General features: G+C 43.7%; 1 protein-coding gene across 1 annotated transcript; it reads right to left on the bottom strand.

Annotated features, from left to right (window-relative positions):
* Window positions 1-32,621: 32,621 nt before the first annotated feature.
* On the bottom strand, window positions 32,622-120,168 carry LOC126108553 (ankyrin repeat and protein kinase domain-containing protein 1-like). The gene is made up of 5 exons (XM_049913839.1): window positions 120,033-120,168; window positions 73,322-73,491; window positions 63,553-63,628; window positions 55,098-55,238; window positions 32,622-33,830 (listed from the first exon to the last, which is right to left on the bottom strand). Exons 2-5 carry the CDS (start codon window positions 73,407-73,409, stop codon window positions 33,251-33,253), a joined length of 885 nt encoding a protein of 294 aa, XP_049769796.1. The 5' UTR covers window positions 73,410-73,491; window positions 120,033-120,168; the 3' UTR covers window positions 32,622-33,250.
* Between the last annotated feature and the right edge of the window lie 24,011 nt (window positions 120,169-144,179).

Here is a 144,179-nt window from a genome sequence, read left to right as displayed (position 1 = left end):
GTAGCTAAATGATAAAGGATCTATCTTTCTGTGTATTCGCAGCACATTACACTTGTCTACATTGAGATTCAATTGCCATTCCCTGCACCATGCGTCAATTCGCTGCAGATCCTCCTGCATTTCAGTACAATTTTCCATTGTTACAACCTCTCGATACACCACAGCATCATCTGCAAAAAGCCTCAGTGAACTTCCGATGTCATCCACCAGGTCATTTATGTATATTGTGAATAGCAACGGTCCTACGACACTCCCCTGCGGCACACCTGAAATCACTCTTACTTCGGAGGACTTCTCTCCATTGAGAATGACATGCTGCGTCCTGTTATCTAGGAACTCCTCAATCCAATCACACAATTGGTCTGATAGTCCATATGCTCTTACTTTGTTCATTAAACGACTGTGGGGAACTGTATCGAACGCCTTGCGGAAGTCAAGAAACACGGCATCTACCTGTGAACCCGTGTCTATGGCCCTCTGAGTCTCGTGGACGAATAGCGCGAGCTGGGTTTCACATGACCGTCTTTTTCGAAACCCATGCTGATTCCTACAGAGTAGATTTCTAGTCTCCAGAAAAGTCATTATACTCGAACACAATACATGTTCCAAAATTCTACAACTTATCGACGTTAGAGATATAGGTCTATAGTTCTGCACATCTGTTCGACGTCCCTTCTTGAAAACGGGGATGACCTGTGCCCTTTTCCAATCCTTTGGAACGCTACGCTCTTCTAGAGACCTACGGTACACCGCTGCAAGAAGGGGGGCAAGTTCCTTCGCGTACTCTGTGTAAAATCGAACTGGTATCCCATCAGGTCCAGAGGCCTTTCCTCTTTTGAGCGATTTTAATTGTTTCTCTATCCCTCTGTCGTCTATTTCGATATCTACCATTTTGTCATCTGTGCGACAATCTAGAGAAGGAACTACAGTGCAATCTTCCTCTGTGAAACAACTTTGGAAAAAGACATTTAGTATTTCGGCCTTTAGTCCGTCATCCTCTGTTTCAGTACCATCTCGGTCACAGAGTGTCTGGACATTTTGTTTTGATCCACCTACCGCTTTGACATAAGACCAAAATTTCTTAGGATTTTCTGCCAAGTCAGTACATAGAACTTTACTTTCAAATTCATTGAACGCCTCTCGCATAGCCCTCCTCACACTACATTTCGCTTCGCGTAATTTTTGTTTGTCTGCAAGGCTTTGGCTATGTTTATGATTGCTGTGAAGTTCCCTTTGCTTCCGCAGCAGTTTTCTAACTCGGTTGTTGTACCACGGTGGCTCTTTTCCATCTCTTACGATCTTGCTTGGCACATACTCATCTAACGCATTATGTACGACGGTTTTGAACTTTGTCCACTGATCCTCAACACTATCTGTACTTGAGACAAAACTTTTGTGTTGAGCCGTCAGGGACTCTGAAATCTGCTTTTTGTCACTTTTTCTAAACAGAAAAATCTTCCTACCGTTTTTAATATTCCTATTTACGGCTGAAATCATCGATGCCGTAACCGCTTTATGATCGCTGATTCCCTGTTCTGCATTAACTTTTTCAAATAGTTCGGGTCTGTTTGTCACCAGAAGGTCTAATATGTTATCGCATTGTGAAAAGCAATGGTCCCGTAACACTCCCCTGTGGCACGCCAGAGGTTCTTTAAGGTCTGTAGACGTCTCTCCATTGAGAACAACATGCTGTGTTCTGTTTGCTAAAAACTCTTCAATACGACCACACAGCTGGTCTGATATTCCGTAGGCTCTTACTTTGTTTATCAGGCGACAGTGCGGAACTGTATCGAACGCCTTCCGGAAGTCAAGAAAAATAGCATCTACCTGGGAGCCTGTATCTAATATTTTCTGGGTCTCATGAACAAATAAAGCGAGTTGGGTCTCACGCTATCGCTGTTTCCGGAATCCATGTTGATTCCTACAGAGTAGATTCTGGGTTTCCAGAAATGACATCATACGCGAGCAAAAAACATGTTCTAAACTTCTACAACAGATCGATGTCAGAGATATAGGCCTATAGTTTTGCGCATCTGCTCGACGACCCTTCTTGAAAACTGGAACTACCTGTGCTCTTTTCGAATCATTTGGAACCTTCCGTTCCTCTAGAGACTTGCGGTACAAGGCTGTTAGAAAGGGGTGGGGGGGGGGGGGGAGTTCTTCCGCGTACTCTGTGTAGAGTCGAATTGGTATCCCGTCAGGTCGAGCGCACTTTCCTCTGATGAGTGATTTCAGTTGCTTTTCTGTTCTTTGGACACTTATTTCGATGTCAGCCATTTTTCGTTCGTGCGAGGATTTAGAGAAGGAACTTCATTGCGGTCTTCCACAGTGAAACAGCTTTGGAAAAAGGTGTTAAGTATTTCAGCTTTTCGCGTGTCATCCTCTGTTTCAATGCCATTATCACCCCACAGTGTCTCGATATGATGTTTCCATCCACTTATTTAACGTAGATCCAGAACTTCCTAAGATTTTCTGTCAAGTCGGTACGTAGAATTTTACTCTCGAATTCACTGAACGCTTCACGCATAGCCATCCTTCCGCTAACTTTGACATCGTTCAGCGTTTGTTTGTCTGAGAGGTTTTGGCTGCGTTTAAATTTGCAGTGAAGCTCTCTGAAATTGACAGTTTCGACCGATAGTACACAACGGCCACAGTACGGACACTCAACACACAGTTATCCACAAAATCAGTACGGAAACAAACCACCACAGCCAGGAAATTATCAGAGCGGACCAGCCTTTAAAAGGACGCGTGAGTGGAAATCACATACATGGCATGGGACGACTGGAGGACAACATTTTGCTAATAGTGAATTTTTCCCTTCACTCAAACGAATATGCAGGAAATCCTAAGCCGAAACGGTAAAAGACTGCACAAATCTATTATGCGCAAAGTGAATCGCACACGGAACGAGATCCTTTTCCACCACCCTTCGTGCCACAGTCACAACGCCAACACGAAACAGAGGAGACGTTGAGGGCAATATCTGATAGGGAGAACCACCACAATCAGAAAAACTAGAAACAGCATTGTTTAGCCGCCACAAGAAGCTGACTCCAAAATCAGGCAGGCGTTGCTTTCACTGACAACGTATGCAAACCTTCGTAAGAAAGCATTTGACAAAAGGTAAATAAGGTTATTGAATATAGAGAAGGTGGGAGGATCTTACTAAGGGCTCATTTTAAACCATCGAAGGTAAATAAGGTTATTGAATATAGAGAAGGTGAGAGAATCTTACTAGGGACTCATTTTAAACCATCGAAGATACGAAAGAAAAATCGTAAGCGACAGCGCGTTTATGAAGGCCCTTATGTTATTGTCAGGAAGCCGCACACTGGAAGTTACTTGCTAGCCGACCCCGTGACTGAAAGGATTAAAGGTCTGTTCCACCATAGTGGCTAAAGAAAATTCCACAATGGTAACACAAGACATATACAGGTGTTAGTAGTACGAGGCAATTACAAAGCATCATCACAGAACAAGGTAAGTCGTCGACGTCGAATGGTAACTCAAGAAAAATGACAAACTAATAGTTAATACGTGTAGAGGTCATCAATCAGTGCTGACTGTATGAGGAAAGTTTGTACCATTCTGTTAACTGAATACAGGAAAAGGAAAATGTCAAAGGGAGAACTAAGTACTAGTTTTAAGTTATTACATAAGTATATGATGCATGCTCGTGTGGTAATCAGCCCCCGAGATGTATAAATCAAAGAGGAAGGAGCGATCAGTGCCCTTCTCTCAGGTCTTATAATGAAGGATTTTTTTTTAGTAGCCCTGTGTAAAATAAAAGATCATACCTTTTCGTGACTAGAACCAAAGAATAAGAGAGGATATCGTAATTAGTCGGCCGGAGAGGCCGAGCGGTTCTAGGCGCTACAGTCTGGAACCGCGCGACCGCTATGGTCGCAGGTTCGAATCCTGCCTCGCGCATCCATGTGTGTGATGTCCTTAGGTTAGTTAGGTTTAAGTAGTTCTAAGTTCTAGGGGACTGATGACCTCAGAAGTTGAGTCCCATAGTGCTCAGAGCCATTTGGAGCATTTTTGATATCGTAATGAGAGTGACACATTACCTAAAAAAAAGAGTAAAGTATAATATGCTAAAGAACATGTGTAAGATCCGATGCTTAGAAGAAGTAATGTATGCGGAAAACTTCGTTAGGAACAGAGTTTTAAAGTCTATGGCAGATAATATATGCTGACGCAAATTCGAGTGTGTAGCAAGTACAAGAAGGGGTAGATCACATCAGAAATGCCAACTACAAGACTAAATGTAGCGATTAATAACAGGAGTCCGCAATGCTTTACAGAGTGATAAGGCAGCAAAAAAAAAAAAAAATAAATAAAATAAAATAAAATAAAAAAAGCAGGGGGGGAGGGGAGAGAGAGAGAGGAGAGAACGGATGACAGGTTCTTGTAGAAGGCTAGGGAGTCAAGTAATCAAGCAAATAATTGGTCAAACAAGCACATGCATAGAGGCACGTAATTGAATCAATTATATTTTCTAAGTGAATGACACGCAAAAAGCAATTGCAGCAGCATAAGCGCTCGCATATAAATGTTTCTTGTTTAGTATGACAATTTTTATAATGTCCACATTATTTAAATGCTGATTTTTGTGTTCCTTTATAAAATTTTATCGAAAATACCGATCCCTGATAATCCTTCAAGCATCCTAGTCCAAGGACCAGCTCGCAGAAATTTACTTGTACTGTCTGGGCAAAGCAACTCATATGAAAAGCGTGTAGGTTCGCGACGAGACCAGTTAAATTTTGCTTGTTGAAGCCCATTAGAGTCGAGTCACTTGTTTGCCATGCAATTGAGTTTGTTGTTCTTGTAACGCGCGATTAGTTAGTCATCGCCCGTATACAGGGTGTTACAAAAAGGTACGGCCAAACTTTCAGGAAACATTCTTCACACACAAATAAAGAAAAGGTGTTATGTGGACATGTGTCCTGAAACGCTTAATTTCCATGTTAGAGCTCATTTTAGTTTCGTCAGTATGTACGCTCAATGGAGCACGTTATCATGATTTCATACGGGATACTCTACCTGTGCTGCTAGAACATGTGCCTTTACGAGTACGATACGACATGTGGTTCATGCACGATGGAGCTCCTGCACATTTCAGTCGAAGTGTTCGTACGCTTCTCAACAACAGATTCGGTGACCGATGGATTGGTAGAGGCGGACCAATTCCGTGGCCTCCACGCTCTCCTGACCTCAACCCTCTTGACTTTCATTTATGGGGGCATTTGAAAGCTCTTGTCTACGCAACCCCGGTACCAAATATAGAGACTCATCGTGCTCGTATTGTGGACGGCTGTGATACAATACGCCATTCTCCAGGGCTGCATCAGCGCATCAGGGATACCGTGCGACGGAGGGTGGATGCGTGTATCCTCGCTAACGGAGGACATTTTGAACATTTCCTGTAACAAAGTGTTTGAAGTCACGCTGGTACGTTCTGTTATTGTGTGTTTCCATTCCATGATTAATGTGATTTGAAGAGAAGTAATAAAATGAGCTCTAACATGGAAAGTACGCGATTCCGGACACATGTCCACATAACATATTTTCTTTCTTTGTGTGTGAGGAATGTTTCCTGAAAGTTTGGCCGTACCTTTTTGTAACACCCTGTATAAGCGAATAGTATTCCGCATGGAAAAGAAGGCAGTCTCTCTGTCTGGTGGCTGTTCTCAATTTAAATAACACAGTAAACACGAGTTACTGGACACCAAAGGAAAAGAGTGATAAAGAGAGGTGTGTTCTCAAAGAGAATTAGTTTGTCTTTAAGACAATTAAAAATATAATAAGAATCTGACGGTAAAGAATAAGGTAGATGAGTTTATAAGAGATTGAAAAATAGTCTTAAGTGGAAGACGCAAATTTTAACAGCTAAGCAAGAGAGAGCCATAAAGAAAACGATCGACAGCAGTTCCGGACTTGACCATTAGATTAAGAATATATATGTATATATAAGCAAACTATGTAAATATTATTACTCAAGGTACCTTGTTGTTCTTCTGTGAAAGTGTTATATTTGCAAAGAGAAAGTGAGATGAAGGATGACGTTTAGTTCACAAACGCCTATCAAAGTGAAAGTGAAAGTGAAAATTTGTGCGTCGAAAAGCGAGTCTGTGTCGCGACTCTTTATACCACACCTTGTATGTATCAGTTTTATTTTTAACTTGTGCAACGGTCAGTGAATAAGTATCGTTCGCCAAGCCAGCAAAATAACTTCTTTTCACTTACCTGTGTACGGAGAGTACACAAGTGGTACGACGTGCAGACTCCCTCGGTGAAGCAACAGCAGCAATCCTCAAACAACGTGCTTTGAGCGCAGCACTTTATCGACGGACAACACAACACACACGCGCGATACTGCCCGGTGTTTGATCTGTCAACAATGCCGCGCAGCGGCGTATGACGAAATAATGGATATTTGGAACTTTAATGGCCGGGTCCGCGTGGCTTGTTCAGACAATAATTGAGACTTCATACTTCTTTGAAGGACATTGATCTATATGTACATAGCAAACATCATATTTCAGGGACTGAATGAGAACATTTTGTATTAAGCGAGGAATAAAATGGTCACGAGTAGAATAAATTTCGGTCATGGTAAGAACGAGGTTGATATTTGCCATAACCGCTGTCATAAACAAGAGCAGAAATCAATGCGAAATGAAAGAAAGAAAGAAAGAAATGATAGTTGATCCTGAGCCCATTGTAAATAAACTGATAATTTTAAATAGTACTACTGCAGAGTATTCTCTATTTATGTTCCATATTCCATGAGTTGACGGAGAATGGCAAATTCCATTCAGTGAAGTGGTAGAAAAGGGACTCTCATCATGAGCGATTATTGACAAACAATTCAATGGCACAGTGCGATCCACAAACCAATGTAATGTGTGTAAAATAAGAAGGAATATTGCTATGAAATAAACACGAGCCTATCGAGTTTGTAGAGACATTGAAAATTTTAAAAACATGTGAAAGAATAATGAAACTGTCATGACAGTTTCATAGTTTGTAAGCATTTTAGGATTATATAGGTACTTCTATGTATATGTATTTTTTTTCTCTGCCACAATCCCTGTCATCTCCACTTAATTTATATAGCTCTTTATTGTGAACAGTAATACTTTCCATGCTGATGTAGATGTTAAGAAACCCTGTGGCCAAAACACAGATGCAGATGAACTGCACAAAGACAATTTTTACTAATGGTCGTAACAATGAATATTTTCTCTATTATGGTAAGTTCATGAAACGTCAAGTGTATAGCACTATATGACTACTGAATTTCAGCAACAGACGTGTATTAAATCATCATCATCATCAGTTAAGACTGATTATGCCTTTCAGCGTTCAGTCTGGAGCATAGCCCCCCTTGTACAGTTCCTCCATGATCCCCTATTCAGTGCTAACATTGGTGCCTCTTCTGATGTTAAACCTATTACTTCAAAATCATTCTTAACCGAATCCAGGTACCTTCTCCTCGGTCTGCCCCGACTCCTCCTACCCTCTACTGCTGAATCCATGAGTCTCTTGGGTAACCTTGCTTCTCCCATGCGTGTAACATGACCCCACCATCTAAGCCTGTTCGCCCTGACTGCTACATCTATAGAGTTCATTCCCAGTTTTTCTTTGATTTCCTCATTGTGGACACCCTCCTGCCATTGTTCCCATCTACTAGTACCTGCAATCATCCTAGCTACTTTCATATCCGTAACCTCAACCTTGTTGATAAGGTGTATTAAAAGCCACTAATATTACGAGTGACATGAGAACGGAAGTAATACCTCCGGTATTCCTCCCCTACTCATGGGAGGCAGTGTAATATTAGTATCTGCTTCGATAGCTTAAATAAACTTACATTCGATAATCTAACCATGCAGGCTTATAAAAGCCATGCAATTTGTGTAAACATTTCTTAGATAGTCGCTGAGCAACGACCCCCTGATATTTCAAAGAATATCTTACGCACCACGGTGCAAAATACGAATTGTTCATAAATCGTATAGATAGCTATATTTTGTTTCTTATTTTTTGACAGCTGAAGAATTGTAATCCTCTTCTGTTACCACAGGCCTGATAATTTTTTTAAAGACGGAGGACGTGTATGTTGCGCGGTCCGCAATCACTATTTATTTATTATAAAATATTACTATTGTTCAGTGTTATATTAGAGTTTATGTGTGCATCTAAGATGAAATATCGAAGGTAGAGCCTATTGTTAGCAATACAGACAAAGGTAATTACATTGGTTATTGTGCTCTCAAATCCTGTAGTGCCAGCTTATTACTTAAAGTATTTCTGTGCTATCCATCTCCTATTAATGGCAACAGACATAACGGTGTTTTTATAGTTTTCATACAGCTACCAGGGATCGACTGTATGTCGGCTAACGTCGTAGTTAAGGCAGAAGGCGCATTGCCATTTACCTTGTATGTGATTTAAATCCAATTTCTTTTAACGTGTGGTGTAGTATAGCAAAGAAAATTTCCAGCTCTGTTTAGTCCCTTAGGTGTCTCTGTTCGTATTTGCTATGTCTCACATCCGGTCGTGATCGAACATGATCACGACACAAATAAATTAAGTGGCGATGCGAACTCTGTTCCTGGTTTTGAGAACGCTACGCCTTCTGCAAACGATTTCAGGTGACATATTAACTATCACATACAGTACTTAAGCTTTTTGAAAAGTCTTTGCTCTTCCCGCCAAGAAGTGGTGCAAAACTCACAACAGATTTCTGAATCTTCGCAAGTTCAAAATGGTTCAAATGGCTCTGAGCACTATGGGACTTAACATCTATGGTCATCAGTCCCCTAGTACTTAGAACTACTTAAACCTAACTAACCTAGGGACATCACACAACACCCAGTCATCACGAGGCAGAAAAAATCTCTGACCCCGCCGGGATTCGAACCCAGGAACCCGGGCGTGGGAAGCGAGAGCGCTACCGCACAACCACGAGCTGCGAACTCTTCGCAAGTGAATAATAATTTAATCAAAATATAAACATTTAAAAAAACACCACATTTACTACCCGCTGTATTTCTGCCACGTTTTGCAGGCGGTATTCACATATACCACTGAATGTGCTAGAAAAATTATATCGTTGAGTGGCCCTTAGTTCTGGAGATACGATACTCAGTGTGTGAAAAACTACCAAATCACGCAGACTTTTAAATTTATTACTTCTTTGCTACTAACTCTGTTCGCAACACTTATCTCAGAGGATATTGACAATGTCGCTGACCGTACCTGGAATAATATATTACTATACGACACATAATTCAAGAGATATGACGTCATAAACACAGACATGAAGGGGAAAATTGCCGTATCATGCTTGATGTTTTAATTTATCACTACTGTACTACAGACTCTGTTCACAATCCATTTGGCAGACAGGTGGCACATATACCACTGGATGTACCTGTAAAAACATATCATAGTACAGCATATAGCTTAGGAGATGCGATGTCATAAACATTAATCTGCATGAGAACGAAACTGCAGGGCAAAATTCGCTAGACGCACATATTAAATAGGTGTACTAATACGCGTCAAACGTGCTGAATACGAGTGAAATATATTTGAGATTTATGTATGTTGCAAAATCACAGATAATGTTCATACTAAACTTCTAGAACTATTCAATTTCGTGCACATATTAGTTCCAATCTGGAGAGAAATCCTGTAGGTGTAAGAACGTTCAGCCCCCTACTGGGCTGAGTGTGATAACGTGGGGCAAGGAAGGGGATGAGGAAGTGGACAGAGAGAAAGATAGTGGGAACAGATGGAGACAGATACAAGGAGGAGGAGATGGACATTGATAGGGGAGGAAGAAATCGACAGAGATACGAGGGATAGGAGCAGATGAAGAGAGGAACGAAAGTGGAGGAGGTGGACAGGAGAGGGGACAGGAGGAGGTGGTCATAGAAAGGAAAGGTGTGAGGATGAATAAGGAGAAAGCGAAGAGGAGATGGACAGAGAAAGGGGGAAGGGAGATTGAAAAAGAGAAATGGGGACAATGCGATGGACAGACAGGGAAGGAGCAGATTGACAGAGAGAGGGGGAGAAGAAGATACATAGACAAAGGGGAATGGAGTAGGTTGACAGGAGAGAGGGTGGTGGAGGTGCGCAGATAGAGAGAGGGATAGATGTGATGGGGGATCGATAGAGAAAGGAAGGAAGAGAGGTGGATAAAGAGAGAGGCGATGGGTAGAAGACAGGTGAGGGGGAGATGGATAGAGATAGGAGGGAAGAGGAGATGTGTTAACAGAAGACCGGGATAAAAATAGCGGGCCAACGCCAGGTTTCGCAGCTATTCTTGTATGAAAATCCAACCTAAGCATTACTACGCTCTTCACATTTCTGCAGACCGCAGGAGTAAAATTCAGGGAGCAAATGAGTGATTTACAACTTATAGAGAAACTAGATGGCAGGTATAAAAGTCAAAGAACATGAAAATGTTGCAGAGGTCGAGAAGGGCGTGAGACAGAGTTGTAGTCTATGTTCAGTATTACTCAATTTATCCGTTGAGCAAGGTATGAAGGAAACAAACGAGAAATTTAGAAAGGGAATTAACGTTCAGAGAGAAGACATAAGATATAGCAGTTTGCTGATGACATTGGAGCTGTGCCAGAGACAGTAATGGAGTTGGAAGCGCTCGCGAAAGGAGGATATCAGATGAAGATTAACAGAACAGAAACGAGGGAAGATAGTCGGACTTAATCAGGTGATGCTGACCAATCAGATTAAGAAATGAAACACTGAAAGTAGTGGATGTATTTCCATATTTGAGGATAAAATTAATTTTTCGTAAGTTGAAGTACAGCAGATATCATATGTAGAATAGCAATGTGACGAAATGGGTTCCCAAAGAAATTTTTTTCTGGAGTCATTTGTTCTAAATGTTACCTTGCTGAAAAGTGAGACCTGCATGACAAGCAGTTTAAACAAGTAAAGAATAGAAGGTGTGATATATGGTGCAATAGAAGAATGATGAAGGTTATGGGGGTGGTTCGTGTAAATAATGAGGAGATGCTGAACAGAAATGAGGAGAAGAGAAAGTAGTGGCGTAACTTGATTAAAAGAAGGATTCGGTTGATGGGACACATTCTGAGACATCAAGGAATCATCGATTTATTACTGGAGAGGGTAAATATCGCAGAGGGAGGCCAAGAGACGAGTACTGTAAGCAGGTTCAAAAGGGTGTGGCTTGCATCAGCTATTAAGAGAAAGAAACTGGTACACCTTTCTAATACTGTGTAGGGCCGACACGAGCACACAGAAGTGACGTCACATGGACTCGATTAATGTCTGAAGTAGTGCTGGATGGAAATGACACCATGAATCCTTCAGGACTGCCCATAAATTCGTAAGAGTACGAGAGGGTGGAGATCTCTTATGAACAGCACATTGCAAGGCATCCAAGATATGCTCAATAGTGTTGAGGTCTGGGAAGTTTGGTGGCGTGCAGAAGTTTTTAAAACTCAGAAGACTGTTCCTGGGGCCACTCTGTTGCAATTCTGGACGTGTGGGGTGTCGCATTGTCCTGCTGGAATTGTCCAAGTTCCGTCGGAATGCGCAATGGATACGAATGGGTGCAGGTGATCAGACAGGATGCTTACGTATGTGTCACCTGTTGGAGTCGTATCTAGACGTATCAGGGGTCCCATATCAATGCAACTGCACACTCCCCACACCATTACACAGCCTCCACCAGCTCGAACAGTCCCCTACTGCCATGCAGATGGATGGATTCATGAGGTTATCTCAACATGCGTACACGTTCATTTGCTCGGTACAATTTGAAACGAGAATATGTTTCCAATCAGCAACAGCCCAGTGTCAAAGTTAACGGACCAAGGCGAGGCGTAAAGCTTTGTGTCGTGCAGTCTTCAAGGGAACAATTGTGGACCTTGGGCTTCGAAAGCCTATATCGATGCTGTTTCGTTGAATGATTCGCACGCTGACAAATGGCTCAGCACTGGAGTCTGCAGTAATTTGCGGAACGGTTCTCTTCAGTCGTCGTTGGTCCAGTTCCTTGAGGATCTTTTTCCGCTCGCAGAGACGTCGAAGATTTGATGTTTTACCGGATTCCTGATATTCACGTTACGCTCGTGAAGTGACAGTACGGAAAAATCCCCACTTCATCACTACCTCGGAGATGGTGTGTCCTATCGCTCGCGCGCCGGCTGTAACACCACACTCTGACTCACTTAAATATTGATAACCTGCCATTGTAGCAGCAGTAATCGATATGACAACTGAGCCAGATACTTGTTTTAAATAGTCGTTGCCGACCGCAGCGCAATATTCTGTATAATTAAATATCTGTGTATTTGAATAGCTATGCCTATACCAGTTGCTTTGACGATTTAGTGCATAATATTCCTCATGGCATATGCTGCGTCAGCAATGGTCACTCCGCCGCTTGTAGTACATGGAGCCACTTGAGTTGTAGATTCTCAGCGCGGAATATCAAACCACAATAATATATAACTTTATGCTTCTGAATGTGAATGTTGCAACGCGCACTGTCGATCACAGCTGCGAGATGCGAAGCGCTGCAGCCGCTGGTCAGACGCCGCCTGGCTTCAAAGACTGCTGGATGGCGGGCGTTATCTTCTCGATGGAGAGCAACTCCGGACCAGGAATGGCTCTGGTCATGACAAGCAGCAGCGAGCTCTTACGCTGAAGTATTTTTCGTACATCTTTTTTGTTATAGATGGGTTAGAAAAGAAAGTTGTTTATCTTTGCATTTCCACGAGTCAGATACTTTTAACATGCAAAATTTTGTTTAAAAAAATAAAGCAAATATAGGTAATCTACAATTCGAGTCCTAACTAATCTAGTTTCTGTACAATTAGATAGTTGCCAAGTCTGTGTTTCTTAGGTTTTTGTGAATTTTGGTGATTGATGGACTGGTTCTTGCACACTACCTAAAAGACCCGTGATCGCTTCTCACATAAGCCACAGATTTTAACATCCACCAAAAGAGATCCCTTATCTCTGACAAAGGCAACTGAAGTATGCTTGCCGCGCGGGATTAGCCGAACGGTCTGTGGCGCTGCAGTCATGGACTGTGACGCTGATCCCGGCGGAGGTTCAAGTCCTCCCTCGGGTATGGGTGTGTGTGTTTGTCCTTAGGATAATTTAGGTTAAGTAGTATGTAAGCTTAGCAGTTAAGTCCCATAAGATTTCACACACCTTTGAACATTTTGAAGTATGCTTGGCTGGACAGTTTTCCGGAATCCCATTTAATTTTCATGTTCCCTGCTGCCTACTGGTCTGATGTTAGTTTAGATTAGTCCACGAAAGTGGTGGATGTTATAGCAAATCAAAACTCGTTCACCTGTGACGGAGTTACTGTGACGCTGATAAACAGAAGAAGCTCTTTTTATCTTCTTTAGGGCCATCAGCGTAATATATGTGATGTAACGACATTATTGGTAGAGTAGGTCTTTATTTACGACAGTGTGTTTCGGCTTAATCGCCATTTTCAAGTACTTGCAATTACAATTTTGGTGAGAACAGGCATGGATGCCAATGTGATTCATATTAAAGTAGCTGTCTTGTACTCACGTCTACACTGATGTGACGTCCATACTGTGGACTTTTTGTAACTGTCACTGCTTTATCAAGAAAATAAATGATTTCAAGATGTTGAAATTAAATGTTACGACGTGACAGCATTTTGACAACTCCAATCTTACGATGCTATATATGTTTACAAAGATTGTGCAGACGAACATCAATATTATTTTATTAACTAAAATTTGTTACGCTTATCTTTGGTTGTTGCATATGTTACTTCCGATTTATCCATTCTCGTGTTCTAAAAGATCAATAAAGTTTCAGAGATATTTCGTGTGTCTAAATTTTGTCTGTTTGTTTAATATTTTTTGTGGGCGTTTTCTCGCGTACACGTAAATTTCTAATTCCTCGAGAATGTTCATTGCAAAGCCTTTTGGTAATTTGTGCAGAATCTTTAGTGCATTTGAGATCGTATCAGCAGTGTGATTTTGATTTTTCAAATGAAGAAAGAGCCTCGACTGATTATATTCACTCTCTGTGGTGTGTTCTTTATATCTCATGTTAAAATTTCTTCCTGTTTGGCCAATGTAAAAGCCATTACAGCTGCCTCATGTGATGTTGTATATGCCTGGGTTATCATAATTCGATGTTCTAGTGGTGGCGGAATGTAATTTTATTGAAAGGTTGTTATTGGTCCTAAAGGCTAGTCAGTTATTTGTGGCTTTAAACAGTGCAGTAATTCTGTTGAAGATTCCACCAACGTCGACTGGTGGTACGTATCTCAATTTCTGTGTCGGTGATATTTCTCCAGTTAAGCATATCTCGCTATGTATTGTGTTCTGCTTTGGTGTACTAAACTTGTAATACAATTTTGTGATTATATTCTGGTCAAAATCATTTGTATAGGCTATGCAACAAAGTGTGCTAAGTTATTTTTGAACTGCTGGCTTTTCTAATGGGAGGTTATTTAATCTATTAATCACTGAATGGGAACATTGTAGCTTATGAGGCATTGGGTGACAGGAATTGGCACTTATAATGCTATTCTTTCTATAGATATCAAATATGTGGCGATTTTATTTTTACAAATTGTGAGATCTAGATAATTAATGCTATTGTCTTTCTCAGTTTCCATAATGAATTTAATTTTAGGGTGCAATTGCTTGGGGTTTTTGTGGATTCCTTCGGTATGTGAGTGGCTGCCATCTACCAACATGAGGGTATCATCTACATACATAAATAGTAAACAATTTGGTTAAGAGCAGGTCAATCTGAGTCAAAGAATTTCTCTTCGAGAGAGTTTAAGAAAATATTGGCTAATGTGACTACTACACTATTACCTATGGCTACTCCAGCAGCTTGGATATAAGTTTTGTTGTTAAATTCAAAATAATTTTTTGCTAATACTATTTCGAAAAGATTTATAATTTCAAGTGTTCCATTCATGGATATTTTTTAATTTATTATTTGGATTGTTTTATGTACTGCCACGTTGGTGTACAGTTTAGTGAAATGAAATGAAACAAATTTACCATCAGGAGTTATTTGTATGTCTTTTATATCTCTTACCAGAGTACACGAATTTTTCATTCTGTATTTTTTGTTGAAAGTATAAAGTTTTGTTATTAGTTTTTTTGTTATGATGCAATTAGTAACACACTGTATTGCAACTGTCGGTTTATGAGTCCTTGGTTGGGGTCACAATTTTGCTGTAGTTGGATTCACAAATGATTATCAAAACTTTTACTCATGGACATTAATGTATACGAATTACAGACAAATAGCGAGCTGTCAAATCGGAAACCATTAAATTCGTTTCTCAGTTTCCATCGCTCTCTATCGCTATTCACACTAAGCCCGCACGTAGTACGTTCAGGTAAACACAGCTCTTTAGACGTTGCTTTCTGTCCCGCGCTTTCTAATACGATAAGACGTTCGCTGCACTTTTCTTCTCTGGCAGCAAGCGTGGTTTATGTACTTTCCGGCAGAGGTCACTGCGAGTCTGCAGTTTGAGTGTAGACAACACACTCTCCATTTGTGTGAACGTAGGTCACCCAACTTCCGATTTGGATTGAGTACACTTCGTGGTTCACTTAATGTGTTCGTGCTGTGTTAGGTACATGGATATTTTTGATGGTTCTTCCGGATCGGAGGAGGAAAACTCTGACGTCGATACGGATTACAAACATTCAGACATCATTGGCGAAAGTAGCAACAGTACAGGCAACTAAAACAGATTTACATTACTGAAAAATTTCGTTACGATATACAAGCTATTGTTGTTGTGGTCTTCAGTCCAGAGAATGGTGTGATGCAGCTCTCCATGCTACTCTATCCTGTGCAAGCTTCTTCATCTCCCAGTACCTACTGAAACCTACATCTTTCTGAATCTGTTTAGTGTATTCATCTCATGGTCTTCCTCTACGATTTTTACCATCCACGCAGCCCTCCTATACTAAATTGGTGATCCCTTGATGCCTCAGAACATGTCCTACCAACCGATCCCTTCTCCTAGTCAAGTTGTGCCACAAATTTCTCTTCTCTCCAGTTCTATTCAATACCTCCTCATTAGTTATGTGATCTACCCATCTAATCTTCAGCATTCTTCTGTAGCACCACATTTCGAAAGCTTCTATTCTCTTCTTGTCTAAACTATTTATCGTCCACGTTTCACGTCCATACATGGCTACACTCCATACAAATACTTTCAGAAACGACTTCCTGACACTTAGATCTACACTCGATGTTAACAAATTTCTCTTCTTCAGAAACGCTTTCCTTGCCATTTCCAGTCTACATTTTATATCCTCTCTACTTCCACCATCCTCAGTTATTTTGCTCCCCAAATAGGCAAAACCCATTTACTACTTTCAGTGACTCATTTCCTAATCTAATTCCCACATTCCATTATCCTCGTTTTGCTTTTGTTGATGTTCATCTTATATCCTCCTTTCAAGACACTGTCCATTCCGTTCAGCTAAGCTTCCAGGTCTTTTGCTGTCTCTGTCAGAATTACAATGTCAGCGCCCAACCTCAAAGTTTTTATTTCTTCTCCATGGATATTAATTCCTACTCCGAAATTTTCTTTTCTCTCCTTTACTGCTTGCTCAGTATACATATTGAATAACATTGGGGAGAAACGTAGGTTTGCCTTTCCTTAATCTTTCTTCTAAAATAGGTCGTAGGGTCAGTATTGCCTCACGTGTTCCAACATTTCTACGGAATCCAAACTGATCTTCCCCGACGTCGGCTTCTATCAGTTTTTCCATTCGTCTGTAAAGAATTCGCGTTAGTATTTTGCAGCTGTGACTTATTAAACTGATAGTTCGGTAATTTCACATGTGTCAACATTTGCTTTCTTTGGGATTGGAATTATTATATTCTTCTTGAAGTCTGAGGGTGTATCTCCTATCTCATACATCTTGCTCACTAGATTTTTGTTCACTAGATTTTTGTGTGGCCTGGCTCTCCCAAGGCTGTCAGTAATTCTAATGGAATGTTGTCTATTCCCAGGGCCTTGTTTCAACTTAGGTCTTTCAGTGCTCTGTCAAACTCTTCATGCAGTATCATATCTCCTATTTCATCTTCATCTACATTCTCTTCCTTTTCTATAATATTTTCCTCAAGAAAATCGCCCTTATATAAGACCCTCTATATACTCCTTCTACCTTTCTACTTTCCCTTCTTTGCTTAGAACTGACTTTCCATCTGAGCTCTTGATATTCATGCGAGTGGTTCCCTTTTCTCCAAAGCTCTCTTTAATTTTCCTGTGGGCAGTATGTAACTTACCCCTAGTGATATACGCCTCTACATCCTTATATTTGTCCTCTAGCCATCCCTGCTTAGCCATTTTGCACCTCTAGTCCATCTCATTTTTGAGACCGTTGTATTCCTTTTTGCCTGCTTGATTTACTGCACTTTTGTATTTTCTCCTTTCATCAATTAAATTCAGTATCTCTTCTGTTACCCAAGGATTAGTATTAGCCCTCTTCTTTTTACCTAGTTGATCCTCTGCTACGTTCCGTATTTCATCTCTCAAAGCTACCGATTCTTCTTCTACTGTATTTCTTTTCCCCATTCATGTCAGTCGTTCCATAATGCTCTCACTGAAGCTCTCTACTATCCCTGAATCTTTCAGTTTATCCAGGTCCATCTCCTCAAATTCCCACCTTTTTGCAGTTTCTTCAGTTTTAATAGACTGTGGTGAGAGTCCACATCTGCCCCTGGAAATGTCTTACAATATAAAACTTGGTTCCTGAATCTTTGTCTTACCATTATATAATCTATCTGAGACCTTCCAGTATCTCCAGGCTTCTTCCATGTATACAACCTTCTTTTATGATTCTTGAAACAAGTGTTAGCTATGATTAAGTTATGCTCTGTGCAAAATTCTACCAGGCAGCTTCCTCTTTCATTCCTTACTCCCATTCCATATTCAGCTACTACGTCTCCTTCTCTCCCTTTTCCTACACTCGAATTCCAGTCACCCATGACTATTAAATTGTCGTCTCCATTCACTATCTGAATAATTTCTTTTATCATACGTTTCGTCAGTCTCTTCGTCATCTGCAGAGGTAGTTGGCATATAAACTTGTGCTACTGCGGTAGGCGTGGGCTTCGTATCTATCTTGGCCACAATAATGTATTCACTTTGCTGTTTGTAGTTGCTTACCCGCATTTCTATTTTTCTATTCATTATTAAAGCTACTCCTGCATTGCCTCTATTTTATTTTGTATTTATAACCTAGTAGCAACCTGACCAGAAGAAGTCTTGTTCCTCCTACCACCGAACTTCACTAATTTCCACTATATCTTACTTTAACCTATCCATTTCCCTTTTTCAATTTTCTAACCTATCTGCCCGATTAAGGGATCTGACATTCCACGCTCCAATCCGTAGAACGCCAGTTTTCTTTCTCCTGATAACAACATCCTCCTGAGCAGTCCCCGCCCAGAGATCCGAATGGAGGACTATTTTACCTCCGGAATATTTTACCCAAGAGGACGCCATCATCATTTAAGCATACAGTAGAGCTGCATGCCCCCAGTAAAAATTATGGCCGTAGTTTCCCCTTGCTTTCAGCCGTTCGCAGTACCAGCACAGCAAGGCCACTTTGGTTAGTGATATAAGGCGAGATCAGTCAGACATCCAGACTGTTGCCCCTGCAACTACTGAAAAGGCTGCTGCCCCTCTTCAGGAACAACACGTTTGTCTGACCTCTCAACAGATACCCCTCCATTGTTGTCCTCGCCAAAGGCACGGTCCATTGTTCATTGCCTGAAAATAGTTTATACTGATTGAGCGGTGAGGTATCGATTGTAGTCTGGAGGTCGTATCTCTGGTTAGTTTTCTGTGTGGTCGCCGTGCGACGCTCTTGCGCCACGTCTTCCGGTTTTAAAGTCTTGCGAAGTGCGCGAGGGTGCAACGGACAGTCACCGGGGGCGAGGAGGAACGAAGTCGTCTGGAGGAGACGTGTGTCGCCATGCGCCGCTGGTCGCTGTTTTGACCGCTTCTGTCCGAGCGAACGATTGCAACGGGAAGGACTTTGTGGCGAGCTGATTTCGGTGAGCTGAGAGGGCACCTCTTTCCTGTTGTGAAGCCGTGTTGTGTGAGCTAGCCTGGGGGCGTTAGTGGGTTCTGTCGTTACTGTTACGATGTCACTGTTGTTACGATATGAGACTGTTCCATGAGTGGTGAATTTGTGTTTTCTGTGAGTTTGTATTCACCTTTATACTGGTCTGTATTGCTTATAGAAACTGCTGGAGCCTGCTCATCTGTGTTCGCTGAGCGCCCTGTGTTGCCTTCCTGAAAATTAACTTAGTTCTGATCCCTGGGTGTGACGACAGGGGTAATAGTTTTTTACTGTTTGGTTTTAATAGTGTGTCTTCTTGCCTAATGATGCCTACCATTATTACTGCGCCGTTTGAGCAAAACGGTGGGAATGTGCCGGTTGTTGCAGGTGCTACTGGTGATGTCACAAACATTTATGATTAAATAGCCTAAATTGAAACAATCACATAGGTAGTGTTTTCGGTAGAGCAAACCAAGGATTGCGATTGATCGGCAGAACGCTTAGAACGCGCAACAAGTCTACTAAAGAGACTTCCTACACCAAGCTTGTCCACCCCATTCTCGAGTACTGCTGTGCAGTGTGGGAGCCGCATCAGGTGGGACTGACGGATGACATCGAAAAAATGCAAAGAATGACAGCTCGTTTCTTATTATAGCGGCCGACAACGGTGTCCGAGCGGTTCTAGGCGCTACAGTCTGGAACCGCGCGACCGCTACGGTCACAGGTTCGAATCCTGCCTCGGGCATGGATGTGTGTGATGTCCTTAGGTTAGTTATGTTTAAGTAGTTCTAAGTTCTAGGGGACTGATGACCTCAGAAGTTAAGTCCCATAATGCTCAGAGCCATTGAAACCATTTTTTACTATCGCGAAATAGGGGAGATAGTGCCACAGACATTATATGTGAGTTCGAGTGGCGTTTCTGGTTCAAGTTTCGATACCCAATTTTCTCCTCCGTTTGCGGAAACATTCTGTTGGCACCCACCTACATAGGGAGAAATGATCATCACGATAAAATAAGAGAAATCAGGGTTCGCACAGAAAAATTTAAGTGCTCGTTTTTCCCGTCCGCCATTCGAGAGTGGATCGGTAGAGAGACAGATTGCAGGTGGTTCACTGAAACCTCTGCCAGGCACTTCAATGTGAATAGCAGAGTAATCACATAGATGTAGTTGTACATGTAGATGAGCTTTTCACGTATGTTTTAGGTTCTCATCTGGCCAGATCTATTAGTACACTTGGTGTACATTTGACCTTAAAAAAATATATATCTGTAATTTAAAATTAAGCGTCAGAGAAAGTATTTGTATGGAGTGCCGCTTTGTATGGAAGTGAAACATGCATGATAAATAGTTTAGAGGAGAAGACAACAGAAGCTTTCGAAATGTGGTGCTACAGAAGAATGGTGAAGATTAGATGGGTAGATCACGTACCTAATGAGAGGGTACTGAAGAGAACTGGGGAGAAGAGGAATTTTTGGCACAGCTTGACTAGAAAGAGGGATTGGTTGGTAGGACACGTTCTGAGGCGTCAAGGGATCACCTATTTAATATTGGAAGGAAGTGTGAAGGATAAAAATCGTAGAGGGAGACCAAGAGATGAACACACTAAGCAGATTCAAAAGCATGTAGGTTGCAGTAGTTATCTTGTAATGGCTTGCACAGAATAGAATACCTTGGAGAGCTGCATCAAACCAATCTTTGGACTGAAGATCACAACAACAACAATTTAAAATCATTCCATTGGCTATGGACATCTAAACTATTTAAACATTTTACCTGTTACTAAATTTGTGCTAGTCTTTATTGCCTATGACCTTCAAAAATTTTGGTTTTTAAATGAACTAATTCTGTTAATTTAGGACCTTTAAATTTCCTTAAACATTTTGCTTGTTACTAAATTTGTGCCAGTTGTTCTTTTATTCAACCTTCAAAACTCTTGCTATAAATTTATCAGGTCCCTTAAATCTTGAGTCTATAATTTAAAACCATTGTGTTAGCTTGGCATCGTTTTGCTCATTGTTAAATTGGTTGAGCCATGATGCTCTTTGGAATTCGAAACAGACCTCTCATTGTTTAAGAACTGCATATTTCTAAATGATTATTTCATTGTGCTTCACTACTATTTTTTCAAATTGTTAAATAAAAATTAATCACTTGGCAAATAATAAATAATGTTATAACCTGGGCCCAGCTCTTCCATCAATACTTGTTAACATATCTTTGCTGGAGTTTACCGTTCTTTCAGCTGTCTATATATGTATTTATCTATATATGGACAGATGAAGATGAGGGTCTTAGAACTGCTGCCTGTGCTGAAACATGACAAAATGTGATTAATTGGTGAGCAACTGGTCCAGAGTCAACAATCAACCTGATTTACCAGTCTTCAATAGTGCTAGTGGTGTAACTTTGTAACTGGATGAAAAATGTAGTGAAGACTGTTTTCCAGCGTTTTGCAATAGCGAGGTAATAAAAACAATTTAAGTTGAAACAGACAGGTGTGATGCATTAAAAATTCATGAAATGAATAAGAAGTTTAGAGAAATTCTATATGCCATCGATCGTCAATAGTAAAGATAGATGACGTGTTCTCTTTCTCTATTGTTTTGTCTGCAGGTGAAGTTGCTAAAAATAAGTGACTAGAGGTTAAAGGACGCATTTCTAAATCCTTCAAAGGCAACCAGGCTAATTAGTAGAGAGAGATCGACTTCGATTTCCTTTGTGTTGTACCCCAATGGAAACACGAAATCCATAATCCTAGGTTATGCAGGACATGGTCACTGCACAAAACCTGGCATTTATTCAGTTCCTTTGTCACAAAGTGTAAGAATGACATTAAACCACACATGAAACTTACAACTGATGAAAGAATATGCCCGTTTAGAGGGAGAACAGAATTTAGAGTTTACATGAAAAACAAAACCAAATAATTACGGAATGAAACTTTATTTACTGTGTAGACTCAACAGCAGATTATGCTCTGAACTGTGAAATTTAAACAGGTAAAGTATACAATGTAAATAACTCTGTGTTGTTTGTTATTTTGAGGTTTGCAATGGAGATTATTATGGCAAAGGAAACTGCTTTTACATGACCAAGCTCTAAAAAACCCTGGAGCGTTCGACAATCTGTGGCAGAATAAAACCTTGGGTGAATTCACTTCCTGTTTTTCATAACAGGAAGTGTCTACCTAATAAAATGAAGACTGAGGAGCTTAGAAAGGAAAAAATTATGTTTTGGAAAAAGAAACACCTGCTTGCGGTTAAATGGAAGTCAACCAGGGATGTGTTTGATCTTTCGATCGGACATCGAGCAAATTCCACTGTACCTAACACCAAAGCAAAGAAGGACAAGTAGACAGACGTAAACGAGATGAGGTAATACATTATAACAAAAGTAAAACTGGGGCAGACAATGTTGCCAGCTATCAGGTTTTTATGACTTGTGTTGGAAGACACTGAAAGGGCGGAAGAATTGTGGCTTTTAGCAGTAGTGAATATTTTCGCTGTGTACAAACAACAAAAAAGACAGCATCTCTGGTATGCTTCGTCAAATCTGTACCCAAACAGCTCATAGAGGTGTGGTTTGGCTTCAGGATTCAAAAGGTGGATCATCACCAAGAGCAGACAGTGTTTGAGTGACACGTCCCAGATTAGATTCCAGCTGCAGCATGTAAAAAAATGCAGGAAGGTGCTGTAGAGCTCGTGCAAATAAGGGGGAAAAAGAAACTATGAAAAGAGTATGGAAAGAAACGTTATGGTGTAAGTAGTGTGATGTAGGTCTCTGCATTCCACACAGTTTTGAAGAGTACAATACTCGAGTAAATTATATTTGACAAAACTGCACTTCTGTATTCAATTAGATACGAACATGTTTTTTCAATAAAATATGTTCTTTTGATATTCTTATGTCTTGTAAACATTCAAAAGAATAAAATCTAGAAGTTATGGTATGTTGTCCTTTTTTTGCCAAAACATGCAACATCAAAATTGTAGAAAAAATACCATTTCAATTCAGGAAAAAGTTGTATAACAGCACTAGGAAAAGGGAGTTTCAAACTTTAATCTAAATAGTTTACTACCTTTATATTTTCTTCATTCCTTGCTTAAAAAGCCAGGAAACTAGTTGGAAAGTGTCAGTCCACAGGGACAAAACCTATGTAAATATCTGAGTGCGGAAAGTTCTAAACATGTAATTGATAAAACTAACAACTAATTAATCTCTCCACTCAAAGGTTTATTTTTCTTTGGAATCCATTGGAATTATTGTTTCCACATTCATCCTTTATGCCTGTTAATTTTTTGTGTTAGTAATGTATCTACAAAAGAAATTCTCATCAATCACATCACAGCTAACTGCTATTTTACTTGTCCTTAAATTAATTTTTAATTTGCTATGTGCTTAAGACTATTTGCGACAGGAACCAGAAGGGATCAGCTGTCGCTGTCCTAGCACCCAATACTTCCGGCAGGTGGAATCTGTCATGCAGCCAGTCCTATAAGATTGAGATCTCTAGGCTCTGCTGATTTGTCACAGACGTTTAAAATCAGGATCTGACCAAAGAATATGAGCTGTTTCTCTTTGTTTCAGTTACACGTTTGACAGTCAAGAGCAACAACTAACATCTACCTGGATCTGCAGCCACAATTACTACCTTTCGACATATCCTAGTTTGCAAGTGGACATAAAAAATAGCCCGCATCCCGTGGTCGTGCGGTAGCGTTCTCGCTTCCCACGCCCGGGTTCCCGGGTTCGATTCCCGGCGGGGTCAGGGATTTTCTCTGCCTCGTGATGGCTGGGTGTTGTGTGCTGTCCTTAGGTTAGTTAGGTTTAAGTAGTTCTAAGTTCTAGGGGACTTATGACCACAGCAGTTGAGTCCCATAGGGCTCAGAGCCATTTGAACCATTTTTTTGACATAAAATAACGTTAATAGGGGTAAAGGAATATGGTTACAATTTTTGTCTCATTCTTCTCTAAAATTGTCACTGTCAGCACCTTTGGGATTCACCAAACGTCCATCTCCTCACTCTGGAGTTACTAAGGTGACAGAAACTTAGAGTACTCCCTACTGTCGACTGTTTTTTGCCTGTCACCATACTCGTGGAATTTCATGTGATGTGTACACGGTTTTAGTTCAATGGGTGAGGAATGTCAAGTGATATGTGAACTGCAGCATCTACGTTGACTGACTCTGCGATGACAGTAACGCAGAGAAGCGTGTGCCAGATGTGAAGAGCTTGTAACACTGTAGAAAAAAGAAAATTTCGGATCAGTTATTAAATACGTTTATGAGCTACACATCATATCATACAAAAAATCGCTCATCACGAAGGAAGTCGATGTTACTGACTTTGATGCTGGTAAACGACTATTTTCCATCCACATTTCCTGACAAGAAATCGGATCCTTCTGTGAGACCGGTTTCATTTCAAATTCGCTTTTTGTTACTTGCTAACTTGGGTCCAATTGGCCTCTTACCTTTTATTTCGTGCACAGTACTCTAGCAAACACACATGAGCCTACAGTATGTTGGCATTGCATCTCCTGGGATGTTACGCAGTATGATGGACCTTTTAACTGAATCAACTGTTGGTTTTTGGTGAAATATTGTGAGTTAACCAAACAAACACTGCTTTCCGCCTTGTTTCAAAAACGTTATTATTGATACTGCTCAACCTAGGTTTTGGGTTATAAGCCCATTTTGAAATACATTATTGATGCCTAAGGACGATGATAAGGCAAAGACAGTCGTCTCAGCTTCTTAATGTGTCGATCCATAGCTTAATGTAGCATTACTTCAGTGACGATTTCTTGACAAATTACATATAGAATTACACAATTCAGCGATTCTACTAACATGATTAAACACACCTGGTAACAAAGTTATGCATCGGCCAAGAACTTTTTATCTGTGGACGGATTGAGGCCCAAAGTTTTACTTCTAATCTGGAGTTGTGATATCATCTACAAGAGTTGAATAATTGAATTAGGTTTGCTCGTCTAATAATAAGTGTGGGGCTGCACACATTTGTTTTTTTAATTTCTATAATTTGCAACTGGTTGAGTTTAGCCCTCTTTTCCTCTGTGTGTAAGACTTTGACACCAATTATGTGACTGAACCAGGCTTCTTCAATCTACATCTCCTACGATGTTCCTTAAGCCTCGTGCAGATTGACTTCCCCGTCTGTCCAATGACGCTCACGGCATTTGCTTTAGTAAACCCCACATATTGTGATGCCTCGTTGTTTATCTTTTGCAGTGATCAAACAACTACCTATTGTCTGAGGGACGTGGAAAGACTATTTGCGTTCAAAATGTTACTTACCCTGTTTGATGTTTACCGTATAAAAGGTAATCTGCAGTCCCAGTTAGTCTGTGTTTATCAGCCGGGACAGTAGGGACCTGCCTTTATCCTCACCTTTTTACCTAGAATTTTATCAATGATGTTGGGGTTAAATTCATTATTTGTGGCTATTGCGCTTATCGTATTACGTTACTGGTCAGTATGATAGACAGTAGAAAGTTGAGCTTAATGAAAAGGAGAAGGACGCCACTAATTGTGTCAACGACTGTGCTGTACGTCTGAGATGCTTTGGTGCAAGGACACAAGTAATTCATTAAGACAATTTGAGATAACTTTCAAACTATAATGTTAATATTTTGTGGTGGTGGCCTAGTACAGTTAGAAGACCACCAATTTCATAAATTAGAGACATCTACAACCAGAGTTAAGGGATGATACTAAGGACTTCGGTCATATGACAAAGGCTATCGGGTAACAAGAAAACTGGCGTTGTCCAGTTGGATCTCACCTCAGCATATGATACAGTGTGGAGGGATGGCCCACTTTAAAAAACTGACCTGTGAAATAACGAAGAACATTTTAACTGGAAGAAAAATTAGAGGAACTCTTAATGGCAAAACCAGCAGATGCACAGCACTCAAGTGCGGACTCCCACAGGGCTGGGTACTGGCCCCATTATTGTTTAACTTGTACACTGCGAATATCCCGGAAACAACGTCCCGTAAGTTTATATACGCGGACGACTTGCCAATAGCTTACCAAAGCAAATCTTTTGAAAAAATAGAGCAGAAATGGAGTGATAACCTAAATCTGTTGCGCCTATACTACACCACATGGCATTACAACCGAAACCAGACAAGACAGTAAGTGGAAGCATGCGTCTCAGTAACAGAGAAACCAAGAGAAAACTGAACATCTGCGTAAATAACCAGCCCGTTTAACATGAAGATAATCCTCAGTACCTTGGGGTAAAGCTTGACTGGTCCCTAACATACAGAGACCTCCAGAGGATACAAAACAAAAAATGAAATCTAGAAATCCCATTCTTGCTAAGCTAATCAGAACCACTTGGGAATGTGATGTAGACGCCTTGAGAACTTCAGCCTTGGGACTGATATACAGCGTGGCCGACTATTGTGAACCTGTATGAGCCAGAAGTGTGTATATATAAAATACTGATAACCAGCTAGGAGAGTCTGGAGCACTTAGACCTTCACCTATATATTGGCTACTCATACTGTCTAACACAGTACCATCTGAAATCAGAAGGAGTTTCTATCAAGAGAATATAGCAAAATACTGGCGAACCCTAACCCTCCCACATACCAGGACTTGACACCAAAAAACTGCCTGAGGTCACCTCTATGGCAAACAGGTGAAGAGGTGTCTCCCTTCGACCCAGGAATTGAAAGGAAAAGTTTATGGAGTAGAAGCACAGTTAAGAGCAGAAAACTGGTTACTGACCCAAGCATACTAAAAGATGGCTGTAAGCTTTCCAGAACAGTGTGGACTACACTGAACCATGTGAGGACAGGTGTCGGAAAATGCAGGGAGATGATGACAACATAGGTACTTGCGCGTTGCGAATGTGGACTCAACTATCAATGGACCACTTGATCGAGTGTACTGTGCATGCATTTAATGGTGAACTGGAGGATATGAATAACGTCATGGACAATACCATTGAACGGCTTAAAAAATTAAGTCATGTTGCATAAAATTTTGTATTATGTAATTAAGTAATGCTGAATTTGTCATTTTAATGCAGTAATGTCCTAGTTTAATATTTCGCCTTGTATGCCGATTGGATTAATAAATAATAAACTGACGATGAAAATAACGTAACTATACCTTAGACCTTAGTGAAAAAAGCGGCAAAATTGCTGCAAATGAACACAGATACACATGTGACGAAATTTGAAAAAGAATTAAATTCTTAAGAGCGCATATACAATAAAGTTCTGGATCATTGCTGCAGATCTACTATGACAGTAGCGGGATGGATTTTTTTTTTCCGTGTTGCACTCTTTGCGTCCATCAGCCAGGCTGCAGTAGTATCACATTTCTGAAATTCATGGATCTCTCGATTGCCCACTGTTACATTCTTAATGGTAAGAAATCAAACAAGTATTACATACCTAATCTGTCATATATGTAGTTTATGCAGTGTTTTAATACATGAAAGTGAATCTTTTGTAACCAACTGTATTTTAATGTGTGTTCACGGAAGCAACACAATGTAATGGCAAAATACGTGCCATTTTTGTTCCCAAAAATCACTTTGTTCTCCAAGTACTAGGTGATAAATACGTCAGAATGCTAAGGCGATGATTAGGAAACACTTATTTGAAACAGTTAGAGCATCATGTCAAATTTATATGCAGAGTAACTGACTGTATTTCGGCAACGCAAACACAAACATCTCCTGCCGATAATTTTTATTTATCCTACTTAACAAATCCTGCAGGTCATTTTCTAGTGGCATTAATAGGATGCTTTAATTTCAGAGAGGATGAATACGAGACATACTAACGAAGTTCTTTGCTGTCTTTGAGGTCTAAAGCATTGCCACCAATAACCATTTAAACTGATGAGCTCAGTCACCAAACAGCATTTCACTTATCTACGGCTGTAAAAGTGATCGACAGAATTTCAGTCACTGGTTTACAGGAGATGGGGGCGCTGTGGGTAAGTGCTAGACTGTAAATCTAAAGGTCTGTATCTGGACCCACAGATTATTACTTGACATTCCTCTCCCTCACGCCAATAATTTTTCATTGAGAATAAGTCTCTCGGTAAGATACAGACCACAGTTTAGTAACGATGAAGAACAGACTGAACTTTAAGAGAATCGCCAAGCAGAATCAATGTGGAAAGAAGTGGGACAAGAACGTACTGAAGAATGACCCCACTTTTAAGTTCTCTAAGATTGTAGATGTGGAATGAGCATCTCCAAAATGGGTTATTGTAGCAGTTGGACACACAAATAAAGGTAAAAGGAAGGTTGTTATGAAAGAAACAATGGCTAGCAAATAAAGTACTTTGGTTGTTCAACAAAATAAAAAAGTACAGTTACGTTAAGAGAAATTGAAGAATACAGAAATATGAGACACTCAGGATTGAAATAAAAAAGAAAGCAATTGTGAAATGGTTACAGGAAAAATGTGAAGAAATCGTAAATTAAGTAGTCTTCCAGATAACTGATCTAGCTCACAAAACGTCATATGACCTGCAGTGACGCTGAAAGCAACATGAAGAGTGCAGTGTGAATCACAATGTTAAGAACAGAGTATAGCGTGGAAGGAGCACAATGCAGGCCTCTATGAGGGGCAGAACTGTCTCACGGCGTAATCAGCCTGGAGAAATACTATCAGAAATTCAGAATATCATCCACACAATCCCCAAGGTAACAAGGGCAAATAAGTGCGAGATTGCACGACATGCTTAGTGGCGTCGGACAAGAATAATATAGAGAAAAATGGAAAAGAAAATTGTATATCTGTTAGATGTCGATCAGTTTAGCTTCCGGAAAGGTGAGGGCACCAGAGAGGCACTTCTGATGCTGTGACAGAAAATGGAAGCACGAGCTAACAAAAAGATTTGTGGACCTACAAAAAACACTCCACAATGTACATTGGTTCAAGATGTTCTAAATTCTCAAAAGAATTAGATTCAACTGTAGGGAAAGATAAGTAATATTCAATATGTCAATGAAAGAAGAGGGAACAATAAAAATGGAGCACCAAGAACAAACTGCTTGGGTTGACTGTGGTGCAAAATAAGGATACAGGATTTCACCCTGTCTGTTCAGTTTATAGTCTTAATGGTCAATCCATAAATTGAGGAAGCAATGATGGAAATAAAAGAAAAGTAGAAGAGGGGGATTAAAATTCGTAATGAAAGGGTATTAGCGATAAGACATGTTGATTACAGTGCTATACTCAGAGGAAATTAGGAATAATTACAGGACTCGTTGAATGGAATGAACATTCTAATGCATACGAAATATGGATTGTGTGTAAACCAAATAAAGCCGAAAGTAAACTTAACATCAAACCAGTGGACCTTAAAGTAGAAGACATCAATGAATTCTGCAACCTTGAAAGGAAAATAATACCTGATAAAGAAAGGAAGACACATAAAGATTAGTATAGGGAATGAAGGTATTCCTGGCCAAGAGAAGTCTGCTAGTATAAAATACTAGCTTTAATCAGGGGAAGAAATGTTCGAGATTTTACGTATGGAGCACAACACTGTATGGTAATGGATCATGGACTGTAGAAAAAAAATGAAAAGATGGAAATCGAGATGTATGAGATGTAACGCTATACAAAGATGTTCAGAATCAGATTGACTGATACGATAATGAATGGGAAGGTTCTCTGCAGAACTGGTGAAGAGAGGAACCTATGGGAAGTACTAACAAGAAGATGGGACCGGATCGTAGGTCTTGTATTATGACATGAGGGAATAACTTCCTTTGTGGTAGAGGGAGTTGCAGAGAGGAAAAGCAGCAGCGCATGACAGGGGTTCAAAGAGAACCAACAAATAAATGAGTATGTATGGTGCAACTATTACTCTGAGATGAAGTGGTTGGCGCAAGACAGGAATTCGTTGTGGCTGCATCAAACCAGTCAGTAGATCATGACCAAGAGATATAATTAAAATATTTAAGAAAGTTCATCACAAGTATTTACCTGATGTATTAATCAAAGTAGGGAACTGTTCCAAGATAAAATTATTGTTTCAGGGAACTGTGTTTCATGTATTTTTATTATTTAATTGATCCATTGTTCCTAATGGGTGATACTTTTCATTTGCATCATTGAGAAAAATATACGTTGTCTTGTGGTCGTAGTTAATAATCTTCAACTTGAAATGCTAGCAGAGTTCTTACAGTGACTGTAATTTGATGATGATGACAACATTAAGAGGATATTAATTTTGTTATTGCATGCGCTGTTCTGAAAGTACTACTGCACCTGGTCACTCCTTCAGCATCCAGAAGGTTATTCTACATCGCCAGTATATCACAGCTGTAAGATAGGCTGTAGCTTATACCCAGTAGCCATCAACAACACTATGACAGCTGAGACTGCTAAAAGCACTTTTTTCTTATTTATTTCCACTAACTGAGGTGTTTATTTTATGTACAAATAAATTTTTATTTCATTTTACGTGCACCATTGGAATTTTTACCCTATAGAGCTGTAACCTATGCATGTTTCCACTGATGCGCTGATTTTTTTGGTCAGATCGTCCACACAAATTTGCAACACTCCATTATGAGTTGTAGAGTTCCTGCAAGCCACAGTTGAGCAGGCAGCTGGTGGTGGCGATGAGGGCACGGCCACCATTGGTCCGTTCAGCCAGGTTCCTTGCACAGTGGACTGAGTGGAGGCCCCTGCAGAGGACCAACTGACATGACGCCAGACTGCACTGAAGAGGCCGCAAGGAAGATGTGGAAAAAGGAAAAATTGGCTGCAGCACCATGTAATGTGAAAGTGAGCACCCATACTACCTGATACATGATAATACATGAGCTATGTGTAGCTGGATGAGTGAGAACCGTGTGACAGTTACTTAAAACTAAATTGATAATACAATTTTAGGTGATTAGCACACAGCAGGGTATCAGTTTTGCCACCAAGAATACACTGCAATTAAATGCGGTAGTAGTTGAGTCGTGGCGCCATTGAATTAGTAGGCTGTTCATTCTGGCATCACTGGCTCATGGGTAGTATTGACTATCCCTCTTGAGGCCCCATTGTCAATATCTATGAGGAAAAGTTGGTGTCTGATGGTTGCGTCCTTAGAAGCTCTTTGCTTGCCGATATATACACGGGGTTCGCTGGCCCGAGAGGGAGGCACGAAGTTTCGGGTTTGGCGGTAGTGTCGCGAGAAGAGTTGGACACGAGGTCAGAGTGGCCGAAGCCACGATCAGTGAAATGAGGGCCTGCACAGAGTGAAGATACCGGAGTACTACACCAGCGTCAGCACCGACTACAAGCAGCAGGCTGACATCCTGTCAGTTGGTTGTCAGCATTCATGTCGGACAACCACTCATGGCATGGGGGTGCCCTCTTCTACCTGGCTCCCATCAGCTGCGACACACCGTGGATCCATGGAACTGCTTGCTGATAAAGGGGAGTAACATTCTGTAATCCTCGTGCTGATTTGTTCCTTTCTGTACCTGCTCTCATTATTTTCTGGTTTGTACCCGACCTTCATAATTTTACTCGGTCGGCTCTTTGGTCGTAAATATGGGCAGTGGTATTGACTAAGACACTAGTTGTCGTTTCAAAATTTGTCCCTCTATCATATTGCCTTTCCTTTCTGGTTTGTACCCAATTATTAATGTTCTAATTAATCAGCTTTTGGTTGTAAATACAGCCGGAATAGTTGTACACAAGTTGCTGTTAGAGAAAAGAGGGACCTTGTGGCTAGATTTAGCTGTTAACTGGTTCAGTTCATGGATTGTTATTGTCTTTCTCAGTCATTAGTTATAATCTTAAAAACCTGTTGTACTAAGCGGTTCGAGTCTATCTTTGAAAGTCTCTGTCACTATTGGTGTATTTTAGCTAGATCTTGTGGTTCCGCAGAGAGAGTTCTCTTACAATTAGTGTTCACAAGTTAGGTTTTAAGACATTCATTCAGAGCAGCCTTAATAACTGACAGTCAGTTTAACCTCGAACATATTGGCAGCCAACTGTCACCAGGGCATTAGTCCATTGTCAGAAGGGTTGGGTTGGGGTCTGGTTGCACCTTGGTTGCCGATTGAGATTAAGAAGTTGGTAGCTTTGAAGCAAGCCTTATCATTGTCATATTGTTTGCTAATCTGTTTAATCTTTAAGCACAGGTGCGCATCTTAACCCCAAACCTTATGATGTACAGCTTCAAATTAAAAGTTAAGTCATTTGCTTTGAGTAACTGAATCACTCTTGTCATCAATGTGGTTTATATAGTTTTTCATATGTTGCAGAAGGGCATTTAATTAAACAGACTGTGTCCACCATGTTAGTGAACACCACTATATCACCTGGTAATGGGCAGGCTGCAGGTCCAGCCGTCTTGTAATCAGTCATGTTGTTTGCTGTTTTGCAATACAGCACTTCAGATTTCTTTTGCCAAGATCAAAAGCTTATTGAAGTTAGGGTTTAAGGTCATAAGAATTTTCCAAATTAGTTCATTTTGTTTAAGGAACTTTATGGTTAAATGCTTCGATTATCTGTAAAACAAAGGTTATATATTGTTGAATAAACAGGTAGTGTAAAAAGAAAGTTGTATTGGTGGGTCCTCTCTTCCACGTTTTCCTTGATTCCAGTAAGTACCACATTTCAATAGTGAACCATCTGTACAGCAGATCATGAGGAAATTCAGTCTGAGGTTAGACCCAGTATTGTGTGAATATTACTTATAATGTCAGAATTTAACCACTGACAAAATTTAATGCACTATGTGCAAGTGGCTTTACATGTGAACACAAACTTATATGGCAACAATCTAGGTATTGTGAAATTTGCAGCAGTTCAAACAGCATGAACGATGCTTCTACCACATACATTGTACTTTGTTATAATCAAATAATGTAAAAGACTGAAGTTTATTAGTAAAAAAGTATTTTTTTATTCTTTTTAGGATTTCATTAAGGAATTTGTAGTTATATGTACTGTGTAAATATGTATACAAAGAATGACTGCAGGTTTGCCTTTTTTTGTCATCTTAATTTTAAAAAGAAATTGAAGTCGCTCTTTTCTTCTTTCCCCAGACTTGTTTGTTGGGCTGACAGCTTCATGATGGCCTACAAAGTCACCTCATGTTAGCAAGTCTACTAGCTGGTGTCTGTTGTTCTCCCTGGCGATGTCCAGTGGGGTTCTCCCTGTGTCGTCCTTGGCTCGCCTGTCGGCTCCTGCACCCAGCAGCGCTCTCACCACCTCTGCGCTGCCATTCCATGCCACTCTGTGCAGCGGCGTCAGTCCTTTATTATCTCTGGCGTTGACGTCGGCAGAAGCAGCCACAAGCACCCGCACCACAGCCGCACGGCCACTCCACGCAGCCATGTGCAGCGGTGTGCTCCCGTCACTCCTCCTGGCGTGGGGGTCCGCAGAGAACGCCACCAGCAACTGCGCTACAGCGGCGTTGCCACTGCTTGCAGCAACGTGCAGAGGCGTCTGCTGTGTGATATCCCTGATGTCCACCAACGCCCCATCCCTGAGCAGGCATTTCACTATCTCTACGTTTCCTCTTAATGCCGCATAGTGCATAGGAGTCCACGTGTTCACGTCCCGAGACCCCACGTCCGCACCAGCGGCGAGTAGCGTCTCCAGCTCGTCCACTGTTCCCTGGTCAGTCACCTCAATCAGCCTCTTCCCCTTCTCCTCTGCAGATAGTTTCCTGTACAACAAACAGAAATTCTTACATTATATCACAAACTCAACTCATGAGGTATACTATCAAAGAAGTAAAATTGTGACCAGCTGTAAAACCCCATCTGTCCTGCAAAAAGTTTACAACTCTACAATACTCTCCATTCTTCACTAATTCACTGAGGAGCCAAAGAAACTGGTACACCTGCCTGATATCGTGTTGGTCTCCCACCAGCATGACATGGCATCAACTCGACTATTGTCTGAAGTAGTGCTGGAGGGAATTGATGCCAAGAACCCTCCAGGACTGTTCATAAATCCATAAGACTACAAGGTCGCGGAGGTCTCTTCTGAACAGCACTTTGCAAGGCGTCCCAGATATATTCAATAACGTTCATGTCTGGGCAGTTAGGTAGCAGGCAGAAGTTGTTAAGCAACGGTGTTCCTGGACCATATGTGGGGTGCCGCATTGTCCCCCTGCAATTGCCCAAGTCCATCTGAATGCACAATGGACATGAATGGATTCAGATGATCAGACAGGATGCTTACATACGTGTCACCCATCAGAGTCGTATCTAGACAAATTAGGGGTCCCATATCAATCTAACTGCACACACTCCACAGTATTACAGAGCCTCCACCAACTTGGACAGTCCCCTGCTTAGTTTGGGTATAAACGACACATTCTCACATGGAAATGTATGGTTCACCGTAGCCATAGTAAGAGGTGGTAGCGGAGTTCCTAGTGTACCTGGTCTTGAAAGTTTTAATGATAGAGATGTTATTGCCTATCGTACCTATCATATGTTTGAAACTGGTAGTAAAGATTTTGGTAAATCAGCTTATGACTCAACATCTCCTCTTGTCTTGTATACTCGTAGCAAAAGAAAAATTAGTCAAAATGAGTCTGTATTTATTTGGGTTAAAGGTAAAGGTGTATGTGAATATGTAAAATTTGTATCTGATTGTACTGTATATTTCCATAAATAAAGATCTGTAGCGTCAGCCACTAACCAGACAACCAGGCAACATGTTTCCAGTCATCAACAGTCCAATGTCAGTGTTGAGAGGTTCAGGCGAGGCATAAAGCTTTGTGTCATGCAGTCATCAAGGCTACCAGAGGGAGCTTTGGGCTCCAAAAGCCCATATTTTTTATGTTTCGTTGAATGGTTCCATCGCTGACACTTGTTGATGACCCAGCACTGAAATCTGTAGTAATTTGTGGAAGGGTTGCCCTTCAGTCACGGTGAATGGTTTTCTTGAGTCGTTGTTTGTCCGGTTCTTGTATGATTTTCTTCCGCCGCAGCGCTGTTGGAGATCTGATGTTTTACTGGATTACTCACGAAATGCTCATATGTGAAAATCCGCACTTCATCGCTACCTCAGAGATGCTGTGTCCCTTCGCTCATGAGCCGACTATAGCACCACGTTCAAACTCACTTAAATCTTGATAACCTCCCTTTGTAGCAGCAGTAACCGACCTAACAACTGCGACAGACACTAGTAGTCTTACATGGGTGTCGCTGACCACAGTGCCGTGTTCTGCCAGTTGACATATCTCTGTATCAGGATACGCTCGGGTACACCAATTTCTTTGGCACTTCACTGTATAATAATTTTTCATCTGATGATAGCTGGCGACAAAAAGAAGCTGATGTCTAAACATAATTCAACTGTCGTGAGTAGTTTTGAAAATACAATAGAAAGGCAATAGTATAGCTGAAATGAAATAAATGCACTACAAACAAGTTATTGAGTCAGTCCCGATTAAATCAATGAAGATTCCATTAAATGAAATGATATAAGTGCAAAGTGATCGAATAATATTAATCTAGAATGTATAGCAATGGACATTAGGTGATATTTTAAAAATGTTGTCAGGTCTGGGCTATAATCGAGATTTTCTACTAATGGGAACAGTCACCCCACAATTTCTTTGTATAATATTGCACTTTAAAAGGTAATTAAAATTCTTTACTCCTGACACATGACTCTACTTAAAATTCCTAGTCCTTAAAATATTGACTTAATGTTACTGTGGGTGCTACTCATCTGAACAATGTGCTTCAATTGAATGTGCATGTAATTTGCTCTGTTGATAACAGCTTTATTTTCCATCATCCTGCTTCTGCAGATTTCTGTCTACCACACGATGAGACAAGTAAAAGTGTCCCAAAGAACAGAGTTCCAGTAGTGGAAAGGAAACACAGTACTATCCTGACTGTTGCAAATGTTGAAAGTGATCACCATTCATCTCTTGGCATTTTTGGGCACTGGTCCATGTTGCTTAAGGGCGGATGGAGGCTGGGCTGGAATTGCTGCAGTCTCATCCGAAATGATCTGCTGCTGTTCTTGGAGACTGAGAGAGTTGTTGTGATATGCCTTACACTTCAGGGCTCCCCATACAAAGCATTCGTACAGGTAGGGCTGTGAACAAACAGACCTGTGCTAGAAACTCTGTCAGACACAAAGATTTGGTAAATGTTCTGCAAGGTTGGGCCTGTTGTATAGCAAGTTGCTCCATCCTGTTAGATGTAACTGTAGGTCTTTTCCCCCTTCGTTAACGCTGCTACAAATAGTATCCACTCGTCCAGGCCACACTTATTAGCTCCACCCTATACATGGCATTACTGGCACTGCCGATGTCAGCTTAATAGAGCTCTGCAGAATTTCTGTCTGATAGGAACCACGACACGTTTCATGTCATGTCAGTCCGATTTCATTTGTATGGTAAGCTTGGGTTTATTTACACTGAAGAGCCAAAGAAAATGGTATACCTGCCTATCAACGTCTAGGATCCCCACGGGCACATTGAATTGCCACTGCACAACATGGCATGGACTCGACTAATGTCTGAAGTAGGGCTGGATGGATCTGACACCATGAATCCTGCAGTACTGTTCATAAATCCGTAAGAGTACGAGGGGATGGAAATGTCTTGTGAGCAACACGTTGCAAGGCATCACACGTATGCTCAATAATAATCTTCATGACTGGCGAATTCGGTGGCTAGCGGAGTTGTTTAAGAGCAGAAGAGTGTTCCTGGAGCCACTGTGCAGCAATTCTGGACGTGTGGTGTGTCGCATTGTCCTGCTAGAATTGCCCAAGACCGTCGGAATGCACAGTGGACTTGTATGGATGCAGGTGATCAGAAAGGATCCCTACGTACATGTCACCTGTCAGAACCGTATCTAGACGTATCAGGGGACCCATATCAGTCCAAATCCACACGCCCACAACATTACAGAGCCTCCACCAGATTGAACAGTCCCCTGATGACATTCATTGTCCAGGGAGTCTTGAGTTTGTCTCCATACTGTACACGACCGGCTGCTCGATACAATTTGAAACGAGACTCGCCCGACCAGGCAACATGTTTCCAGCCATCAACAGTCGAACGTCGGTGTTGACGGTCCCCGGCGAGGTGTAAAACTTTGAATTGTGCAGTCATCAAGGGTACACAAGTGGGCCTTTGGCTCTGAAAGCCCATATGGATGGTGTTTCGTTGAATGGTTCGCACACTGAGACTTGATGGCCCAGCAGCGTCCAGTCACTCATGCGCCGACTATTATACCATGTTCAGTCTCACTTAAATCTTGATAACCTGTCATTGTAGTAGTAGTAGCTGACCTAAAATTAGTGCCAGACACTTGTTATCTTATACAGTCGTTCCCTACCACAGCGCCATATTCTGCCTGTTTACACATCTCTGTATTTGAATACACATGCCTATACCAGTTTCTTTGGTGCTTCGTGGTATATTATCCCTTGAAAATATTATAGCTTGTCTACATAATACCATTAAGTATTATCTAGCTCGTGCCTTAGCTGGCCTATGTTGATCGAGTGTCTTTGCTAGAGGGCTCCAGCAGAATGAAACGTCGCGTGGATACAGCATTGTGGTTGTTTTGCAGCGTTCCCCTGTCTGACGTGACATAACACCATTTGTTGAGTTCAGACGTAAATTCCAGAGAAATCTGTGTGCGCTGTAGACGTACGGTACTAAAGACAGTCTTGAACACGTAGCAACCACACATAAGCTGGCATACCAGTGCCAGCTTTCTGTTAGCAAACGTGGTGGGTGATGGAAGAACTGCTGTCAAATAATGTATTTGCTTATTGTATATGAGTCCATGAAGCCTGTCGTTCGGAGCCTATGGGAAACTACCGTGTCATAGTCCTTTATCACTTCCAGCGTTCGCTTCAAGTTTATGCGTCCGTTTAACTCAATCCATATTTCCCAGTTTTTAAAAGTACACAACCCCCAACCCGTCCTCGGTTACGATGAACCTGTTCATATTTTGACTAGTTCCATAAGCGCGGTTCTTTCTATAGTTAACATTCGCTCCTGTCATTTGGACATAAGTTGTTAAAATTTGATTGATGTTTTGCGAATTCTTTTTCTTGTTGCTCAGCAAACTACTTTCGGCAACATATACCTGTCATGTCGCCTTCACATTGGAAATCTGGAGTCATTTCAATGTTACGAGACGTGGTTCCAAGCCAGTTGCGTCGACTGTTGCTGGCAGTAGCCGTACCTGTTGAGCCAGCCATTTATTTTATAAAAGGTGTATTAAGCTGCCCGTTAACACTGAGTCCGTAATAGGTCATAATGTGGTAGGTCATATTTGTCGCTCAGTCGTTAAATCCCGTTCTGCTCGAAGCCCTAGTGAAACGCCGGCCGGTGTGGCCGAGCGGCTCTAGGCGATACAGTCTGGAACCGCCCGACCGCTACGGTCGCAGGTTCGAATCCTGCCTCGAGCATGGATGTGTGTGATGTCCTTAGGTTAGTTAGGTTTAAGTAGTTCTAAGTTCTAGGCGACTGGTGACATCAGCAGTTAAGTCCCATAGTGCTCAGAGCCATTTGAACCATTGAACCCTAGTGAAACAATTTCCTTAACTCAGTTACAAACATTATCAAAAGCCACGATAATTCGGCTAGTTGTGATTTTGAGATCGAAGATAGTTGATAAGTATACTTGTATATTCTGCTAGCAGATCTCACATGCACCTAACTGCAACTGTATATGCAGCGACATTCTTTTTCAGATGCGGTTCTACTATGTACCAAGCATGTTTACATTTATAATTAGCAAAGGTTAGTACTATGAACTACATTCTGTTTTAGTTCTTAAGGATGAACACTGCCAGCCTCGCAATAAAATCTCGAGAAAATATAATTTTGGCTAAACGTTCATTATCTATACGCACAAACTTTCTCTCAGTTATCTCGAATACCTGCTCAAATCTATTCAAAGGTATTCCATCAATGCTTACTGCTTTGTTGCCGTATGTAATCTGTTCGCCTCACATTTTGCTTGTTTGGCGAAAATTGTAGTCCGCTGTTGTTACCTTCTGTAGGAATTAGCCTGTAACGATAGCTTCCCCATGCTCTGCATGTATCTGTTCACTCATTGGTTGCTAGGATGCCTAGAGGAGTGTTTTGTAACTGCTTCCTGCATCTGGCATTGTGTTCCGTCGTCGCCCATTCATTGTTCTGTTGGCGCCTGCTTTGCCCGTTTGTTCTCCCATGAAATGTAAACTCCTGGAAATGGAAAAAAGAACACATTGACACCGGTGTGTCAGACCCACCATAGTTGCTCCGGACACTGCGAGAGGGCTGTACAAGCAATGATCACACGCACGGCACAGCGGACACACCAGGAACCGCGGTGTTGGCCGTCGAATGGCGCTAGCTGCGCAGCATTTGTGCACCGCCGCCGTCATTGTCAGCCAGTTTGCCGTGGCATACGGAGCTCCATCGCAGTCTTTAACACTGGTAGCATGCCGCGACAGCGTGGACGTGAACCGTATGTGCAGTTGACGGACTTTGAGCGAGGGCGTATAGTGGGCATGCGGGAGGCCGGGTGGACGTACCGCCGAATTGCTCAACACGTGGGGCGTGAGGTCTCCACAGTACATCGATGTTGTCGCCAGTGGTCGGCGGAAGGTGCACGTGCCCGTCGACCTGGGACCGGACCGCAGCGACGCACGGATGCACGCCAAGACCGTAGGATCCTACGCAGTGCCGTAGGGGACCGCACCGCCACTTCCCAGCAAATTAGGGACACTGTTGTTCCTGGGGTATCGGCGAGGACCATTCGCAACCGTCTCCATGAAGCTGGGCTACGGTCCCGCACACCGTTAGGCCGTCTTCCGCTCACGCCCCAACATCGTGCAGCCCGCCTCCAGTGGTGTCGCGACAGGTGTGAATCGAGGGACGAATGGAGACGTGTCGTCTTCAGCGATGAGAGTCGCTTCTGCCTTGGTGCCAATGATGGTCGTATGCGTGTTTGGCGCCGTGCAGGTGAACGCCACAATCAGGACTGCATACGACCGAGACACACAGGGCCAACACCCAGCATCATGGTGTGGGGAGCGATCTCCTACACTGGCGGTACACCACTGGTGATCGTCGAGGGGACACTGAATAGTGCACGGTACATCCAAACCGTCATCGAACCCATCGTTCTACCATTCCTAGACCGGCAAGGGAACTTGCTGTTCCAACAGGACAATGCACGTCCGCATGTATCCCGTGCCACCCAACGTGCTCTAGAAGGTGTAGGTCAACTACCCTGGCCAGCAAGATCTCCGAATCTGTCCCCCTTTGAGCATGTTTGGGACTGGATGAAGCGTCGTCTCACGCGGTCTGCACGTCCAGCACGAACGCTGGTCCAACTGAGGCGCCAGGTGGAAATGGCATGGCAAGCCGTTCCACAGGACTACATCCAGCATCTTTACGATCGTCTCCATGGGAGAACAGCAGCCTGCATTGCTGCGAAAGGTGGATATACACTGTACTAGTGCCGACATTGTGCATGCTCTGTTGCCTGTGTCTATGTGCCTGTGGTTCTGTCTGTGATCATGTGATGTATCTGACCCCAGGAATGTGTCAATAAAGTTTCCCCTTCCTGGGATAATGAATTCACGGTGTTCTTATTTCAATTTCCAGGAGTGTAGATGTATATACATATGTTTGTATTTATTTTTGTATGTATGTATGTGCCTTCAATAGCTCCTAATCCATTGTACCGATTTCAAGCAAACGTGTTACACCCTTCATCCACTCCCCAGGAAAAAGTCACTATTGAATTAAGAAACACCAGTCTGTCAGCCGGCCGGAGTGGCCGAGCGGTTCTAGGCGCTACAGTCTGGAACCGCGCGACTGCTACTGTCGCAGGTTCGAATTCTGCCTCGGGCATGGATGTGTGTGATGTCCTTAGGTTAGTTAGGTTTAAATAGTTCTAAGTTCTAGGAGACTGATGACCTCAGAAGTTAAGTCCGACAGTGCTCAAAGCCATTTGAACCATTATTTGAACCAGTCTGTCAATGTTGGGAGTTGGGCTGAAGAAAGTGTAACCAACGATATGCTAATGCCCAGACTATACTCACCCTGTATTTGAGAATAAGAGCACCTAGTGATTTGCTACGAACTTTACATATAATCTCAAATATTGGTGGAACTTTTCCTCGCTGGTAGCCTTCACAAATTGATCAAATAAAGAAGTTTTTCTCTGTTCATGATGTAAAATTGCTGCATCAGGCATGACGAATTTATTAATTATTTCTCTCCTACAACATTTATTGGCGCCACATTTTGCAGGCAGTACTACATATACCACTGAGTGCATCTGTAAAATTATATTATTGTGCAACACATTGTCCAGGACATACGATTCCGTAAAGATGGAGCTGCATGAAAACAAAAATTCAGAGCGAAGTTTGGTCCAGATATTAATGCAATATGTGGACAAATATTGGGAAATATACTAAATGTACGTGACATGTGCATAGCTGTGAGAAGAAAGCTCCTCCTAAACCACTGGATCGATTATCAGCCAAATTTGGTACAATCTGTCTAGACAGAAAAACTGATATGGTTAGAAGCACTAGTCATTTACGAGGTGGATGTGGGAACTTGGTGCAGGAGAGAGAGGGTGGAGAAGGAGATGGACAGAGAGAGGGGAAGGGTGAAATAGATACACATAGCAGAGAGGAGGAGATGAACAGAAGAATGGGAGGCAGAAAAGGATTGAGAATGTGAAGAGGATGAGATGAGCAGACAGGAGAGAAGAGGAGAAGTGGGGAGGTAGAGATGGACAGAGTGAAGGGTGGGGAGCAGTGGGACTGGGAGAAGGGTCTGAGGAGATAGAGTGGGTCGAGGAGGATCCATACAGAGTGTGGGTGGAGCAGCTGATGGACGTCCGCGGCTCGTGGTCTTGCGGTAGCATTCTCGCTTCCCGCGGATGGGGTCCCGGGTTCGATTCCCGGCGGGGTCAGAGATTTTCTCTGCCTCGAGATGACTGGGTGTTTTGTGTCTTTCATCATCATTTCATCCTCATTCACTCGCAAGTAGCTGTAGTGGCGTTAAAAAACTTGTGGAGTGGCGGCCGAACTGCCCCGCGAGGCTGATGGACAGGACGAAGTCAGTAGGTGACAGATCGAGAGTGGGGGAGAATGATGCGGAGAGAGTGTGAAGGAGGAGAAAGATTTACGGAACACTGGAACAGATACATATCCGAGCAATGCCGGGTACACAGCTAGTATTTTGGGATAAAATATTATAAAGTATCACAACATACAGGTAGTATATGATTAATATAATTTCAATATAAGTGGTCTGTATCTTCCATGATCATCACACATGGTGTGTGAGGTTCTGTTGTCTGTCTACACTGCATAAGGCTTTTAAATGTACCTAAGATCAAAAGGCCATGCACATCTGAGCTTTAACATCGTAGGTGATCACATCCTGTAATTCTTGAACCAGTGTCACGAAATATGTTTTCTTGTCTTAAGATTGCTTACACAATTATAAACGTTAAAATACTTGTTTAATTCCAATGTTTCCCCTTGAACAGTTGCAGAGAGTCCTGTATTATGAAACAGCTTCTCTTATTCTGCTCTCTTCAATTTCAGAAGATCTGTTGAACACTCTCACTGTTGCCAAGTTGTAGCGAGTGCGTATTATTCAGGCGACAATTGTATTGCTTTTGACTTTGAAATGAACTGTTTGGCTCAGGCATCACGGCCGGAAGAGTTCGCAAGCCCGCCAGAACGCAAGGACATAGATGACAGCCACTAGAGGGCGCACCTAATATTTGCGAGCGCTGCTGTCGCCGCCTCAGCGCTGGGTGTGGCCACGCCCCACTCGCCAGCCAATCGGCGCTTCTGGCCGCGTCATAAAGCTTACACGGCAGCGGCCTGCACCTCATTCATTTTCCGGCAGCGCTGTCGTTCGTTCATTATACTGAGCGTTGATTGGTTCCGGTCATTGCTACGTCTGAGGCTCCTGATATGGTTCACACTCCATATTTGTCGTTCTGTTGTACAGTTTTTAGTTTTCGAGGTTTACGGTGGGTCATCGTCTGCGGCCTTGGCCAGTCAGCCAGCGTCCCTTGGCCATGGAACTATTCCAGTTAAAATATCTGGAGTCGAGCAAACAGGCTAACAGTGTGTTATGGATGCGAAACTCGTGCAACTCAGGGACAAAAACAGCAACAGCTGTTCCTGCAGCAGCAACTGCAAATGCCGTTCCAACAGCAGTTGCAGCAACAAGCCGACTTGCTACCTCAGGAAATTCACCTTTTGTCAACATACTTGAAGGTGTAGGACTTGAAACCCATTCAAGCTGTGTTCGCCTCCAAGGAAGAGTCTTGGCCCCGCCTCCCCCCGCCCCCCCCCCCTTCCCATGTTTCCACCCTTTGACGACATTAAGAAAGATTGGGACTCGTATTTGCAGTACGTGAAACAGCATTTTTGTGCTTTTCTGATGACGCTCTTCAACGGTCGTTCTTCCTTTCTTGGACATTTTACTTACTAAAGAAATTAGTTCCCCTCCGAAATCCGGTTGACCTCACATTCGAGGAGATGAGTTCATAGCCATCGAACTATTGTTTGCAACGACTTCAGTAGTCCCTTCACACCTTGAGTTTCAGCAGTACCACAAGCAAGCAGGCCAGTCATATTGCTCATGGGTGCTGGATTTGCAAGTGCTGAGTGGACATTGTGATTCCACGTGCCCAACCCCGCATTGCAAAACCTCACATGTGTATATTTTGATTCGAGACATGGTGACCCAATTAGTCCCCAACACGAATGTATGCACTGAAGCCGTCAAGCTGAACAGTCCTTCCTTGGACGACATTCTCAAAACTGCCCACTCTTGAACACTGCCCCTGGTCACAATACATTATGGGCTCTCCCATCTTTTCCTGGCTATTTCACGATGCACCTATGTTCTGACTGACCAGATCGCTGGTAGCGCTGCACTCATGGCGGAAAGGATGGCCATCTCCTAACTGCCTCCCATCAACCATCAGGGCAGTTGAACTTCACTCCACACTTGGGTAAATGTATCGTGCAAATACTCTGGGCCATCATTCACCAGGGCAGTCCTTCAGCCACCGACTTGTTAACTGACCCCATGCTTATACATCACGACATTTGTTTCTGAGTAGATATAGGAGCGACAGTTTCTGTAGCGAACTGCTCACGATCATCTGGGTTATTCGGCATTGGTCCCACACTCCCATGAGTTGGCTGCATATCGTGATGGCTCCATTCCCCATAGAGATCAATTCACAACTATGACATTATAAAAGAAGGATACACAGCTAATAACACAGTTTGCTGTCAATAGTCATTCATCTGGCAACATTTTCATGGTAGATACCTTATTGCTGTTTGGGTTTTCCATCACATATGAAGTTCAGGTCGTGTTGGACATTGTTCTCCTCGAGGAACTTGATGGCCTCTCCGTACCTCGCCTGGGGTGTGCCACCAATTTCAAGGCACATTATTCTCTAAGTCCAGACGCAATGCCTCGTTTCTACTGGACACATCTGCTTCTAGTATCGCTACAGATGGCGGTTACGCACGAACTCGATCGCCTTCACGAAGTTGGAGTAATTCTAGTGCTTCCGCGATACCTCTGTTAGCGGTTAAGAAATCAAATCTCTCTCTCTGGGTTTGAGGAGATACCTGTGGAAACCTATCCTGTACCACGTCCAGAGGACCTCCCCAAGGAGCTTTCCACTGGTGAATAGTTTTCTAGAATGCTTTGCTGATGCTTATTCACAGATCCCACTGGATGAGGAACTCTAATGCATAATGGTCAGTGCACCCATTGACTTGTAAAAACACATTTGGCCTTTGGGACCTTTTGTAGTCTGGAAACCTTCCACAGATACCTGTAATGTTTCACTATGACCATTCCCTCTTTTACTAATTACCTAGATGACTTAATATTTACAGGTGCTACATGCCAAGACCATCTGTGCAACCTCTGGACCATCTTTTCTATGTTGTGAGTTGCAGGGCTGAAGTCCTGCCTACAAAAATGCCAATTTTTTCTGCAGCATGTGGAATACACTGGAGACTTGATCAGTAAAGATGGGATTCTGACCAAGGACCACAATATTTTGGCTGTTGACTCTCTCCCACATCCCCAAAACCTACAGGAGCTGTGTAAGATCTTTGTATAAGATGAATACTTTTCTTAGCTTCTCAGTGATGTAGCTCAAATTATGCACTTACTCAACCAGCTGCAGAAAGAGAGCTTTCCATTTCGGTGGTCAGCCGCCTATGAGCACGCTTTCACCCAGCTGAAGCACATGCTGCACTTGGCGCCCTGATTTATGATATTTTCCTTTTAAGTCCCCTAGTTTTGGTTGCTGACACTTCCCTGTATGGTACTGGTGCACTGCTAGTGCACTGTAACGATGGTGGTACTGAGCAGCCCGTCGTATATGCATTGAAGATACTGGTGCCTGCTCAAAGAAACTACTTACAGACCTATAAAGTGACTTAAGCCATTAAGAAATTCGATGTTTACATCTTTAGGACTAATATTATCCACTAGGGACCTCAAACCGTTCAAAGCACTCTTTAGGCCACACTTTTGGTTTCCAGAGTGGACAGCTCAAACACACCAGTGTTGTGTTGTTTTTAGTCTTATAATTACACCATGAAGTACTAGTCTATCATGCAACACGCAAATGCGACTGTACTCTCTCTTTGATCCTCAAGACCACACCCAGCATTTGATGAACAGGACACTTCCTGTTTCCACACTGATGTAGAACATGAATGCAACTTGGATAGGTTTCCCATTACTGCTACTCACATTGTCACATGTAAACACTGTGACACTATGGAACAGGGTATCAGACACCATGTGCTACATGTGGCCCACTTATTTTGCCAAATTTTCTGATCCCGAACTCTGGGCTTGGGGTCGCCTTTTCCAAAAAATTGTTCAAATGGCTCTGAGAACTATTAGACTTAACTTCTAAGGTCATCAGTCCCCTAGAACTTAGAACTACGTAAACCTAACTAATCTAAGGACATCACACACATCCATGCCCGAGGCAGGATTCGAACTTGCGACCGTAGCGGTCGTGTGGTTCCAGACTGTAGCGCCTAGAACCGCTCAGACACTCCGGCTGGCGCCTTTTCCAAGTTTTTCTGTTGTCTCTGATGTTCTCCTGCTGGATACAGAAGCAGATATCCATTGTGTTGTCACTGCAGCAACACTCACAATCTTCCTCAGCCCCTATAGGACCTCCACCATGCATGACTGCAGCCCAGCAGAGCTCCTCCATGGGCAACAGCCATGTGCTCTCATCCATCTCCTGGCAGCACAGGTCTGAGTCTTTGGACAATTCCCCTGAGGTTCAATGATCTACTTATGTTCCTATGGATCAAAATGGCCTATGGTCTTTGGTAGTGGTTGACAGTCTTCATGGTTTGCAGTGTCAACACTCGAACCAGCTTTGCTCCACCTACTGATTTGCTTCTTTCGATGAGTCATTCAGAGTTGGAGTGCCTGCCCTTGGAAACCCCTCAGCCACACAGGTACAATTTGCACTCCAGCACAATGTCGGCATTTCCTGTGGATGGAGGTTTGGAGGCTGGACCTCACTGCAGCATCCATTTGTATACCACACCGCCATTCCCCAGCGCATTGCCCAACTTCCTTCTCCCTGTAGGCAGGCTCCTCTAGTGGGAAATAACCAACTGAGACACTTCACCTTCATGGGGGGGGGGGGGGGGGATGTTGTACCTGGTATCCTGGTGTGACAGTCTGCAAAATGGATGAACCCAGACGACAGCCGATAGGGGCCGCTCCTTTTAGCGAGCACAGCTGTCGCTGCCTGTTCACTAGACGCAGGACACACCACTTGGTCTGTAAAGCTCGCTGTGTAGGATCCTGGATATAAGTGTTCTGATTGCACTCTCGTTTATCCATTATACTTCGAGTTATTTGGTTCTTGATATTGCTACATCTCAAGCAGCCGATCTGGTTTATGCCCTGAACTTGTCGTTGTGTTGTGTAGTCTTGTTGTTCGTCCATCGCTGTTGTTGTCTTTTATTGTTTTTGGCGTCTCACCGTTGACGTCCTCTGCTAGTTGACCAATGTCTTTGGCCATGCCACAATTCCGGTTACAATATGGACAAGGAATTCAGGCTGTGGCTGTCAATTCATTGCTTCTAGTCACCGATTACAAAAAGAGAATTTAACTTTAGTATTGCTTCATGGTAAATAAAAAAAATCGCTACTCAACGAATTCTTTCACACTGATTTAAGCAGCTGTTCTCCACAATTTCATTCCTCCAGTGCTGCTCTTCCCATACTCACTGTGGAAGAAGCTCCAAGTATCAAGTTCGGAATAAATGTAGAAATGTAAGTCATGATGGGAGCTTGAGCTAGGCCTGGTCATGTGCTGAGATTGCCTATGTGTTAAGGCGACTGTTTGTGACCAGCATGAAATTCGCGTTCGAGTCCCAGTTGGCACAAGGTTTCAAAAGGGACATGTGGAAGACCCCAGAAATGTCTTTGAAGAGAATATACAAAATTTTCATGAAATTTAAACAAACACACACACACACACACACACATAACACACAACATACCATATCCTTATACTACTACTACATATCATGTCGATTTTATTTTCCTGCTTACTGTTCCCTTATTTCATTTTTAAGACCACCACATACTTAAATTGCACTTATTTATTCAATTGAAATGTACGCTAAGTGATCAAAAGTATCCGGACATTTGGCTGAAAAACAAGTTCGTTAGGTTCGTTAGGCCCTCCATTGGTAATGATGGAATTCAATATCGAATTGGCCCACCCTTAAATGACAGCTTCCACTCTCGCAGCCATACAATCAATCAGTTGGTAGAAGATTTCTTGAGGGATGCCAGCCCATTCTTCATGAAGTGCTGCACTGAGGAGAGGTATGGATGTCGCTCGGTGAGGCCTGGCACGAAGTCAGCCCTCCAAAACATCCCAAAGGTGTCCTATACGATTCGGGTCAGGACTCTGCGCAGGCCAGTCCATTAAAGGGATTTTACGCTCGTACAACCACTCCGCCACAGGCTGTGCAATATTAACAGATGCCAGATCGTTTTGAAAGATGCAAAAGATGCAATCGCTGTCCCCTAATTGCTCTTCACAGGAGGAAGCAAGAAGGTGGTTAAAACATCAATGTAGGCCTGTGTTATGATAGTGTCACACAAAACAACAAAGTGTGCAAGCCCCCTTCATAAAAAGCACGACCACACCATAACACTACCGCCTCCAAATTTTACTGTTGGCACTACACACGAGGCACACGACGTTCACCGGGCATTCGCCATACCCACACCCTGCCATTGGATCATCACATTGTGTACTGTGATTCGTCACTGCACCCGAGGTTTTCTCCTGTTGAATCGTCCAGTGTTTATGCTTATGAGCACCCTCTCGACCATGAAAACCAAGTTTTCTCACCTCCCACCTGTCATTGAACTTGCAGTTTGGAATTTCTTTGTGATGGCCTATTACATATTACGAACCTCTTCAACTGTTGGCAGTCTTTGTCAGTCAACAGACGAGGTCGGCCTGTATGCTTTTGTGCTGTACGTGTCCCTTCATGTTTCCAATTCACTATCACATCAGAAACAGTGGACATAGGGATGTTTAGGAGTGGGAAAATCTCGCGTACATACGTAGGACACAAGTGACGCCCAATGACCCGACCACATTCGAAGTCTGTGAATTCCACAGAGCACGCCATTCTGCTCTCTCACGATGTGTAATGAGCACTGAAGTAGCTGATATGGACCACCTAGCAGTAGGTGCCAGCACACGGTCCCTAACATGAAAAACGTGGACGCTGAGTTGCAGATAGGCACAACAAACAGATTTTCACACTTAAAGCTTTCGGCCAATGGCCTTTGTCAACAACAAACACACACACGCACACACTCACACTTACGCAAATGCAACTCTCACACACGACTGCAGTATCAGCATCTCCGCTATATGGTGAGTAGCATGTTTCCTTCTCTTAATATTGTTACATTCCATCCTGGACTTTCCATTGTTTGATTTAATATGAGTGTATATATTGTGGACATCACATGCATCAATACTCCTATTTACACACATTTCTCATAGGATTAATTAGCAGGATAGCAAACCATCCCTCTTGAAGCTTCAGGGGTTAGAATTGGCTTGCAGTATTCCTGCCTGTCATAAGAGGCGACTAAAAGGAGTCTCCAACGTTTCGGCCTTTATGTGTTGGTCCCCTCTCGGGCTTAACCTCCATTTTTTCCAAATTTCTGTTGCTAGTGCATGCGATTTGGGGAAGGACGCCTTACATGGTGTTTTTAGTTTGTCCATCATGCATGCTACTTATTGTCGTGCAGCGGGCTTTGCACCCTACGTCTTCTGGGTTGCCTCCTTCTTTCCTCCTGCGCAGTCCCATCTTTAGCACCCACGACAATTCTGCACCATTTTGACACCAAAAACCCAGTACGATAGCCAATCTATTGTGGTCATGTACCCTCTTGGTGGTAGCCCCTTGACAACGCAGGGATCACACTGCTGATGCCTTAGCTGAGACCTCTGCATGTATGCAAATGAGTAGGTGCCCTTCCTTCTGGGGCACCAGGACTGCTGGCAATGGACATCCCGCCAGGTGGCCCTTGCTGAGGCTGGGTCACACCTGCGGGGAGAGCCCCTTGTCGAAGTGGGTGGCATCAGGGCGGGTGACCCGCAATAAAATGGGTTAAATCGAATAACGCTGGTGGTCGCTCGGCCCCAGCAGTCTCAAAGTGTGTCAATAATGATTTCGATGCTGCGACCTATGATTCCCGCTTGTTCTCCTCCCTGGCTACACCCTGGGAGGACTGTAGGACGACCAGGTCTCGAGAGCCATATTCACCTCGGTACTTGGTTTGCAGCAGGACTGATGGAGAGACCTTTCAGGCAACGAAGCCCCAGTTTTTTGTAGACAACCTTGAAGACAGGTTTGGGGAAGTGGTGGCTTTGACAGCTTCTCATTGCCATCTTTTTTGACATGCAGAAGGCGTACGATTCGACTTGGCGACATCACATCAAGCTTCATGGGTGGGGTCTTAGGGGCCCACTCCCGATTTTTATTCAAAATTTTCTGTTGCTTCGATCTTTCTGCATGCAAGTTGCGGCCTCCCATAGTTCGTCCTCAGTCCAGAAGAATGGGGTCCGGCAGGGATCTGTCTTGAGTGTCTCCCTCTTTTTAATTGAAATCAATGGGCTCGCTGCAGAGCCGGGCACGTCTGTATCAGTTTCCTTGTATGCTGACGACTTCTGCCTATACTATAGCTCCACTGGCATTGCATTTGCTGAACGGCAGCTGCAGGGTGCTATCTGCAAGGCGCAGTCATGGGCTGTAGCACACGGCTTCCAGTTTTCGGCTGCCAAAACTTGCGTTATGCATTTCTGATGACGTCACAGTGTTGACGCTGACCTGACAGCTTTATCTTTACGGCGAACCTCTTGCTGTGGCGGAGACGCATTGGTTTCTGGGATTGCTTTTTTATACCTGGTTGACTCAGCTCCCTCATGTTCAGCAGCTTCAACAAACCTGCTGAAGGCATCTTAAAGCTCTTCGTTGCTTGAGTCACACAAGGTGGGATGCCAATCAGTCTACCCTTCTACGACTGTATCAGGCGTTGATTCAGTCCCGTCTAGATTATGGGAGCATGGCTTATGGTTCGGCATCACCTTCGGCATTACAGTTGCTTGACCCCAGCCTTCACTGCGGGATCCGATTCTTAACTGGAGCTTTCTGCACAAGTCCTGTCAACAGCACACTTGTAGAGGTTGGTGTCCCTCCATTTCGGGTCTGGCACCTATGACTTCTCTTATGCTGCACATGTTTGTAGCTTGCCTGGGCATCACAATTACCATCTCCTGTTCCCCAACTCAGTCGTTCATCTTCCAGAACGGTGACCCCGATCAGGGTGTACGATCGCAGTTCTCATCTGGGCTCTTCTCTCTGGGCATGAGTTTTTCCCTCTCCCACCTGTTTTCTGGGCCCATATACGTCTACTCCCGTGGGATGTGCCCCACCCATGCCTTTCGCTCGATTTGGCACAGGTCCCGAAGGACTCGGTCCCTCCTGAGGCTCTCTGCGGCCGCTTTCATTCCATCCTTGCCTCGTTTCAAGGCTCTGACGTAGTCTATATCGACGGTTCGGTGTTTGCTGGTCGTGTTGGTTTTACTCTAGGAGATCATTCTGAACAACGCTCATTCCCAGCTGGCTCCAGTGTTGTCACTGCCGAGATAGTAGCCATCTCTTGCGCCCGAGAGTATATCCACTCCTGCACAGGTGAGTTCTTCATTATCTGTAGTGACTCCCAGAGTGTTTTCCTCGATCTCGTTTGGTGATGGCTATCCAGAAGCAACTCCATACTCTTGCCCATTGCAGCTGCTCCATGATCTTTGTGTGGACCCCGGGTCATGTTGGCATCCCGGGAAACGAATGTGTGGACACACTGACCAAACAGGCTGTCAGAGCACTGGCCCTGGAGATCAGCCTTTCGGAATGTGATCTCCAGTCAGTTTTGTGGAAGAAGGTACTTGGTACCTGAGGTGATAAATGGCACACACTGCCTTCACCCAACAAACTTCGGGTTGTCAAGGAGACTACTGGTGTGTGGCGCTCCTCCTTGTGGGCCTCCATTGTCCTCTGCCAGGTACGCATTGGCGACACCTGGCTGATGCACGGATATTTATTGCGCCATGAGGACCCACCTCTCCCATATTGTTGGACTGTCCGCTTTTAACTCCGCTCATGCAGACGTTTGCGCTGCCTGATACGCTCCCTGCACTTTTATCGATGCTGCAATGGCAGGCTTAGTTTTGAATTTTATTCGTGCAGAGGGCTTTTATCGCTCGATCTAAGGGTTTGTCTCTTTTTTGTGTTGGGTCTGGTCTTTGGATTGGGGTTTTTAGTGTGTTTCTTGGTAGTTGGGTTTTCCTTTTTTGTTTTCGTGGTTGACCAACAACTGTCCCACTCTGTGTGCTTTTAATTCCTTTTGACTGGTCTTTGTCTTTCTTGTTCTGTGTCGTCCCTTGTCATCTCTGTTGCTTGTTTTGTATTCTTTGTATGTTTTTTATGGTCCTGGAACAAGGGACCAATGGCCTTTGTAATCCACTCCCTTCAACCTCCACACACCAGCCAACCAACAAAGCACCATTGACACCAGGAATAGTATTCAAAACACCAGAAAGCTTACAATCTTTGGAAAAAAAATTTCTTTTATATCGCCTTTCCCATATAACTGCAATACTTGAGTTCCGAACCGAATACAGTTCTCACTGCGAACCTAAAGAAGGTTGTAGAGAATCGCTTTGTTTCATTCCCAGTCAAATGTCATAATACGAGGGTGAGTGAAATGAAAACCTTAAATTTGTAATAACAAATCGAAATTTCGTGCCGTTATCCTGTAAGTTGGTAAGCACGTTACAAACAGCGTGTAGAATGGTCTGTAGGTGGCAGCATAGTGTAGATGCACACATAGTCGCAGTATCACAATAAAGATGGCCGCCCCACTTGCGACTTACACCAGGAAAGAACTGGGTTCTGTTATTCGGTTTTTGTGTAGTGAAGGTGTGAAACCTATTGAGATTCATCGATGAATGAATGAAAGCTCAGTACGGTGATGTATGTTTGTCACAGCAGCAAGTCTACGAATGGAGTAGGACGTTCGCAAATGGTGTGACTTCAGTGGAAGATGCTCCTCGTCCAGGTCAGGCACAACGAGTTGTGACTAGACAGAATATTGCAGCAGTTGAAGCCATGGTGAAGGAAAACCGCCGAAAGACACTGAATGACATTGCAGCATGTTTACAGATTAGTCATGGGTCAGCACACCACATTGTGCATGACGCGCTCCAGTTTCAGAAAGTGTCTGCGAGATGGGTGCCACGGCAGCTGACTCCTGAAATGAGAGAACGACGTGTTGATGCTCGTGAAGAACTTCTTCAGCGCTTTCAACGATAAGGTGATGGCTTCCTTGCAAGAATCGTTACTGGGGACGAAACCTCGGTTCACTTCCACCAACCGGAAACGAAGAGAACGAGCAAGGAATGGTGCCATTTCTGATCAACAAGTGATTTCCATATGTTTGGACCACTCAAAGACGCATTGGGAGGAAAGAAGTTCCGTTCTGATGAAGAGGTACGCCACGCGGTGCATGAGTGGTTGCGCGGACTAACAAAAGAATTATTTTCCAAAGGAATTTATGCATTCTGTAAGCGCTGGATGACTTGCATTGAGCGTGGGGGAGATTATGTTGAAGAGTGATACAGCTTTATACCACTTCTGCACAATATATAATATTTTAAAAAATTATGCTTATCCATTACGGATATATTAGAACCGTGACTGTATATTAATGTAAATAAATTATACACAACTGCAACCAGTCACTTTTTCATTAATAATGCTTTATTACATTAACCGGTTTTCGAACCCTTTCAGGTTCATCTTCAGATGATTTCGGCAGAATCCGGCAAGTTACATCATTACTGGTAGTAGCATAATGCTGGGTGCTGGTTCTATGGCAGAAAGATGGGTCACACTTCAATGTATCGCCATGACTATACCTTATCTTTCGATATCGTTGTAAATTTAGTTTTTACTTACTGCGACAGTATAGGCGGCTTTTTTCGTATCTTTCTGCCTCCATTTTGATGTCCAGAACACTTTTACACGAACTATATTAGTTCACACTTTAGTAGTGACACTTTACCAGCATCCAGCATGCGCTTTACAACTGTTGCTTATAACAAAGATCTTGACAGAGAGATATGGCATAGGACTACTTTGTACAGAGATGTAATTTGTTGTTCTTTACATGTGTTAAAGTCGATATAAGGGCAAGTTTTTTTCATTAGAATGTTGATAACATGAGAGCACTAGAGAAAATAATAATAAACTACTACAAGAATAAATTTCAGGTGATCTGTTATGTTATTTCTATTTGTATGTTACAGGCAGTTTTTATATATATATATATATATATTTTATATGAATCCCTAGGAAACAATAATACAGAGTTATTGGTTCTGCAGTGAGGTGCAGTTGTCTGTATGACTAGGACCTGTATATTTAAATTAATAACAAATCTTCAGATGAAATGTTGGCTTATTTCTGTTGTTACGTTAACGTGATCTAGAGTATTATCAAGAGCAGATTTTGTTTATTTTAGCTAAAGGTATATGTATAAGAGTTAAAGTGTTTGTAATGGATTAAAGCTGTTTGAATGGCTGCACATTTAATATTTTTAAAATCATGAACAAAAGATTCTTTAACTGTTGACTTATTTTTATTCTAACATTAGAGTGATCTGGGATATTGGTAAAGGCAGCTTATGTTTGTTCCAGCTAGAATTAATATGTATAATGTGCTGATTTATGTTAGCAATGGAGGGCTTTAACATTTAGAGATATGGTACATGTCTTATTCTGTGGTGGTATATTACATTGACACCAGTGTGGTTAGGATGTAAGGAGAGGGGGGGGGGTGAGTCATTGGGAGGGGGGGGGGGGTTGGGGAGCCGGTGTAGGGTTTATTGGGTGGTTACTTGTTTTGAACTAGTAGATCTTCAAAGTTCTGAAGGAAGAATTTGTTTCTCAGTTCAGTTTGATCATTGAGTACGTTGTCAGGTGCTGTATTTGTGTAGACAAATATTTCAGTTTCATCAAGAAGGTCACGTATTGTGCCTTTGTTGGCAAAGTGTAGTATTCGGAGATTCTGTTCTATGTTGTTTGCAGAATGATTGTTTTGGGCAAGATATTTTAAAAAATATTTAAGGTTTTCGTTTGACTCACCCTCGTATATAAATGGTATAGCTTTTCGTAACAAACTTACTCTCTGATGTATGGGAAAATACAACAAAGCAATGACACTCGGTTAAGAGCCCTATAAATTGATAAAAATGTGCTCATCGTGCGCCAGGACTCACCGAAGGAGAGAGACGGCGGTCACGTTAAGTGGACGACCGCTGCAGGTAGCAGAGGACGTTGGAGTCGAGACAGGGGAGCGGCTGCGGCGGCTGTGCGGTTGTGCGGAAGGGCTGGCCCCGCTGGCTGTAGCGGCTGGCGACCTGCACAGAGAGACGCTGCGTGGACAGACGTATGTGTGCATACAGGCGAGAGCACAGCTCACTACATACAGTGCTGCCAACACGTTGTCCACACAGAAGTAGCAGAGGCACAATTCCAAAGACTGTTGTTAAGAAAGATGTATTACCACTGAGCTAATCAATGTACCCAGCGCTTCTGTCAAGTTTCCTGCACCAGTAGTTTAGCATAGCAAACAACAGTTTGTACAAAATGAGGCACAAACTAAAGGCACGAGGGTGGTTTGAAAAGTTCTCGCAATCACCACGAGAGGTCAGCGCTAGCACTACGACTTGTTGACGTGATATCCATTGCACTGTTGCCTCTAACCACGTGACACACGAGTGCTCTTGGAAGAGAGGTGTGGCGGTGATGTGACTCTTTCACTGTTCCTCCGTAGCGATTTTCGAAGATGGAAAAAATCTAGATTATAGAAGTGATTAAGTGCTTCTTAAAGAAAGGTATGAAAGCAATTTCCAGAATAAACTATGGGATTCTGCCCCTTCATATTCAACTGATGCCAAGTCGACGAATGATTTTAAATTTTGTCAGGAGAGCTTATATGATGATTCGCGCTGTGGTCGGCCAAGATGTCTCACTATTCCAGAAATCATTACAAAAGCGCACAAAATAGTCATGGAGGATCGCCGACTGGTAATGCGTGAAACTGTTCACTCTTGCCAGATTTCGTCTGTAAAGGTATATCACATTTTAACTGAAGAATTAGAAATGAAAATAATTATCTGTAAGATGGGTGCCGCGACTCTTGACGCTGGATCCAAAACGCATGTACATATCAGAACAATGTTTGGTCTGTTTTAGGAGAAACGCGAACTAGATATTTTGCGACGGTTGGTGGCCACAGATGAAACTTGGGTGCACTACTATACCCCAGAGACAAAACAACCATTAAAGGAGTGGAAACATATTGATTTCCTGCCACCAAAAAAAGCAAAGACAGTTCCTTCGGCGGGAAAGGTCATGGCATAAGTGTTCTGAGATGCGGAGGGGATTCTATTTCTAGATTATCTCCACACTGGGCAAACAGTTACTGGAGAATACTATGCTAACCTCATAGACAAACTGCAACAGAAGATACTCGAGAAAAGGCCACCGTTAGCAAGGAAGAAAGTCATCTTCCATCAAGACAATGCGCGCTCGCAAACATGTGCCGTCACCATGGGAAAATTACACGAACTAAGGTAGGAATAGTCGCCACACACGTCTTATTCACCTGATATGGCTCCGTCAGACTTCCATCTCTTCTCAAACCAGAAAACTTTTCTTGGTGACCGAAGATTCGATTCACATGGAGAATTGATAGTCGGAAGAGGCAACTATATTGCAGGCCTGGAGGAAACTCATTTTCGAGGTGGTATCAATGCACTGGTACACCGTTGGACCAAGTACATTAATGTACAAGGACACAACATTGAAAAACAAAAGAGTTTCAGTGATGAAAGTACTTTTTTTTCCATTCCATTCCGAGAACTTTTCGAACCACCATGGTACATGCAAAGGCCAACAGTTACGCTGATCCAGCAGAAGAACTATTGCACAGGACTGTTTGACTACACAACAACCACACATATTACAACGGTAACAACTTTTAAAAATAGGTAATGTGGTACTGTGATCATGAGACGATTTTTATAGCTCGTCTATTAGGCAACATCTGTTCGAGGCAACGATGGTAAACATGGGGAGAGCAGAATGAAATTATCATTCTGCAGTGGAATATGCTGTGATATTTCTTGGCTGAGTTAAACCGTGCGAGTTGTAGCCTGAGTCTGGCAAACTGCTTTACCCCGCCATTAAGTTTCATAGGGGGAGCAACTTTGAAACTGAGCAGGTAGGAAATTCAAACAAGGACAGAACACGATATATATACATATATATATATATATATATATATATATATATATATGGTGGTCAACTGATAGTGACCGGGCCAAATATCTCACGAAATAAACATCAAATGAAAAAACCACAAAGCACGAAACTCGTCTAGCTTGAAGGGGCACACCAGATCGCGCTATGGTTGGCCCGTTAGATGGCGCTGTCACACGTCAAACGGATATCAACAGCGTTTTTTTTTAATAGGAACCCCCATTTTTTACTACATATTCGTGAAGTACGCATAGAAATATGAACGTTTTAGTTGGACCTCGTTTTTCGCTTTATGATAGATGTAATAGTCACAAACCTATAAGTGCATGGTGTCACCTAACATTCCGCCAGTGCGGACGGTATTTGCTTCTTCATACATTACCCGTGTTAAAATGGACCGTTTACCAATTGCGGAAAAGGTGGATATCGTGTTGATGTATGGCTATTGCGATCAAATTGCCCAACAGGCGTGTGCTATGTATGCTGCTCGGTATCCTGGACGACATCATCCAAGTGTCCGGACCGTTCGCTGGATAGTTACGTTACTTAAGGAAACAGGAAGTGTTCGGCCACATGTGAAACGTCAACCACGACCTTCAACAAATCAGGATGCCCAAGTAGGTGTTTTAGCTGCTGTCGCGGCTAATCCGCACGTCAGTAGCAGACAAATTGCGCGAGAATCGGGAATCTCAAAAACGTCGGTGTTGAGAATGCTACATCAACATCAGTTGCACCCGTACCATATTTCTACGCACCAGGAATTGCATGACGACGACTTTGAACATCGTGTACAGTTCTGCCACTGGGCATGAGAAATTACGGGACGATGAGAGATTTTTTGTACGCGTTGTATTTAGCGACGAAGCGTCATTCACCAACACCGGTAACGCAAACCGGCATAATATGCACTATTGGGAAACGGAAAATCCACGATAGCTGCGACAAGTGGAACATCAGCGACCTTGGCTGATGCCCCATTTTATCGATGGCAATGTAAATGGTGCAATGTATGATGATTTCCTACTGATGTTACTACAAGATGTTTCACTGCATGACAGAATGGCGATGTACTTCCCACATGATGGATGTCCGGCACATAGCTCGCGTACAGTTGAAGCGGTATTGAATAGCATATTTCATGACAGTTGGATTGGTCGTCAAAGCACCGTACCATGGCCCGCACTTTCACCGGATCTGACGTCCCCGGATTTCTTTCTATGGGGGAAGTTGAAGGATATTTGCTATCGTGATCCACCAAGAACGCCTGACAACATGCGTCAGCGCATTGTCAATGCATGTGCGAACATTACGGAAGGCGAACTACTCGCTGTTGAGAGGAATGTCGTTACACGTATTGCCAAATGCATTGAGGTTGACGGATGTCATTTTGAGCATTTATTGCATTAATGTGGTATTTATAGGTAATCACGCTGTAACGGCATGCGTTCTCAGAAATGATAAGTTCAAAAAGGTACATGTATCACATTGGAACAACCGAAATAAAACATTCAAACGTACATGCGTTCTGTATTTTAATTTAGAAAACCTACCTGTTACCACTGTTCGTCTAAAATTGTGAGCCATATGTTTGTGAATATTACAGCGCAATTTATCACAAAGCGAAAGAAGTGGTCCAACTAAAACATTCATATTTGTTTACGTACTACACGAATATGTAATAAAAATGGGGGTTCTTACTTAAAAAGACGCAGTTGATATCCGTTTGACCAATGGCAGCGCCTTCTAGCGGGCCAACCATAGCGCCATCTGGTTTCCTCCTTCAAGATAGACAAGTTTCGTTATTTGTACTTTTTTCGTTAGACGCTTATTTCGTGAGAAAAAAGAACACATTGACACCGGTGTGTCAGACCCACCATACTTGCTCCGGACACTGCGAGAGGGCTGTACAAGAAATGATCACACACACGGCACAGCGGACACACCAGGAACCGCGGTGTTGGCCGTCGAATGGCGCTAGCTGCGCAGCATTTGTGCACCGCCGCCGTCAGTGTCAGCCAGTTTGCCGTGGCATACGGAGCTCCATCGCAGTCTTTAACACTGGTAGCATGCCGCGACAGCGTGGACGTGAACCGTATGTGCAGTTGACGGACTTTGAGCGAGGGCGTATAGTGGGCATGCGGGAGGCCGGGTGGACGTACCGCCGAATTGCTCAACACGTGGGGCGTGAGGTCTCCACAGTACATCGATGTTGTCGCCAGTGGTCGGCGGAAGGTGCACGTGCCCGTCGACCTGGGACCGGACCGCAGCGACGCACGGATGCACGCCAAGACCGTAGGATCCTACGCAGTGCCGTAGGGGACCGCACCGCCACTTCCCAGCAAATTAGGGACACTGTTACTCCTGGGGTATCGGCGAGGACCATTCGCAACCGTCTCCATGAAGCTGGGCTACGGTCCCGCACACCGTTAGGCCGTCTTCCGCTCACGCCCCAACATCGTGCAGCCCGCCTCCAGTGGTGTCGCGACAGGCGTGAATGGAGGGACGAATGGAGACGTGTCGTCTTCAGCGATGAGAGTCGCTTCTGCCTTGGTGCCAATGATGGTCGTATGCGTGTTTGGCGCCGTGCAGGTGAGCGCCACAATCAGGACTGCATACGACCGAGGAACACTGGGCCAACACCGGGCACCATGGTGTGGGGAGCGATCTCCTACACTGGCCGTACACCACTGGTGATCGTCGAGGGGACACTGAATAGTGCACGGTACATCCAAACCGTCATCGAACCCATCGTTTTACCATTCCTAGACCGGCAAGGGAACTTGCTGTTCCAACAGGACAATGCACGTCCGCATGTATCCCGTGCCACCCAACGTGCTCTAGAAGGTGTAAGTCAACTACCCTGGCCATCAAGATCTCCGGATCTGTCCCCCATTGAGCATGTTTGGGACTGGATGAAGCGTCGTCTCACGCGGTCTGCACGTCCAGCACGAACGCTGGTCCAACTGAGGCGCCAGGTGGAAATGGCATGGCAAGCCGTTCCACAGGACTACATCCAGCGTCTCTACGATCGTCTCCATGGGAGAATAGCAGCCTGCATTGCTGCGAATGGTGGATATACACTGTACTAGTGCCGACATTGTGCATGCTCTGTTGCCTGTGTCTATGTGCCTGTGGTTCTGTCAGTGTGATCATGTGATGTATCTGACCCCAGGAATGTGTCAATAAAGTTTCCCCTTCCTGGGACAATGAATTCACGGTGTTCTTATTTCAATTTCCAGGAGTGTATTTTCTCAGTGCAGTACACAAGTACAGCAGGAGTATTTAGACATGGCGGTTATAATAAGTAAGCCACTTGACAGAAGTTGGTATGTAACATGTTGGCTAAAGCCGTTATGAAATACCTTAAATGTAATCGCAGTTGCGAGTGCAAGCAACCATCAGCTGGGTAAGGGAGTGATGACAGTGAAATCTGAGCCGGACCAGGACTCGAACCCGGATTGTCCACTTGATGTGAGAGTCACCTTAATCCCGTTGGCTATCCGTACATGGCTCACAGCCAGACCCAAACATCCATACGTAATTGTTCCTGCGTCACAATCTGTACTGGCACACACACGTAATGTAATTCTCGTACAGTGGGGGACATTTTATCTGAAATTCACTGCCTCACATCGGTAGATAAATATGATATTGCAGCGCCTGTGATTTAACAAGAACAATGCAGTGTTCCTTGCGCACATGTCTGAAGGACCATTGCATTGTTATTCTTAACAACACAGGCACTGCAATATCTTATTTATCTGCCGATTCTAGGCAGTAACTTCCAATTAAAGTGCCCTCCTCTCTATTGGAATTACATGATGTGTGTATGAGTACTGGTTAAGATGTGTGAATGATGACATATGGAAGTATGGGTGTGGACACGAGCCATGCATGGATAGCTAGACTGATTAAGGCGACTGCTCATGTAAAGTGAGAAATTCAGGTCCGAGTCGCGGCCAAACACAAATTATCATTGTCGTCATTTCTTTATGCTGGTGACAGCTATGTGGATTTCCAGTTGTGAATAAATTTCATGATTGGTATCTTATTGACTCGTGGACGCACAGGGGATGGTAATGGGAACTAGTATGGAAAATTGATGCTTTGAGGAGCAGATGGAAAATACCATGCAATAGTGTGTGAAATCTGAAGCAATAAAGGAGTTACATCATTGAAGATATTTAAGATATCAAAAGACTTCCTGAAATATGCATCTGAACACCACAAATAGAGTTACAATACATTTAAAAGTAATGTATTAGTAACATGGTTTCTGCAAAAGACAGCTGTGGCCTTGTGTGTTTTATTTTTAACATTAGTTTTCGTGTTACATTACAACGAACAGCAGAGACTTGGGTTGACTAGTTTACAAGATAATGTACAACTAAAGGAGAACCAAGTCAAGCAGAGTTGGCTATCTACTCTCGAAGATAATAATTTCAATTTGTCAAGCTGCTCTTTAAGTGTTGCATGAATCTTTAATCATGCAGCAAAATACAGGGAATTATGAGAACTACTAACCACAAGACTTGTAGGGAGTACTTGTATTGAGAGGTGAAGTAGAAACAAAGAATAATTAGATATTAAGGTCTCATCAATATTGAATTTGCTTGCGATGGATCAGTAACGGCAACAGACGCAGTGGGAAAGGTCCTATCAGAAGGAAATAGTACAGAGTTCGCTGGACAGTCTTTATTATCACCCCACAGAACTTCGAGCAAGACTGGGAGGCAGAGACTGAGCTGTACAATCCTCTCCCTGTGTTTGTTACAGAGGGTAGAGCACCAAAGTTCGTCATATACCTCGAGGAACATCTTAACAGAAAGTTCCAGGGACTATGAAGGAAAGGTACAGTATTGTGAGAAACTGCCTGTAGCTGCCATGTGGCAATGAGGACTGGTTTGTTGTGTTGTGAGGTAACTACATGGCGTATGGGGAATAAGCAACAAGACTCTCCAGAAACATGTGCTTACATCACCCCATGTAATACATGTATTCCGTACAGGTACGGATGTTTGGGATACGTTGCAGGTAAGATTGAAGGAAGGCATCAAAGAAGTTCAGAGTCGGGCTGCTGGATTTGTTACCAGTGAGTTCTAACAACACGTAAGGGTTACAGAGATGCTTCGGGAACTCACATGGCAATCCCTGGACAGAACGCGACGTTCTTTTCGACAAATATTGATAAAACTCAGAGAATCAGGATTTAAAGCTTACTCCCGAACGATTCTATTGCTGCTAACGTACATTGCGCGTAACGACCACGAAGACAAGATACGATAAATTCGGCCTCGTATGAGGCATATAGATAGTCGTTTTTCCGTCGCTCTATTTGCGAGTGGAACAGGAGAGGAAATGATTGGTAGTTGTACAGGGTACCCTCCACCACGCACAGTACGGTGGGTTGTGGAGTATCTATGTAGATATACATGTAGATCTAGATGCTCTGAGTGGGAACCAAATACTGTTACTTAGAATCTGGTGTACTTCGCACAAGTTGTATATAATTCCCCTGGTGAGGGTAAATGATCTTTTTTTATGGAAATTGTAGCTTTATTGCAGAATTGTACATGGAAAGTGAAAGAGAAATAAGAGAGTCGCCAAATTGTAATACCGATGTAGGGAATAGTGATTACTCTGACGGTTTGCTACACTACACATAAGTTATCTGCAGGTGAGGCTTTACTGCACAGCAACAAAACAAATAGGATATTTCAGGTCTAGTACTGTCCTGCTTGACCACGCTGCAGCATACTGAAAAGTTCCTTGTGCTGGTATTGGGCGATGCACTTCCTCCTCATCTTAATCTTCCCTCTGCGCAGCATGATGCCATTTGCAAGTAACTATCAGCAGTATCAGACACAACAAAGAACAGTAATGTCTACATTGCATCAACAGGTTTACAGTGACAACCACAACACAGAGAACAGGGCCTGCACACTTGAGTGTCCTGGCTGCAAACTGTACAAGTCATTTTCTCTGGCTTGTTTCTGTTCTGAACAGCACATCATTTCATTCATCGCTAGAATGGCTCCTGGTGTGCCCACAGATAATGTACCTTTCCCTCAGAGGCTTGATGTCAAAACGAAAAAACTAGTTTCATGCTCATATGCAACTGAACGTAACTAATGACTGCAAATAGGGTCAAAACAACTGATGAAGCTACGAAAAACTTGGCTATTTCATTATCTTTTTCGCTAACTAACTAGCTAGAAACACAGTTAAATTTAGAGATTCGATAAACCTGATATGACAAGTCAATGAGAACGTTCTGAGTTCTCAGAAAATGGAGTATTTTATGCCACAAACAGATCGACAGAAACTCAGTTGTAAACATTGTAGGTTTAGAAGTACATACATGCTTAAAACTGGGCAATACAGATCAGTGGCTTGTCTTATGCTTACCTGATTTTTGATGGTTGCTCCAAGTCAACAGCTGCTGTGTCCTTATTCTCCTGAGCTGGTGCTATTGCGGATGATCCTGAAACATGGCGTCATTGAGTCCTTTTTCCGTACATAGTACCCTCTACACTTGTATGAACAACAACCTGTAGCATAAATTTATTGCTACTGGTTCAATTTCTTAAGAAAATGTAGCCTGACCTACAAATTTATCCTGCTATCGCAAATTTTACTTCTTGCTCACTTATTTTCACATAAAAAATATTTATTTCCAAAAGTAGCTGAAACTAGTAGCTGGAGGTATTGTGAATATAAAAAATTTAATTAAAAAAATAGCCAAAACTGAGTAGTTGAGAATATAGCAAAGTGATTCAACTTTTTTCCATAGAATAATATAAATATTAACAATAAAAGTAAGGAATTACACTAGAAATTCTAGATCATTAAATTCTTTCTTCTTTATTATTTATTTAAAACTTCTTAATTAATATTCTGTGTTGTGCATCAAATGTTAGATTCTTCTTGCTATAAATTACTACAATGCTAAAGTGTCTACAGGAATTTTATCAATTAAAGTTGTACATAATTTCATCATAGTCTTCTGAGTGGTAAAACTATTCCTTCTGCAAGTTAAGTTAATTACATAGATAAGTAGTTTGTTACGAGATTTAATGTACTAATATTAACATCACCTTTCCAGTGTGCAAATCATTTAAAATCAAGAAATGTGTCATAAGCTTTGGGAAATTATTTGGTGGGCCTAAATTCCACAGATCCTCAGGCAAATTTTAATTCCTTCTATTTTTCAAGTATAGTGCATGTAGCTTAACTTGGTCAAACAATGATGAATCAGTCAGTTGGTGATTTTTACAATTGGGGTGAAACATGACAAATACGCAGTAAGGGATATCAAACTCTCTTAAATCCCTGAAACTTTTTGTTGTTACTTAATCCAGCTATTTCTAAGATTTGTAAGTCATTAACAGATATCAGAATTTTTAGATTTTTCACTCCATTTTCTTTTTGCTCTGGCTCATAATTTGGTTCATATTTAGTAACAGGCAAATACTCACGAAAATATTTGGACCCAAGATTTAAGATGGTACCTGGATGCACAAACACTCTGAAGATCTGTACTCAATGACTGAACGTTTCACATGAGTTGCATGGAAAAGGCGATTCAAATTCTATGGACATATAGCAAGAATGGACGCCTCTAGAACAGCCAAGAAAATATTCCATATCGTCAAAGGAATTCGACAAACCAGGACACGCTGGCTAACAGAAACCCAAAATGACCTCACAGAACTCAGTATAGGCCCATTAGAAACCACACCACTGCGTACAGACAAAAAATCAACTGTCATACGTTCACAACTACAAACCTGATGGAAAAGAATCTGGAATTGAAAAACAGATGGACAAGAAAAGAAGACAAGTACATAGTGAAAGGATGAAGCTGTTTTGGGAAGAAAAGAAGAATAATAAATCTAAGAATACCAGTGCTAACTAATGGTTCTGTTTGCTCCTTAAACGGGGAAACGAATAAATAATAATAATAGGTACACAAATATCCAAGTGTTCTTCTTATGGAAGAGTATCTTATTTCACTTACAGCTATCTAAGAATAATAGCTCCAAGCCACCTTCCCATGTAATTTCTTTATAATCTTTAAATAATCAAACAGGCATATAGTGGATAAAGCACCTCATTTTTCTTACTCTTTAGTTTGTCATTATTAAGTATATTTCGATCCATAATTATGGACAACAAAACTGATGATGTAATAAGAGAATGCTCTTATCTAGACATTAATTATTTCCTTTCTTAATGGTTATGAAATCAATGACTATCAATTAACTTATTATTAAGTTTTCGTCATATGTTTCGTAATCTGATCCATCAGCTGTAACAATCCTAAAGCTCATGTAAATTGAATGTGCATAGGATGAAGTCATTAATCTCTTATATTTATTTTCAGTGTCCTTATTAGAAAAAACTTGGTTATATTTTCTTTCTGTATTCACAGGAAATGAGTAAAACTGGTAGCTCTCGATCTTGTTCATTTTAGAAGGATAAAATTTTATAAGCCATTTCTAAATTAATTGTTGGAGCACCATGTTTGAAGTCAATCATATTATCTTTTTCATCACTTATAGTTTTTTCTAAATTCCATATGGTGTCCAAAAATGGAATATGTGTGGGATAATGTGCTTATGAATTAGTGGTCCACCAATATCAGCATTAAGCTTGAATAAAGCAACAATATTAGTTTTTTGATGAAAAGAATGAGTATGCTTAATAAACATTCCACCACCTATATTAACATCTATATCTATTAATTCGAATAGAATAATTTTTGGGGTATCATTATCAACATTCTTTATTAGATTCAGTAATTTGGTTACAAAATGCTAGCACACATCCAATACTATATTTTATGTCCATATCTAATATAACATCACTCTCAGTAGTAACTGTACTTAAAATTTCGTCTGTTTTAATATTTATATTATGCTTGTTTGAATGACTAAATTTTTCCAAGCTCTTCCAACTGTATTTACCAATAGGAATTTCTATTGTTCCTCCAACACAGTAAAGTTTATTATCTTTTTATGTAATATTTGGACTTATAAATGTTGTATGAAAATCAACTAGTGCAACATCTCTCTGGAGTGAATCTTTTATGAGAACAGATGACTCACCACTCAAATACAATAAGCAATACAGTTAATATTGACAAAAACGTTATCAAATAAATGAAAACTGATGGGGACGACAGATAAGAATTCCAGAAAAAATCAGACATTAATAAGGTGAGCTTCTACACAATTCTATTTGATTTGCAATAATAGGACCAAGTGGTTGTGGCAAAGCTACATTAATGATTGACAATTATATTCTACCTCCAGAATGGTTAAACTGGAAGAAAATAAATCACTTGTATGTGTAGATCAACTGAAATATCATGAATTTCTAAAAATAGGTAAAAAATTTGAAGAAAAAATTAATGAGAAGAATACTACTTTTATTGAGGACTATGATGAAATTACACCATTGGATCAATGTCAAAACAATTCACTTGAAGTACATGATGATTTCGGTCTTCAGGGTCAATGTGTAGTTAGAGAATATTTTACTAGAGGTAGACACAGAGAAATAGATTGTTTTTATTTAGCTCACACATATTCTAAAATACTTAAACCATTAGTCAGAGATAATCTAAAGTTTTTAAATATTTTTAGACAGGCTGACATAAATGTAAATTATATTTACCAAGAGTCTGTTGGCTGTGATTTAAGTTCTGGTGATTTTAAAGAGTATTAAAGTAAATGTTGGAATGAGGATCAGTTTTGGTTTCTTACATTATATATGACTAGGAAGAGAAATATCATATATTTTTGGCAACACATTTAACATGTTAAACTAGAATGTAAGACATTAAAAATATTTAACTCGTATTTTTATCTTTAGTAAATGTTTGCAAAATATGACCCACAACTTGTTAGAAAAACTAAAAGAAACAGAAAGAAGTTGAAGAATTGAAGGAAGAGCTCCAGCTTCGAAAAAAATTACCTAGAATAGAATATTAAATGTATAAAAATAGAAGATAAACACTTTATTGATGCAACTGAGGAGATAAAACTAGGAATTGAAAGATTAGCTGATGATAGCCTGAAAGTATTTGAAGAAAATAGAGATGTTGAAGAACAAATGGGTTCATATCATAGAAAATTACCTTTATACCAAAATATGCATTATGAATGGTCTGTTGATAACCCTGCTTTGCATTGCTGTACATTAACTGAAATAAAAACTACAAGCTGAATTGAATAAATATGAAGCAGAGATTAAAACTAGAGAGAAGTTAATACAGCAAGCTCAGGGTGATGTTGAAAAATAAATATAAGACAAAGAATGTTAAAGTATATTAATCATACTGATAAAGTTTTTGCATTAAAAGCTGTAGGTACATTTGAATTTGTTCTTACTTTGTCCCTTGAAATCAATGGAGATAAAGTAACTATTGGTGAAAACAGTATCAAGGTACAGATGGATTAACGAATCTGTCAACTAAAATAGGTATTTATATAGATGACATGAATGATAAACTTGATATTGTTGATTTATCAAATTATGCTGGTATGTTGTACCATTTAGGAGTATTATATTTATATGTTGTACCATTCAGGAGCATTACATTCTGATAATAATCCAAATGAAATAAAATCAAGTAAAGGTTAAAAGTATAAAGGTGTGAAAAGAGTAATAGCTGGTGTCTATTTCCCAAAATTAAAAGCAAATTTAGAGTCAACTTTTGGTGGAGTCTTAATGAGGAAATATACACAAAAAACCATCTGAATGTGTTTGGATGAATGACGTGCAAGAATTAAGCAATGGACTGGCAGTATTTCATAGAGAAGTCATAGTTGGAAATAAGAATTATCATAATGAAAAAGTTGGCAAAACACAGATGTTAACAAAGAAATTTAGTGACCTCATCAAGAAACCAAAAGGAAGTCTATATCTGATTAGATTTATCAGTACTCTTCCTCACACTTTTTGGAAGAGCAAAAGTCAATATTTATTAATGAATCTCCTTTTGAAATGAACTACCAGGCTATCGATTTTGTGGTCTGGGAACCAAAGCAGATGAAAGATAAGCTAGATGAGATCAGGAGTAAATCCATTAGATGAAGTATGGACAACAGGAAACAGTTTAATAAGTGTATGGAAATCAAAAATGTTGAAGAACATCATACACTTTCAACTACTTAGTTTCAACTACCGTTTTTAAAAAATTAAATTTTTATGATAACTTCATTATACTTTCAGCTAAATAATATACAGCTACTTTTTTAAACAATTATTTTCTTATTAGAAAATAAGTGAGCCAAATATAAAATTTGGGACAGTAGGATAAATTTGTAGGTTCAGACTAAACTGAATTTCTTCCCTTAAAATATTGAGCCTGAACCTAAAAATTTATCCTACAACAGGCAGATCTCTATCAAACTACTCCTGGTAAATGTTAGCCATCACAGGTTAATTACAACAATATGATGTTTTTCCTATGTAAAACTCATACCACACATGACCAGCTGCAAATCATTAATAATACCAATTATGGAATTTCCAATTTTTTTCAGTACTTTTCCTTTGTACAACAAGCACCAAATAGAATGAAAAAATATTTTCTTCAGTATCTTTCTACAGTTATAAAGTTCAAAAACTTAATTGCAATTGCAATTAAGATCTAGCAGATTGGGGTATAACCAGTAATTCTCACAACAAAAACAATAACTAAGGTGATACTGCAAGTGCTGCTAATATCTCACTTCTCTGAGTAAGGAATTACCAATCTTCAAGTATGGAAACATATTCAAATCAGTGAATAGTCCTTCTAAATACTCGTAGATCGATAGGCCATGAATATTCTGTAAAAATTTCCTGGATCCCAACAGTGGTCGTTACATCTTGTTTCCTTGCAGCAGTGGCTGAAAAATGTTTATTCTCCGTTTTACCATCAGAATTATTGACTTCCATCTGTCCTACAAAGCAGACACCGCATTTAGGATATTAAAAGGTACCTTTGGAGAGAGAAACATCTGTATGAAAATAAAGAGCTCAGAAAGCACGTCAGTACCAAGCATAGATAGCATGGGTTGAAAATGTGGAAGATATACATATACAAGGCTATTACAAATGATTGAAGCGATTTCATAAATTCACTGTAGCTCCATTCATTGACATATGGTCACGACACACAACAGATAAGTAGAAAAACTCATAAAGTTTTGTTCGGCTGAAGCCGCACTTCAGGTTTCTGCCTCCAGAGCGCTCGAGAGCGCAGTGAGACAAAATGGCGACAGGAGCCGAGAAAGCGTATGTCGTGCTTGAAATGCACTCACATCAGTCGTCATAACAGTGCAACGACACTTCAGGACGAAGTTCAACAAAGATCCACCAACTGCTAACTCCATTCGGCGATGGTATGCGCAGTTTAAAGCTTCTGGATGCCTCTGTAAGGGGAAATCAACGGGTCGGCCTGCAGTGAGCGAAGAAACGGTTGAACGCGTGCGGGCAAGTTTCACGCGTAGTCCGCGGAAGTCGACGAATAAAGAAAATTGGCTCATGCCACAACTGGAGGCCGACAGCGCCGACTTCATCTTTCAACAGGATGGTGCTCCACCGCACTTCCATCATGATGTTCGGCATTTCTTAAACCGGAGATTGGAAAACCGATGAATCGGTCGTGGTGGAGATCATGATCAGCAATTCATGTCATGGCCTCCACGCTCTCCCGACTTAACCCCATGCGATTTCTTTCTGTGGGGTTATGTGAAAGATTCAGTGTTTAAACCTCCTCTACCAAGAAACGTGCCAGAACTGCGAGCTCGCATCAACGATGCTTTCGAACTCATTGATGGGGACATGCTGCGCCGAGTGTGGGAGGAACTTGATTATCGGCTTGATGTCTGCCGAATCACTAAAGGGGCACATATCGAACATTTGTGAATGCCTAAAAAAACTTTTTGAGTTTTTGTATGTGTGCGCAAAGCATTGTGAAAATATCTCAAATAATAAAGTTATTGTAGAGCTGTGAAATCGCTTCAATCATTTGTAATAACCCTGTATTACAGGGTGCCCATTTATCTTGAGCACTCTAAATAAGTGTTTGTCCAGATTCAAATTACAAAATGTCTCGTAAATGTTCTTTAGCCGTCAGGGGGACATGAATCATCATGATTGTCTTCGTTGAAGCTTTGTCTTTTAGAAAGATATGAGCAGCGGTATGACCTTTTTAAATGGCATCCTGTGTTTTTTATTCTGTAATTCATTTCCTCTCCTAAAGACCTACTCAAAAATATGTCACAGTGTATCATTCCCTGATACACATTGTTATTAATTACGTAACACAATATTGACGTTGACGCTCCCAGCGCTTAGTGGGGGTATTCGGGCTAATGGAAGACATCCACGTGCTGACATTGACAGAGGAGAAATGTTACCATAAGTAGAATGCAGACCCGTGATTCCGACAGCCATTGTCAGTTGAAGAGTTGTGTGAGTAGAATGTACACCAACGAAGAGAATGTAGAAATACTACTCATCCACGGGGAATGTAAGTTAGCAGAATAGTAATTGCAGTACTGTATTCTTATGTATGGGTACATTTAGTACAGTAGTTTCGTCTTTCTAAATACTGTTATGTAGAATAGGGATACAGTAAAGGCTGTCCTTCCTACAAACTGCATCGGCATAATATTTCTTTTATTGTTGTTGTTGTTGAAGGTAGGCGAAATGCTACACAGGCAGCGGAACTGTACAGAGAGTGATATCCTGACAAGAACCCACCTTACTGACGGATGTTTTGTCCTCTTGTTGCGACGCTTCAGGAAACAGGAAGTTTCAACCCACGACAACGCAGTCGTCGTAGTACTCGCACAGAGGAATTTGCCGAAGTTACTGTTCTCGCTTCCGTAGCTATGAATCCACATGTAAGCACACGATAGCTTGAACACGAAATTGGCAATCCTAAAAGCAGTGTACACCGTGTTCTTATACATCACCGGTTCCATCCTTGCCATGTACGCCTGCATCAAGAATTGCATGGGAATGATTTGCAGAATGGTCAACAGTTCTGTCAGTTGGCAGAGCAGCAAATCCTCGCCAATGCGAACTTCTTCTCCAATGTTCTATTTACCGATGAATGTTCCTTCCCAAACAAAGGACAGGTAAATACATGGAACATGCATTATTGTTCCAGGGACAATCCACAATAGCTTAGACAGGTGGAACATCAGCATCGATGGGGAGTTAACGTCTGGCGTGGGATGCTTGGTACTACAGTTATTGGCCCTTATTCTAAACGGCACAGCCAACTTCCTCTGATGAATTCTTCCTCCTCTTCTGGATGAAGTGCCGCTAAGAAGCAGAATGGTTATGTGGTATCAACAAGATGAGGGTCCAGCACATAACGCCTTCCGTGCATGTCATGTTCTGAACCGAAGGTATCCTGCCAGATGGATTGGTCGAGGAGGAACAGTGTGCCCCGAAAATAAAATTTCCCGGCCGATTAAAACTGTAAGTATGGAAGGTAGGAGACGAGGTACTGTCAGAATTGAAGTTGTGAGGACGGGCCGTGAGTCGTGCTTGGGTAGCTCAGCTGGTAAGGCACTTTCCCGTGGAACTCAAAGATCCCGAGTTCAAATCCCGGTCTGGCATACACTTTTAATCTGCCAGGAAGTTTCACGTCAACACACACTCCGCTGCAGTGGAAAATCTCATTCTGGAAGTGTATTAATATCAAACATGAGGAAGAAATTTCTTACAAGTAACGTCAGGAGCATTAAATTGAATTAAAAGTCATCATAGATTTTGAGAAAAGAGAAGAAGAGAAAATATATAGACATAGTACTGTAAAAGAATTTCGAAAATTAGATGGACTGATACAATAAGAAGTGTGATGGTTCATAGAATGATAATCAGATATGTTGAATGTTTTACAGTTAATAACAAAAACTAACTCGGCATTAAGAAAATGTTCCCAATTTCATATATGTGAATTATACCTTAGAGTGTGCAAATATAAAGTACTTTACAGTAGGTACAGTCTGATCTGACTCAAGGCTAAAGGCTGTTCACAGTCTCTTATTAGCAAACGCTCAGCACTACAGCTTCGTGGCTCATTAACTGACCACCATAATCCTGTACCACTTAATAGAAGTGAATCTGGCATCATATTAAGGAGCTGCAAATTTTCGATTCCGTCCTGTAACGCTTTTTGTGGTAACAACAAGCTCACAGCGGCATTAGCTATGTGTGGATCAAACTATTGCTTTGAGATTACACCTACAGGATGACTAAAAATGTACCAGCTACAGAAACCAGCAACTTCCTTCCCCCTTCGCCATCTTTTTTTACCATAAACTCCCTTGCAATCAATCTAACTAAAATGCACTATACCCAGTTTCATTGTAGCGATAGAAATGGAGAAGAACTTATACAGTATTATGAACTGTAAGAAACAGGTAGAGATCGTAAATAGCACAGAATACCTGGGTATTCACTCAAATCATAAAATAAACAGGAAATAAGACCGTGTTGACAATTAAAGGAGCCAACACTATGGGTTTTTGTTTTTCTTTATTTCCTATCGTTATCGAGCAGCCAGGCCTTAAGCTGCATGTTATGGCTGTGTAATTCCAGTTAGAGTATATTTTAGTTAAAATTTAGTTTCCTAGCACATTAGCTTTTCTCTGTCTCGAATAATTTTTAATGTTGAGATCAGAGTGATTAGAATATTAGCAAAATTATTTTGGCATTGGGAATACTTACCAATGCAACATAATTCATAGCTATTTTCATGAGGATTGTTCTAAGACACCGCACGGTATATGAAATCAAATGTACGCTTCAGGTACAATAATGCCATCGACCACAGACTGAAACAGCCTGTCATTGATGAAAGGAGATCTTAAACTCAAATGTGCTTTTTGTCTGAGACGATTCCCCACTGAACCTAAATGTTTGTCATAAAAGTACTGAGCCTGTAAGGAACTTATTATGTAGTCACTGTATAGATTATGTAGGTACTACTGTCATGCTGACAGAGTTTTCAAATTAATGTACAGCAGCGCTGTGTAAAGAAAACTCGTACAAAACTCAAAAATAAAATTAAACATGTATTTCATTATTAACAATAAAATTCTTACTTATTATCATATTCAGACCTACGTCAAGTGAAAAAAAATATTTGTATATTTACCTTTAATAGAATGTGGATCACTGTATGCAGCAGCCATGACCATAGTCACAAAAATGCAGATGAACCAAGTAATCCTTCTGCAGAACATCCTTCAAGTATAAAGGCGTCAGGCCAGATTTATAACTTTTCCCTTAAAGTACCTTCTACAAACCTGCAGACCGATGAGCAACCTGTAATTTTGTCAATAAATATAGTTAAAAAAATTCATTTTGTTTCCAGAAGATGTACAGAAAATAAATGTTTCAGTCCGACTTGTGTTACATTAGTTTACAAATTAATATCACCTTGTTTTGCCAGTATGCTATTTACTGACTGATTCTTTTAAAATATGTACTTCAAATACTTCCGAAACCTTTTAAGACACATTAATTGTTTTGAAATCTGATTCTTTGACAGTACTATATAAACGACTTGCAATCTTTCGTCATGTCTATATATTTATTGCAGAGATAAACAGTGTAAACTTCGCGTTTTTCGAATTAACTGTATATATGGCACTAAGAGCTTTCATTTTGCGGAATGAGAGAGTAGGATCAGGTTTGTCTTGACCGCAGCACTGGTATTAGAATGTTAAACGGGTCTAAGTCATCTAAGGACAGGCCAGCAAGTACTTCCCAGAGAGAGAGAGAGAGGAGGTGGGGAGGGAAAGGATTACGGTCCAAAAAAGTGATGACAGCTACTGGGTGCTGACTATTATAATCTCCTAAATATACTACAAGGAAACCAACAGCACTACAGACATTGTGCCGGTGAGACAAGCAGAAATTATTAGCATTTGAACCATACTGCCCCACGGGTACCAGGTCATCATCGATACCGCAGGGCAACTTCACCTAGTGATAAAATGTGCCTGTGGCTTTCGTTGTCGCTACAAATCGGAGGTAATGGACCAGTGTGAGTTGAACAGACGTGCAGGACGCCTCGCAGACGTATGCGTGGTCAGTGAATTTGAAAGAGGGCACATTATTGGCATGAGAGAACATGATGCTGCTCGTGTGGGAGGAAGTATTTCTGCAGTGCAACGGCTGTGTGCAGGAAGACCATAGAACACCACGAGATGGGTCATGTCGCACCAGCCAGACCGTTACCCCAGAACATCGAGGCCTCATGCGAATGGAACTGCAGGGCAGATCGGCAAACTTCTCGGCCCTGGCGCAACAGTGGAACAGTGGAACACATCGTATATCTACATCTACATCTACATCTACATGGATACTCTGCAAATCACATTTAAGTCCCTGGCAAAGGGTTCATCGAACCATCTTCACAATTCTCTATTATTCCAATCTCGTATAGCGCGCGGAATGAATGAACACCTATATCTTTCCGTACGAGCTCTGATTTCCCTTATTTTATCGTGGTGATCGTTCCGCCCTATGTAGATCGGTGTCAACAAAATATTTTCGCATTCGGAGGAGAAAGTCGGTGATTGCAATTACGTGAGAAGATACCGTCGCAATGAAAAACGCCTTTCTTTTAATGATTTCCAGCCCAAATCCTGTATCATTTCTGTGACACTTTCTCCCATATTTCGCGATAATACAAAACGTGCTGCCTTTCTTTGAACCTTTTCGATGTACTTAGTCAGTCCAATCTGGTAAGGACCCCACACCGCGCAACAGTATTCTAAAATAGGACGGACAAGCGTAGGGTAGGCAGTCTCCTTAGTAGGTCTGTTACATTTTCTAAGTGTCCTGCCAATAAAACGCGGCCTTTAGTTAGCCTTCCCCACAACATTTCCTACGTGTTCTTTCCAATTTAAGTTGTTCGTAATTGCAATACCTAGGTATTTAGTTGAATTTACGGCTTTTAGATTAGACTGATTTACCGTGTAACCGAAGTTTAACGAGTTCCATTTAGTACTCATGTGGATGACCTCACACTTTTCGTTATTTAGGGTCAACTGCCACTTTTCGCACCATTCACATATTTTTTTCTAAATCGTTTTGCAGTTTGTTTTGATCTTCTGATGACTTCAGTAGTCGATAAATGAAAGCGTCATCCGCAAACAACCGAAGACGGCTGCTCAGATTGTCTCCCAAATCGTTTATATAGGTAAGGAACAGCAAAGGGTCTATATCACTACCTTGGGGAACGCCTGAAATCACTTTTGTTTTACTCGATGACTTTCCGTCAGTTACTACGAACTGTGACCTCTCTGACAGGTAATCGCAAATCCAGTCACATAACTGACACGATAGTCCATACGCACGCAATTTCACTACGAGCCGCATGTGTGGTACAGTGTCAAAAGCCTTCCGGAAATCCAGGAATACGGAATCGATCTGAAATCCCTTGTCAATAGCACTGAGCACTTCATGTGAACAAAGAGCTATTTGTGTTTCACAGGAATGATATTTTCTAAACACATGTTGACTGTGTGTCAGTAGACCGTTTCCTTCGAGGTAGTTCATAATGATAGAACACAATATATGTTCTAAAATCGTGCTGCATATCGAAGTTAACGATATGGGCCAGTAATTTAGTGGGTTACTCCTACTACCTTTCTAGAATATTGGTGTGACCTGTGCAACTTTCGAGTCTTTTGGTACGGATCTTTCTTCGAGTGAACGGTTGAATATGATAGTTAAGTATGGAGCTAATGCATCAGCATACTCTGAAAGGAACGTAATTGGTATACAGTCTGGACCAGAAGATTTGCTTTTATTAAGTGATTTGAGTTGCTTCTCTACTCCAAGGATATTTACTTCTACGATACTCATGTTTGCAGCTGTTCTCGATTCGAATTCTGGAATATTTACTTCCTCTTCTTTTGTGAAGAAGGCATTTCGGAAGGCTGTGTTTAATAAATCTGCTTTGGCAGCACTGTCTTTGATGGTATCTCCATTGTTATCGCGCAGAGAAGGCATTAACTGTTTCTTGCCGTTAACATACTTCACGTACGACCAGAACCTCTTTGGATTTTCTGCCAGGTTTCGAGACAAAGTTTTGTCGTGGAAACTGTTGTAGGAGTATCGCTTTGAACTCCACGCTAAGTTTCGAGCTTCTGTAAAGGATCGCCAATCTTGGGGATTTTGCGTCTGTTTAAATTTGGCGTGTTTGTTTCGTTGTTTCTGCAACAGTGTTCTAACCCGTTTTGTGTACCATACACATCAGGGGTGACAGTCCGTCGACATTTACGATGGCGTGGGGTACGTGCGCGTCGTCCATTTCTCTCTCTGGCCAATGTGCAGACACGTGCTAGACGGCATTGGTGTATGGAACGACGTCACTGGGATAAGGAGTGGCATCAGACAGTGTTTTCGGCCGAATCCAGGTTATTTTTGAAAATTATGATCGCATTTTGGTTCGCCGCAGACAGGGCTGCATCACAGTGCTTGCATTCGCACAAGTCATACAGCGTGAACTCAAGGCTCTATGGCGTGGTGTGCTACTGGGTACAACAGCAAATAAGAATTGGTGCGTGTTTGGGACGCTGACCATTGTGACCTACATGAATGGCATCCTGTGACCCATAGCCATACCCTTTCTACACAACACCCCAGAGGCCAGTTTTCAGCAAGAGCACGCACGACCACATATGGCTGGATGACCAGGTGCATTCTTGGGTCGCATGACATGAATGGCATCCTGCGACCCATAGCCATACCCTTTCTACACAACACCCCAGAGGCCAGTTTTCAGTAAGACCACGCACGACCACATATGGCTGGATGACCACGTGCATTCTTGGGTCGCATGACATGAATGGCATCCTGCGACCCATAGCCATACCCTTTCTACACAACACCCCAGAGGCCAGTTTTCAGCAAGACCACGCTCGACCACATATGGCTGGATGACCACGTGCATTCTTGGGTCGCATGACAGCCTTTTGCCTTGGCCCACCTGATCACCATACGTCTCGCCGATCGAAAATGCGTGAAATAGGATGAAACAGTGGGCGCAGCACTGTAATCCAATGCCAGGCACCACAGATGAATTTCGGAACCATATGAATGCAGCGTGGGTGGCGATACCACAAGACGCCATTCGCTGCTTATTCGCGTCGATTCCATCACGTATGGAACAAATTATCATTGACCATGGGTGGCCCTGTGCCGACTAGACAACAGGACAGATGCTGAACGCAGGTGACTGAAATAGTAAACGTTTCTGCAAAACATTTTCCGCCATCTGTAGTCGTTCAAGGCGTTCTGTTTCTTATGAGCCTCACTGTAGCTTTGTCTTCTAGTGCTCTTTAGTTACAGCAGTCGGGGGCGGCTACTGTGGCTGTCTGCATGCTGAATAAAATGATAAGCGTTGCAGGAATAATAAAATTAGGGTCAGTGTGTGTATAACAATATTGAACACATAAGTAGCAAGGATAAGAGTGTACATATATCTTTATTTCTGGGTATGGAGCCCGGCCTTTGTCGAGACTGGAGTGTGGAAGATGTAATGTTATTTTCAGAAGATCATGAAAATAGTTTGTGTGCAGCTGATCAGCTGAAGTATGTGTCTGTGTTTACTTGTGTGTTTCAGAACAAGTTTCAGCACAATAAATACACTCCTGGAAATTGAAATAAGAACACCGTGAATTCATTGTCCCAGGAAGGGGAAACTTTATTGACACATTCCTGGGGTCAGATACATCACATGATCACACTGACAGAACCACAGGCACATAGACACAGGCAACAGAGCATGCACAATGTCGGCACTAGTACAGTGTATATCCACCTTTCGCAGCAATGCAGGCTGCTATTCTCCCATGGAGACGATCGTAGAGATGCTGGATGTAGTCCTGTGGAACGGCTTGCCATGCCATTTCCACCTGGCGCCTCAGTTGGACCAGCATTCGTGCTGGACGTGCAGACCGCGTGAGACGACGCTTCGTCCAGTCCCAAACATGCTCAATGGGGGACAGATCCGGAGATCTTGCTGGCCAGGGTAGTTGACTTACACCTTCTAGAGCACGTTGGGTGGCACGGGATACATGCGGACGTGCATTGTCCTGTTGGAACAGCAAGTTCCCTTGCCGGTCTAGGAATGGTAGAACGATGGGTTCGATGACGGTTTGGATGTACCGTGCACTATTCAGTGTCCCCTCGACGATCACCAGTTGTGTACGGCCAGTGTAGGAGATCGCTCCCCACACCATGATGCCGGGTGTTGGCCCTGTGTGCCTCGGTCGTATGCAGTCCTGATTGTGGCGCTCACCTGCACGGCGCCAAACACGCATACGACCATCATTGGCACCAAGGCAGAAGCGACTCTCATCGCTGAAGACGACACGTCTCCATTCGTCCTTCCATTCACGCCTGTCGCGACACCACTGGAGGCGGGCTGCACGATGTTGGGGCGTGAGCGGAAGACGGCCTAACGGTGTGCGGGACCGTAGCCCAGCTTCACGGAGACGGTTGCGAATGGTCCTCGCCGATACCCCAGGAGCAACAGTGTCCCTAATTTGCTGGGAAGTGGCGGTGCGGTCCCCTACGGCACTGCGTAGGATCCTACGGTCTTGGCGTGCATCCGTGCGTCGCTGCGGTCCGGTCCCAGGTCGACGGGCACGTGCACCTTCCGCCGACCACTGGCGACAACATCGATGTACTGTGGAGATCTCACGCCCCACGTGTCGAGCAGTTCGGCGGTACGTCCACCCGGCCTCCCGCATGCCCACTATACGCCCTCGCTCAAAGTCCGTCAACTGCACATACGGTTCACGTCCACGCTGTCGCGGCATGCTACCAGTGTTAAAGACTGCGATGGAGCTCCGTATGCCACGGCAAACTGGCTGACACTGACGGCGGCGGTGCACAAATGCTGCGCAGCTAGCGCCATTCGACGGCCAACACCGCTGTTCCTGGTGTGTCCGCTGTGCCGTGCGTGTGATCATTGCTTGTACAGCCCTCTCGCAGAGTCCGGAGCAAGTATGGTGGGTCTGACACACCGGTGTCAATGTGTTCTTTTTTCCATTTCCAGGAGTGTAGTATTGTTTGATCTAAACCCTTGGGCTTTGAAGAGTAATTTATCTTTCGGACAATCGACATCGAGTGAATCTGTACTTGACCATTCGGTACTGGCTTCTCCCTCGCTCTGATGTAGCCTTACAAGTGAAAAATGAGACCGTAAACTCTTTCGTGAGGAAGTATGTGGGGGAAGACAAATTGAGAGGACCGTATTAAGATTCGAATGATGACCAAGAAGGAACATGCTGCACAAGCTGACAATAGGCGGGTAGTGTAGAAGACTACGGTGCGCTTAAAATTAGTTAAGGCTTTTGACAGTTCAGTGCTGAACGAGTAGAGGGAAGCGCAGTTGCCAGCGTGAGCTGGGCACGTCTGCTGGTGCCTGCGCGAACAGCAAGTTGCGCAAGCTGCAGATCTGAAATCTTTCTCAACGAGTGTAAAGGAACTATCAGCTAAAAACATCTGATTCTCGCACATATCATAGGTCAATTCTTCAACCTCATGACGAACTGCGTAGCACTTCGCTAATGTTCGCAGTTATTGTGATATTTAGAAATTATGTAAACTACTCTACGATATTCTTGAAGTTTTGCAGTGAAAAATAAGGGCCTCTATGAATTTGCGTTTCGTGCGTGTTACGTCATATGTTGCTTCATATGGAATGTAGAAAACATACCTGAACTATTCTTTAAACAAGAAGGGATCTGTCTGCAGTCTCGAGAATGCTGTGGGTTTGGTGATAATATAAATGAAGAAGTTACGCATTTGTTTTATTCTAAGAATGGGATGTTTCATAAACTGTTGACCTGACTTGCCCTCAGATACTAGTTTCATAACACGCTATTTCATGATTCTGTCGCAATTTCAACTGCATTAGAATGTTTGTGAGGTGCATATTTGTAGACTATGTGGTGTTTTGACAAAAGGAACACATTTTAAGACAGCAACAAGAGAATTTACGAATTACTCAAAACTCGTCATTCTGTGTATTGTGTATTGAACATGGGCCCTAGAAACGGCGGAGAGGCTTCGCCCCGCCGTAGCCCTCAGTGGTTCACAACCCCGCAACAGGCCACAGCAGTCCACCCACCCCACCGCCGCCCCACACCGAACCCTGGTTTGTTGTGCGGTTCGTCCCCAGTGGATCACCTCCCCCCACCCCCTCAGGAACGTCTCATACTGGATGATTGGAGCTCCAATGTTTGCATGGCAGAGTAATTATAGTGTATGCATACGAGGTGCATTCAAGTTCTAAGGCCTCCGATTTTTTTTCTCCAGACTGGGAAGAGATAGAAACATCCGCATTGTTTTAAAATGAGGCCGCGTTCATTGTAAATACGTCCCAGAGATGGCAGCACCGTACGGCAGATGGAATTTTACCGCCAGCGGCGAGAATGGGAACTGTTTTAAATACTTAAAATGGCGACGTTGTCCTTACTTGAACAGCGTGCAATCATTCGCTTTCTGAATTTGCGTGGTGTGAAACCAATTGAAATTTATCGACAGTTGAAGGAAACATGTGGTGACGGAGTTATGAATGTGTCGAAAGTGCGTTCGTGGGTGCGACAGTTTAATGAAGGCAGAACATCATGCGACAACAAACCGAAACATCCTCGGGCCTGCACGAGCCGGTCTGACGACATGACCGAGAAAGTGGAGAGAATTGTTTTGGGGGATCGCCGAATGACTGTTGAACAGATCGCCTCCAGTGTTGGCATTTCTATGGGTTCTGTGCACACAATCCTGCATGACGACCTGAAAATGCGAAAAGTGTCATCCAGGTGGGTGCCACGAATGCTGACAGACGACCACACGGCTGCCCGTGTGGCATGTTGCCGAGCAATGTTGACGTGCAACGACAGCATGAATGGGACTTTCGTTTCGTCGGTTGTGACAATGGATGAGACGTGGATGCCATTTTTCAATCCAGAAACAAAGCGCCAGTCAGCTCAATGGAAGCACACAGATTCACCGCCACCAAAAAAATTTCGGGTAACCGCCAGTGCTGAAAAAATGATGGTGTCCATGTTCTGCGACAGCGAGGGCGTAATCCTTACCCATTGCGTTCCAAAGGGCACTACAGTAACAGGTGCATCCTACGAAAATGTTTTGAAGAACAAATTCCTTCCTGCACTGCAACAAAAACGTTCGGGAAGGGCTGCGCGTGTGCTGTTTCACCGGGACAACGCACCCGCACATCGAGCTAACGTTACGTAACAGTTTCTTCGTGATAACAACTTTGAAGTGATTCCTCATGCTCCCTACTCACCTGACCTGGCTCGTAGTGACTTTTGGCTTTTTCCAACAATGAAAGACACTCTCTGTGGCCGCACATTCACCAGCCGTGCTGCTATTGCCTCAGCGATTTTCCAGTGGTCGAAACACTCCTAAAGAAGCCTTCGCCGCTGCCATGGAATCATGGCGTCAGCGTTGTGAAAAATGTGTACGTCTGCAGGGCGATTACGTCGAGAAGTAACGCCAGTTTCATCGATTTCGGGTGAGTAGTTAATTAGAAAAGAAATCGGAGGCCTTAGAACTTGAATGCACCTCGTATATGGAGAGAGTGTTTGCACAGCAATCGCCGACATAGTGAAACTGAGGTGGAATAAGGAAAACCTGCCCGCATTTGCCGAGGCAGATGGACAGCCGCCTTAAAAACCATCCACAGCCTGGTTGGCACACCAGACCTCAACACTAATCCGATGGGTGGATTTGTGCCAGGGGCCGGCACGCCTTCCCGCTCAAGAAGCAGCGCCTCAGACCGTGCGGCTAGCTGGGTGGGTACAAACTCGTCATAGTCCTTTGTGACTCCATCTCTCCCCAACTATATTCTTGGCATGGCTGACAACTCGAGACCTGTCCTGTGCTTTAACATTTCCAAAGGCTTCTTCTTTCAGCATTTTATCTTCACTGAGCGTATTCTTAGTCGAATTTAAATTAGCAGGATACTGAAATAGGCTGATTAAACTATGTCCTTTAGCGTCAACTAGTTTGTTGACGTGGTACTGTGGGGTTTTTGGCTTGGACAGCACTTCAGGTTCCATTAACATCGCCTTATAAGTGCTTCGCTCAACTGTTTCCAGTGGAACCTTTCTTGGAACCCAGAACGAAATATCCGCTTTCATCCACTGCACAGTTGCAGCCTTATCCATAACAGCAGAGTGGTATGGCGCAATGTCTAGTAGTGTCGAATTCGGAGTAATATTTTGCCCCAGAACATCATTTTCACAGCCAGTGAATGTGTTCCTGAACGTCCACTTTTATTGTGAATCTTGTGTTTTCAGACATACTGCACTGTCTTAATGTAGCGCCAACACGAAACACTTGTTCACAATTCCTGACGACTGTAGAACACTTCAACGCCAGAAAATATTACATTACGACGAGAGCTAATGAACATAGGTACCTCCGATGCGCGGCACCACATCGTAGTGTTTGCCCACGGCGTGGCAACAGGGGGCTCTTTACCAAACGAACTGCTGGCGGCGTGGTAGGGAAAGCCGGCTCGCCATTGGTGTTACCTGGGCAACGGCGTCACGTCCCCGCCGCTGAGCCAAACGTCAAAAGTCGCAACTAATTTTAAATGCGCTATACGTGACCGCAGTGGAGTGGGTTTCTCGAATGGTGAATTGGATAAATCGAATATATTCGCTGAAGTGAGACTATGGGCGAAACTGCAAGAACGCCAGTGATCATCCTTCAACGTTGTAGAGCAGCAGTTCAAGACAACAAAACACGATCGCCCATCCTTATTGGGGCCTTGTACTCCCTCCGATCTTTCTTTCTTTGTGAACTGCTTTTAGGCCCAACTTCATTACCATGAATGACAGCGCAGGTGGAGGAGATGGAGGCGCTCTTGGAGCGAGGGGATGTTTGGCGAATGAGCTGTCCTGCCCCTTCTCCCTCAACTTAAATCCCATCCAACACTGAGGGATGTGTTAGGGAGACGCATTTCAGCACGTCCGCCTGCACCAGCGACCATCCACCAGCTGTCAACTGCACTGTGGGAGGAATGGAACGCTCCCCCACAAGAACTCCTTGGCAAATTTTGAGCTGCATGGAAGCACTGTGCAGTCAGTGCACTGCTATTCGTGCTTATCAAGCGTGTACGAGGGTCATTCAACAACTAAAGGTACAAATTGGTCTGGGGAAAAAACAGTTCATAGGGCAAGTTTGGAACTTTTATGGCATTAAGTTGGAATCACTAAGATGGGCCCTGATCAGCTGATGCATCCACATCGTTTTGTTTACAGCCTCAAGAATACATTTCAAGATGGCGAGTCCTGTTGAAACGTCCACATTAGGCGAACAGTGTTGTGTCATTCGGTTTTTACCTGCCGAAGGCGAGAAACCAATGAATATATACTGTAGAATGTCTAAAGTCTATTTTGAAGGTTGTAAGAATGAGCAAATTCTTATAAAAGGGTAGAGCAGTTCAAAAATGATCATGACTCAGTGACTGAAGAACACCATTCTGGCCGACATGTTACAGTTTCAACTCCCTCACTTGAAAGTCGAATTTATGACATTATTCGCACCGACCGTTGCATGAATGTGGAAATGACAGTTCATAAGTTTCAGGTTAGTACTGGTACAGTACATAACATTATTTCTTACAAGCTGAAGTACCGCAAAACAAGTGCAAGGTGGGTGCCAAAGGAGTTGACGCAGCTACAAAAGGAAACAAGGTTGAGAGTGTGCACTGAGCTAATGGAAGATTATGAAAGAGAAGGTGAGCACTTCTTCAACAAAATTTTAACTTGTGATGAAACTTGGGTTCACTGTTACAAGCCAGAGTAAAAAAAAAGCATAGTCTGGAGGCACACCAACTCCCATGTCAAGAAAAATTTCAAATCCCAAGCATTAGCACGAAAACTGATGTCGACAGTGTTCTGGGATGCTGAAGGTCCAGTTTCTTGTGATTATCTCGAAGAGAAGCGTACAATGAACGGAAAATACTATTCGGATTTGCTTTTAAGGAAGGTGAAGCCAGTCATGAGAGAGAGACGTCGTAGATCTCAGAGGAGAGGTGTGATTCTCCAGCAAGACAATGCGCGTCCCCATATTGCTCAACTAAGCTGTGAAACCATCGACAACATGGGCTGGGAAGTACTGCCTCATGCCCCTTACAGTCTTGATGTAGCACCTAGTGATTTTCCATTTGTTTGGTGCAGTGAAGGAAGAATTACGTGAGAAGACGTTGCAGGGCAACGAGGACGTGAAAAAATTTGTGGGAAATTGGTTCAAACATCAAGCTAAAGAGTTCTTTGCAGCCGGAATAACCAATCTTGTAGCCCGTTGGAGCGAGGTCATAAGCGTTCAAGGGAATTACGTTGAAAATTGGAAAAGTAGTGTTTTGTAAAAATAAACGCTTTTTTACTCTAGACCAATATTCTCTTTAATTATTGAATGACCCTCTTAGTAATTTTCCCACTCCATTGATCGCCAACATCATTTCACTTTGTTATAGCTTATTAGTAATGCCTGGAGTTTCGTGGCATGTCATCCTTTTTCCTGTGTGAGCCGAGAATTGTTCACAACAACACTGATCTGCAAAACTGAGGACAGAACTATCTTTTGCATGATATCTCTTTGCCAAGTAACACACTCGGACCATAAATAGAAATCCCTGTTACAACAACCTGTATTCGTGAGTTGTCTTACCTAATGGAGGAACGGAAGCCAAAAATGAAAGTGAGGGAATCGAAAAATATACTACCTACGATGAAATATGACCAGAAAAGGGCAAGTAAAACTCAGTTATCTCTATTACAAATCCCAATAATTGTAGTGATGGAGAAAGTAAACATTGTGCATATGTAGGGAAAAGAAATCTAGCTGTGGAGACAACATCTGCCGTAAAATACCTAGGCGTTACTAGCCAGAGCGATCTTAAGTGGAATGACCATATAAAACAGATAGTGGAAAAGCAGACACCAGACTCAGATTCATCAGAAGAAAAGGAAATATAGCTCATGCAAGAAAAAATGGCTTATACCGCGCTTGTTCGCCCAATTGTTGAGTATTGTTCATCTATCTGGGATCCCTATCAGACAGGACTGACAGAAGAGATAGAAAAGATCCAACAAAGAGCGATGCCTTTCAGTGCGGGATCATTTAGCTGGCGAGAGAGCGTTATGGAGATGCTAAGCAGACTCCACTGGCAGACATTACAAGAGAGGCATGTGCATCACAGAGAGATATTTTGGGACAGCACTTTTCAGGAGGAGTTGGACAACAAATTACTTCCCTCCATATATATCTCGCATGTTGATCATGAGGAGAAAATTTGAGAAATTATAGCCAGTACAAAGGCTTACCAACAATCATTCTTCCCACGAACTATTCACTAGTGGAACAGGATGGAGGAATCAAATAGTGGTACCGAAAGTACACTCCACCACAAGCCATTGGGTAGCTTCTGGAGTATGATGAAGATGTAGACATAGTTCGTTTAAAATACTGTGACGAAAAGCATAGTAGTCTCTTAGTGAGTATTTGCCATTGTCGGAAATTATGTTGGAAAAGAAAGGAGACTGACGATTCCTCAAATTAGCACACTTTACTGAATCTGTGGCAACCTGACAAGAAATTTAATTTCAAGAATCACAGGTGGAATATAAAGCTTGCAGATTTGATTGTTTCTCATTAGATGAGATGTTGCTCTATTCTAAAAGCGTTACAAGTGTCGCTTGTGAGTCGTCTGTGTTTAGGACCAGTATGAGGTCCGAAGGTCCAGCCACTTGGGCGCCAACTTGGGATGGGTGTCACAGCTGCCCAAGTGCAAAGTGACATGCATACTGGATGTCACATCTTTAGTAGCAAAAACTGACAAAGACGAAAGTATATGATGGTATATCTGCTTTCATGACAGTATTTTTTTAACATTTAACAACTTACTTGCTATTTTTCTTCATATATAACACAGTTAGTACTTTAAATTTAACACATACATATAAAATTAAGTGATATTTTTGGTATATCTGTCCTGTATCTTTTGATGGGAATTGAAATAATTTGTGAACTGTAGACTTTAATAATTCCTTTAAGAATGTAAAATAGTAACAAAAAGTTTCTGCCTATATTCGTCGCATTCAGCACATTTTATTGAACCTAGAACAATACAACAAAACTACTTCTTTCTGATTCCACTATAAGCCTGTAGAGATTTCAGGAACCACGTTTAATGAAAATGAATTCTTTCTTCTATCAGTATTGAGGACACAAAACAAAAAAAATAAAAAATTCATATATGTTAAAATGGTTACTTTTTGCTTCCACAAAAAGATGGCTCTGAGCACTATGGGACTCAACTGCTGAGGTCATTAGTCCCCTAGAACTTAGAACTAGTTAAACCTAACTAACCTAAGGACATCACAAACATCCATGCCCGAGGCAGGATTCGAACCTGCGACTGTAGCGGTCTTGCGATTCCAGACTGCAGCGCCTTTAACCGCACGGCCACTTCGGCCGGCCCACAAAAAGATCTCAGGAATTACCAAAAAATGGTTCAAATGGGTCTGAGCACTATGGGACTTAACATCTGAGGTCATCAGTACCCTAGAACTTAGAACCACTTAAACTTACCTAACCTAAGGACATCACACACATCCATGCCCGAGGCAGGATTCGAACCTGCGACCGTAGCAGGCGCGCGGTTCCGGACTGAAGCGCCTAGATGGTTGGTTGGTTGGTTGGGGAAGGAGACCAGACAACATGGTCGTCGGTCTCATTGGATTAGGCAAGGATGGGGAAGAAAGTCGGCCGTGCCCTTTCAGAGGAACCATCCTGGCATTTGCCTGGAGTGATTTAGGGAAATCAGGGAAAACCTAAATCAGGATGGCCAGACACGGGATTGAACCGTCGTCCTTCCGAATGCGCGTAGAACCGCTGAGCCACAGCGGTCGGCCAGTAGGGCGTGTAAGTGACCCTCATGTTGCCAGGTCGGTCGTTCCTTCATTCCAGTGAGCCAGTCTCCTGCATTCGAGACGGATGATGCCTGCTAGGAAATCGTTCCCCTGTACAGCCTTTGAACAACGACAGCATCGCGACGTACTTCGCCATACACAAGGCGCATGTCATTCAGTTCTGCGAAACTGTACCAGTACTGCTCCACCGTTTTGTACTTTACAGCTCTGAATAGCACTGAGCAACGAATGGGTCTGTAGCTGACATACAGCATGTTCTGTCGTGGGACAATGTAAATACAATGGAACAGAGCACCTTATGGAAAATTAAAGTAAAGAAAACATGCATTAGTAATCAGGTTCGTCCTCCTTGTTTCCCTGCAGGAAATAAAGAATGCACACCTAAATAAACAACACAGTATGTATAAACTTGTATGCATATAAGTTGTAAATGAGCTGGAAAACAGTTGTTGTTGTTGTGGTCTTCAGTCCTGAGACTGGTTTGATGCAGCTCTCCATGCTACTCTATCCTGTGCAAGCTTCTTCATCTCCCAGTACCTACTGCAACCTACATCCTTCTGAATCTGCTTAGTGTATTCATCTCTTGGTCTCCCTCTACGATTTTTACCCTCCACGCTGCCCTCCAATGCTAAATTTGTGATCCCTTGATGCCTCAAAACATGTCCTACCAACCGATCCCTTCTTCTAGTCAAGTTGTGCCACAAACTTCTCTTCTCCCCAATCCTACTCAATACCTCCTCGTTAGTTACGTGATCTACCCACCTCATCTTCAGCATTCTTCTGTAGCACCACATTTCGAATGCTTCTATTCTCTTCTTGTCCAAACTAGTTATCATCCATGTTTCACTTCCATACATGGCTACACTCCATACAAATACTTTCAGAAACGACTTCCTGACTCTTAAATCTATACTCGATGTTAACAAATTTCTCTTCTTTAGAAACGATTTCCTTGCCATTGCCAATCTACATTCTATATCCTCTCTACTTCGACGATCATCAGTTATTTTACTCCCTAAATAGCAAAACTCCTTTACTACTTTACATGTCTCATTTCCTAATCTAATTCCCTCAGCATCACCCGATTTAATTTGACTACATTCCATTATCCTCGTTTTGCTTTTGTTGATGTTCATCTTATATCCTCCTTTCAAGACACTGTCCATTCCGTTCAACTGCTCTTCCAGGTCCTTTGCTGTCTCTGACAGAATTAGAATGTCATCGGCGAACCTCAAAGTTTTTACTTCTTCTCCATGAATTTTAATACCTACTCCGAATTTTTCTTTTGTTTCCTTCACTGCTTGCTCAATATACAGATTGAATAACATCGGGGAGAGACTACAACCCAGTCTCACTCCCTTCACAGCCGATGCTTACCTTTCATGCCCCTCGACTCTTATAACTGCCATCTGGTTTCTGTACAACAGTAATGTTTGACAAAGCGGTAGACGAGTTTACTTCCATATCTCCTTAAGCTGGCTTCTCCGACCCCAAGTTCCCTACCTCAAATTATTCAGTGGAGCATTCTCCATGTCCTGTTATACTTTTGCACGCTCTTACGGAAACACCCTACATAAGGGCGTAGAAAAGCTTGTCAGTGTGGATCTCCCGAAACTAGTACAAACTAATAACGCGAAACTGAAATTAATCGTTTTTACGTATTGATTTGTGCATTACATGATTTGCTTTTAAGTGGGAAAACAAATGCAAGTTTTAACAACACTACCACAACAAAGGTCAAAATTTTAATAACGATTGTGGTGTTGCTCACGCTGCTAAATACTGCATTTTCGGGCAACAACGAAGTTATTATGTGGCAGGTGTCATTAGAGCACAGTTAATAGTCATTTCATGTAATAATGAAAAAACTAGGCACTCATCTTTTTGTGTTTCCCACGCTGGTCTCGTATTATCATGGCTCAATCGTCGAAAATCTAGGTGGTGATGATTCCAAGGTCGGATTTAAAGAGGCCTAGGTATTCTTCTGCTATATTCAAAAGTTTTGTAGATGCGCTTCACAAACCATTCTTGAAGATTACACTTTTGCTGGACAATGGTGATGTAAAAAAATAATCAGTACTCCGAATTTAAGTTACACTTCCTTTTAATTGCTTTTATTGCAATATCACGTAACACACAAACATCACTTCACAATACAAAACATACTTGAAAACATCTTCCTCACAGTCTCAGTTAAAATTCACATGTTATAAGCGGACTACAATACGCGTCTTTCCAACATGACGTCCAACACTTATCTTTTTTGAGGCCCGACTCTCTACCAAGTCAACAACTAACTAACTATCGCTTACGCGCCCAAAAATCAGAGTTACAAGTACGTCAAAGATCATAGTGACAAAAGAAAGAATACACATAAGAATAATGTCATTGCAATATAAACATATCGATGTATCACAAATGAAATCAAATCTGAATGTTGTCTCAGAAATATGTCAACTACTTTGCAGAAACACAGTAGAATATTAGTGGTATAGAGAGGTTCAGGTGAGGTACCGTAATGGTTGCGTAATTCAAGTATCATTACAAAGTGCTGTTTTTGAGGATTTGTTGGTGTTTAAAGTATAGTCAGTTGACGATACATTGCAGAAACATATTCAAGTGTCCCAGAGATAGTCACCTATATATGTCATAGAGCTCAAAACAATTTAAATTCAAAGAAAGCTGCTCGTGGTGTAGTGGCAAGAGTTGCTGCCTCTGCATCACAGCGTACCACGTTCGATTTCCGCCCGGGTTGGGAATTTTTTCTGTCCGGAGACTGGGTGTTTGTGTTGTCATCATGTCATCATCGTCATTATCATTCGTAACATTGGCTGGATTGGACCGTGTAAAAATTTGTACTTTGTACGAGAGCTGATGACCGCACAGTTGAACGCCCACAGCCGGCCGTTGTGGCCGAGCGGTTCAGGCGCTTCAGTCCGGAACCGCGCTGCTCCTACGGTCGCAGGTTCGAATCCTGCCTCGGGCATGGATGTGTGTGACGTCCTTTGGTTAGTTAGGTTTAAGTAGTGCTAAGTTCTAGGGGACTGATGACCTCAGATGTTAAGTCCCATAGTGCTCAGAGCCACTTGAGCACCCCCAAACGAAGAACCTCTACCGTTTTCTTTCATGCTATTCCCTACGGTTTGTGTATGAGCGGGAACACGAAGTGATTAATACAGAAATCGATTTTACAATCTAATCTGGAGCTTCTGGTAGGGGTTCAAAAGCAAAAAAATATGGGAAATTTTATTCATACGAAATTTTGAATCGCAAGAAAGCAATCAGCCGACAGAACAACGCTTATGATCGACCATCAAAAACACGACCATACCCCATACCGTAACACCACCGCCTCTGAATTTTACTGTTGGCACTACACACGCTGGCAGATGACGGTCTGGGCATTCGCCATACCCACACCCTGCCGTCAGATCGCCACATTGTGTACCGTGACTCGTCTCTCCACACATCGCTTTTCCACTGTTCAGTCATCCGACACGCTCCTTACACCAAACTGAAGTCGTCTAGCATTTACGTGGTCTGGCATTTACCGGCATGATGTGTGGCTTATGAGTATCCGCTCGACCGTGAAACCCAAGTTTTCTCACCTCCCGCCTAACTGTCATAGATCTGCAGTGGATCCTGATGCAGTTTGGAATTCCTGTGTGGTGGTCTGGATAGACGTCTGCCTATTACACATTACGACCCGCTTCAATTGTCAGCAGTGTCCGTCAGTCAGCAGACGAGGTCGGCCAGTACGCTTTCGTGCTCTAAGTGTCCCTTCACGTTTCCACTTCACTATCGCATCGGAAACTGTGGCCCTAGAGATGTTTAGGAGTGTGCAAATCTCGCGTACAGACGTATGACAGAAGTGAGACCCCCATCACCTGACCACGTTCGAAGTCCGTGAGTTCTGCGGAGTGCCCTATTCTGCTCTATGGCGATTTCAAATGACCAATGAGGTCGGTGATATGGTGTACCTGGGTTGTGTTGGGTTGGGTTATTTGGGGAAGGAGACCAGACAGCGCGGTCATCGGTCTCATCGGATTAGGGAAGGAAGTCGGCCGTGCCCTTTGAAAGGAACCATCCCGGCATTTGCCTGGAGCGATTTAGGGAAATCACGGAAAACCTAAATCAGGATGGCCGGACGCGGGATTGAACCGTCGTCCTCCCGAATGCGAGTCCAGTGTCTAACCACTGCGCCACCTCGCTCGGTGGTGTACCTGGCAGTACGTGGCAGCACAACTCACCTAATATGAAGAACGTATGTTTTTGGGGTGTCCAGATACTTTTGATCACATAGGATATTACGTTTAAGAGAATCTCCGGTGGAATATTCGCTAAAGGTGAGCCACCAAAACGTCGCGGATTCAGTCATGTCGTCCCACAATAGGAGTTGTAGCCTCGTAGAGGAATAATTAATGAAATAGTCCCAGAAAACGCCTAGTGCGTTCCGCATTCTTATAACTGTTAAATTCCCAGTCTACGTGCACTAATCCTTTCTATTTGCGTATATCGTAGGAGGTATGGATCAATTTCACAACGAAGCGTGTATGTTCGTGCGTGTGTTCAATAGTTTGTGGTCGACTTGTGCAGGTAAGTGTGAAGGAAACAGAGTATGGCACTCTTATTCACGATGAAAAAGTGTCGGCAGTGGCAATTGCTTTAGTTTCAAATTAGTGCGTGCGTTAACTTTTACTTCAGCGTTTTGCTAGATAATTTCTTTATGCAGCTTAGCAATGTCACCGACCGCGAAGAGCCAAAGTTGTAAAATTCAAGGAAGCAATGAAAAAGTAATTCCCTTTTTCGCAGAAGTGTTTAACACCATTTGGTGAACGATGCAGTATATGTAAAGGACAAACATGGCACACGAAGGCGTTTGATATCTGACGACCAGAAAAAAGCGCTGAGCGCTGCAGAGACGTCGTCATGAATGACAGCTTTTTTCTCTCGACAGAAATACAGCGATAAAGAGGCAGACAGCTCCAATACACATTTCATCTTGATTCAGCGCGACGGACAGTATAACGTTCCCATTTACCTTCCAGAGGGGTTGGGAAGATATACAGGGTGGTCCACTGATGGTGACCGGGCCAAATATCTCACGAAATATGCATAAAACGGAAAAACTACAAAAAACGAAAGTCGTCTAGCTTCAAGGGGGAAACCAGATGGCGCTATGCTTGGCCCGCTAGATGGCGCTGCCACAGGTCAAACGGATATCAACTGCATTTTTTAAAAATAGGAACCCCCATTTTTTATTACACATTCGTATAGTACGTAAAGAAATATGAATGTTTTAGTTCGACCACTTTTTTCGCTTTGTCATAGATGGCACTTAATAGTCAGAAAAGTATAAGTACTTGGTATCACGTACCATTCCGCCAGTGCGGACGGTATTTGCTTGGTGATACATTACCCGTGTTAAAATGGACCGTTTACCAATTGCGGAAAAGGTCGATATCGTGTTGATGTAAGGCTATTGTGATCAAAATGCCCAACGGGCGTGTGCTATGTATGCTGCTCGGTATCCTGGACGACATCATTCAAGTGTCCGGACTGTTCGCCAGATAGTTACGTTATTTAAGGAAACAGGAAGTGTTGAGTCACATGTGAAACGTCAACCACGACCTGTAACAAATGATGATGCCCGAGTAGGTGTTTTAGCTGCTGTCGCGGCTAATCCCCACATCAGTAGCAGACAAATTGCACCAGATCGGGAATCTCAAAAACGTCAGTGTTGAGAATGCTACATCAACATCGATTGCACCCGTACCGTATTTCTATGCACTAGGAATTGCATGGCGACGTCTTTGAACGTCGTGTACAGTTCTGTCACTGGGCACAAGAGAAATTACGGGACGATGACAGATTTTTTGCACGCCTTCTATTTAGCGACGAAGCGTCATTCACCAACAGCGGTAACGTAAACCGGCATAATATGCACTATTGGGCATCGGAAAATCCACGATGGCTGCGACAAGTGGAACGTCAGCGACCTTGGCGGGTTAATGTATGGTGCGGCATTATGGGAGGAAGGATAATTGGCCCCCATTTTATCGATGGCAATCTAAATGGTGCAATGTGTGCTGATTTCCTACGTAATGTTCTACCGACGTTACTACAAGATGTTTCACCGCATGAAGAATGTCGATGTACTTCCAACATGGATGCCCGGCACATAGCTCGCGTGCGGTTGAAGCGGTATTGAATAGCATATTTCATGACAGGTGGATTAGTCGTCGAAGCACCATACCGTGGCCCGCACGTTCACTGGTTCTGACGTCCCCGGATTTCCTTGGGTAGGGAAAGTTGAAGGATATTTGCTATCGTGATGCACCGACGAAGCCTGACAAATGAGTCAGCGCATTGTCAATGCATGTGCGAACATTACGGAAGGCGAACTACTCCCTGTTGAGAGGAATGTCGTTACACGTATTGACAAATGCATTGAGGTTTACGGACATCATTTTGAGCATTATTGCATTAATGTGGTATTTACAGGTAATCACGCTGTAACAGCATGCGTTCTCAGAAATGATAAATTCACAAAGGTACATGTATCACATTGGAACAACAGAAATAAAATGTTCAAACGTACCTACGTTCTGCATTTTATTTTAAAAAACCTACCTGTTACCAACTGTTCGTCTAAAATTATGAGCCATATGTTTGTGACTATTACAGCGCTATCTATCACAAAGCGAAAAAAGTGGTCCAACTAAAACATTCATATTTCTTTACGTACTATACGAATGTGTAATAAAAAAATGAGGGTTCCTATTTTTAAAAAATGCAGTTGATATCCGTTTGACATGTGGCAGCGCCATCTAGCGGGCCAACCATAGCGCCATCTGGTTTCCCCTTTCAAGCTAGACGAGTTTCGTTCTTTGTAGTTTTTTCGTTTGATGCTTATTTCGTTTTGATATTTGGTCCGGTCATATCAATGGACGACCCTGTATAGCTGGGATGAATTTGGCAGCTCTTAACTGCTCACAAAGCTATTCAAACATCGGTAGGCACGTTAACCCGTGGACGTCTAACATAGTTATGAATATTTATTCGTAATTTTATATGCGTACAAAGTGCGCCTGTAATCTCTTAAGTACACTGTTGGGAAAAGAAATCGGAACACCAGGAAGGAATTGTGCGTCATAAACGAAAGTTGGTGGGACTGTTCCTACACCTGAAAGATGACGTCTGCTCACATTTCACGCCAATCGCGTGCGATTGTCGCTAGTAGCGCCACTATGAGGACGCAAATCGGGTTTGCTTCAAATAAACGTTGAAACGATCGCGAGCGATTACCTTGAGATAGGACGTGGTGAGGTGATGTTAATCAGGAATGCGTTTAACACCGCGCTGAGTTTGAACGAGAACATGTAATAGGGTTACGAGAAGTTGGATACTGCAGAGAGACTTGTTTCAACTGGTTCAACTGCGTCTAAGCACTATGGCACTTAACATCTGAGGACATCAATCAGCTAGACTTAGAACTACCTAAACATAACTAACCTATGGACATCACACACATCCATACCCGAGGCAGAATTCGAACCTGCGACCGTAGCAGCAGCGCGGTTCCGGACTGTAGCGCCTAGAACCGCTCGGCCACTCCGGCCGGCCTCTGGCGGTTACACGTATTGTTAATACACCAGCATTTGATTTCTGAAATTACGTATTTAGCGTCTAGAGTAACCTGCGATCCTGGAATTTCAATCACTTAAACATGTTGCCTAGATATGAATGTCCCGTGTTGACTTTTGATCATCACCAAAGATACTTTGTGGCAGAGAATGTAAGTAAACCAAAGACTTCTTTTGCCCAAGAAAATGTATGAAACGAATCTGTGCCGGATGTAGCAACAATATAAAGAACACTGAACTGTAAGAAATCTCAAGCAGAGCGACTACGAAACAAACTGAGAAAAGGCAGTGTGGTAATCAGTCTGCAGCGGAAGCAGATAGAAGCATTATAACAGGCCAATCAGACCTCTTTGATTATTGCAAACGCAGCAGGAAAAGAAAAATCTTAGTTAATCCAATGTTAAGGACATTCGCACTGCTAAATAACACAGGAGTGCGGTTTTATAGGGAGTTTCTTCCAGACAGCTTAATCTGGAAACTGATGTCGCCCAAAGGATGTAGACATGTTTAAAGTATAAATTCTTGGTGGATGTCACCGAAAACACGTTTTCGAAATGCAGTAGACTGTCTCAAAATCCTATACAAATTAATACAGATACTGCGGAAAAAATTGAGAACTGTAATTGGCAAGAAGATCAAAGCTACGCCTCGGTACACCAAGTTGACAAGAAGCCGAAATTTCAAAAAATAAAATTCGACAAAACATGACCGAGTGAGGCTGCGCAGTGCTTAGCACACTGGACTCGGATTCTGGAGGACGACGGTTCAAACCTGCGTCCAGCCATCCTGATTTAGGTCTTCCGTGATGTCACGAAATCGCTTCAAGAAAATGCCGGGGTGGTTCCTTTGAAAGGGAACGGCCGACTTCCTTCCCCATCCTTCCTTAATCTGATGGGACCGATGACTTTGCTCTTTCGTTCCGTCCCCCAAATCAATCAACAAAGCAATAAAACTTGTGTAAAAGATAATGGATTCGCTGATGTATGGGAATAGACTCTAGATGATCATCAGAATAAAGAGGCGAATCGTGCTTTATGTTCGTTGGTCTGTTGCATTACTGAATTCACTCTGTCGCAATGAATGCGGGTCTCGACGCAACTATTGGTTACGTCGTGACGTAGGAGATTATCCACTTACTGCAAGCCCGAACAATATCACCTGAATTCCCTTCATATGGCGGTCAACTAAATAAAAAGATGTGGTAATGTATAGAAATTTGAGGGACTGAAAATACACTACTGGCAATTGAAATTGCTACACCAAGACGAAATGCAGATGAGAAACGCATGTTCATTGGACAAATATATTACACTAGAACTGACATGTAATTACATTTTCACGGAATTTGGGTGCATAGATCCCGAGAAATCAGTACCCAGGACAACCACCTCTGGCCGTAATAACGGCCGTGATACGCCTGGGTATAGAGTCAAACAGAGCTCGGATGGCGTGTACAGGTACAGCTGCCCATGCAGCTTCAACACGATACCACAGTTCATCAAGAGCAGTGACTGGCGTATTGTGACGAGCCAGTTGCTCGGCCACCATTGACCATCCGTTTTCGGTTTTTGAGAGTTCTCGAGAATGTGCTGGCCAGGGCAGCAGTCGAACATTTTCTGTATCCAGAAAGGCCCGTACAGGACCTGCTACAAGCGGTCGAGCATTATCCTGCTGAAATGTAGGGTTTCGCAGGGATCGAATGAAGGGTAGAGCCACGGGTCGTAACACATCTGAAATGTAACGTCCACTGTTCGAAGTGCCGTCAATGCGAACAAGAGGTCACCGAGACGTGTAACCAGTGGTACCCCATACCATCACGCCGGTGATGACGAATACACGCTTCCAATGTGCGTTCACCGCGATGATGCCAAACACGGATCTGACCATCATGATGCTCTAAACAGAACCTGGATACATCCGAAAAAATGACGTTTTGCCATTCGTGCACCCAGGTTAGTCGTTAAGTACACCATCGCAGGCACCCCTGTCTGTGATGCAGCGTCGAGGGTAACCGCAGCCATGGTCTCCGAGCTGATAGTCCGTGCTGCTGCAAACGTCGTCGAACTGTTCGTGCAGATGGTTATCTTGCAAACGTCCCCATCTGTTGACTCAGGGATCGAGACGTGGCTGCGCGATCCGTCACAGCCGTGCGGATAAGATGGCTGTCATCTCGACTGCTAGTGACACGAGGCTGTTGTGATCCAGCACGGCGTTCCGTATTACCCTCCTGAACCCACCGATTCCATATTCTGCTAACAGTCATTGGATCCCGACCAACGTGAGCAGCAATGTCGCGATACGACAAACCGCAATCGCGATAGGCTACAATCCGACCTTTATCAAAGTCGGAAACGTGATGGTTCGAATTTCTCCTCCTTACACGAGGCATCACAACAACGTTTCACCAGGCAACGCTGGTCAATTGCTGTTTCTGTATGAGAAATCGGTTGGAAACTTTCCTCATGTCAGCACGTTGTAGGTGTCGCCACCGGCGCCAACCTTGTGTGAATGCTCTGAAAAGCTAATGATTTGCATATCACAGCATGTTCTTCCTGTCGGTTAAATTTCGCGTCTATAGCACGTCATCTTCGTGGTTTAATGGCCAGCAGTGTAAAATTACTTGCTCCACAGTAGATCTAACTGCAAACGCCAGAGGAATATGGTTTTTTTCGAACGCTATTCATCCAACAAACTGAGTTAGAAAGTATTATTACTAAAAAAATGGTGCTCTTCTCGATGATAAGGTGATCAGCCATAATTTTTATTTACTTACGTAGCAACAGGATGACTACCCAGAATCCGCTACACAGAAAGATTTACCGGAAGTTGATTCCCTCTCGTCCTTCTCCAGCGTCACTTCAACGAATGAAAGACAGATTTATTCTGCATTTCTTCACCAACGCAGCAGAGAACGGCCCGAAATTCTTCGAGGAAATGAAAACTGTTCAATTCGGAAATTGCGACTTGACAGAATCATTCACAAGGAGTGTGGACAGCTGAGTGTACCCACTGAATTGTTCTTTACCTAGCGCAGCTTTGTATGAAAGCTCACATAATGCTAATGAAATTTAGAGAGGTTCTCTCCGATAAACATCACTCCATTGTTACATGCGAGCTCTCCTTGAGAGTAAATATTCAATGGTCGTGAAGAATGTTTCAATGCTTCTGTAAAAGAAGACTCAACTTTTCTGACAGTGAAATTTACGATTTGCTCTTCATTTCTGCGTCGAAAGATCTACGAGTTGCAGTGACTGTACACCAACAACAGGCTTCCTCTGTTTGCACACGTACCTGTTATCTGTCATTAGCTTCCAGTCAAAATGATAATATAAATGTGAATGTTCGTTGATATCATGAGTAAGTTACAGGGTGACAATTACTGAATTATATAAAAAAAAACGTAAACTAGTTACAAACTACGGGGTGCACACACTTTATTCAGCACGTAAACGTCACTACAGATATTCGGATTAGGGTTACGACACGTTCGACATGCCTGCCATCATTGGCGATGATGTGGCGCAGACGAATAGCGAAATTCTGCACGACCCGCTGAAATGTTGGAACGTCGAAACTGTCGATGGCGCCCTGAATGCCTGTTTTCAGCTCAGCAATGGTTTTGGGGTTATTGCTGTACACCTTGTCTTTGATATAGCCCCACAAAAAGGAGTTGCATGTTTTTGGATCCGGAGAATATGGCGGTCAATCGAGGCGCATGCCAGTGGCGCCTGGGTACCCCAGAGCCAGAATGCGGTCCCCAAAGTGCTCCTCCAGGACATCAAACACTCTCCAACTTCGATGGGGTCGAGCTCCGTCTTGCATTAACCACATCTTGCCGAGATCAGGGACAGGGACACTTTGCGTAATGGGGATGACATCATCTTCGAAAACCTTCACGTACCTTTCGTTAGTCATCGTGCCGTCAAAGAATATCACAGCGATTATTCAGTGACTGGACACTGCACACCACACAGTCACCCGTTGACGGTCAACAGACTTCTCGATCGCAAAATGTGGATCCTTAGTCCCCCAAATGCGCCAATTTTGCTTATTGACGAACCCATCCAAATGAAAGTCGGCTTCGTCGCTAAACCAAACCATACATGCGCGTACTAATTCCCATCATGGCCCGGGGCCAACCGTGCAGTTTTAATGGCCTAACGCAAACCGTTCAGAAACTAAGACGATTTTACTTCATATAGTTCAACAATTCTCTCCGTGTATGTGATTACTCTGGCGAGGTATTTGGAACAAAATAATACACTCCTGGAAATGGAAAAAAGAACACATTGACACCTGTGTGTCAGACCCACCATACTTGCTCCGGACACTGCGAGAGGGCTGTACAAGCAATGATCACACGCACGGCACAGCAGACACACCAGGAACCACGGTGTTGGCCGTCGAATGGCGCTAGCTGCGCAGCATTTGTGCACCGCCGCCGTCAGTGTCAGCCAGTTTGCCGTGGCATACGGAGCTCCATCGCAGTCTTTAACACTGGTAGCATGCCGCGACAGCGTGGACGTGAACCGTATGTGCAGTTGACGGACTTTGAGCGAGGGCGTATAGTGGGCATGCGGGAGGCCGGGTGGACGTACCGCCGAATTGCTCAACACGTGGGGCGTGAGGTCTCCACAGTACATCGATGTTGTCGCCAGTGGTCGGCGGAAGGTGCACGTGCCCGTCGACCTGGGACCGGACCGCAGCGACGCACGGATGCACGCCAAGACCGTAGGATCCTACGCAGTGCCGTAGGGGACCGCACCGCCACTTCCCAGCAAATTAGGGACACTGTTGCTCCTGGGGTATCGGCGAGGACCATTCGCAACCGTCTCCATGAAGCTGGGCTACGGTCCCGCACACCGTTAGGCCGTCTTCCGCTCACGCCCCAACATCGTGCAGCCCGCCTCCAGTGGTGTCGCGACAGGCGTGAATGGAGGGACGAATGGAGACGTGTCGTCTTCGGCGATGAGAGTCGCTTCTGCCTTGGTGCCAATGATGGTCGTATGTGTGTTTGGCGCCGTGCAGGTGAGCGCCACAATCAGGACTGCATACGACCGAGGCACACAGGGCCAACACCCGACATCATGGTGTGGGGAGCGATCTCCTACACTGGCCGTACACCACTGGTGATCGTCGAGGGGACACTGAATAGTGAACGGTACATCCAAACCGTCATCGAACCCATCGTTCTACCATTCCTAGACCGGCAAGGGAACTTGCTGTTCCAACAGGACAATGCACGTCCGCATGTATCCCGTGCCACCCAACGTGCTCTAGAAGGTGTAAGTCAACTACCCTGGCCAGCAAGATCTCCGGATCTGTCCCCCATTGAGCATGTTTGGGACTGGATGAAGCGTCGTCTCACGCGGTCTGCACGTCCAGCACGAACGCTGGTCCAACTGAGGCGCCAGGTGGAAATGGCATGGCAAGCCGTTCCACAGGACTACATCCAGCATCTCTACGATCGTCTCCATGGGAGAATAGCAGCCTGCATTGCTGCGAAAGGTGGATATACACTGTACTAGTGCCGACATTGTGCGTGCTCTGTTGCCTGTGTCTATGTGCCTGTGGTTCTGTCAGTGTGATCATGTGATGTATCTGACCCCAGGAATGTGTCAATAAAGTTTCCCCTTCCTGGGACAATGAATTCACGGTGTTCTTATTTCAATTTCCAGGAGTGTATTAAAAAGGTTTTAGACCTGAAGAAATATAATTAAGAAAATGCTATAAGATTCACATATCTTAATCGAAGCACAATAGAATTCACAACAAACACGTAGTGGCACTCCAGTTAGGCTGGATTCGGTAAAACTTCCAGGAATCAGAAATCAGAAATAAAGCAGTGCAACTGCACCAGAGAAAGTTACACCTTAACTTGGAATGGAAAAAAAGTGCAAATAGGAATTTATGTGAATCACTTAGCAGACAAGATCGTCAGGCAGCCAGCTCCTGAAAGCGCAACAGAAAGATACGATTCCGGCGCCTGTGGTGTAATTGCATTTTAAGATGCTCCGCAGCAGAAAATGTGAAGGAGAATGGTCCGAACTATAAGAAAATTGATCACAGTACAATTTTTTTCTGTCTGTTCAAAATCTTCATTCGGTAAAGTTGCCATTGCCGTGTAATCTAAGAACTACGTTAACCGGCCGCCACTGCTAATCACACACGTTACAGAAGGTGAGCTGACAGCAGGTGGCCGTTTATGGATGTCACAGCCAGTAACGTGAGAGACGCGCTAAGGAAGTGAATAACAGGAGAAGAATGCAGCTCAGTAGTCAATAGTAGACAATGACTTTAAATTGAACTATACCAGAATGAAAAATTACGCGCAGCGTTATGTCAAAGTTAGACCAACATATAAACAAAAAGCCGGCCGGTGTGGCCGTGCGGTTCTAGGCACTTCAGTCTGGAACCGAACGACCACTACGGTCGCAGGTTCGAATCCTGCCTCGGGCATGGATGTGTGTGCTGTCCTTAGGTTAGTTAGGTTTAAGTAGTTCTAAGTTCTAGGAGACTGATGACCTCAGATGTTAAGTCCTAACTGCTCAGAGCCATTTTGAACCATTTTTTACAAACAAAAACAACTATATTCGCGCCCATTGCTTCGCTCGCGTAGACTGTATGTTCTGCACTTAATTTTATGTTATTGTTTTTTTTTCTTTAATTGAATTTTCATGTTTTCACAACTTCAAACACATTCTAAACTTTTCAAGCTAATTAAGGCCATAGAATCATGGCCTCTTCCCAATGTACTTCTGACCAAAAAGCGATTCTGGTAACTGGAGTCCAATATTTTTTTCATCATGTCTTTTTTTGTTCTTGTGTGATATTTCCACAGAAACTTTCATCACCTAACACTATATCTCTACATCCAAACGAGAAGTGAACTACCAGTTTTCATAGATTTAGTTTCAACAATTTTTTTTAATACAAGGAAATATTTTCTTACAACTGTTCGTCCCCTGTTTCGCTCGCTTATGAGGTTTAATTTCCAAAAACAATGAAAACGGTACATTTCCTATTTGCAACCAGGAAGCCAAATACAATTTTATATTACGCTACTGGTCATTAAAATAGCTACACGAGTAAGACGACGTACTGCAGACGCGAAATTTAACCGACAGGAAGAAGATGCTGTGATATGCAAATGATTAGGTTTTCAGAGCATTCACACAAGGTCGGCGCCGGTGGCGACACCTACAACGTGCTGACATGAGGAAAGTTTCCAACCGATATCTCATACACAAACAGCAGTTGACCAGCGTTGCCTGGTGAAACGTTGTTGTGATGCCTCATGTAAGGAGGAGAAATGCGTACCATCACGTTTCCGACTTTGATAAAGGTCGGATTGTAGCCTATCGTGATTGCGATTTATCGTATCGCGACATTGCTGCTCGCGTTGGTCGAGATCCAATGACTGTTAGCAGAATATGGAATCGGTGGGTGCAGGAGGGTAATACGGAACGCCGTGCTGGATCCCAACGGCCTCGTATCACTAGCAGTCGATATGACATGCATCTTATCCGCATGGCTGTAACGGATCGTGCATCAACGTCTCGATCCCTGAGTCAACACATGGGGACGTTTGCAAGACAATAACCACCTGCACGAACAGTTCGACGACGTTTCCAGCAGCATGATGGTCGCATCTGTATTTGGCGACATCGCGGTGAACGCACATTGGAAGTGTGTATTCGTCATCGGCATACTGACGTATCACCTGGCGTGATGGTATGGGGTGCCATTGGTTACACGTCTCGGTCACCTCTTGTTCGCATTGACGGCACTTTGAACAGTGGACATTTCATATGTGTTACGACCCGTGGCTCTACCCTTCATTCGATCCCTGCGAAATCCTACATTTCAGCAGGATAATGCACGACCGCATATTGCAGGTCCTGTACGGGCCTTTCTGGATACAGAAAATGTTCTATTGCTGCCCTGGCCAGCACATTCTCCAGATCTCTCACCAATTGAAAACGTCTGGTCAATGGTGGCCGAGCAACTGGCTCGTCACAATACGCCAGTCACTACTCTTGAACTGTGGTATCGTGTTGAAGCTGCATGAGCACCTGTACCTGTACACGCCATCCAAGCTCTGTTTGACTCAATGCCCAGGTGTATCAAGGCTGTTATTACGGCCAGAGGTGGTTGTTCTGCGTACTGATTTCTCGGGATCTGTGCACCCAAATTGCGTGAAAATGTAATCACATGTCAGGTCTGGTATAATATATTTGTCCAATGAGTACCCTTTTATCATCTGCATTTCTTTTTGGTGTAGCAATTTTAATGGCCAGTAGTGTATGTAGATTCAAAAATACTTTAATATTTCCTAAATCATTTATTTAAAATAATATTCACCCACTATTTCACGGCATATGCATTAAATTTCAAAAAATGATGGAACACGTATTTCATCATTTCTGACCGAGGAAAAAGGTACCAATTTTCGTAAGTTTAGCTTCAAAATTGACATGATAGCGACATATTTACGAGAAGCCTTTCTTCACTGTCATGTCAATCAGGACATTGACTTTTCATATACTTTTTATATACACTCAAGTACAAAGACACTGGTATAAGTATGTGTATTTAGACACAGCGTTATGTAAACAGGCAGAATACGGCACTGCGGTCAGCCCGGCCTATATGAAATTTGTGTTCGGCGCAGTTGTTTGATCGATTACTGCTGCTGCAATGGCAGGTTATCAAGATTTAAGCGAGTTTGAACGTGGTGTTATAGTCGGCGCACGACCGATGGGTCACAGCATATCCGCGGTGGCGATGAAGTGCGGATGTTCCCCTGAAATCAAGAATCTGGTAAAACATCAAATCTCCGACATTGCTGCGGCCGGAAAAAGATCCTGCAAAAACGGGACCGACGACGATTGAAGAGAACCATTCAATGTGACAGAAGTGCAACTATTCCGCAAATTGCTGCAGATTTCAGTGCTGGACCATCGACAAGTGTCGGCGTGCGAACCATTCAACGAAACGTCATCCATATGGGCTTTCGGAGCCGGAGGACCACTCGTGCATCCTCGATGTCTACACGACACAGAGGTTTACGCCTCGCCGGGGCCCGTCAACACCAATGTTGGACTGCTGTTAACCGGAAACATGTTGCCTAGTCGGACGAGTCTCGTTTCAAATTCTGTCGAGCAGATGGACGCGTACAGGTTATAGCGACAACCGCATAATGGCATGTCGGCAGGGGGCTGTTCAGGTGGGTGGAGGCTCTGTAATGGTATGGGCGTGTGTAGTGGAACTGATGTGGGACCCCCGATGTGTCTAGATACGACTCTAACAGGTGACACGTATGTAGGCATCCTGTCTGATTATCCATTCGTGTCCATTGTGCATTCAGACGGACTTGGACAGTTCCAGCACGACAATGCGACAGCCCAAACGTCCACAATTGCTACAGAGTCGCTCCAGGAACACTCTTTTGTTTAAACTGTTCCGCTGGCCACCAAACTCCCCAGACCTGAAGATTCTGGAACATATGCGGGATGCCTTGCAACGTGCTGTTCAGAAGAGATCTCCACTCCCTCGTACTCTTAGTGATTTATTGACAACTCTGTAGGACTCATGGTGTCAGTTCCCTCCAGCACTACCTCAGACATTAGTCGAGTCCACGCCACGTCGCGTTGCGGCACTTCTGCGTGCTCGCGGGGGCCCTACACGATATTATGCAAGCGTACCAGTTTCTTTAGCTCTTGAGTGTATAAAGTACTACAAAATTAATACTGTGATGAAGGGTGTTGAAAAAATGAATAAATAAAATTAACGTCCCCGCTGCTCACGAGCAGACCGCAGTACGGTGTGTGACGGAGAGTACTTGGAGCACCTTGCCCAACCGGGTGTCCGCCGTTGCGTCAAACTCGCGACCTCGGACAGCCGGTTTCGGCCGGTGTGGCCGCATTTCGCCAGCTCCATCGGGAAGTCCCGGCGTCTGCAGACCGCGACCTGGCGAAACGCTGCTACTTCCACTGGCGGCTGACCGCTTCCTGCAGACAAACCGCGCAGTTTCGCAGTGCGAACATCTTTCCTCACAGCTGCCAGACTTGCGGCGAGAGTATTTACTGCAGTGTCTATCACAAGAAGCTAACCGACTTGTATGTCTACACTACTGGCCATTAAAATTGCTACACCAAGAAGAAATACAGATGATAAACGCGTATTCTTTGGACAAATATATTACACTAGAACTGACATGTGATTACATTTTCACGCAATTTGGGTGCATGGATCCTGAGAAATCAATACGCAGAACAACCACCTCTGGCCGTAATAACGGCTGTCATACGCCTGGGCATTGAGTCAAACAGAGCTTGGATGGCGTGTACAGGTACAGCTGCCCATGCAGCTTCAACGCGATACCACAGTTCATCAAGAGTAGTGACTGGGGTATTGTGACGAGCCAGTTGCTTGGCCACCATTGACCAGACGTTTTCAATTGGTGAGAGATCTGGAGAATGTGCTGGCCAGGACAGGAGTCGAAAATTTTCTGTATCCAGAAATGCCCGTACAGGACCTGCAACACACGGTCGTGCATTATTCCGCTGAAATGTAGGGTTACGCAGGGGTCAAAAGAATGTTAGAGCCACGGGTCGTAATACATCTGAAATGTCCACTGTTGAAAGTGCCGTCAATGCGAACAAGAGGTGACCCAGACGTGTAACCAATGGCACCCCCTGCCATCACGCCGGGTGATACGCCAGTGTGGCGATGACGAATACACGCTTCCAATTTGCGTTCACCACTATGTCGCCAAACACGGATGCGACCATCGCGATACGGTAAACAGAGACTGGATTCATCCGAAAAAATGACGTTTTGCCATTCGTGCACCCAGGTTCGTCGTTGATTACACCATCGCAGGCGCTCCTGTCTGTGATGCAGCATCAAGGGTAACCGCAGCCATGGTCTCCGAGCTGATAGTCCGTGCTGCTGCAAACGTCGTCGAACTGTTGGTGCAGATGGTTGTTGTCTTGCAAACGTCCCCATCTGTTGACTCAGGGATAGACACGTGGCTGCACGATTCGTTACAGCCAAGCGGATAAGATGCGTGTCATCTCGACTGCTAGTGATACGAGGCCGTTGGGATCCAGCACGGCGTTACGTATCACCCTCCTGAACCCACCGATTCCATATTCTGCTAACAGTCATTGGATCTCGACCAATGCGAGCAGCAATGTCGCGATACGATAAATCGCAACCGCGATAGGCTACAATCCGACCTTTATCAAAGTCGGAAACGTCATGGTACGCGTTTCTCCTCTTTACACGAGTCATCACAACAACGTTTCACCAGTCAACGCCGGTCAACTGCTGTTTGTGTATGAGAAATCCGTTGGAAATTTTCCTCATGTCAGCACGTTGTAGGTGTCGCCACCGGCGCCAACCTTGTGTGAATGCTCTGAAAAGCTAATCATTTGCATATCACAGCATCTTCTTCCTGTTGGTTAAATTTCAGGTCTGTAGCACGTCATCTTCGTGGTGTAGCAATTTTAATGGCCAGTAGTGTACATCTGTACTCCGCAACTATGCTGGCGGAGGGAAGTTACTGCACTAATGTTACCTCCTCATTTTTCTTTTCCAGTCGTAGTTCGCGGGAAGATCAGTTACTGGTAGTCCTCCGTGTGGGCTCGAATCTGTGATTTTATCTTCAGGGCCTTTTCACGAAATGTAGGTAAGAGGAAGCTAAGCATTCGTTGACCCCTCGAGATACGTACGCTCTCGGCAATTCTAACAGTAAACCACCCCATGTGGCAAAACGCTTCTCCCCGACGCCTTAGCGCTCATAAGTCAGTCTGGATCTCCTCTATTTCCTATCTTAGTCCAGTCTGGTACAGATCCCAGACTGACGAGCGGTACTGAAGTATTGGCCGATCGAGTGTTTTGTAAACTACCTGCTTTATTGATGGAGTACACTCCTCAGAATTCTTCCATCGAATCTCAGTCTGGCGTCTACCTTTTCCACAATTAATGTTTTATGCTAGTCCCACATCAAATCAATCCACATCAAATCAATCCACATCAAATCAATCCATACGCGAACTCCTTAACATAAGACCAAAATGTCCTAGGTTTTTCTGTCAAGTCGATAATGGAATTTTCATTTTATAAATTAGCTGAACACGCATGGCTCTCCTTGTGCTAATTTTGGCTCTGTTTCGTTTTTGTATGCCCATGCGGATTCGTCTACGTCCGAATATGGAGTGAAGCTCTGTTTGCTTTCGTACCAACTTCGTAACACGGTTAAAACTTCCCTCGGCTTACACCTGTCGTAAGCGTATTGCAAAACGTTCTCCGACTCTGTACATTGATGCCGAACATTGTCGTTGGCGCAGGTGAAATTTCCACGTTGATCTGCCACGCCGCGCGGGATTAGCCGAGCGGTCTTAGGCACAGCAGTCATGGTTTGTGCGGCTGATCCCAGCGGAGGTTCGAGTCCTCCCTCGGGCATGGGTGTGTGTGTGTTTGTCCTTAGGATAATTTATGTTAAGTAGTGTGTAAGCGTAGGGACTGATGACCTTAGCAGTTAAGTCCCATAAGATTTCACACACATTTGGACATTTCTTTGATCTGCCACGTGCTGTCATATCTGTATCTCGTCTCTCTCCAAACACTTACTGGCACAACAGATGACGTCGTACCGAACGACGTTTCAGCGTGGCTCCTTGGTTCTTGCCTGATTAGCTATCCGCCCACACCCTACGACGCAGCTTAACCCATAAAATACTTAGAGAGCTAGTGTTGATGTAACGTATGCTAAATACATTAAAAGTGTCACAGAATTTTACTACGGCATGGGAGGAATTCAGTACTCAAATCAGCCACGGTAATGACAAACCTAAAAAGTTTACGAAACTTCATGGCAGATTAAAACTGTGTGCCGGACCGAGACTCTAACTCGGGACCTTTGCCTTTCATGGGAAAATACTCTACTGACTGAGCTAGTCAAGCACGACTCACGACCCGTCCTCACGGCTCTATATTCGCCTGTACCTCGCCTCCTACCTTTCAATCTTCACACAATTTCTGCTGCGAGAAAGCTTATGTTGGAACTCTCACCGATAAAGAAATTTATAGCTACATGAGAAATTTAGAACCATACCCAAAGTAAAAAGGTTATGTTCATGTTTCAGGTACACCGACATGTGAAAATATTTCATATTAGTTTCGGAATTCTGAAGCCAATCTAGAATCTAGTTATACTTACGGGGAATTGAGTTATTCAATTTAATTATTGAAACAATTATCGCGAATAAGAAGAGAGGTTCCTGGCAGTGCTATCGACTTTTTGGAACTATATATACGGTAATCTGTGTATCGATCGCAGCACATTCACCCTGGTGAGGTCCTCGTTCACGAGTAATTGACGAAAAAAAATTCCGAAATTTTGTACGATACTTAATAGCGTTAAAAGAAATCGCATAATGCAGTCTGCTTGCGTGGTATAATGATAGGTTAACAGCTTCAAGTAGAGGAGGTTGTGGGTTCAAATCATGTCAGGTGTGGTAAGCTTTTTTTTACTTTTTAGATCTTTCTCGAAACGGCTTATCATCATTTTTATTCAATTAATTGATTCAAATATAATTCCATTCCTCTATCGTTTTAATAACCGTATGAACTTACTCATTTGTTTCATTTTTTTCTTTACATCGTCCTACTTCGAGTCGGAAGTTTTGTGAATATGAATATGATAAAATTTGCTTTTGTGATATTGAATTATCATAAGATCTCTAATCTATCAGTTATAAAACAAAAGACCAAATAATATTTATATTTGGCAGTGAAGTGAAAAATGTTTTTTTGCTTTCAGATGTAGATTTCTTTATTGAACGGTAGTTGGCATAGAAATATTTGAAACATAACCTAAATACCTACTGCATTATGCACGAAAAGATGCAGATCGAAATTTAAATGAAAGATGAGTTCTAAGTAGAAAGATATTCAAGCAAAATCGAAAATAAATATAGAGAATGCAATAATGGGGACGAAAACAACGAGGTGACAAAACAAAAGAAATTAAGTCGAAATTAACATATAAAATTAATTAAAACACATGAATAAAGATTTCAGGTGGAGAAAGAATTATAGGAAAAATGGGAGCAAACGTACAAATTGATATTATGATTAAAATTATGTAGCAAAGAAATGGAACTTAAAAAATTACATTTAAATCAAATGATTGAATAACAATGAAGGCCAAAGTCATTTCGTTAAAGATTTAAAATAAATTGTGCGCTTGACAAGATGCGCACCTACGACGTCCTCTATTTAAGCTGTTATCCTGTTCACTACACCAGAAAACCGGACTGTACAGGGTGATTCAAAAAGAATACCACAACTTTAGGAATTTAAAACTCTGCAACGACAAAAGGCAGAGCTAAGCACTATCTGTCGGCGAATTAAGGGAGCTATAAAGTTTCATTTAGTTGTACATTTGTTCGCTTGAGGCGCTGTTGACTAGGCGTCAGCGTCAGTTGATGCTAAGATGGCGACCGCTCAACAGAAAGCTTTTTGTGTTATTGAGTAGGGCAGAAGTGAATCGACGACAGTTGTTCAGCGTGCATTTCGAACGAAGTATGGTGTTAAACCTCCTGATAGGTGGTGTATTAAACGTTGGTATAAACAGTTTACAGAGAATGGGTGTTTGTGCAAAGGGAAAAGTTCTGGACGGCCGAGAACGAGTGATGAAAATGTAGCACGCATCCAGCAAGCATTTGTTCGCAGCCCAGGAAAATCGACTCGCAGAGCTAACAGAGAGCTGCAAATTCCACAATCAACTGTATGGAGAGTCCTACGAAAAAGGTTAGTTATGAAACCTTATCGTCTGAAATTGGTTCAAGCACTGTCTGCAGCTGATAAGATTAAAAGAATCGATTTCTGTGATTTTATCCCTGCTCAAATGGAAACAGATGAATCTTTCGTTTCAAAGATTGTGTTTAGTGATGAAGCAACATTCCACACTAACGGGAAAGTCAACCGTCACAATGTCTGTATATGGGGCACTGAGAATCCGCGGAAACAACTCAGTATGAACGTGACTCGCCTAAGGTGAACGTTTTCTGTGCCATTTCAGCCAATAAAGTTTTTGGTCCCTTTTTCTTCGAAGGTGCTACTGTAACTGGACTACAGTATCTGGAGATGTTAGAGAATTGGCTGTTCCCTCAGCTCGAACAAGAAGCACAACAATTCATATTTCAGCAGGATGGAGCGCCACCACATTGGCACTTATCTGTCTGTAACTACCTGAACGTCAACTACCCGAGGCGATGGATCGGCCGCCAGGCAGCCCGTGACAGAGCACTTCATCACTGGCCTCCAAGAAGCCCTGATCTTACCCCCTGCGATTTTTTCTTATGGGGGTATGTTAAGGATATGGTGTTTCGGCCACCTCTCCCAGCCACCATTGATGATTTGAAACGAGAAATAACAGCAGCTATCCAAACTGTTACGCCTGATATGCTACAGAGAGTGTGGAACGAGTTGGAGTATCGGGTTGATATTGCTCGAGTGACTGGAGGGGGCCATATTGAACATCTCTGAACTTGTTTTTGAGTGAAAAAAAAACCTTTTTAAATACTCTTTGTAATGATGTATAACAGAAGGTTATATTATGTTTCTTTCATTAAATACACATTTTTAAAGTTGAGGTATTCTTTTTGAATCACCCTGTATAACGTCGCTTTTTAATGCCATTGAGAGTCACACAAAATTCCGAAAATTACTAGCAAATGAAGGCGACGCAGGGTCAATGTCTGCAGGTTGTGACACCTGTGATCTTAACACCGATCACCATATACACTATGTGATCAAAAGTATCCGGACACCCCCAAATACGTGTCAGGTGCATTGAGCTGCCACCTACAGCCAGGTGCTCCATATCAGCGACCTCAGTAGTCATTAGAAATCGTGAGAGAGAGCAGAATGGGGCGCTCTGCGGAACTCACAGACTTCGAACGTGGGCAGGTGATTGTGTGTCACTTGTGTCATACGTCTGTACGCAAGATTTCCACACTCCTAAACATCCCTAGGTCCACTGTTTCCGATGTGATAGTGAAGTGGAAACGTCAAGGGACACCTAGGGCACAAGAGCGTACAGGCCGACCTCGTCTGTTGACTGGCAGAGTCTGCAGCACGTCATCTTCGTGGTGTAGCAATTTTAATTGTCAGTAGTATAATTACGAAATTTCAGCGATACTTCTCCTATGCGTGAGGTGTACCAGGAGTAATGCAGTCAGCGATTCATTTTTAGCCGGCCGAAGTGGCCGTGCGGTTAAAGGCGCTGCAGTCTGGAACCGCAAGACCGCTACTGTCGCAGGTTCGAATCCTGCCTCGGGCATGGATGTTTGTGATGTCCTTAGGTTAGTTAGGTTTAACTAGTTCTAAGTTCTAGGGGATTAATGACCTCAGCAGTTGAGTCCCATAGTGCTCAGAGCCATTTGAACCATTTGATTCATTCTTGAAACCTGTTGCAACATGTTACGTACAGTGGATTACTTGAACTGCCAGCAGCATCCAAAATTACGACCAATAACGGGAAAGATAACTGTTTCGTTGTCAACTAGCCAGACAATAAGACAGGAATTTTTTTTTTTCTTGCCGACCGCGGTGGCCGTGCGGTTCTGGCGCTGCAGTCCGGAACCGCGGGACTGCTACGGTCGCAGGTTGGAATCCTGCCTCGGGCATGGGTGTGTGTGATGTCCTTAGGTTAGTTAGGTTTAAGTAGTTCTAAGTTCTAGGGGACTTATGACCTAAGATGTTGAGTCCCATAGTGCTCAGAGCCATTTGAACCATCTTTTTTTTTATAGAATGTCGAAGTAAAAAACGCTCGAGCATTTGTTAGTGCCATTGCGAACGTTGTGGACGCGCGAAGTGTCGAAGGCGGCCAGTGGCGACCGCCTGACGAAGCTCGGTTCCCCCAGTGTAGGCTTGTCTTCACCTCTGTGTACTACAGCTGTTCTGTGACGCGGGAAGGTTGTTTACACGTTGGCTGGAGTAATGGCGTGACAGTAGCTAAGTAAGCGGCAGCGATAAACACGCTAGTTTCGGGGCGAGGCTTCGACGACTTTCTTGTTCGCCATCGTCTGCCTACACGGACACATTTCTCGGCCTATTTCTCTCGAAAAATTCGGAAAAGGCTGCGTTCACATAACGAACTGGCAGTTCTTTAGCAGCGCAAAAGTTGTCTGCCCCTCCGTCGCTGTGCGGAATCGGCACCTCAGTACCACCAGGTCGACCTACTTCACGGCCGCGTCTGCGAGTACGTCCGCAACAGTTCTCAGTTTCAAAGGACGCCAACATCAGAAACGCCCTGTTGTTTAACTTCTGCGAGTGTGACTCACTTCGTGACAACGCAGGCACGACGTAACAACGCGAGATCCGAGGGTGACAAAGCGGGGAGCGAGCATCTAGACTGCCTCCCACACCAGGAAACACCGTACAGCGGCAGACAGTACTCGGTACCTGTTGGCGCTTTCATATTTTTAACTTAATAATTTCGCGTCTTACAAAACTGGAAGTTACTGTCGCGTTTCGCAGACCCAGGGCTATGCCGGTGATCAGTTGTCGCTACATTTTAAACACTATACACTATAATAAGATAATGCTACACATTTGCATTGTTACATTAAGTTGAAGGAAAAAAAGCTTTTGAATGAAGTTAGAAGTGGTTTAGAGTTTATGTTTGGTAGTATTATTGGTGTCTTCGATATTCAACGCGGTATAGTGTTTTCTCTATTAGGTTAGAGAATCCCCTCCCTAAGCCCGACAAGACGCCTCCTGAGACGCGGCGAGGTAGGAGTAGGCAAAATGCAACCGGGAATAACAATATTAATGTGCTAATAGTAAACTGCAGGAGCGTCTATAGAAAGGTCCCAGAACTGTTCTCATTAATAAACGGTCACAACGCCCATATAGTAATAGGGACAGAAAGTTGGCTGAAACCAGACGTAAACAGTAATGAAATCCTAAACTCAGATTGGAATGTATACTGCAGAGACAGGCTGGACAGTGAAGGAGGAGGCGTGTTTATAGCGATAAGAAGTGCAATAGTATCGAAGGAAATTGACGGAGATCCGAAATGTGAAATGATTTGGGTGAACATCACGGTTAAAGCAGGCTCAGACATGGCAATTGGATGTCTCTATAGGCCCCCTGGCTCAGCAGCTGTTGTGGCTGAGCACCTGAAGGATAATTTGGAAAATATTTCGAGTAGATTTCCCCACCATGTTATAGTTCTGGGTGGAGATTTTAATTTGCCGGATATAGACTGCGAGACTCAAAAGTTCATAACGGGTGGCAGGGACAAAGAATCCAGTGAAATTTTTTTAAGTGCTTTATCTGAAAACTACCTTGAGCAGTTATACAGAGAACCGACTCGTGGCGATAACATATAAGACCTTCTGGTGACAAACAGACCCGAACTATTTGAAAAAGTTAACGCAGAACAGGGAATCAGTGATCATGAAGCGGTTACGGCATCGATGATTTCAGCCGTAAATAGGACTATTAAATAGGGTAGGAAGATTTTTCTGTTTAGAAAAAGTGACAAAAAGCAGATTTCAGAGTACCTGTTGGCTCAACACAAAAGTTTTGTCTCAAGTACAGATAGTGTTGAGGATCAGTCGACAAAGTTCAAAACCGTCGTACATAATGCGTTAGATGAGTATGTGCCAAGCAAGATCGTAAGAGATGGAAAAGAGCCACCGTGGTACAACAACGGAGTTAGAAAACTGCTGCGGAAGCAAAGGGAACTTCACAGCAAACATAAACATAGCCAAAGCCTTGCAGACAAACAAAAATTACGCGAAGCGAAATGTAGTGTGAGGAGGGCTATGCGAGAGGCGTTCAATGAATTCGAAAGTAAAGTTCTATGTACTGACTTGCCAGAAAATCCTAAGAAATTTTGGTCTTATGTCAAAGCGGCAAGTGGATCAAAACAAAATGTCAAGACACTCTGTGATCAAAATGGTACTGAAACAGAGGATGACAGACTAAATGTCTTTTTTCAAAGTTGTTTCACAGAGGAAGATTGCACTGTAGTTCCTTCTCTAGATTGTCGCACAGGTGACAAAATGGTAGATATCGAAATAGACGACAGAGGGATAGAGAAACAATTAAAATCGCTCAAAAGAGGAAAGGCCTCTGGACCTGATGGGATACCAGTTCAATTTTACACAGAGTACGCGAAGGAACTTGCCCCCCTTCTTGTAGCGGTGTACCGTAGGTCTCTAGAAGAGCGTAGCGTTACAGAGGATTGGAAAAGGGCACAGGTCATCCCCGTTTTCAAGAAGGGACGTCGAACAGATGTGCAGAACTATAGACCTATATCTCTAACGTCGATGAGTTGTAGAATTTTGGAACACGTATTGTGTTCGAGTATAATGACTTTTCTGGAGACTAGAAATTGTAGGAATCAGCATGGGTTTCGAAAAAGACGGTCATGTGAAACCCAGCTCGCGCTATTCGTCCAAGAGACTCAGAGGGCCATAGACACGGGTTCACAGGTAGATGCCGTGTTTCTTGACTTCCGCAAGGCGTTCGATACAGTTCCCCACAGTCGTTTAATGAACAAAGTAAGAGCATATGGACTATCAGACCAATTGTGTGATTGGATTGAGGAGTTCCTAGATAACAGAACGCCGCATGCCATTCTCAATGGAGAGAAGTCTTCCGAAGTAAGAGTGATTTCAGGTGTGCCACAGGGGAGCGTCATAGGACCGTTGCTATTCACAATATACATAAATGACCTGGTGGATGACATCGGAAGTTCACTGAGGCTTTTTGCAGATGATGCTGTGATGTATCGAGAGGTTGTAACAATGGAAAATTGTACTGAAATGCAGGAGGATCTGCAGCGAATTGACGCATGGTGCAGGGAATGGCAATTGAATCTCAATGTAGACAAGTGTAATGTGCTGCGAATACACAGAAAGATAGATCCTTTATCATTTAGCTACAAAATAGCAGGTCAGCAACTGGAAGCAGTTAATACCATAAATTATCTGGGAGTACGCATTAGGAGTGATTTAAAATGGAATGATGATATAATGTTGATCGTCGGTAAAGCAGATGCCAGACTGAGATTCATTGGAAGAATCCTAAGGAAATGCAATCCGAAAACAAAGGAAGTAGGTTACAGTACGCTTGTTCGCCCACTGCTTGAATACGGCTCAGCAGTGTGGGATCCGTACCAGATAGGGTTGATAGAAGATATAGAGAAGATCCAACGGAGAGCAGCGCGCTTCGTTACAGGATCATTTAGTAATCGCGAAAGCGTTACGGAGATGATAGATAGACTCCAGTGGAAGACTCTGCAGGAGAGACAATCAGTAGCTCGGTACGGGCTTTTGTTAAAGTTTCGAGAACATACCTTCACCGAAGAGTCAAGCAGTATATTGCTCCCTCCTACGTATATCTCGCGAAGAGACCATGAGGATAAAATCAGAGAGATTAGAGCCCACACAGAGGCATACCGACAATCCTTCTTTCCACGAACAATACGAGACTTGAATAGAAGGGAGAACCGATAGAGGTACTCAAGGTACCCTCCGCCACACACCGTCAGGTGGCTTGCGGAGTATGGCTGTAGATGTAGATGTAGATGTAGATGTAGATGCCGTATTTCGTGTAGCTTCTTATCTTTCACTGTTGTTAAATGTGATTGGTGAATACGGGTTCAAGTCCAATGTCTGGGAGTAAATTTTACGTGTCTGGGGGTCTGCCAGAACCACCGCACAGTGGGGTCAAATACCAAAAAGCTGGCAAAAGTCGAAAAAATAAGTTCACCTTACGGTAATTTCTAGTCGCGGCTTAGGTTGGGTAAGGGTCCGAAGGTCGAATTCCGATCGCCACAGCCCCCTAGCCTCTCCCTATACCTGCTGCTGTAGAACAGTTGGAGGGCAGCAAATATTTCAACGTTGCATTCAAATAGGCGCCAAATCTCTAAAAATCAATCGATTTCCATTCACGATGAAATCAATAGACGAAAGTAAGTAGAAAATCATTGCAATACAATATTAGTAATAATAGTCAACGCAATAGCAATAAATGAATCATTTATGTCCAAATGAACGGAAAATTACAACGTAAAATTTTAAACACGTGGAGAAAAGTAAATAAGCTCTGCAAAGTTCAACGATCTGACCGATCCTATGCTGTAGATGGAACTATTATTGAATGAAAAAAGTTAAAACTTACTGCATCTAGCTGCAACTGCGTCATTGGTACTAACTCTTGCAACGTGCAACATAGTTTGCTGAATTTCGTACATCAACGAAGCGGAATGTTGCTCTTTTCCTTGAATTTATCTGCAGTATTCACTGTATTTCGAGTTCTGTAATACGTAATTCCCTTTTATCAATATACTCTTCCCCTTTTCAAATAATATTTTGGAATGAATAATAGTAACGAGGTTAAATATCGAACTATCCTCCTATATAGATATTATATTTTCCAAAACAATGGAATACTTCTTTTACGCCGCGCGGGATTAGCCGAGCGGTCTATGGCGCGGCAGTCATGGACTGTGCGGCTGGTCCTGGTGGAGGTTCGAGTCCTCCCTCGGGCATGGGTGCGTGTGTTTGTCCTTAGGATAATTTAGGTTAAGTAGTGTGTAAGCTTAGGGACTGGTGACCTTAGCAGTTAAGTCCCGTGAGATTTCACACACATTTGAACATTTTTTGAACTTCTTTTACGCTCATTATTAATATCCGATCCATTTATTTGAAGTTTGCGCGAATTTACTCGAGAAAACTCGATCTCGTTGCCAGAAGCAGTTTCATTCTTAGTTGCGCCACGTATACCAACAAGTACAGTACGTTCCAGCGATTTAAAAGTTCAATCAACTGATTGTGCATCAATTTATCCTTCGGATGAAGACCTATGAACTTTCAATCAACCGATTGTATGTTTTATTGTGTTACACAACATATGGATATATGTTGTATTTTCTCTATAAAATTGATTAATTCTAAATCCGCCATTCTGTTTTTAAATTTTGACTTCGGACCCCGAAAACCCCCCGAATTTATAACGTTTTCGACTTTTGGCCATCTTTTTGCGATTTGACTCCACTCTGCGCCGGTAGCAAGGAGGTAATTTTTGGTAATTTTCGTTTGGGTCTGTAGGACCCACAGTAACGCGATACCTCTTTTTCTAACACAAATACACTCCTGGAAATGGAAAAAAGAACACATTGACACCGGTGTGTCAGACCCACCATACTTGCTCCGGACACTGCGAGAGGGCTGTACAAGCAATGATCACACGCACGGCACAGCGGACACACCAGGAACCGCGGTGTTGGCCGTCGAATGGCGCTAGCTGCGCAGCATTTGTGCACCGCCGCCGTCAGTGTCAGCCAGTTTGCCGTGGCATACGGAGCTCCATCGCAGTCTTTAACACTGGTAGCATGCCGCGACAGCGTGGACGTGAACCGTATGTGCAGTTGACGGACTTTGAGCGAGGGCGTATAGTGGACATGCGGGAGGCCGGGTGGACGTACCGCCGAATTGCTCAACACGTGGGGCGTGAGGTCTCCACAGTACATCGATGTTGTCGCCAGTGGTCGGCGGAAGGTGCACGTGCCCGTCGACCTGGGACCGGACCGCAGCGACGCACGGATGCACGCCAAGACCGTAGGATCCTACGCAGTGCCGTAGGGGACCGCACCGCCACTTCCCAGCAAATTAGGGACACTGTTGCTCCTGGGGTATCGGCGAGGACCATTCGCAACCGTCTCCATGAAGCTGGGCTACGGTCCCGCACACCGTTAGGCCGTCTTCCGCTCACGCCCCAACATCGTGCAGCCCGCCTCCAGTGGTGTCGCTACAGGCGTGAATGGAGGGACGAATGGAGACGTGTCATCTTCAGCGATGAGAGTCGCTTCTGCCTTGGTGCCAATGATGGTCGTATGCGTGTTTGGCGCCGTGCAGGTGAGCGCCACAATCAGGACTGCATACGACCGAGGCACACAGGGCCAACACCCGGCATCATGGTGTGGGGAGCGATCTCCTACACTGGCCGTACACCACTGGTGATCGTCGAGGGGACACTGAATAGTGCACGGTACATCCAAACCGTCATCGAACCCATCGTTCTACCATTCCTAGACCGGCAAGGGAACTTGCTGTTCCAACAGGACAATGCACGTCCGCATGTATCCCGTGCCACCCAACGTGCTCTAGAAGGTGTAGGTCAACTACCCTGGCCAGCAAGATCTCCGGATCTGTCCCCCATTGAGCATGTTTGGGACTGGATGAAGCGTCGTCTCACGCGGTCTGCACGTCCAGCACGAACGCTGGTCCAACTGAGGCGCCAGGTGGAAATGGCATGGCAAGCCGTTCCACAGGACTACATCCAGCATCTCTACGATCGTCTCCATGGGAGAATAGCAGCCTGCATTGCTGCGAAAGGTGGATATACACTGTACTAGTGCCGACATTGTGCGTGCTCTGTTGCCTGTGTCTATGTGCCTGTGGTTCTGTCAGTGTGATCATGTGATGTATCTGACCCCAGGAATGTGTCAATAAAGTTTCCCCTTCCTGGGACAATGAATTCACGGTGTTCTTATTTCAATTTCCAGGAGTGTATAATTTTAGCTCATATTCAGCGCGCTCAATCACATCGCTTCTTTCAGACGACAGCTACAATGGATGAGAGGGAAGATCCACATGTGTAACTATACATTGGTAAATGAAATGACTAGAGAAGAACGAGGTGAAGACGGTTTAGACACAGACACTAAATTGTGCAGTGAACACGATACACAAAGTGAAGAAAGCTGGGATGACAGTGATACAAATCAGAATAATACTAAAATTATTTTTTGGTACAGGCAATGGATGAAGCACATTCCTAATCCTCGTATGAGGGCCTCATATAATATTTTTATCTCATCTTTTAGGTGTGAGGGGAATAGGCGAAGGATAAAAAGACAGAAATGGAGATGTGGTGGTTGTTTTTCACTGATGAAATACTGGGTGAAGTAGTGACGTGTATTGACCTATGCATCATGTCTGCTAATTTTAGAGACAGACAGAGTTGAAATTGAAGCCTTTATTGGTGTGATGTATTTTGGTGGGCCGGCTGGTGTGGCCGAACGGTTCTAGGCGCTTCAGTCTGGAACCGCGCGACCGCTACGGTCGCAGGTTCGAATCCTGCCTCGGGCATGGATGTGTGAGATGTCCTTAGTTTAGTTAGGTTTAAGTAGTTCTAAGTTCTAGGGAACTGATGACCTCAGATGTTAAGTCGCATAGTGCTCAGAGCCATTTCAACCATTTTTTTTTTAATTTTGGTGTAAGGTACAAGGCTGCTTAGGGTAAATTTACAGGAATACTTGGACAGAGGAGGCACAGGATTATAAATATTCTATTCTGCAACAAGTCTACAGGAGGTTCAGGTTGCTGTCTAAGACTTGATAATAAGTCAACTATGTCCGACAGAGGAATATGGGATAAATTGACTCCTGTACGAAATATCTTTCACCTGTTCACAAAAAACTGCATGGTGCAGTACTCTCTTGATGAATATGTGACTGTATATGAAACGCTTGTAAAATTTGGGAGGGCTATGAGTCCTTCGAAACATGGAATATATGTAACGAATGTTTCCAGTCCCGCTGGCGCAAGAATAACTTACACCTCAAATTCGGAAGTTTATTGAAGACAGCAACCAAATGGAGACGCCAAAAGCTGAGTACCCGTGCAGCTGACACCATGAAAAGGTTGTGTAATCATATTTTCAAACATAAAGAAATGTAACTACGAATGATTGGTTTACAAGGTATGAATGAACTTGCCTTGTGAATTCTGAAAGACCATCAACCAAGTAGTAGAACAAACAATACATATATGTGAATGGCATATGTTTTATTAGATTCACCAGACCAATAATAACAAAATAAATGGAAATCGTGCTTTACTTTAATCTCGTATAGTATTACGATGGCTTGATATTAGTGAAGTTGCTAAATTTCAGGCAAAATCTTTTATTAGCCGCAAATCCGTAAATAAACATTTGTGGACCAATGTATATATGAACTTTTCTCTTTAGTTTTACTTGTAGAATAACATATTAAAATATTTGCATGTCACCCTAAACCAAAGTCAAGCCTTTTTGTACAGCGAATCATTGAAAAAAAAATAGAGAAATGTAGCATACTGGGTGTAAGAGAGCGATGATAGCAGACGTGATACGCCCCTACCTGCTGTACGCACACGCACGCACTCACACGCCTGGCCCGGGGTCGAGATGAGAAACGTCTCGCAGCTGCTACGCCTCGCCAGCAACTGTTCCAGCAACAGGTGGCTGGCGCCACCGCAGCTCTGCCGTCACGTGACCCGTTCTCCGAATACTGCCGGAAAAGACGAAACGCGCGAAGCGTTACCTTCGCTTCGTAGAGCTTTCTTCCGGGAAATGAACCGACTCGATAAGTACTACGACAGAACGTTGCATTGCGAGCGAGTCATTCTTTCCTCGGCCTTCCTCAGAAACGACACGTCTGACTTACGGTATTGCACACAACAGGTACAAAAACAAGTAGTCCTCGCCCTCTTAGAATTCTGAAATTCATTCTACAGTGCACCTTGTAACGCGACATCCTTCTCTGGCATTACTTTTCCTCGACAGTAGTCGTCGATACCACTATTACACTCCCGGAAATTGAAATAAGAACACCGTGAATTCATTGTCCCAGGAAGGGGAAACTTTACTGACACATTCCTGGGGTCAGATACATCACATGATCACACTGACAGAACCACAGGCACATAGACACAGGCAACAGAGCTTGCACAATGTCGGCACTAGTACAGTGTATATCCACCTTTCGCAGCAATGCAGGCTGCTATTCTCCCATGGAGACGATCGTAGAGATGCTGGATGTAGTCCTGTGGAACGGCTTGCCATGCCATTTCCACCTGGCGCCTCAGTTGGACCAGCGTTCGTGCTGGACGTGCAGACCGCGTGAGACGACGCTTCATCCAGTCCCAAACATGCTCAATGGGGGACAGATCCGGAGATCTTGCTGGCCAGGGTAGTTGACTTACACCTTCTAGAGCACGTTGGGTGGCACGGGATACATGCGGACGTGCATTGTCCTGTTGGAACAGCAAGTTCCCTTGCCGGTCTAGGAATGGTAGAACGATGGGTTCGATGACGGTTTGGATGTACCGTGCACTATTCAGTGTCCCCTCGACGATCACCAGTGGTGTACGGCCAGTGTAGGAGATAGCTCCCCACACCATGATGCCGGGTGTTGGCCCTGTGTGCCTCGGTCGTATGCAGTCCTGATTGTGGCGCTCACCTGCATGGCGCCAAACACGCATACGACCATCATTGGCACCAAGGCAGAAGCGACTCTCATCGCTGAAGACGACATGTCTCCATTCGTCCCTCCATTCACGCCTGTCGCGACACCTCTGGAGGCGGGCTGCACGATGTTGGGGCGTGAGCGGAAGACGGCCTAACGGTGTGCGGGACCGTAGCCCAGCTTCATGAAGACGGTTGCGAATGGTCCTCGCCGATACCCCAGGAGCAACAGTGTCCCTAATTTGCTGGGAAGTGGCGGTGCGGTCCCCTACGGCACTGCGTAGGATCCTACGGTCTTGGCGTGCATCCGTGCGTCGCTGCGGTCCGGTCCCAGGTCGACGGGCACGTGCACCTTCCGCCGACCACTGGCGACAACATCGATGTACTGTGGAGACCTCACGCCCCACGTGTTGAGCAATTCGGCGGTACGTCCACCCGGCCTCCCGCATGCCCACTATACGCCCTCGCTCAAAGTCCGTCAACTGCACATACGGTTCACGTCCACGCTGTCGCGGCATGCTACCAGTGTTAAAGACTGCGATGGAGCTCCGTATGCCACGGCAAACTGGCTGACACTGACGGCGGCGGTGCACAAATGCTGCGCAGCTAGCGCCATTCGACGGCCAACACCGCGGTTCCTGGTGTGTCCGCTGTGCCGTGCGTGTGATCATTGCTTGTACAGCCCTCTCGCAGTCTCCGGAGCAAGTATGGTGGGTCTGACACACCGGTGTCAATGTGTTCTTTTTTCCATTTCCAGGAGTGTATTTTTCTAATTTAGCTCAGGCCAATAATATCTTGGCTGCTTTTCTGAAAACTTTCGTATAATTTTATGCACAGTACACTATGTGATTAAAAGTATCAGTACACCTGGCTGAAAACGACTTACAAGTTCGTGGCGCCCTCCATCGTAATGCTGGAACTGACTATGGTGTAGGTCCTCCCTTAGCCTTGATGACATCTTCCACGTCCAATCAGGTGCTGGGGAATGGCAGCTCATTCTTCTCCATTCCGCCACACACCGTCAGGTGGCTTGCGGAGTGTGGATGTAGATGTAGATGTAGAGTGCTGCACTGAGATGAGGTACCGATGTCTGTCGGTCAGGCCTGGCATTCGCCATACGCACACCCTGCCATCGGATCGTGATTACTCACTCCACGCAACGTTTGTCCACTCTTCAGTCGTCCATTATTTACGCTCCTTACACTAAGCGAAGCGTCGTTTGGCATTTACCAGCGTGATGTGTAGCTTAAGAGCAGCCACTCGATCATGAATTCCAAGTTTTCTCACCTCCCCCCTAACGCTCATAGTACTTGCAGTGGATCCTGATGCAGTTTAGAATTTTTGTGTGATGGTCTGGATAGAAGTCTGCCTATTACACATTACGACCCGCTTCAACTGTCGGTGGTCTCTGTCAGTCGACAGACGAGGTCGGCCTGTACGCCTTTGTGCTATACGTGTCCCTTCACGTTTCCACTTCACTATCACATGGGAAAAAGTGCACGTAGGGATGTTTAGGAGTGTGGAAATCTCGCGTACAGACGCATGACAAGTGACACCAAATCATCTGAGTACGTTCGAAGTCCGTGAGTTCGGCGGAGCGCTCCATTCTGCTCTCTCACGATGTCTAATGACTACTGAGGTCACTGATGTGGCGCACCTGGCAGTAGGTGGCAGCACAATTCTCCTAAGTGGGTGAGTCAAATGAAAACCTGAAAGATTTTCTTAAATATTATTTACTGTGCAGAAGTGGTACAAACCTGTATCACTTTTCAACATAATCTCCCCCACGCTCAATGCAAGTCCTTCAGCGCTTACAAAGTGCATAAATTCCTTTAGAAAAAAAATTCTTTTGGTTTTTCGCGCAACCACTCATGCACCGCGTGGCGTACCTCTTCATCAGAAGGGAACTTCTTTCCTCCCATTGCGCCTTTGTGAGTGGTCCACACATATGGAAATCACTTGGGGCAAGGTCTGGTGAGTGTGGTGGATGAGGAAGACACTCAAAATGCAGGTCTGTGATTGTTGCGACTGTTGTACGGGCAGTGTTGGGCCTTGCATTGTCATGTCGCAAAAGGACACCAGCTGACAGCAATCCACATCGCTTTGATTTGACTGCAGTCCGCAGATGATTTTTTAGGAGATCTGTGTATGATGCACTGGTGACAGTGGTCCCTCTAGGCACGTATGCTCCAAAATGACGCCTTTCTCGTCGCAAAAGAGTGTCAGCATAACCTTCCCTGCTGATGGTTCAGTTCGAAACTTCTTTGGTTTCGGTGATGAGGACTGGCGCCATTCCTTGCTCGCTCTCTTCGTTTCCGGTTGGTGTAAGAGGACCCAGGTTTTGTCCCCAGTAACGATTCTTGCAAGGAAGCCGTCACCTTCTCGTTCAAAGCAGTGAAGTTCTTCACAAGCATCAACACGTCGTTCTGTCATTTCAGGAGTCAGCTGCCGTGGCCCCCATCTTGCAGACACTTTGTGAAACTGGGGCACATCGTGCACAATGTGGTGTGGTGATCCATGACTAATGTGTAAACATGCTGCAGTCTCATTCAGTGTCACTCGGCGGCTTTCCTTCACTACGGCTCCAACTGCTGCAATGTTCTGTGGAGTGACAAGTCGTTGCGCCTGACCTGAACGAGGAGCATCTCCACTGAAGTCACACTATTTGCGAACTTCCTACTCCATTCGTAGACTTGCTGCTGTGACAAATGTGCATCACCGTACTGAACCTTCATTCGTCGATGAATTTCAATAGGTTTCACACTTTCACTACGCGAAAACCGAATAACAGAACGCTGTTCTTCCCTGGTGCAAGTCGCAAGTGGGGAGGCCATTTTTACACTGATACTGCGACGGTATGTGCGCATCTGCACTATGCTGCCACCTACGGGCCATTCTGCACGCTGTTTGTAGCACGCTTACCAACTTACACGATAACGGCACGAAATTTCGATTTGTTATTACAAATTTAAGGCTTTCATTTGGCTAACCCTCGTAATATGAAAAACGTATACTTTTGATCACACAGTGTATGTTATATTTCATGTTAAAATTTATGGAAAGGAATTACTTTATTTTGGATGGTATGATCGATAAGTACCAGTCCCGAATGTACAGGTAAAATTATGCTTTTAGAAACATTTGAAATTACCAGTTATTTGGCACACTAAAGATTTCTGTTATTAATTACACCTCCTAGTACCGATTATTATGTTTATTTCTGGATTCATTTATGAAATAATAACTGAAACCAATAGAAATTAATTTGTCAAGAAATATTGTAAACCCTTTGGAATGTGGTTATTTCCGCAGAATGTGAGAGTGGTAAACGTGTCTCCGATGTGATTGGACGTATTTCTGTATTTTGTGCGAACAATGTAATTTCGGCGTCGTTAATGTGAAAAATCAAGACTGTATGATATACTAAATTGTGACAAAATATATTAAAGTAACAACAAAAATTCTGCAACAACAATCTTCAAGCTAATTAATCGGGTTTCTGCTGGTTATTCGCGTATTTCCTGCACGATATTGCATCTGCTTCAAGTGCTGTCTGGTACAGCTGTCAGTTGAAATATAGTGCAGGAACGACGCGAATAACCGGCAGAAACCCCATTAATAAACATGACAACGCCTCGCTGGGAAAGCAATGTCAAAATTTACTTACAATTAGATCAGTCTTAACCTTAGGATCTACAATGTGACATTTTCAGCTTCAAGAATCAGAGCCCTAGACATGAAGGACTGGAGCCAATTGAACGTGAAAAGATAAGTAAACCAGAAAGTTTATTGTAATCTTCGCTCCTCTCAAATCTTCATAAAAGACTAGTGTGGACAATAGCTGCAAGAAGGAAGGACGGGGTAGATTACAAGCTCTTTGTCTCTTGCCAACCTAAATACGACCACACGGAGTGTCTTCACAGATATCTGATTAGCCCGATTAATATTTGATCGAGAGCATAGAGAATGTCATACTGAATGGTGAAAGTTCTATGGAAACGAAAGTGATACTGCGTCCATATGAAAGCCTATATGGGTGCTAGGGTTCTCAATATACGAAGATTATTTATCGGATACGGCCATGAACACTATTAAGATTGATTGCACACTAACGGTGTTCTTGTGTGTACAGAAGAATCGTCATTGGACGATGGTAACGAGATTCAGAAAGAACGGGAAAATATATTTTTCACTTGGTGTAATAAAGTACAGCTCTCCTTGAATGTGGATCAGTGTAAAATAATCCACCTGAGAAAGTGGGTGACCGCGTTGGTACCCGATTGCAGATCACCTTAAGCAGGTCCCAGTGCGTAAGTAATCATGGGTAAGAGGAAAAAGCGGTATGAAATGGACCAGTCCTGTGAAATCAGTATTAGGCAAGGCCAGGGGCGGGCAAACGTTGCACGCGGCTCGTGAGCGCACAGCGCTGCACGTGTGCTGCTCGCGTCCAGTCGTCGAATGGGGCTGTGGCGACAGCCGGCAGGTTGCGGCAGTGTAGTGCCAGGCTAAGCTGCGGACGTTGAAGCGAAGCGACCACTACGTAGTGAACGTTGTATTTCAAGAACCGGAAAATGCAGAGTGAATCAAGGAAACGGAGAAGTGGAGATTTGCTGTCTTTTAAAAAGTAAAGGGAGAATCATTTTTTTCTTTGTGCAAAATCGTGAAAAATCGAAATGTTTAATATGTGGCAGTATTCTCGCTGGTCAGCGGAAGTTTGTAGTATTGAAGGCCATTACAACAAATTTCACAAGGACGAGTACAATTTATTGTCGGATTCTGAGTGGATGGGGAAATTGACTGAGCTTAAGAAGAGCGATCTGACGATACTAAATGAATCTGTCGTAGTTGCTGTGGTCACGAGAGATCCGCAACTTTCTTTCGTCATGCCTCTCGTCTAACTGATTTAACATTTTATGGAGCACTGTTTTCAATTTTTCAGGACGACAACAATAATAACCAGCGGTACGTGCAAGTTATAAGATTGGGCTTAATATAGCGAGAGCTGGAAAACCATTTGCTGAATTAGTAAGTCTCGTTTAAGAGCAAACACCAGTGATGAAAATTTAAGTAACTGTTTGCGTTTGTCTGTATGTAGAAATTTTGTTCCGCTCCACCTATGATCATTAAATAAAACATATCGTAGGTAATAGGTACTCTTTCAAAACACGACATCTTTCAAGCACTCGACATCTTTCAAGCACTCCTACTAACCTTATTTTGTTCCACTCCACCTGTGATAATTAAATAAAACGTATCGTAGGTAATAGGTACTCTTTCAAAACACGACATCTTTCAAGCACTCGACATCTTTCAAGCACTCCTACTAACCTTATTTTGTTCCACTCCACCTGTGATAATTAAATAAAACGTATCGTAGGTAATAGGTACTCTTTCAAAACACGACATCTTTCAAGCACTCGACATCTTTCAAGCACTCCTACTAACCTTATTTTGTTCCACTCCACCTGTGATAATTAAATAAAACGTGTCGTAGGTAATAGGTACTCTTTCAAAACATGACATCTTTCAAGCACTCGACATCTTTCAAGCACTCCTACTAACCTTATTTTGTTCCACTCCACCTGTGATAATTAAATAAAACGTATCGTAGGTAATAGGTACTCTTTCAAAACACGACATCTTTCAAGCACTCGACATCTTTCAAGCACTCCTACTAACCTTATTTTGTTCCACTCCACCTGTGATAATTAAATAAAACGTATCGTAGGTAATAGGTACTCTTTCAAAACACGACATCTTTCAAGCACTCGACATCTTTCAAGCACTCCTACTAACCTTATTTTGTTCCACTCCACCTGTGATAATTAAATAAAACGTATCGTAGGTAATAGGTACTCTTTCAAAACACGACATCTTTCAAGCACTCCTACTAACCTTATTTTGTTCCACTCCACCTGTGATAATTAAATAAAACGTATCTTAGGTAATAGGTACTCTTTCAAACCACGATATCTTTCAAGCACTACTACTACTAATCTTATTGCTACATTCAATAAAGCAAGCTAGGAAACAAAACACATGGCAGAGGAAGGAGCGGACAGAAGGTATGGTGGGGAGGGGAGAGAAGCGGGTGGCCAGCTTGCCCCTGTGTGCACGCAGAACACCTGTCAACTGCACGCGTGCAAGTGCACCGCACACGTGCAGGATTCCTGCCCGCCCCTGGGCAAGGGTAATGGAAAACTTGGATTTCTTCGAAAGGTTTTGTAAAAGTACAGACCATCAATAAAGACTGTTGCTAAACCTAAACTTCGCAGGAACAGGCCATGAAGGCGCAACGATACCGACCGGCCGCTGGGTCTTTCTTAGCCCACAGGCGTCACTGGATGCGGCCGTTTTGGTCGCCTCACGAGACTGGAGCCCTAAGGTCTCACAAGGGCTGCGTGCTCCCCGCTTGCCAACAGGGCTCGGCAGACCGGATGGTCACCCATCCAACTGCTAGGCCAGCGGTTAACGTCGGTGATCTGATGGAAACCGGTGTTACCACTGCGGGTGGCCGTAAAGACTGTTACTCAAAGATGGTTCACATGGCTCCGAGCACTACGGGACTTCTAAGGTCATCAGTCCCCTAGAACTTAGAACCACTTAAACCTAACTAACCTAAGGACATCACACACATCCACGCCCGAGGCAGGATTCGAGCCTGCGACCGTAGCGGTCGCGCGGTTCCAGACTGTAGCGCCTAGAACCGCTCCGCCTACCCGGCCGGCGACTGTTACTAGTCCGACTTATCTATTCTCCCAGTGTTTGAAGTCTTTATCAAGGACACACGTCAGGAATGAGCCGCTAGAATTTCAATCTGGTCAGCACATCGCTCAATAAGGAGTAATAGACATCGTCGAGGGACATAAGTCGGAGTCCCTGGAACTAAGAAGACCCAATGGAGTAAATTCGGAGAACCGGTGCTCCACAGGGACTGCACACCCACCCCGCTGCTACCAACTTCTGTCTACTGATAGGCTCCCGAGAGTGAGGTGAGAGACCTTGGGGTGAGTACACAGGCACGAGGACAGCCGCTTTTGCTGGCCGAAGTAGCCGAGCGGTTCTAGGCGCTTGATTCTGGAATCGTGCGACCGCTACGGTCGCAGGTTCGAATCCTGCCTCGGGCATGAATGTGTGTGATGCCCTTAGGTTAGTTAGGTTTAAGTAGGTCTAAGTTCTAGGGGACTGTTAAGTCCCATAGTGCTCAGAGCCATTTGAACAGCTGCTTTTGCCTCTCTCAGCAAGCGAATGGAATGATATAGAAACCCGATAATGCTGGGACGATGCAGTCTCATGCGGATTGTGTAAGTAACTGGTGTCTACGTAGTAGGGACGAATTTTAATTTTGCGCCATTTTGTCGTATGACAGTTGCCAGCCGTGTCTTTTTCATGTTTGTTATCTGCGCTCCTTCCCATTAGTAGCCTGGTAGCTTTTGTGGGGGTGAGCATTGTTTTTTGATGTTTATTTTCGTCACGGAGCAGATGACGACTGAGCAACGTGTCTGAGTGATGAAAATTTATTACAAAAACAGCGCAAGTCCCATGGCAAGCGTTCGTGAACTGCGTGACACTCGGACGTAGTACTGCTGCAACCGATTCATCAGTTCGGAAGTTGATCTGGAAGTGTGAGACCATGGGTTCTATGTAAAAAAAAAAAAAAAAAAGGACGACCGCGTTCTGTTGGAACACAGGAATACATAGCTGTCGTGCGTGACAATGTAGTCGTAATACCCAGAAAATCGGTTCGCCGGCGAGCTCAACAATTGTACACTCCTGGAAATTGAAATAAGAACACCGTGAATTCATTGTCCCAGGAAGGGGAAACTTTATTGACACATTCCTGCGGTCAGATACATCACATGATCACACTGACAGAACCACAGGCACATAGACACAGGCAACAGAGCATGCACAATGTCGGCACTAGTACAGTGTATATCCACCTTTCGCAGCAATGCAGGCTGCTATTCTCCCATGGAGATGATCGTAGAGTTGCTGGATGTAGTCCTGTGGAACGGCTTGCCATGCCATTTCCACCTGGCGCCTCAGTTGGACCAGCGTTCGTGCTGGACGTGCAGACCGCGTGAGACGACGCTTCATCCAGTCCCAAACATGCTCAATGGGGGACAGATCCGGAGATCTTGCTGGCCAGGGTAGTTGACTTACACCTTCTAGAGCACGTTGGGTGGCACGGGATACATGCGGACGTGCATTGTCCTGTTGGAACAGCAAGTTCCCTTGCCGGTCTAGGAATGGTAGAACGATGGGTTCGATGACGGTTTGGATGTACCGTGCACTATTCAGTGTCCCCTCGACGATCACCAGTGGTGTACGGCCAGTGTAGGAGATCGCTCCCCACACCATGATGCCGGGTGTTGGCCCTGTGTGCCCCGGTCGTATGCAGTCCTGATTGTGGCGCTCACCTGCACGGCGCCAAACACGCATACGACCATCATTGGCACCAAGGCAGAAGCGACTCTCATCGCTGAAGACGACACGTCTCCATTCGTCCCTCCATTCACGCCTGTCGCGACACCACTGGAGGCGGGCTGCACGATGTTGGGGCGTGAGCGGAAGACGGCCTAACGGTGTGCGGGACCGTAGCCCAGCTTCATGGAGACGGTTGCGAATGGTCCTCGCCGATACCCCAGGAGCAACAGTGTCCCTAATTTGCTGGGAAGTGGCAGTGCGGTCCCCTACGGCACTGCGTAGGATCCTACGGTCTTGGCGTGCATCCGTGCGTCGCTGCGGTCCGGTCCCAGGTCGACGGGCACGTGCACCTTCCGCCGACCACTGGCGACAACATCGATGTACTGTGGAGACCTCACGCCCCACGTGTTGAGCAATTCGGCGGTACGTCCACCCGGCCTCCCGCATGCCCACTATACGCCCTCGCTCAAAGTCCGTCAACTGCACATACGGTTCACGTCCACGCTGTCGCGGCATGCTACCAGTGTTAAAGACTGCGGTGGAGCTCCGTATACCACGGCAAACTGGCTGACACTGACGGCGGCGGTGCACAAATGCAGCGCAGCTAGCGCCATTCGACGGCCAACACCGCGGTTCCTGGTGTGTCCGCTGTGCCGTGCGTGTGATCATTGCTTGTACAGCCCTCTCGCAGTGTCCGGAGCAAGTATGGTGGGTCTGACACACCGGTGTCAATGTGTTCTTTTTTCCATTTCCAGGAGTGTATGTACCACAAACTTCACTCCACGAAATCCTTTCAAAAGATCTGAAAATTCATGTGTACGAGATTCAACTTACACAAGAGCTGAAGCGTGCAGAGCGTCCAAAGAGACATCTATTTGCTCGGTGGGTCTTGGTTCGACAAGCGGAGAACGAGAAATTCACAAAAAGAATTATTTTCTCAGAAGAGGCGCACTTCCACCTCAGTGGTAATGTCAATAAGCAGAATTGCAGAATTTGGGGCAACGAAAATCCGAGAGCGACTGTGAAAGATAAGACGCGTGCGTCCACAACACACGACTGTGTGGTGCAGTGTGGTGTCTGGGCAGGGGGAGTGATCGGCCCGTACTTTTCTGAGAACGACGAGGAGGCTGCCGTGGCTGTGAACGGCAACCGTTACTGATACACGCTGTCGCATTGGTTTTTCCCTCTCACTGATGAAAATGACGATTTTTGGTTTCAACAAGATGCTGCGACACGTCACACATCCGTGAAACAATTGCTCTGCTGAATGTGAAGTTTCAACAAAAAGTTATCTCTTAGCGTGACAACCGCGAATGGCCTGCCAGATCATGCGATCTTTTTTTGTGGGGACTGGTGAAATCAAAAGTGTTGGTGAACAAACCATAAACAACACACCAATTGAAGGATGAAATTAAAAGGGTTATTAACGGCATCCCAACCCATGTCTGTGAATGCAGTGAACCCATTGCTCGTTGCTGCGTGGTCTCGGGTGGTCGTATGGAGGACACAATTTTTGATACAGAAATGAGTGAAGTTGCTCAAAGTGTTTCTAAAAGAAGGATTACATTTTCAATAAATTTTGTATGTTCTATAGCACCATTGTGTCTTTAGCTGCGTTGTAGTTTAAGGCAAACGTCGTGAAATATGGCTTTCGATTTTCGTCATTTGACAAAGTGTCTTAGTTACGTGACACATGCAGAAGGAACAGTTTCGTTTCATTTTAAGTAACATTTGGATTTGCAACGTAGTGTTCAAGATTCACAAGCACCTTTGGCACAATATAAATTCTCCCTTGTACACTCCTGGAAATTGAAATAAGAACACCGTGAATTCATTGTCCCAGGAAGGGGAAACTTTATTGACACATTCCTGGAGTCAGATACATCACATGATCACACTGACAGAACCACAGGCACATAGACACAGGCAACAGAGCATGCACAATGTCGGCACTAGTACAGTGTATATCCACCTTTCGCAGCAATGCAGGCTGCTATTCTCCCATGGAGACGATCGTAGAGATGCTGGATGTAGTCCTGTGGAACGGCTTGCCATGCCATTTCCACCTGGCGCCTCAGTTGGACCAGCGTTCGTGCTGGACGTGCAGACCGCGTGAGACGACGCTTCATCCAGTCCCAAACATGCTCAATGGGGGACAGATCCGGAGATCTTGCTGGCCAGGGTAGTTGACTTACACCTTCTAGAGCACGTTGGGTGGCACGGGATACATGCGGACGTGCATTGTCCTGTTGGAACAGCAAGTTCCCTTGCCGGTCTAGGAATGGTAGAACGATGGGTTCGATGACGGTTTGGATGTACCGTGCACTATTCAGTGTCCCCTCGACGATCACCAGTGGTGTACGGCCAGTGTAGGAGATCGCTCCCCACACCACGATGCCGGGTGTTGGCCCTGTGTGACTCGGTCGTATGCAGTCCTGATTGTGGCGCTCACCTGCACGGCGCCAAACACGCATACGACCATCATTGGCACCAAGGCAGAAGCGACTCTCATCGCTGAAGACGACACGTCTCCATTCGTCCCTCCATTCACGCCTGTCGCGACACCACTGGAGGCGGGCTGCACGATCTTGGGGCGTGAGCGGAAGACGGCCTAACGGTGTGCGGGACCGTAGCCCAGCTTCATGGAGACGGTTGCGAATGGTCCTCGCCGATACCCCAGGAGCAGCAGTGTCCCTAATTTGCTGGGAAGTGGCGGTGCGGTCCCCTACGGCACTGCGTAGGATCCTACGGTCTTGGCTTGCATCCGTGCGTCGCTGCGGTCCGGTCCCAGGTCGACGGGCCCGTGCACCTTCCGCCGACCACTGGCGACAACATCGATGTACTGTGGAGACCTCACGCCCCACGTGTTGAGCAATTCGGCGGTACGTCCACCCGGCCTCCCGCATGCCCACTATACGCCCTCGCTCAAAGTCCGTCAAGTGTACATACGGTTCACGTCCACGCTGTCGCGGCATGCTACCAGTGTTAAAGACTGCGATGGAGCTCCGTATGCCACGGCAAACTGGCTGACACTGACGGCGGCGGTGCACAAATGCTGCGCAGCTAGCGCCATTCGACGGCCAACACCGCGGTTCCTGGTGTGTCCGCTGTGCCGTGCGTGTGATCATTGCTTGTACAGCCCTCTCGCAGTGTCCGGAGCAAGTATGGTGGGTCTGACACACCGGTGTCAATGTGTTCTTTTTTCCATTTCCAGGAGTGTATTTAGTGAAACTAGTTTCAGTAAAAACCTTACACAGAAGCGACATGTCACACGTAGTTAACAAATTCATTTCATGCCAGCAGCCGATACAAGACATTGCGATGGTTCAGTCGCTTTTTGTTCGCAAGGTATCCACTCAATGAGATAAATTTTTCTTTCCTTGTACTGCGGCAAGGACGACAGTTTCCTATCACGTCGTGATGGGTGGAATCATTATTTTGTGGCACCTGTTACTACAGTAATAATTATTTACGCTAGTTATTATCTTTCGATGATAAGTTGTGGTACAACACATCTACCACGCTCTGTCTTTGGTTTTACAGTACCAGACGTTTGCTGGCATGTTTGTCGGGTTTAGTGTTGTAACTTCTGTGTAAAGACGTCAGTAAGTCTCAGTAGCCTGCACGATTTTTAAAGTATAACTGCGCAAACTGCGATGGCAGTATATGAAAATGTTAATTCTGCATTAACCACTTATTCAGGTAAAGTTGAAAGTTTAACTTGTGCAGATTCTAACTAACTGGAGTACGTTCACCATTGTGGATCACCACACAAGACAGTCAACTGAAACGACGTCGTTGTAGAGTCATTGTCTCCTGGCGAGACATTGCGTTTCGGAAAAGCTATGGATACAGTAACAAAGATTTGAATGGAGTCATAAAAAATCAAAATGCACGATTCATCGGTTACCGGCTAAGTATAAGAATAAACACTGTGATACGTACTACAATTTTTGAAGACCTGCAAACTACTTTCTGCCCGTGTTGACACAGTATTTGACTGTAGTGTCTGTTTCTGAGTCTACGCTCTAGTCTACTGCCTGACGTAAGATGTCGTGGATTACCTCCTGGCAGGTACCTTTTTTCAAACTTAGTATTAAGAAAACAGTTTTCACCGTTTTTTTTTTTTTTTTTTTTTTTTTTTTTTTTTTTTTTTTTTTTTTTTTACTGCCGACCCGTCTCAGTCCATCGCTGGGGCCATCTTCAGGGCGAACATACTATGAAATTACAATATATATCTTAGACAAAACTAATAAGACCATCTTATAAGAGTGGATTACGTAAATATAATATTTTACCCGCTGGTCGACTGCTGGTGGCGTCACGTCTACCAAGGTGTCGCAGGAGACTGTAAGGAATTTACCTCATGCCAGGGCTTATATAGCACATGAGCGTAGACAACGCCTCCACCGCTGACCAGTGGTAGACGTCTAGGCTTAAAAATTGAAGTAGAAATACAATTTGTGTTAAGAAACTTCCTGGCAGATTAAAACTGTGTACCGGACCGAGACTCGAACTCGGGACCTTTGCCTGAGTTCGAGGCTCGGTCCGGCACACAGTTTTAATCTGCCAGGAAGTTTCATATCAGCGCACACTCCGCTGCAGAATGAAAATTTCGTTCTGGAATTTGTGTTAAGTTTACAATTTAAATAAACTATGTTCATTTTAAAAAACACTGCCATATAAATAAACATAAAAAAGTATGTGAAAAAGATTTTCAACGTCAAACTTATAAAAGAACGTTCTTCATTCGTAATATACTATGGGGGAAGGAAACAATTTCCTGGCTGTATTCTATTTACTTTGTGCTTATTTTTATCCTATTTCTGTCGTTTAATGACGTAACAGGTTTAGGTGTGCCTAACTGTAATCGTATACACAGAACCCTCTAGTCCAGGCACTATGGACGCCGTTTCCATGGTAGCGGCCAAACATCGCTCTCCCCTCTGTTACGATGTTACCTGTTGCCTACCTAGTCCAGGACCAATGGACGCTGTTGTCATGGCAGCGGCGCAATATGGCTACCACTTTGCCACGCTGCTGTCCGTCGCTTAGGCAACGATAGGATCGATACCACACTTCGCAGAGAATACATCGTCATAGTGCAGAAGATATTATCAGCCTACACTGTGTATAGAGGCGCCCGCCCAAAAATACGACCGTTTTGCCTTTACATTTAATATGATTGTATAAACGTTAATTAGTGAGTGACGATGTATTGATTTTTGTTTGACGGATGCCGGTTGTCGTATTGCTGTTAGTTGCATAAAAGAAAATATTTTCTAAGTATTTATGTAGTTGTCAAACTATACACTATGCTGAGAGAAATAGATGCTGTGTCCATTACTGGTTTATGGTACGGATATCAGCATTAGGGCACCGTCGCGCTACATGCCACATAGGGCTATGATAAAGCTGTGTAAAACTTAAAGTAAATGTATTAAGTTCATAGTTAGATGTCATGTAACAAGAAAACTTATGGACGTCAGTTTCAAAGTAATACATAATGGTAATTCGTAGCATATGTTAATTAAGTATGTGTATTTATAAATATAAACATTAGATTCGAGTGATATCGTACAACCTGTACTTCTGTTTCCTAATGTCTTCTTCACTTATAACAGCATGCTTGGCCACAGAGGGGCACCGGCAGCAGGAGCGGCCCCCGTACGGCTCCCCTCCACCGGCGCCCCCTCCCCCGCCCGCCAGCGCCGCGCTACCTCACCCCCACTGTCGAGTAGAGATGGGCAAAACTGTTCTTTTCAGAGATCGGATCAGAACTGTTCACTCCCTGAAATGAACTAGCTCTTTTTCATGACTCACCACTCATTCACAATAGAAAATAAATGGAAGGCACATTGCCCTTTAAACTTGGTTTATTCCAGTACTATACCTGTATTTTGATCTTATTTGATCCTATTTTGTAACACAGATAATGAGTAAGAATTTTGTATTGTTTATTGAAATTTCCACGATATGGCAAAGTTTTTGATTATTGATTTATTTTGCACTATCGTGATTTTTTGGGTGATCGGAAAATATTGTAACTTGAGATTTACATTAACAATATATTTGGCTATAATGTATTAAAATTTCATTAACCTCGTACAAATACATCGCATATTTTTTTAAAGCGAACGTTTCCTTCCAAAGACGCCTAAAATCGCAAAATCCGTACCAGAATAAGAAAAAAATATATAAATTTGACTGTAAGACTAAAGTGCTGCATATAGCCTTACGCAGAATAAAACAAGGAAAGTATTGCGATACATTTATCGGTTCGTTCGTAATTAAAGCGTAAATTCGAGTGTCCATAAGAAAAATCCTATAGTAAGAGGAGTCGTCAAGAACTTAATCAGATCAGTTTAAACAAATAAATATAAAATAAAAACAAACGATGTATACATAACATAATAATGTAATATACATAGCGGTATTACTACGAAGAACAATATCCAGTAGAGACGAACTCCGATGCAGAGGCGCTGAGTCAAGCAGGTCGAGCCGCGAGCTGTATTACTGCGTGAGCTGAGACCGCAGAGACCGGAGTGACACCTGAGTTGCTTTGCTCAACGCTCTGGCTAGAGTCGAGAATGGTGGGATGAGCGTTGAGCGGAGGAGTTCCGAGGGTGGGGGAAGTGGTGAACGGCCACCATTCACCCGCTCCGAGACAAATCGTCCATTCCCTTGCGAGCAGGTTGTTGCAAGTAGTTCTTATGTTCTCCGCTAGGATGCTCTCTGCCCTGTTGCTCGCATCAACTGCCCAGAGGGCAGGACGTGCGACTGAAACGATCGCCGACAGAGTGCGATGCTAAGTTAAGCTTGCGCCAGACACTGCACGTGGCAGAGGAAGCACAGTGATGGCACGGCATATGTGAAACAAACACAAAATCCAATGGGGCACTGCACAATGCAGGCAGCCAAGGTAGAAGCAGGGCAGAGGCCGGCGCTTTCTCTCTCTCTCTCTCTCTCTCTCTCTCTCTCTCTCTCTCTCTGCTGTGGGAAACGTTTGGAGCTACCGTTCTTTTTTCTGAATCACTGATTGTTCACTCCTTTGAAAGATTCAACTCTATGAATCAGTTCAGGAGCAGATGCCCCATCTCTACTGTCGAGGCCGAACTCCGAACCACCCCTGGCGGCGTGCGGCGCTCCAGAGCTGTCACGTGGTGCACTGGAGGCGCTTCCTGGACGACGCAGGTAAGTGTCCCGCACCGATACAAGGGTAAAGTCAGTGTGACACGAGGGTTGCCTGGCAAGCCTTGACCCGCGAGGCTGAACTGAACCTGATCACTTAGGACTCAGTTATTAATAGCCCTGGCGCTACGTACTTAGCTCTGGTCAAGATCCTGAGTTCCGAACACTGGACTGGGAAGACTCACAGCTAACTACATCACGTTCAGTTTCCTGCAAGTGTCTGCCACCGTAGCTGAGTGGACAGCACACTGGCCCGGGTCCGATTCCTGCCTAGGTTGGAGGTTTTCTCTACTCAGGGACTGGATGTTTGTGTATTCTTCATCATCCCCATTGCATCCTCATCGATGCGCAACTCACTGAAGTGGAGTCACCTCAAAAGATTTGCACCAGGCGCTCAGGTCTACCTGCCAGGAGGCCCTCATCACGCAACATTTCATTTCAAATACCGTTCAAAGTCAGTAGGGAAACGGTTACTCAGAAAACATCACTCCCAGATTTGGAAGATAACAAAATAAAAAAAAAATCGCTGTCAAATTATCCCATCAAAGTCAGTCACTTTTATCCTGACCGCCACTTCTTCTTAGCTGCTGTCACCAACTTTTCCTATTGCTACAACTCTCCAAAAACGTCCACACCCTTTACCCTGCAACATTTGCAGAGAATAAGAGGAAAATTCCGTAGCAGTAATCGATTCGCGCAAACCAGAACGCATTTCGGAATACCTTCTCGGCTTTCCGTACCAGAATCGTAACCCTGTAGGTCGCGGAGCATCCCTCACTCCAGAGCTCTGATGTGAAATTTGAGAAAGTTAACGCAGAACAGGGAATCAGTGATCATAAAGCGGTTACGGCATCGATGATTTCAGCCGTAAATAGGAATATTAAAACGGGTAGGAAGATTTTTCTGTTTAGAAAAAGTGACAAAAAGCAGATTTCAGAGTACCTGTTGGCTCAACACAAAAGTTTTGTCTCAAGTACTGATAGTGTTGAGGATCAGTGGACAAAGTTCAAAACCATCGCACAATATGCGTTAGATGAGTATGTGCCAAGCAAGATCGTAAGAGATGGAAAAGAGCCACCGTGGTTCAACAACCGAGTTAGAAAACTGCTGCGGAAGCAAAGGGAACTTCACAGCAAACATAAACATAGCCAAAGCCTTGCAGACAAACAAAATTTACGCGAAGCGAAATGTAGTGTGAAGAGAGCTATGCGAGAGGCGTTCAATGAATTCGAAAGTAAAATTCTATGTACTGACTTGGCAGAAAATCCTAAGAAATTTTGGTCTTATGTCAAAGCGGTAGGTGGATCAAAACAAAATGTCCAGACACTCTGTGACCAAAATGGTACTGAAACAGAGGATGACAGACTAAAGGCCGAAATACTAAATGTCTTTTTCCAAAGTTGTTTCACAGAGGAAGATTGCACTGTAGTTCCTTCTCTAGATTGTCGCACAGATGACAAAATGGTAGATATCGAAATAGACGACAGAGGGATAGAGAAACAATTAAAATCGCTCAAAAGAGGAAAGGCCTCTGGACCTGATGGGATACCAGTTCAATTTTACGCAGAGTACGCGAAGGAACTTGCCCCCCTTCTTGCAGCGGTGTACCGTAGGTCTCTAGAAGAGCGTAGCGTTCCAAAGGATTGGAAAAGGGCACAGGTCATCCCCGTTTTCAAGAAGGGACGTCGAACAGATGTGCAGAACTATAGACCTATATCTCTAACGTCGATCAGTTGTAGAATTTTGGAACACGTATTGTGTTCGAGTATAATGACTTTTCTGGAGACTAGAAATCTACTCTGTAGGAATCAGCATGGGTTTCGAAAAAGACGGTCATGTGAAACCCAGCTCGCGCTATTCGTCCACGAGACTCAGAGGGCCATAGACACGGGTTCACAGGTAGATGCCGTGTTTCTTGACTTCCGCAAGGCGTTCGATACAGTTCCCCACAGTCGTTTATTGAACAAAGTAAGAGCATATGGACTATCAGACCAATTGTGTGATTGGATTGAGGAGTTCCTAGATAACAGGACGCAGCATGTTATTCTCAATGGAGAGAAGTCTTCCGAAGTAAGAGTAATTTCAGGTGTGCCGCAGGGGAGTGTCATAGGACCGTTGCTATTCACAATATACATAAATGACCTGGTGGATGACATCGGAAGTTCATTGAGGCTTTTTGCAGATGATGCTGTGGTGTATCGAGAGGTTGTAACAATGGAAAATTGTACTGAAATGCAGGAGGATCTGCAGCGAATTGACGCATGGTGCAGGGAATGGCAACTGAATCTCAATGTAGACAAGTGTAATGTGCTGCGAATACACAGAAAGATAGATCCTTTATCATTTAGCTACAAAATAGCAGGTCAGCAACTGGAAGCAGTTAATACCATAAATTATCTGGGAGTACGCATTAGGAGTGATTTAAAATGGAATGATCATATAATGTTGATTGTCGGTAAAGCAGATGCCAGACTGAGATTCATTGGAAGAATCCTAAGGAAATGCAATCCGAAAACAAAGGAAGTAGGTTACAGTACGCTTGTTCGCCCACTGCTTGAATACTGCTCAGCAGTGTGGGATCCGTACCAGATAGGGTTGATACAAGACATAGAGAAGATCCAACGGAGAGCAGCGCGCTTCGTTACAGGATCATTTAGTAATCGCGAAAGCGTTACGGAGATCATAGATAAACTCCAGTGGAAGACTCTGCAGGAGAGACGCTCAGTAGCTCGGTACGGGCTTTTGTCAAAGTTTCGAGAACATACCTTCACCGAAGAGTCAAGCAGTATATTGCTCCCTCCTACGTATATCTCGCGAAGAGACCATGAGGATAAAATCAGAGAGATTAGAGCCCACACAGAGGCATACCGACAATCCTTCTTTCCACGAACAATACGAGACTGGAATAGAAGGGAGAACAGATAGAGGTACTGAAGGTACCCTCCGCCACACACCGTCAGGTGGCTTGCGGAGTATGGATGTAGATGTAGATAACTGCATCACAGCACAAACTCCACTCCAGACATCCCATGAAGTACCGTGTCAACCACACGACAGCTGGTGCACAACTTGTCGATTTCCCGAGCTCCAAACCACTGCACAAATTCAACTTGTGGGCGTTTCAGTCAGTCAGAACCAGGAGCAGACTGGAAGCCCCTCCATTTGCCACTCGCTGCTGCTACTTACCGCCGCTTCTGTCATGTTCTGTCATCTTCAATGGCGAACCAGCTAGCAGGCATGGGCGGCAACGAAATCATCTGTTACAATGTGTTCAATCATGGCATTAATTTCTGAAAGCAATGCACATATTAAGGCTGATATATGTGGAAAGGAGCTATTTTAGACGCATTCTAACAGGCGAAATTACTTGAACAGTTGTTACATGTACCTGGTGGTTCCCCAGCACACGTATCACTCAGACAGAACTGCGTCCAACTACAGCGTGTGTAACTTGTGCCGCTCCCGAAAAATGCAGCACCGTCGTGTGCGTTGCCAGAGCGCTTCAGACTTGGGGATCAGCAGTCTGCACAGCCGCCGCACTTGCCGGGCCTAGAGGCGCAGAACTCCAGGCTGACTGCGAGGGTTCGCGAGCGCACCAGACGAGATACCCTTAAGATTCTACAGTGATTATGCTAAAGAACTTGCCCCCTTTCTATCAGCAATTTATCGTAGATCGCTGGAAGAACGTAAAGTACCTAGCGACTGGAAGAAAGCGCAGGTCGTTCCCATTTTCAAGAAGGGTCATAAATCAGATGCGAATAATTATAGGCCTATTTCGCTTACGTCAATCTGTTGTAGAATAATGGAACATGTTTTGTGTTCTCGTATTATGACGTTCTTAGATAATACAAATCTCCTTCATCATAACCAACATGGATTCCGCAAACAGAGATCATGTGAAACTCAGCTCGCCCTATTTGCCCAAGAAATTCACAGTGCCGTAGACACTGGCGAGCAGATTGATGCCGTATTCCTGGACTTCAGGAAGGCATTTGATACGGTTCCGCACTTACGTTTAGTGAAAAAAATACGAGCTTACGGAATATCGGACCAGGTTTGTGATTGGATTCAGGATTTCCTAGAAGAAAGAACACAACATGTCATTCTTAACGGTTCAAAATCTGCAGATGTAGAGGTAATTTCGGGAGTACCGCAAGGAAGCGTGATAGGACCTTTATTGTTTACAATATACATAAATGACTTAGTTGACAACATCGGTAGCTCCGTGAGGCTATTTGCAGATGACACGGTTGTCTACAAGAAAGTAGCAACATCTGAAGACTCGTACGTACTCCAGGAAGACCTGCAGAGGATTAATGCATGGTGCGACAGCTGGCAGCTTTCCCTAAACGTAGATAAATGTAATATAATGCGCATACATAGGGGCAGAAATCCATTCCAGTACGATTATGCCATAGGTGGTAAATCATTGGAAGCGGTAACGACCGTAAAATACTTAGGAGTTACTATCCGGAGCGATCTGAAGTGGAATGATCACATAAAACAAATAGTGGGAAAAGCAGGCGCCAGGTTGAGATTCATAGGAAGAATTCTAAGAAAATGTGACTCATCGACGAAAGAAGTAGCTTACAAAACGCTTGTTCGTCCGATTCTTGAGTATTGCTCATCAGTATGGGACCCTTACCAGGTTGGATTAATAGAAGAGATAGACATGATCCAGCGAAAAGCAGCGCGATTCGTCATGGGGACATTTAGTCAGCGCGAGAGCGTTACGGAGATGCTGAACAAGCTCCAGTGGCGGACACTTCAAGAAAGGCGTTACGCAATACGGAGAGGTTTATTATCGAAATTACGAGAGAGCACATTCCGGGAAGAGATGGGCAACATATTACTACCGCCCACATATATCTCGCGTAATGATCACAACGAAAAGATTCGAGAAATTAGAGCAAATACGGAGACTTACAAGCAGTCGTTCTTCCCACGCACAATTCGTGAATGGAACAGGGAAGGGGGGATCAGATAGTGGTACAATAAGTACCCTCCGCCACACACCGTAAGGTGGCTCGCGGAGTATAGATGTAGATGTAGATGTAGAGCGTGGGAATTATGGCTCGTCGTGTTCCCGATTTGCAACAACAGGTTTCCACACATGAAACTGAAGCAAAGAAATCCGTCTGCGCCAGATCTGCAAAAACGCAAAACTATGCGAACTAGCAGAGAACCCCGGCAAGAAACACACAGTAAAGAGGCAAAGCTGCCACATGGTACCCGGTACACGAAATACAAAAACTGCACCCTTATTCATCTATATCCCATGCAGAACTTTTAAACAAACAACTTTCCACTAGAGAAACCTGCTACTTTCACGAGAAACGAGGTTTACAACTGGTTAAATTCAGATCCAATAGCAGTGCATCTAACACACCTTATGCCACTTTAACAAACCTTACAATGAACAACAAACCAAGACGGTGACAAAGAAAGTGCCAAATCGCTGCCACCTGCACTAAACCAAATGCCTGTTACACCATGTCGTTTACCAAAAATCACGAAAAAACTTTGCCAACATCACAACACACCCATCAGATTTCGAAACCCGAGAAAACAGTTCGCATCATTTCCGACATTATCTTAAGGCCTATTAAAATTCTAGTTATATAGAGTCACAAACAACCAACTGAAAACGGACTGGCTCACCAATCCAGAAAGCGGTGTGTACCTCACGAGACTGGACCATCTAAAACACTACCTCTTCCATAACAGCAAGATCCAAGTTGCAGCACTTTCCAGCACCACGTCACGGACAACTGCCGTAATAGACCGAAGTGTCGAAAACGCAGTCGAAACCATCGACCTCTTAAAATCCTAAATATACCCGCAAAAAGAAGCACGAAAATGCGGCAGCTGCACCGCTGATCACTTTGACGGTCATGAGGAGTGCAAAGAAAACCCAAAAAAGTCTTCCTCAGGCAGCATAGCTGAAAACGTTAAATGCATTGATGAAACAATAGTGTTCTTTGATCCAGAACATCAGGAAAGCAATCAAACGCAAAACTTTCTCTGTGCCTTCACCACACTTCTACTCAACATTATACTTGAAAGGAGGGCACTTGTAGTGGATACTATTCTATCGCTTGAGCCTCGTCCCGCAGTTACGCAGGGTCAGCCATCGTTAATCGGATTTGGCATGTTAATCGTTAAGGGGTGGCCGGATACCCTTACTGCCATCACCCCGTACCCCCTCGGGACGGAATCAGTGTACCCCAACTGTCTGCGTCTCGAGTGTAATCCATGGAATAGTGCGGAAGTGTTCAGATGTCTGCGAGCCGTGTAACTGAGGCGGAACATGGAGACCAACCCGGAATTCACCAAGCGGGATGTGGAAAACCGCCTAAAAACCACATCCAGGCTGGCTGGCACATCGGTCCTTGTCGTTAATCCGTCGGGCGGATTCGATCCGGGGCCGGCGTGCCTACCCGAGTCCAGGAAGCAGCGGGTTAGCGCTCTCGGCTACTCTTTTTTTTTTATCGTTGTGTTTGGTCGTTGCGGACGTCGCAAGACATCCTGTTCAAGTTCGGTGGTTGATCCTTCCACTCAGTTTTTTTATTACAGAGGCCAACCGGCTCTCTGACCGAACGCGCTGAGCTACCGTGCCGGCATCTCTGGCGCGTCTTATAATCGATACTGTAATAGTTTCTAAAAAGTTCCTACGGCATTATTTGGAGAACTCGCATGCCTGGAATAGGATCCATATCAACACTGCCAAGCTGCTGGACAAGGAGGTCTAAACCTTACACGAGGCACCACGAAACAGGTATTAGTGTTTCCACTGAAGCCTGAGAAAGATATTGTCACTATCCGCCTTGTTAATGCCTTCGTCTTCCGAGCGCGTAGAAGAAACTCGCGGAAGAGAAGTTACCATTATAATCATAGCCGATACCTGATGCCCAGGCAGAGAAAATCAACCTACACAACCACATTTGTTGCCGACCTGACCAACCGAAATCACACTGTTGTAGAAGCTGAAAGAAAAGATTTGCGATGTTTCATATAAAACATCTAGCTGCAATACGACGCAGCCTGCAGCAAAATCTAAAAATTCACCACACAATCGTATTAAAAGTTAGACCATACTATAAGACACACAACGATATCTGAACGTCTCATTAAATAGGTACCCTCACTCAGCCCAGCTAGAGTCACAGGAGACTCATTGCTAGATCCACGATATTTGCTAAAAAAAATCGAACAGAAAAAAAGCAAAACCTCTGGTAGCCAGTTTGAATCTCGTCAGACTCAGAAATGACTCATTAGCTTTATCAATCACAAATGGCACTTCGATCTTAGATCACGTAATATTCGATTCCCGGCGGGGTCAGGGATTTTCTCTGCCTCGTGATGATTGGGTGTTGTGTGCTGTCCTTAGGTTAGTTAGGTTTAAGTAGTTCTAAGT

This window comes from Schistocerca cancellata, chromosome 11 (assembly GCF_023864275.1).
Source record: "Schistocerca cancellata isolate TAMUIC-IGC-003103 chromosome 11, iqSchCanc2.1, whole genome shotgun sequence".
Taxonomy (NCBI): Eukaryota; Metazoa; Arthropoda; class Insecta; order Orthoptera; family Acrididae; genus Schistocerca; species Schistocerca cancellata.
Note: the sequence above shows the minus strand (reverse complement) of the source record. Positions and strands in the feature narration are given on the sequence as shown.

Excerpts from the sequence above, each read along its gene's own strand:
- LOC126108553 (XM_049913839.1), bottom strand. The coding sequence starts at position 73,409 with ATGTTCTGCAGAAGGATTACTTGGTTCATCTGCATTTTTGTGACTATG. Across the intron at positions 63,629-73,321 it reads TGATCCACATTCTATTAAAG|GATCATCCGCAATAGCACCA; the intron begins GTAAATATACAA and ends GCCATGTTTCAG. Across the intron at positions 55,239-63,552 it reads GAGCAACCATCAAAAATCAG|GTCGCCAGCCGCTACAGCCA; the intron begins GTAAGCATAAGA and ends CTCTCTGTGCAG.